The 144,179-nt window shown below is 36.9% G+C and overlaps 3 protein-coding genes across 11 annotated transcripts in view; all 3 read right to left on the bottom strand.

The window, feature by feature from the left end:
• LOC142353167 (ras-related protein Rab-32C-like) overlaps positions 1-19,982 on the bottom strand; it is a 20,226-nt gene extending 244 nt beyond the window's left edge. The window contains exons 1-4 of the mRNA XM_075405379.1: positions 19,749-19,982; positions 3,525-3,659; positions 2,526-2,676; positions 1-90 (exon numbers count right to left, since the gene is read on the bottom strand). The exon at positions 1-90 is cut by the window's left edge and continues 244 nt beyond it. Of these exons, the coding sequence (XP_075261494.1) occupies positions 1-90; positions 2,526-2,676; positions 3,525-3,659; positions 19,749-19,833 (461 nt within the window). The 5' untranslated portion in view covers positions 19,834-19,982. The remainder of the gene's footprint in view (positions 91-2,525; positions 2,677-3,524; positions 3,660-19,748) is intronic.
• Positions 19,983-24,927: 4,945 nt separating this feature from the next.
• Positions 24,928-100,189, bottom strand: LOC142353683 (complex I intermediate-associated protein 30, mitochondrial-like). 2 transcript variants are annotated; one of them, XM_075405991.1, is made up of 7 exons: positions 100,163-100,179; positions 35,688-35,891; positions 31,822-31,934; positions 31,313-31,425; positions 27,032-27,217; positions 25,583-25,729; positions 24,928-25,195 (listed from the first exon to the last, which is right to left on the bottom strand). In XM_075405991.1, the coding sequence occupies exons 2-7, from the start codon at positions 35,879-35,881 to the stop codon at positions 25,100-25,102; spliced, it is 849 nt and encodes a 282-aa protein (XP_075262106.1). In that variant the 5' UTR covers positions 35,882-35,891; positions 100,163-100,179; the 3' UTR covers positions 24,928-25,099. The 2 variants fall into 2 exon arrangements, with proteins under 2 accessions (XP_075262106.1, XP_075262105.1); XM_075405990.1 differs by lacking the exons at positions 24,928-25,195; positions 25,583-25,729; positions 27,032-27,217; ... (1 more) ...; positions 31,822-31,934; positions 35,688-35,891 and adding exons at positions 39,112-39,957; positions 40,382-40,598; positions 51,188-51,348; positions 51,809-52,008; positions 54,657-54,825 and having other exon boundaries at positions 100,163-100,189.
• A 7,094-nt stretch (positions 100,190-107,283) lies between these two features.
• On the bottom strand, positions 107,284-143,195 carry LOC142353100 (uncharacterized). Of its 8 annotated transcripts, none has more exons than XM_075405296.1 (5): positions 142,648-143,195; positions 112,345-114,338; positions 111,511-111,896; positions 109,623-110,054; positions 107,284-108,137 (listed from the first exon to the last, which is right to left on the bottom strand). In XM_075405296.1, the coding sequence occupies exons 2-5, from the start codon at positions 113,168-113,170 to the stop codon at positions 107,439-107,441; spliced, it is 2,343 nt and encodes a 780-aa protein (XP_075261411.1). In that variant the 5' UTR covers positions 113,171-114,338; positions 142,648-143,195; the 3' UTR covers positions 107,284-107,438. The 8 variants fall into 8 exon arrangements, with proteins under 8 accessions (XP_075261411.1, XP_075261414.1, XP_075261417.1 ...); XM_075405299.1 differs by lacking the exon at positions 142,648-143,195 and adding an exon at positions 141,064-141,249; XM_075405302.1 differs by lacking the exon at positions 142,648-143,195 and adding an exon at positions 126,572-127,262.
• Between the last annotated feature and the right edge of the window lie 984 nt (positions 143,196-144,179).

Here is a 144,179-nt window from a genome sequence, read left to right as displayed (position 1 = left end):
CCGACGTCATCTTTGGCCGAAGTCTGGAAAAATCCGTCAAATGGGACGAAGCCTTTGAAATCGTCCTGCCAGTTTCGTGCGGGAGTATACCTGAAATTGGTTAGTAACTAGAAAAAATCCGGACTTCATTTGGTTCATAAAAATTTATGTATTTATTAACATAAGGATTGGAATTCACCAACAATTGGCCTTAGAAAATTAAGAAGGAAACAAAGTTTTTTAATTAAAAAAAGTAAATGATTTCCTTTTCAATAAAAAAGTCGAGAAACACAAATTGGTATAGATTTGCTTAAGTCTCGAACAACTGAACTTGGCTTATTGTTTTTCATACTTTTTGCGTTTCAATTTACTTGTTTTCGTTTAACACCAACAATGACGAAAATAACCATTAATTACCAACGAAAGAAACAAAAAAGAACATAACAGGACAAGTGCTGAAACGATTCAAAGAATTTTCATTGACTAAACGAAAAACTAGACCAAAAATGAACTATGAATGGATTGGAAAGACCATTTGGAAAAATCCAATAAAAAAATTCGAAAACAACAAGTCAAATTGCCACATGTGAGCAAAAAAGCCCCACCAAGAAAGCAAATTTCTGTTCAAACAATATTTTCTCGCTCTGTTTTAAAAAAAGAAGGGTAAAAATTTCACGCCGCAAAATGACTCGCTTTTTCGCACACTTTCTTGTTTTGAAAATAACCAAAATATTTACTTCAATTTGACTTCAAAGATCTTAAAATTATTTGAACACATCTTAGCCAAGCATTAATTAATGAAACTATAAACATCATTACATCATTAAATTTGAATCAACATAGGGATGAAACAAATTATCAGGAAAAAAATTATGAAAGTAATTTGTCGGGAAAGAGAAAAGCAGAGTAAAAAATGACTTGAAAGACGAAATCGATAAAACCTGTTAAATTTTTATATTTAAATTGCAAAATCTCAAAAACTGTTCTCAGTGAACCTGAAGAAAGAGTTCCTGTTTATTCAATGAGCAACTACATAACCATCAAAATTCACTTGAAAACACTCAAAACATGCGAATGAAATAAAAACTGCAAAAAAGCGCAGCATTTTTAACTTATCTGATGTGATTATGTGACATCAAAGGTTTAACTGTTTTGATTTAGTAATAATAATCCTCAAAACAAGCTTAATTGAAGAACTGAACCTGAAACAAATTTCAGAAAAAAATCAAAAAGCCACTAAAAAAGCCACAAAACTCAAAAATAAACGAATACTAACCAAAAATACCCCAGATATTAGGAACATGAGAAACGCTAAAAAAGCGGCAGAAACGCAAAATCACAAAAATGTCTACAGAATGCATATAAAAATCTATTATATGATTGAGATGGTCAAAAATGCTCTCAAATGTACAATTATTTGTCAATAGGGTAAAGCAAATCCACCTTACCAGAAAAAATAAAGTACAAGCTAAAAAGAAACTGCTTTGAAAAAGCCGGTCGTAATTAAAGCAATTTGCTCGCTTAACGAAAAGTTTTCGATGCCTACTTTTCTCGCTCTCTCTCTCTCTCTCTCTCTCTCTCTCAAAAAACGACATGAACACGAAACATCTCTCTCTCTCTCTCTCTCTCTCTCTCTCTCTCTCTCTCTCTCTTCTCTTCTCTTTTCTTCACTTCATTCAGCAGATTGAACTAAATACTTCGCTTTCACGCGCGGCATTGACTTTTACATCCTGTTTTAAAAAAATTCCAAAAAAATGTCAATCAGAAAAAGACGTTCCACCAATATTTCTCTTCGAGTGGTAAAAATGACAGCCAGTGCCCAAACACACTTCAAATTTTTGGAATTGTAATAACTGCATATTAAATAAAAACAAGAAATCTTCACAAATTGGTCGGCGTAATGGTTTGAAAAATGCATGTGCACTTTGAGAAACGATGAAACAAAGAGCGGAATCAGCAGATCAGGGCAAACAAAGATAACTAATTTTAACAGGTTTTTTTTCATTTATTTGAACACAAAATATCAAGTTTTGTAAACATGCTTAATAATTCGGAAGAAAAATAGGGCCGGTCACATAACGTTCTGGTGCACAAGTGTTCCCGTGTTAAAGACAGCGGTAGAAGGCAACAAAAGAATTTAGGAAGCAATGGCCTTTTATTGCCATTGTCGGAATCAATCATAAGTATTCGTATTTTTCATCGCTTTCGTCGACTTAATAGGTTGTAAACGAGAAGGCGGGTTTGGCCGATTTCAAGGTCTACGTCGATTTTAATTATAAAACGTAATTTAATATTTGTTTATTAATTCGATCCGCTCAATTTAATGTCAAGTACTTAATTAGTCGGTGTTAAATTGAACGGAGTAATTTAATACCAATAAATTTAATAAATTGAACGTAGCGATTATTATCTAAAACGATTGTTCAACATTTTTTCCGACCTATCAATCTGGTCATGACGAGTAATGCCAATAAATAGAACAATATAATAGCAAGAAATTTCGTAAATTGAACGTAGCAGTTATTCGATGAAGCAATTATTCCGACCTGTCAATTTGTGTCATGACGAGTACACAGGGGACATCCTCGCCTGCGAAGTCAGTGACCATATCTCTCCACTCTTTCACATGGTCAATGTAGTTGTCCTGAGAGGCATTGCAACACACCATAACTGCGTGGCTCTTCCGGAAGAACTGCACTGGATCAAGGAAAGAAGAATTAAAAACACTCACGTGAACATTTCAAAATGCCGAAAGTTTGCAGTGCCAGAAGTTAAAATGCAAGAAGTTCTTATATATGTAGCCAGACGTTGACTTTCAATGACTTTCATTGCGTTTTAAGCACGGTTAAGTGACTCTGCAGAAGTCACTCCGAAATTCTGACTTAATATCTCGAACCGTTTCGCGGTTCTCGATAAACGCCAGAAGTTTTCAGTGACTTCAAGCAGAGTCACGTAACCTATACCTAAACGACGTAGATTGCTGCAAGTATGAAAGGTAGAAAACAACATTTACAACTGACTTAGAAGCCAGAAGTTGATTTCTATCAACTTTCGGCATTTTCAACCCTGTAAATTGTGTGCATTAGGCAAGGTTATGCCGAAATCAACATCAAAATTCTGGCTGAATGTCTAGAAACCTTACGCGGCTCTGATAAATTTTAAATTTTTCAGTAGTGACTTAGAACAAAGTCACGCAACTGTTCTTACCCTGGTCGAGGATTTCGTCAAAATTTATGTAACAAGTGCGCTGACAACTACTACAAAATAAATATTTTTCAGCGGATAAATCTTACATGATAATCCGCTTATTCTGCTGAATTTTCAGCATCTTTCTTTTTCTACTTTCAGCAAACTAACACACACACACACACACACACACACACACACACATATATATATATATATATATATATATATATATATATATATACATGGATATATATATATGGATATATATATATATATATATATATATATATATATATATATATTTATATACATATATATATATATATATATATATATATATATATATATATATAAACCTGTGATGTTTTGGTGACTTCTGTAGCTGCCTGCGATGTCCCAGACTTGAACCTGGTACTCACTCCCATCCATCCTCACTGTCTTGTTGTGGAAATCAGCTCCCACGGTCGCTTTCAGAGCCTCATTGTAGTTGCCTGAACCAATATCAAAACGAATTGAATAAAATTTCAAAGCATGTTTTTGAGTGTGTTTTTAAATTCACTGTGGAATTCAGAGCCTCCTAAATGTAGTTTCTTTTTGCAGATGTAAATTCTTTTGAAATCAAATTTGAAAAATGTATCAACAGTTTGCAATTTTTTATATAAAGATACACACATTAATAATCATTTGATGTGTTATTGTAGTTGACTAAACTAGTCAGAAAGAAAACTGACCCTTTAAGGAGGACATTAGGAAACATCAAACTTGTGAAATAAATATATTGAACAAAATGAGATATTCGTTCTTGATGTGAAGATTGTAAAAACACAGAGGAGGCACATGTATGCTGCACTCTAAGGACAAGGACAACAATGCTACAAATTGTCTGCCTATCAGCTGACCACACTTTTGAAATATCGGCTGACAAAACTTTTATTTAAAAAATGGAAATCCTAATTTGAAACTCATTTTCAAACCAAATTAATTTGAAAAATTGACAGCAACGTCGTTATGAATTTTGCTGCATATTTCTGTCATCATTGATAATTTCCCAGTAATTTTGTCTAATTTGAAGTGAAGATACTGATTACTCTCTTTAAGAATCGCCAAAATTAGTGTTGTCAACTATGCAAATGGTTTTTTTTCTATAAAGTTAGCCTTAAAAATATCCCTTTACGAGGCGACCATCAGTTTCAAACTAATTGGTCCAAAAATCAGTTTCAGGTAGGACTAATATCGAAGATTTTGTTGCTTATCTATACTTTATCCCTATAACCCTAATTTCTTTTCAAATAATTGTATTTTTCATAATAGTTCAAAAAAAGACATGGCTGATTTTTCTATGTTAATATTTCTGTTTTTGATCGAGTACAGTACACAATAAGCTTTTTTAATCTTGAAGTAAAAAACAATCAGCGAAAAGTTAAATTTAAAAGTACTATAGCCAAAACCTTCCAAATTCACCCAAATTGAATCTATATCTAGTTGGCCGTATTTTCCGGCACTTTTTAGCGACCAAAAACTATAAACATTTAAAACTCAAATTGTGCGTAAAACTGACAGAGCATTTAAGGCCATGAAATAAGAACTATTGTGCTCAATTGTTGAATGCATCTTCTGAGAGCATTAAGCCTGTTTCCATTTTACAAAAAAAATCACCTACTGATAAAATTTTTATTTTTTTTAAATTAAAAAATTGTCAAACTACTTATGAAAAAACTCGGAATTCATTTTCTTTATCAAACTAATTTTGAAAAAAAACCGAATTTTTAGGGCATTAATTAGTACTGGAAATGATTTTTTTTATTTCAACTGATTTTCTTCCTCGACATCCAATTAAATTTGATTATGTTGAAAAATTGGGCTATGGTTCTAACTTAACTTCTGGGGTAATTTTTTTTCGAAGCTAAATAAATTTTAAAATTACTCCCCCCCCGCTCCAAACAATTCAATATTTGTTAACACGTGCTTCATTAATGAACGCATCTGAGTTTTTAGAGCATAGATTTACTATGCCTATTTTGTTTCTTTTAGTGAGTACCTTTTGGTTTGCAGGCATGAATGCATGAATATAGAGAGACGACTAATTTAGACAATTTTATTTTAAAAACAATTTGATAAAAGGCCAAAATTGTCGGGAGTGAGTGGGAAGCACTGAAAAGAAAATCAAATTTTGTAAGACGTTCGCTAAAATTTCTCTGAATATTATTCGGAAAGGCACTGAAATTTTCATTAGATGAGGTATTTGAGCTGATAAATTCTCTGAATTTATTTTATGAGCCGCACTAAAATGCCTTGAATATTGAGAGGGACGTACTGAAAGTTTCATGTAATTTTGTAAAAACTGCGGCCAAAGTGCAAATTTTTATAACAAGAAATGTACTGAAAATGAGATTAATTGATGTTATAAAAGCGTCCCGATGCGTTGAAGTATAATGCTTTAGCGCATTTACCAAATTTTAGCTCACTTCTTTCAAAGAAAAAAAATATATAATTCATATAAAGACTAATAAAAAATTTCATCTGATAAAATCGTTTTCAATAGTTTAGTATGTAACCAAATATGTTGAAAATACTTGTGAAAGACTAAAAAATAAGCAATAACAACGTCGGAAGAATTGATCGCGAACAACTAGTTGGAACTCTATTATATTGTAGCCTGCTTCAATCAAGGGCGGGTGGGTAAGTAAATTCACTAAGGGGGCCTTAATGATCTCATTATTGTATACCACTATAATCACAAACAAAATTTAAAGTAAAAAACACACAAATTTCGGCACACTTTCCATTTCACGTTTAGTAGTGAACTGCCAGCACTTGAGCTCAGCTGCCAACAATTGTGAATGATAGAGACATATAACCCAAAACAAAAAAGTCAAAGGCACAAAAGTCAAAACTCGAAAACTCAAACGGCCAAGCAAAGTTTTGCATGCAAAAAGACCAACATGTTTACAATCATTGCTACAAACTTCGTTCGAGAGCAATTGAACAATATAATTTTGTCCATTAATGATATATACGCTATTTTAATTTAATTCGTTTAGTAGTAGTGAAAATGCGTGGTTTGTAACGGGGGGGGACCTGTCGCCCCACCCGTTACAATACAGGCATGGCCTTTTTTAGGTTTCCTTTACGAAAACTTGTAAAATTTCTCGAAAAATTTGTTTCTCGTGGCTGGCAAAGACTTGTAATTTTTGAGAGTTTGGTGTTATGAGAGTGGTGAAACTTGTAAAATTTTTGGAAAACAATTTTGGTGGGGTGAATGAGTGAAACTTGTAAAATTTTTCGAAAATTTTGAATTTTTTTTTAAAATTCTGAATCCTTTTTCTAGTCTAATGAGACTAATGAGGGACTGAAAAGCGAAAGTGACTAACCTGATGGAATACTGAGGTGAGGGAAGAAAAAAGATAGTTTAAAATTGATAAGTTTCTGTTCCAATGTAAAAAATTTAATAGTTTTGCGAGTCTGAGACCGCACAAGTGGTATTAATTTTATGGGATTTATTGCCCATATGTTTGAATTAACAAGCAAGTGCGAAGTAATGAAGTTGGAATTTAGTTGAAATTCAAGCCTGGAGAAAAGTTTTAAGTAGAGTTTCGAACTGAAAGTAGCGCATGAGAATGAATGGGGGACAAAATATCGTGAAAATTTACTGAAAAATTGAAGAAATTTTGTTTTAGAATTTGTCTGAAAATTGGCTAAAAATTGATTTTTTGACTTCATTACTGTGTCGGGAAGGGCTTGATATGAAGACCAATTGAATTTTGGTAAAATTACGGGTTGAGAATAGTTCAAATGGAGCGCCTAAAGTGTTTTTTTAAAGTCATTTTGCGCCAAAACAGCCAAAATTTTGAAAAAAAGTGCAAAAATTGCTGTTTTTTAGTGGTAAAAAAATTTTAAAAAAATTGTTTTTCGCCGCCAATAAGCATTTGTATACATTTTAAAAAATGTAAAAATGTGATAGGAGAAATACCGTTAAGGAATCAGGTTTATATTAAATTTTATTCAGTGATAACTTGTACCTAAATTTTTTGTATTTTTTGATGAAAAAAGGCCAAAAATGTGCAAAAATTGGTAGTTTTTGAGGTAAGATTACCGAATAAAAAGTTGCATGTTAGTTATAAGAGAGTGGGCAACAACGTTTTATAAGGTGAAAGTTTGCTCGAACAGTTAATAATGAGTAATTGGGTGTTGTTTGCATGCTACTTTTTGTTATTTTTTTTTATTTTTCGGCGTTATTTGACAAAAAAGTGAAAAAATTGATTTCTTGGGCAAGGAATGTAGAAAAAAGGTTGTTTCTTAGTTGAAACGCAACCTACAATGAATTTGATTTTTTAACAGCTTGGGGAAACAAATAATAGTGGTTAACTGGGTGCTGAATATAAGTCTTGTTTGTTACTTTTAGTGTTTTTAATTAAAACTATTACTATTTTGCAGACCAAATGTTCTATGAGAACAGTCGGCTAAAATAGCTGACGTCCAATTGGACGGTGTTCAGTGTACAAGGTCATTTTAATTAATTGTGCTGAAATTATGGATAAAAAGTGTAAGAGATTAAGAACAAAAAGACATGATTTTGACAATTTTGCCGGCGAGTAACCCATTTATGTTTCTATGAAAACTTCTTTGAAGTGTTCATGTATGACTTCATTTACATGGTAGTCAACACTTGGGTGTGGCAGCCATAAAACTGGGCTGAGTTTGAGTTTGAGTTCTATTTTTAGCATATCTGTGCAATCGACCCTGTTAAACCAAAGTGAGGAAAAGTGCTTTTAAATATATTAATTGGCATTGCATTTTCTTTACGATTCAAATCAAAGCAAGCCGCATTTCTTAAATTCCTTTTACAGCGTGTTGATAGCATTTAGAGTGTATTTCTTGTCCGCAACGGAATCAAATTTATGACAGAAAAAATTTCCTTTCAAGATAACAGAGACTTTAGCCACGAAATTTCGTGCTCTAGCAAACGAATTGTTGTTGCTTCAGTGAAAACATACGAAACAACGGGAACATATATTACTCTACGACTCTTCAAAAAGACTCCGATGAATTTCGTTTTAACCAAAGAATAACTCTCTCAGCCGCTGAGTTTGATCTTCTCGGCCAGAAAATAAAAACGATTCAAGATCTATCTTCTGGAGGAACTGCAAAGAAAAATAAACGAAGGCAACGATCTGGTTGTGAAAGCGATTTCGAAGAAAGACCTCAGTACAAAGGTGGAAAAGCAAAAAAATCACGACACAAAACTACAAATAAAGCAAGTGAAAGTGACAAAGAAAATTACTAACCAAAAAGTTTGAGGCAATGGTTGAGCGCACACCGGAATATTTTCGTCAGTTTACCAAACAATAACTTTACTTTATATGTCAACGTAAGCCTATATTTGACCACACAGTAAGGAAGAACTTTGCCTAGAGCTTGCATATGATTGACGATTTTTGTAAAGTACCAGGATTTCATTATCATGTTATTGCCTCCAACGGTCAAGTTCCTGATTCTTTCAAGTCTACAGCTTCCAAACCGTTTAGTATACCTTGTCTCTTCACCTGTTTCAAACTGCTTATTAAAAACAACTTATCAAAATTGACGAAGCGGTGAACTACAACGAGCAACACAAATTGAACTTTGCAAACTCTAAGAGAAAACTACCTAACAGTGATTGTGTTTTTACCAATAGTTTTCAAACTCAAACTGACTTTTTGCCTACTTGTACGATTGATAGATTCTATAGTATTTATAATGGTAGTTTGTACGGTGAGTTTTCCAAAATACTTGATATATTAAATAGTGGCTATGGTTGTTTGCATGCTGACAATAGTTTGATTTTGATAAATTTTAATATGGAATCGAAAACTTCTAATTAAGAATTGTGTTCTTTGTGGTCTTTGAAGAAAGATTTGAGCTAAGAAAAGTTAATTACAACTGTTAGAGCAAATGATTAGCAAAACGTAGCAAATCATTATCGTTCATATTCAACATCAAAGGGTACTTGTAACCAAACATCACATGTGCAATATAAATGCAAAAAAGTCCACAGAGTTTTGAGTTTTGATTTTGAACTCTTGTATCGGAATTCCAAGCGGGTCAGCCGAATAAACTTCGTTTCCGTGAAACAAAATAACCATCCAATGACTTCCTTCATATTGCGCTGGCGAAGCATTAACTACAATAAATCCTTTTCTTGTTAACTTTGGAAAATTGTCTGCTGCAAAAACTCCATAAAAATAATATTTCAAATGATTACATTTTCCCATCAACTAGCGTATTTCATCAGTATCCATCAGTAGAGTAGGTGATAATTGAGTTTTTTGTCACCTTGCGTTCTAAATTAACATAAAACGTTGAGCTTCTTTCGCCCAGAAGTAAAATTTCTACGTTGGCTGCCAATGCTTCGTCAAATGTAAGTTGAACCCAAAATTGAGCAATTTGTAAGTTCGGGATGAATGAAATCATGAGAAGCCTCTTGCGTTGAAGTTAAGTCAAAAGCTAGAATAAAATGATTGGGATAATTGTCCAAAGTTATGCCATGCCCACCTTTGTCAAGAAAATCTAAGGCTTCCAGAGTATTGAAGTAAATGCGGTGGTTAAAAGTTGTTAACACCGGAGTTCCAACAATAGGTTGACCATTTCTATAAACAACAATCTGGCTCAAATTAATTTTCTGGTAGTGAAAAGGATTAGTGCGATTAGTTCCTAGGTATGCCTGATTTGTTGCCATTGCAATTATCATACGTCGTACAGGTTCTTTCGAGAAAATATCCTCATGGCTCCAACTTCCTATTCCAGTTGTAGCTAAAAATGTTCGTGGTAATACTTCTGTATAGCGATATACGGCAGGTGTTTTTAGTCGAGTTTTCTCAATTGCCGTCAAAACATGATCCGCTATTGTCATTTTTCTAACGTAGAGATTAGCTTCAACTATTCTAACTTTGTAATGTTTGTTTGACTCTGAAATTACAGCAAAATCATTTGTAGATCTTCTAAATGAAATTCGCAGAGTAACACCACTAAGTAAGTGTTTATCACAAGTTAAAATATCATTCGCCGGCTTTCCGATAAAATATTTTTCCTGGGAATTAGCAACAAGAGCTTTCCTCGCCACCACGTCGTCCGCGCGGCCGTCAGCGCCATCAATTTTAGCTGTCTCATCCTCGTAATAACATCCCTGACAAACTAGCCATGTGTTTTTTGCAGTTCTTCCTGAAGAAAATTCCGTTTCAATGAATGCTTTGTGCGCATAGTTTCCGTTTGTGTTGGAAATTTTAACAACGTTATCAGACACAGTGCGGTCTGAAAATAAAGAATGTAATGCGTTGTTGCTAAAGTATGGCGCGTCTGTATTTGTAGCATCAGTTCCTGTCCTTAAATCGCCGTCATTGTTTCGGGAGATTTTGCATTTAATTTCAAGGAGAAGTTTTTGTAAATCTATGAAATTGGCCCAAAACTTCAAACTCAAACATTGGACCGTCCGGGGAATATGATGGTCCGACTTTTTGAGTAAAAGCATTGTCAAACGTAATAAGTAGAGGCTGTTTTTCAAACAAATGAAGTGTGGTGTGTGTTGCCTCTGCGGGCAGTAAATTAGTAATCCTTTTGAACTTTAGAAAAGAATTTTGACCGACTTCTCGTCAAAGGCTTCTTCTTACGAATGCCTTGCCTTGATTGGTATTTCACCGTTAGTTTTTAATTTACGCATTCTTCCTGTTTTTGATCCGCCCACTTGTTTTCTTACAGTTTTTTGCACAGTCGATTTTATTGCTTGTTTTGGAGACTTTTTCTTTGTAACAACCTCTACCAGCTCAGGAGCTGCTTGAACAATTAATTCACGTCCAATATTTTTGGCTACAGGCCAAAGAAACTTTCTTGCAATGCCAATACCTGCCGCTAAAGCCCCAGAACCACTTCCCCGTTGGCGATAGTGTCCTGAAAAGTATAGTGATACCGATTGCTGTTGATAGTGGGCTTCCATTTAGTCGAATTTTTTAAAATTTAATGTCAAAATAACTTTTCCTGTTCCAACGAATGGAACTAATTGTCCGGTGTCTGTCCGCAATTCGTTTTTACCAAAAAAGAGGAATAAAATTCCGTTGATTTTGTTAAATTGATGGTCAAAATGAGGCAATCAACTAGCTCTTTTTAAGGATTCCAAAAGATGGTCACGGTTTTCATAGGAACGAATTCCAATGACAGCTCGTTCTCCTACGTTTGGTCTGGAGACTGCATCAAAAGGATTACTTTTCTCATAAAACTTAAGGCCTTCAGAAGAAAATATCTTCAGATCACTTTTGTTCACTTGATTTATTTTTGCCGGGAAGATAATTTCACTTAATGCAACTCGCCAATCCCTCTCCAATTTAACTTCTTCATTGAAATAATTTTTGAATGAGGACAAGGTGTTTTGAGGGAAATTATTCATTGAGGCTGATGAAACTAAGTGAACCGTGAATTCATTCATGTCTTGTTATTTCACTACTGTTGTCTCTAACTTTGAACAATTCTAACTCGTAAAATTTTATTTTGACTGGCTCTTGGGTTGCGTCAATGAGACTATAAGTAGGGGGATTTGTTGTAGGTATATCGTAAATCTCAAAAACTTCGTTGGTAAAGGTTTGCTTGTATCTTTTTCTGAAAGGAAGATCCGCTTTTGATATTCGCACAAAGTCCCCAACGTAAAAGTTTGGTCGACAACTAGTTTTTTTGACGCATCAAAAATTAATGATATCAAGTAAGGAACGTCTTTCTTTGTCACTTTATTGGGCGCCAATTTCGTTACCCTGTTGACTCTAGAGTTAATGCTTTGTACAAAGCTCTGCAATTGATTAATATACAAGTATGTCCATTTGTCCTATAAATACTTGTATATCAGATTCTTGAGCAATCGTATATTTCTTTCCGCAAATGCTGATTTTTTCTTGCTGAAAGTTTTATAAACTTCCATTTCATTTTTCCGACAAAGAGTGCTGAAGGAGCCCTTAAATTCTGTACCAGCATCTACCCACACTTTTTTAGGTCGATTTTGATTTTAAGGGTTCGACTCGTAGATAACGTGAGAGACAGTCCACCGCAACCAATAAATATTTTACATCTTTGTTCTCTTTTGCTACTTTATCCACATAAGTCAAGTCTAGCGACCAAATCTCATTTATGTCGTAAGCAATAACTTTCAGTGTTGGAAATCTTTTTCTGTATTTCTTATGCTTTGTGTGGGCAGTTTTACCCTCTAGAAACAACTTCACTTTACTTGGTTTCAGTTTTGTGCTTTTTTTGTAGATCTTTTATCCTTCCGTATGCTGCGGGACCTTTCGTATAACTTAACTCAAGCAATTGTTTCTCATTCGTCGAAAGACTCCCAGTCCTTCTCCTCTTGCTGAGTTCCGTTTTCCTTTGAGGTTTCGAAACCACTTCCGACGTCTGAGGATTCCTCTGTAAGTAATTGGCTGGTTTCATTGTGCTTGATTCTTTTTGGCGCAAAAGTTTTCTTTTTCTTTTTTTGTTTGGTAACTCTATGAGTTCTTTTCCGGATCGCAATTTTAGCATTACTGTTGATCACCAAGTCTTCTTTTATGTTTAAAGCCTCTAAAATCTTGCAAAAAATCTGGATTATTTATTTTTTTAGTTGGTTGCTGCAAATCATAGAGAAAAATAGGGACATTTATTCCTGTCGCGGCTCCGTCAACAATGAAATTTTCATTTCCGTCTATGTCAACTTTTTTTGATTCTTTAATGAGGTTAACTATTTTCTCCGTCCTGGTATACTTTGCTGGCGCTAGCATGTTGAGATTTTGAAGAACTTTGTCTGCATGTACTTTTGACAACTCAGTAGGATCAGTCGTTTCCCTTGTATCCAAAATTTCTTGGTTCTCTTTGTCAGTGTTTTCATTTGGTCGCATGCGGTTCAAAAACGAAAATTGAGCACCTCTATGCTGAACTCTGGGATCATTTAGAATTTGTGAGGAATATGGTTGCTCCTTCATAAACTGATTTTTGGGAATCAAAATAAACTCTTCAGCAGTTGACATTGCTTAACTCAAATGGATGAAACAAAATTTAATAATGAGTGGAATGAGTTTGAATCCGGCTTTTGTTAGTAAAAGTGCTCGCCGTTTATTCATTGTTGACTTTTTCTTGAGAACGCCTTCAAATATGTGTCTGTAATTTTCTAAGTCTCATACTTTCACTCTAACATGGCCCAGTAAAACATTGTGAAGACATTCACAAAAAACCAGTATATCATCACTATCACAACCACGAAAATATTTCCTAAACTGTTTTGGCTGCAAATGCACCATTTGCTTCAGTATAGATAATTTTTTCTCTTTCATTGTTTAGAGGAGTTGTTTCTGCTTTATCAGATGGAAGATAGAAAACTGAAGGACCTGGCTCAGTAATATTTGAACAGTATTAAAAAATATCAGAAGTCTTTGGATCAAGATCGATAAGCAAATCTCCAAATGGTTCTTTCGTTGCCAATTGATAGCAATGTTTTAAAAATTTAACAAGGTTCAACTGTTTACCTAAAAAATCGACTTGTTGAATATCACGGGCTGATTTGAACAGAATGATGTGTGTTGTGTTCAAGTCTATTGTACGAGACCACTTGCTCTGTTGATAAAAGTTGTGCTTTATATAAATAACATTAATGTTTTTGTGACGCCCTGCAGTGGCCAAATTAACAAATTCTTTGTCATTGTAAATTTCTTCGCACGAGTCGTCTATTATCAGAAGACAGTTTGCATGGCTATTAAAAAATTCTAAATTGGTGTACTTTTGAAACGTAACACCAAGTGTTTTCTCCATTTTGATGCATATTTGATGCATTTCTCTGTATCAAAATATAATGTTGTTAAATTTTGGGTAAAATGTGTTTGCAATCAACATTTGAAAAATTAACTCTGTTTTGCCACAACTTGAAGGCCCTACAACGGCCATAAAGACTCTATCTTGCGTAGATATAATCTTATTCATAGTCTTGGGCTTGGTAAAATGTATCCAACTAAACTTGACAATATTGATATCCAAACTGAGTTTCTTCACAGTTTGGTTTTAAAATGGTTAATTTAACAATACAAAATGATATCAGCAGTGAAATAATAAACATTTGAACGAAAAATAAAACTTCTGACCGTGGCAACGTTGTTTGATTGCAAAACTCCCTTGAAGATTTGCTGCTACTTTCTTTTTCAAAAAAACTTTCTTCTACAACAGCGTCAACTTGATCAACTGTTACTCCCTCCATCTCAAGACAAAATAAATTTTTTCAAACAATGTATTGAGAAAAAAATCAATTTACAAAAAACAATTCATAGTAGTGGAACTCAGTTAGAAACTCTTTCATATGAACCATAAAGCACTCCGAAAGTCTCTCAGTTTTGTCATAATGAATAATTTTGTGTACCCTTTCTTCCTTTCGACATCAGTAAGAGTCTCGGAGGACAGACTCTGGGTTGAGTTTTTGACATTCTGCTTTCTCCACTGAAGAAAAGGTTCAATATAATATACTAAATGAGTAAATGAGCGAATTTCGTCCTCAGTCAGCAACAATTTAACTTTTCTCTGTAAAAACTGGTTTCCGGTTTTTATTTTTTCGTCTTTGGAGACTGAAAGACTCAGATTCCCGTCCCCCGTAATCAAGGCGCAAATTGTTGAACTCGGTGACAAGGGTGCCTCCATTCGTCAATTCCTCTCTCATTTGTTAACCAGTTGAAATAGAATATGGCTTTTTCTTTTGCACAATGTTTGTTGAAAATGTTTTTGCCCTTTGAATGATTTTGACAGTTTGTGTAAAGTAGTTCACAGATATCGAAGGACACGCAAGTGAAATTAGATCAATGATAGAGCACTCAAGCTAATCTGACAAAAATTTTATTTTTTCCTCTCCCTTAGCGTAGAATATTGCACCCGGATTCCTCAAGCGAACGCTTTGAATTATTTGTGTAAGATAAATGTAAGGATAGTTTCCTGTGTCCCACTCAATACGGTGCAAATTTCTAGTAAACCAACCGAAAGATTGCTTTTGTTGAGTTGTTAACTCACTAAAACTTGTTGGAGGTAAAAATGACACGCAGTCAAGATAGTCGTCGGTGCAAACACCAAGTTCTTTAACAATAAATTTTTCTTTTCTGTGACGAAACCCTTCAACGTCTAACACAACTGTTTTGCTACTCAATAAATGAAAAATTGATGGATGAAAAACCTTTATATATAAGCAAAACAATATTCCTGACAAATGTCCGCTAAAACAGTTGCTGCTTTTCCACGGAAGCATATAAGAGTAGCCAGGTCCTTGGTTATATATTTCGTATATGAAACCACCTGCGTCGTGTAAAATAGCGTGCAAACGTAAAACTTTTGCGATTTTCAAGTATTTATCTACTGAAGACTTATCTATGCCGATAATACCACCGTAGAGCCTCAATTTTAGCGCTATATCAAAATCAAACCCTTCAATTTTACGAAAATATGCACTTGTAGCCAGAAAATAATTTAACCTCACACTGTTGTTTGGGTATAGTGATGAAACCGATAAATAATTTTCGTGGATCTTGTTCAAACAGTTTTTGCATACAATTGGTTTTTCAAGACGCATACCTTCTTTTCGCTAGCCTGGCTGCGCAACAAAATGATTGGGAATATAAGAAAATGGATTATTGACCATTGAGTCGCGAACACAATTTATTAACAACAGACAAAATGGGATTTGATTTATTAAGCACATACTTTACCTTGATCATATAAAAGCAAATTCCTTTGAAACTGTTTCAAGTTAAGAAAGCAGTAAAAGAATTTTCCTATCATATGCTGGTCTTAGTGTGTATGTATCCTCATAAATAATATACACAATACGCTAGTAACCCCACAAACACACGCACACACACACACACACAAAATGCATACAAAAATGTTAACGTTATATTTTTGATTACCAGTGATAAGAAAGTTTTAAATACTTTCGAGTGCTATGCAGACGCGAAAGGTAGCGTAAAAGCAGTGAGGTCAAGTTTGGTTCCAAAACTTAATAAATCCGCGAGTGTAACAAAACACTATTGCGAGAACACATGTTAGGTCCCAGACATTAACAAACCTTAAAGCCTTTTATATCTTCGGATCTACATGGCATTCCTCAGATCAACGCTGTTTGGTATTTGAACAACATACTGCTTTCATTAATTGCTCTAGATAAGAAAGTAATGAAATTGGGTGTGTACAGCTAGCACGGAAAGGTTGGAAACGATAAAACGAATAGTATACTAAGGTTCACCTAAAATACAAGGATTTGAGTGTAATGAACTTATGTGTAATAGCTACTTGAGTGACCTTTTACAACAAAAACGGAAATAACTGATTGAACACGCCTTAGTTCAGAATTATAACTGAACTCTTCATTTTCTAATTTTCGCTTCAACTTTCATTTGCTCAATTCCAAATTTTATTTAGCAGAACTGTTCCTGGATTTTGACAACAGATTCCTATTGTTCTATTCGATTACCCATTTTCTGCTATAATCAAAGAAATAATTATAATGTCTCCTCTAGCCATCATTCTAAAGGCGGAATCGACGCCTGACAGCCTAACAATTGCTTATGAGACTTTCAGAAAACAGACTGCTATCAATGTACAGCAGCACTATCAGTTAGATGAGTGGGTTACATTAAATCACATGGCTGTGCTTATTGTGATTTTTGATTTTATTCAGTCATTTCGATTTGAGAAAGGCCTTATGAAAGGAGCTCAATACTTGCTGGATTTTGTAACTTCTTATGTCAGAGAGTTTGTATTCAACCCAGACACATTGGACGAGGGAGAAAGAAAAATTTTTTTACGATTATGACGTGAAAGAAATCCCGCTGTATGAAAATCAAGAGGGCTACTGGAGAGATCTTGAACTGTTTTAAAGCATTTGGAAAATGAAACCAGATATTGAGAGCCCAGAACCTTTTAGCGAACCACCAACACCTGCCATGGTTCATGATACAATTGTCTGTGAACCTGAAAACAAACCAGATGATGTTTCGAGCAGTGGAAGCCTGGCAACTCCACCTGTGAGCAAGTGTTTCGCACCAAAGGAACGAAGAATCGATCTCAATTATGAAAACTAAATCAAACTTATTCCTTTGTTGATATTGTTTGTTGAGTGTGTAACATTCTTTTGTGAAGCTGAATTTATAAATTTTGGCTATTTTTTAATTGAATTCTCAGATCATTGAGCTTATTTCAAGTATCAAATTTTAGCAAAAAAAGCACTTCATATTATTCGGGGAAAAAGTCACTATTATCGTGAAAGGAAAATATTTCAGTCATAATTTTGTTTCCGTTTTGGACAAGAAATACATTCATAATGCTATCAACACGCTGTAAGAGGAACTTAAGAAATGCGGCTTGCTTTGAATTGAATCGCAAAGAAAATGCAATACCAATAAAACTTTTTAAAAGCACTTTTCCTCACTTTGGCTTAACAGGGTCGATTGCACAGATATGCTAAAAATAGAACTCAAACTCAAACTCAGCCCAGTTTTCAGGTTGCGACACCCAAGTTCTGTCTACCATGTAAATGAAGTCATACATGAACACTTCAAAGAAGTTTTCATAGAAACATAAATGGGTTACTCGCCGGCAAAATTGTCAAAATCATGTCTTCTTGTTCTTAATCTCTTACACTTTTTTATCAATAATTTCAGCACAATTAATTAAAATGACCTTGTACACTGAACACTGTCCAATTGGACGTCAGTTCTTTTAGCCGACTGTTCTCTTAGAACATTTGGTCTGCAAAATAGTAATAGTTTTAAATAAAAACACTAAAAGTAACAAACAAGACTCATATTCAGCACCCAGTTAACCACTATTATTTGTTTCCCCAAGCTGTTAAAAAAAATCAAATTCATTGTAGGTTGCGTTTCAACTAAGAAACAACCTTTTTTTCTACATTCCTTACCCAAAAAATATCAATTTTTTCACTTTTTTGTCAAATAACGCCGAAAAAAAAAATTAACAAAAAAAAACATGCAAACAACACCCAATTACTCATTATTAACTGTTCGAGCAAACTTTCACCTTATTAAACGTTGTTGCCCACTCCCTAATAACTATCATGCAACATTTTATTCGGTAATCTTACCTCAAAAACTACAAATTTTTGCACATTTTTGGCCTTTTTTCATCAAAAAATACAAAAATTTAGGTACAAGTTATCACTGAAAAAAATTTAATATAAACCTGATTCCCTAACGGTATTTCTCCTATCACATTTTTACATTTTTTAAAATGTATACAAATGCTTATTGGCGGCGAAAACAATTTTTTTTAAATTTTTTTACCACTAAAAAACATCAATTTTTGCACTTTTTTTCAAAATTTTGTCTGTTTTGGCGCAAAATGACATTTTACCAAAATTCAATTGGTCTTCATATCAAGCCCTTCCCGACACAGTAATGATGTCAAAAAATCAATTTTTAGCCAATTTTCAGACAAATTCTAAACCCAAATTTCTTCAATTTTTCAGTCAATTTTCACGATATTTTGTCTCCCATTCAGTCTCATGCGCTACTTTCAGTTCGAAACTCTACTTAAAACTTTTCTCCAGGCTTGAATTTCAACTAAATTCCAACTTCATTACTTCGCACTTGCTTGTTAATTCAAACATATGGGCAATAAAACCCATAAAATTAATACCAATTGTGCGGTCTCAGACTCGCAAAACTATAAAATTTTTTACATTGGAACAGAAACTTATCAATTTAAACTATCTTTTTTCGTCCCTCACCTCAGTATTCCATCAGGTTAGTCACTTTCGCTTTTCAGTCACTCATTAGTCTCATTAGACTAGAAAAAGGATTCAGAATTTAAAAAAAAAATTCAAAATTTTCGAAAAATTTTACAAGTTTCACTCATTCACCACACCAATTTTTTTCGTAAAATTTTTCAAGTTTCAACACTCTCACAACACCAATTTTACAAAAAAAAAATACAAGTCTTTCTTTGTCAACCACGAAAAATAAAATCGTGGTTGAGAAAGTTTCACTGATTCACCCCACCAAAATTTTTTTCCAAAAATTTTACAAGTTCCACTACTCTCACAACACCAAACTCTCAAAAAAATTACAAGTCTTTGCCAACCACGAGAAACAAAGTTTTCGAGAAATTTTACAAGTTTTCGAAAAGGATACCTAAAAAAGGCCATGCCTGTATTGTAACGGGGGGGGGGGGAGGTCCCCCTGTTACAAACCAGGCATTTTCACTACTACTTCAGTTGTTAATTTTGGATGTTTCTATTCAAAACGTCAATTTCTACGTTTCCTTTCAGCAAAATAAATTTTAGAAGGGCCTTTCCTATAGTTTAACGGAATTTTACAAGCCGAAGTACTTTTAAAAAAGCCCATCTTTTCCTTAGAAGATTTATCGTTTCTTGCTCAGTAAATATTTTGTGGCGATTTTTTCTATACACTGATGATTGATTGAAGTTATTGCATTCAACGCATATCGTACATGCTCTGAAACACCGCTGACATCTCGACCCTGATAAGACACTTGTATGACTTCTGAGAAGTGCCCACCTGGGTACATAAAAACTGAAGTTGAGGGTTTACCTGTAACATATCGTTCAATCAGTGATGTTTTTCCAGTACATGCATCGCCAACTACTTTAATCTGGATAACCTTCGGCAATTCCATAAACAAAACCGGTGAAAATTATTCAATGAAATAGGAACGCTGCTAATGAATCGACATAAACATCTGTGTTTACCTGTTAACTATTTTGATTAATAGAACAAACAAACGTGTGATATTAGTTGTTAGTATTGACCTCAGGTTCATGCAAGTTAACTGCTGGAACGGTTAGAACTTGTTTATTACATCATCGCTTCTCTAAATATCAAACCAGAAAGAGTCACCCGAACATAATCAGTTCAATCTTATGCAGAAAACCTTTGCCATTGAAGCGGTTGTAACTTAGCATAATCTCGATCAACGCTCCTGAATAAAAACATCTTTTTTGCCTTTTTTTCAGAGGTGGAGTATAACTGTACATAATTTACACTTCTTTCACTCTAACCCAGAAAATTGTCTCAAGCTAATGTTATGGTGTTGGACTTGAGTTCTCTAGCTCAGAGAATAAAATTATGAGGATGGTGAACAAAATTGCAGGGTTCTCAGCTTCCAAGTTACGATTTGCAGAAACTGTATCCTTTCCATTTTGGTGAAACGTAAACTCAGAAAGGTCTGAAGCAATACAAATAACCCCAACTTGATGCTCTCGGTTTATGACCGTTTAATACAATTTCAGGCGCAATTTATAATCGGATAAAAATCACGGTCAATAAAAATTGCATTACATAACCGACTGACGTCGGGTGAATTGCTCTCAGACGACCGGAGAGTGGTTGGCTTCGTCAGTAGCTAGTCATGGTTTAGTAAGTCTAGCTTTAGCTTGATTCGACTTCAACTTTTAGTTTTCTAGCCTTGTTAATAAATAAATCAAAAAAAACTTATTTTTTAAAAATTTGCAAACTATTGCAAATTTTTTTAAAAGCTTCCAGATTTCGCCGTGAAAATGTTCAAAACTATTTTTTATCTCTGGAGTTATGTCATGTAACCCATCAGCAAGACTTGAAGAGCTTCGTTGGCCAGTTATGATAGTTTAAATCAGAAAAGGACAAAAATATTCAAAAATTTTGAAAATAATCAAGAATCTTGCTAAAATTCAAGATATTAAAATCTTCAAAACCTTTTCAATGAATCAACAGACTATCCAGTATCCCTATTTCATGCTTTAAATAGTTTCACTGACTCAAAGATCCATAATCTTGGAACGTATTAATTTTCCAAAAATTTAAAAAAAAAATTAAATTTTATCAAAAAATTGCTAAAGCTGGAGTAAAAAATACTGACAACAATTCCATCAACTCTAGAAACTATGCGACAGCTTATCATCAAACCCCGGAGGAGGTTCCTTGGACCCTGGTGTTGGAAAAAATTCAAAAAGATTCAAAAACTTGACAAATTGCAAATATTTTGCTGATAATAAAATCTCGAAAAACATTCCGTTACATATAGAAGCTATGCAGTAACCCATAATCAAACCCTAGAGGACGTTTGGTGGCACTTGAGACTGGAGAAACTAAAAAATGACCAAAACTTTCAAAAAAAATTTTTAAAAAATGCAAGTTGCTTAGAAAAACTGCTTAAAGTTGCGATAATAAAAGTTGAAAACTAATCCATGGCCAAAAACATTTTCCCTTAATTATTATCAAACCGTAACGGAGATTTTCTGTTGGGCTGAAAAACCTGAACAATGACAATAAATGTCACTAAAAAAGTTCTAAAAAAAGAAAAAAAGTCTTGTAGAAATGCTATAATTCGTGGTGTTGAAATCTTGAGAAACATTCAGAGGTTTTCTGGCCTCTGCGTCTGAAAAGACGCGAATAATGAAAAATAAATGTCAAAAAATTGAGAAAATAGCAATTTTTTTTTTAAAAAATGCTAAAGTTCGTGATGCTTAAATGTTGAAACCATTCCACACTGAAAACTAGGCAGTAGCCTTCCATCAAGCCCTAAAGGAGGTTCCCTGGCACCTAGGGCTGATAAAACTCAAAAACTCAAAAATCCTGGTTTTCAAAAGTTTTCAAAAAGCCTGGTTTAAATTTACGTTTTTAGGGAGAGGTTGTTCGTCAGTAGCTGGCCACGGGGGGGGGAGTCACCGGGGGGGGGGGTTGATGGGGGGAGAGCGACAGTTGGGTGGGGGAAAAGTCAAATAGGTCAGACGAAAATTTGGTCAAGCGAAAAATTGCATTAAAAATACCGACAGGACTAATATAATAACACTTCTTTTGAGGGCAATTAAAAAACTAAGATCTAATTTCAACTCATTTGAACCCCTAATCTTTTCCGAACGTAATAATCAGGAGTTCCCTCAAAGTGTGTTTTAACCTTAAGCTCCAAACCACCTCATCTTACTTTTGAATTAAAACACTAATATTAGGGAACAGACTGCAGAAATAAATTTTTGAAAACCTGAAGTCTTCGCAGGGGCGTCCAAATAGCCAGATTGAGATGAGGGTGGAAATGGAAGAGAGGTGAATGGCGGTGAGTAGGTGAAGGGCGACACTGCCAAGTGAAGGGTTCAAACTTTTAAGACTAAGAACCGCCCTTCACACCCATGAATTTATGTCTCCATTTTTGGTGAATCTCATATTTAGCGACTAGTGCAGCGTAAGGCTCTAAGAGAGCTGCTAAGTCACTTAATGGCCTCAGGGTTTACCTGTTCATCCCTTTTTTGACGTCGAAAAACTATTAGCGTCAGACAAAAAATCAGTCGAGCGAGAAATTGCTTAAAAAAAGACAGCAATACTAAAAACCATAACTTATAGGTACTTCTAAATTACTGCCAGAACAGAACAGAACTTCAGAATCCGGCACTCTCCAGTTGATTACGTTTCTCTCGCTGCTAAAGTGAATATTTCCCGTAAAATGATAAAGCGAAATTTGGACGAAATATACCAACAGGACACAAATTGCCTCTTTATCAGAGACCAATTAGAAGTTCAGGTTCTCCACAACAGATCAACCCAAATTTCGTTTTCCTGCAACAACTTCAGGTAGAAATACTAGTATTTGAGGGAAACGAGTTAAAAACTCTTCATTAGCTCCCTATTTTTGCAAGAAAACTTTATTAAGACAACTGTTTCTTTGTCGCCTTTTTGTTTTAATTGAAGTGAAAACCCAGCAAACATCTTTAATACCTGTTGAATGCCATCACGCCACACAATTAAATCTGTTCATAAAATCTAGTTATATCATTAGCTAGGTCTTTCGCGCTTACATAACCTTACTGATTTTGACAGAAAGCTTACATAGACTCTGTTTTCAGCGTCAACATCAAACTTTCTGATAGGCTAAAATTTTTGTAATCAAGCATTGAATACTCGAAAGTCAACTTTAAATTGAGCTCCCATGAAAACGTACAATATGACGTACTTAAATGCTTCTTCACAACTCCATCAGTTTAATGAAAAGATATGCTGAAAATATAATTTGTTCATTTCGTCAAAAATAAAAGAAATCTGAAGTTGTTCTCTTCAAAGAAGTTCCTTTAGTTAGTTTGTTACACAAACTCGAATTAACAGCAAACTTGTCTGGGCCAGCATCCCATTTAAATCTCCACACAATAGATGCATCTGTTTTGGCTTCAGTGTCATTTTTTCAAAAAATTACTCGAAAGTTTTTGACAATTCTGATAAACTTGTATTTGGTTTGAGGTATACAACAGTCAGAACGAAATCGTTTTCGTAATTTTTGCGTTCAATTTTGATTGCTAGCAATTGACAGTTCCTACTTGAAAATTTCTGCAGAACCGTTTTCACGACGCCTTCCCTCACAAATACTGCAACTCCTCCTTTTCCTATTTGCCGGTTGCTTGCATCAAGCAGCTGGTAACTACTAAGCGATGAACATTTGATGTTGCTGTCATCTTTGAGCCAGGTTTCGGTTAGGCATATAGCCAATGGCTTGTGTTTCTTGTTGCGCCTAATAAACCTCGAAATGATTTAAATTTTTATAGACTGATCTGATGTTCTGCGATAAAATAGTATTTTTCATCGTTTAAATTATTACAAGCTCTTAACTGAAATAGAACACTTTTACCACTTGTTTTTTGTAAAATGAAACTCCCTGTGCATTTTTACACGGTTATCAAATCAACACGAAACAACACCGACTGGTTGAAACATTTTACGCGAATATCACAAAAAACATGTCTCCAGTTGGTAATTCGATAAAATTTTTTGGTTTTCCCGAAGCTTCATTATCAGTTGTCATTCGTTATTTGCGAATATCACAAATTCCAAACGACTGGAAATGTATCCGGAGCTGTAAACAACTAATCTGCGTATATCGCAAGACTTTTGTTCCTCCTGATGTTCTATTCACTGATCAAATTATGTCCTACTTTAGGCTGCGGATATCGGCGTCAAGGTTTTAACTGTTCATCCCTTTTTGAGGCCAAAAAATTATTAGCGTCAGACAAAAATTAGCCGAGCGAAAAATCGCTCAAAAAGACAGCAAGACTAATATAATTGCTACAAACTCCATTTGAAATGAAAGCAATTAAAAACCATAAATTATAGGGAATTTTAAATTACTGCCAGAACAGAACAGAACTTTAGAATCCGGCACTCTCTAGTTCATTACGTTTCTCTCGCTGCTAATATAACCTTTCCCGTAAAATGATAAAGCAAAATTTGGACGAAATTTACCAACAGGACAAATTGCCTAATTTTATCGGAGACCAATTAAAAGTTCAGGTTCTCCGCAACTTATCAACTCAAAACTCGTTTTCCTACGAAAACTTCAGGTTGAATTTACTAGTATTTGAGGGAGAAGTAAAAACATTAGCGCCCCATTATTGCAAGAAAACTGTTTCTTAAGAGAACTCCGTTTCTTTGTCGCTTTTTTGTTTCAAATGAAGTGAAAACCCAGCAAAGGTCTTTAATAACCGTTGAATGCCATCACGCCACACAATTTAATCTGTTCATAATATCTAGTTAAATAATTAGCTAGGTCTTTGCCGCTCACATAACTTTACTGATTTTGACAAAAAGCTTACATAGACTCTGTTTTCAGCGTAAACATCAAATTTTCTGAGAAGCTAAAATTTTTGTAATCAAGCATTAAATACTCGAAAGTCAACTTTGAATTGAGCTCCCATGAAAACGTACAATGTGACGTACTTAAATGCTTCTTCACAACTCCATCAGTTTAATGAAAAGATATGCTTAAAATATATTTTGTTCATTTCGTAAAAAATAAAAAAAATCTGAAGTTATTCTCTTCAAAGAAGTTTCTTTAGTTAGTTCGTCACACATACTCGAATTAACAGCAAACTTTTCTGGGCAAGCATCGCATTTCTTTAATCTCGATTTTCAACCAAAATCAAATTGATTCAAATCTTGTCGTACTTGGTTCCAAAGTCATACCCATGAGTTGCCCCTGCATACTCGTACGCATGAGCTTGTTTGTGAGCATCATCTTGCAAAACCTGAAGCAAAATGATGACGATGATGATGATTTAAGGAGTCATTGTGACTTCAAACCGACATTGAGGTTTCAAAAGAACTTATTGGTGCCAATTTTACAGCACAAAATTTATACAGAACAAAATCTATAAAAATGAACAATTTCGGCGCTCTTTTCTTTTTTAATTTTAGTAATAAACTGTCGCTCATTAATTTCAGCTGCTTTAAACAATGAATGAGAGCAATTTAACTCGCAGAAAACAAGAATTCACAAGAAAATTGGCAAGAAGAAAAATCGATAGTACGAAAATTGCAATACAAAAATCAGCAAGACTATTGTAATTTCAACAAACTTCGCTATGTTAGCTCATGTCAGCAACAGCTAAAAACTATTAAAAAACAAGTGTAACCTTAATGTAGTCAATTTCCAATCTGAATGGGCCGTCAAAGTGTTCGACTAAACTGAATCCCATGTTTCTAAAGAGAGCCCTCTCCGGCGGGCTTGTCTGATAGGCCATAATGCCACTGTTACTCAAGACCAGGTGAGAGAATGGAATCTGAAACAGACATCACACAAGAAATTTTAAGCATTATATTCCGATTAAATTATGCTGATAAATTATGATGTAACTGAATGGAACTTGGATTATGAAAGGATAATATAAGTTCTGAGTTGAAACTATCATATCGCCTATCATGTAAAATTTTTAAAAAACCACAATTACAGATGTTTCCAGTCTTAAACAACAAAAAAATGAAAGAGTTGTGTCACTGATGATGTGAACTCCATCCAATCGGCTCAACTACACACTAATTTACCTTACAAATAACATAAATTACCTCAACTGTTAAGACAAATTAGCACAAATTTAAAAATACCATTCAATTTAGTTAAAAATTGCATTCTATAGATTTCTTCGATTTCTTTTCTTCTTAAAAATAAAAGCAACTCTTAAAAGCTCCCACGTTACCATTCAAAGATATTTTTTCACGCTAAGAGACCAAAAAATCATTCCACCCTTTTTCAAAACATATATTTTCCTCATTTCTTGCTAGCCGGAACCATTTTTGTACGCATTGACGAACAGTCAAATTCATTAGCATGAGCCATCTTTTTTAACACTTTATTCAGCTGCTAATCAAAATTGGGGTTTCTGTCAATTTTTTTGTTGTGAGAACTAAATCTGAATTCTTGTGTGATACAAAATGGATTGGGTTTTGTTTGTATTCAAGGTACGTTTATTCATTTCTACATATTCTTCTGTTTTCTGTAAGAATTCCATGACTTTTCCATGTAAACAACTTTCTTTTCTACAACAGACAAGACTTGTGTCCTCTGCAAACTTAATTACTTTCTCCGCTGTGTTTATGTTAGACAAAAAATTTTCCACATATGAAAAGAAAATGAGTGGTCCTAAAACAGTTCTCTGTGGCACACCGTCATTTACAATTTCACAATTGCAAAAGAGACCATTACGTTTTATTTTTTGTCTGCACTTAGCGAGAAATGAAGATAGCATTTCTTTTGCTTCTGTAGGGTCATGTAACCTAGACCACACTTGCATCATTTGGGATGAGCTCATAACCAAAGCTGATATTGAACGAGCTCGAAGCGCCAAAATTTCAAATTGCGAATCTAAGCTCTGAAATTTGAATTCAAAAAGCAATCATTACAACCCAAACATCAGGTAAGCCTACTTAGTTATGCTAAACGTTCCCGACTAAAATTAAGTTCTGATTCTTGAATAAAAATAGAGCGTTGACAAAAGACTCCCCTACAAAAGACTTCTATCCCCTCCCTGCTCCCCCTCCCCGACAAAAGACTCCTTTACCGGATTCAGGATAGACAAAATTTATACCTGTATGACTTCCCAGTATGGTCCTCCGCGTGTGAAAATGGGATGAAAGAATAGATCCTCGTAAGTCTGTTCAAACTGTTCATCTATCTGCAGATTGAAGTGGTACCTCCTCCCATCTCCCCTCAGTCTGATCTCAATTGTGTTCCACGGATTCAAGTCTATCACACCAGTGCGGAAGAACGAACACTGTAGCAAAACATCAAAGAATTCACATTTCCTACGAGCGCATTTTTATTTGATATTATATTTCATAAATGTGAAATTTTTTTGTTCTTTTCCATTTGTGCCCCGCCCGCTTAGTGGGTGCTTATTATTTTCACCCCCCCCCCCCTCCCCACGCAAGTTCCATATTTTTACATAATGATTTACTATGAAATGGTACGTACTGTAACGGGGGAGGGTGTGCGTAACGTACTGGGGGGGGGGGGGGGGGGCACAAAAGGTCCGTTTTTTATCTTTCTAATTTGAATTTAAAAATATATATATATTTGTTTCAAAAAGCTCGTTTACTTTATCACTCCAGTTAAATTTCTCTGGTTTCCGATTTTAAATTCTAATTTCTCGGTTCTTACTTTACTTCTGTAATAATAAGTTGGAGCTATTCGGTTTTGGCTTCCCATCAGTGTTTGAATTCCCCCCAATTACATACGTGTGTTGCTATATAGCACGTTACAATGTAAACAGCGAGAGCATCTGGAGGGCGTAAAAGTTATATGTTCACTAAGCTTGGGGGATACAGAAAAAGAGTTCTTCTAAGTTCTCAGCCATTAATCTATCCAGGGTGCAAAAGCAGGGTGCACCTACAGTTTTCGGGTCTTTCCCATTATAGCCCCCCCCCCCCCCCTAGCTTAGTGGTCAGATAACCTATAGCCCCCCAGACATGGTAATTATACCATAATGGGGGGGGGGCTATAATTTCATGGGGGGGGCTATAATGGGAATGACCCCAGTTTTCTTTGAAAAAAGGATCTGACCATTTCCGTTTGTTCCACCCAGTTATTTAACACGTACTGTTACATCGAAATCGTAACGTTATAATATGGCACATGCGCTTGGTCAGTGCAAAAATATGAAGTGGCACAAACAGAAAATCAAAAAGTGGCACACGAAAAAGATTAAATCAATGAAACCAATCAAATCGCCTCATTAAACTTTAACTTGTTTGCAGTCCATTAAAACTATTAATCCTATTATTTTTTTCCTATGAGAACGAACAGTCACAATTTCAAGATTATTATAACAATACCAACACTGATACTGAGATTAATTATTTAATATTTGAAGGCATGTGGATATTTAACCCGAGGGTTTTAGTCAGAATATTTTACGTTCACTTAAAAAAAAAACACGCACGTGCATGCTATAAAATTCTGAAACTTTGCAGTGTCATAGGTCAAAACGTCAGAAACTGCTATATACAGAGCCAGAAATTGAATTTTACTGAATTCATCATTTCAGTACATACAATTTTCGTGGCTTAAGTAATGTTACGAGACTGCAGAACAGAAATTCTGGCCTCACAACTCGAACCGCTATACGGTTCTTGATAAACAACAGAAGTTCTCAGTGACTTCAATCAGAGTCACATTACCAATAAAGAGAGCCCAGTTTCTATGCAGGATTTTTCCGCCGTCTGCGTCGACTTCGTTGCAATTTTGAACATCCAATTAAAAGAAATATTAAAATGCTGCTTCAAGGTTGGTCAAAATTGTTAATTGGTATCAGATCCGAAGCATGACTGATATTTGAGTACTATCCACGCATTGTCTGGATTTCATTTTTTCTATCTAAGTACAAGGGCATTCTCTCGAAAAAAGTGTTCAAATGCATTTTTTCTTTTTCCTTTTTCAAAATAATGTAACAACCTATTTCGAAATTCATCTTAAAGTACCCTTCAAATTGTATCGTAACAACTTCTATCGACTTTATGGGTTTTTATTACATATCGCAGTGCGGTTTTAGAAACCATGCAGTACCTCATGCACTGCATTGTTAAACATACCCGGCAGATTGCCGGAAAATAGCCGCCGTTGATTCCAATAAGCATGACTGGGATTGAAATAACAGAAGATATTGAAAAAAAAAGATTTTCGTACAAAAACATTTTTTTAAGTCCGATTTATTTTGATGGCATTTCGTAGTTGAACATACTTCTGTTTTTTAGAGAGAGGCTACAGGGGCTACTATCAATAACAATCAGCATTAGAGAGAGGTAACTAATACTTATAGGACCGACGTTCAAATAGCGGGCATCTAAAATTGGGCTTTATGGGTTTATCCCGTTTCTATTTCTGACTTCAATTTTTTATACTGACTGTTCATTTTGAATTGCTTTGCTGAGCAACTGATGTTCAAATTCACTTTTAGCAGAATGAGAGAAGAGAGAAACTAGCCTAGAGAAGTCAAAAAGATTTCACGCAAAATGTTGAAAAGGCGGCAAAATGAGGTAAAGCGAAACATTTTTTTATTCGACGAAGTAAAAAAACATAGCAGGACAAGTCCTGACGTACAATTCAAAGAATTTTCATTGACTAAACCGAAAACTAGACCTAGAACGGACTATGAATGGATTGGAAAAACCATTTAGAAAAAAATCCGATCCAAAAAAACGAAAAACAGTAAAAATCAAAGTGAAATTGCCGCATGTGAACAAAAAACCACTAGCGAGAAAGCGAATTTTTGTTCAAACACCGTTTTCTCACTCTACTTCGCGCGAAAAAATTTCACGCCGCAAAACCACTCGCTTTTTCGCTCCACTTCCTGTTTCGGCGTGACCAAAATCACTACTCCAATTTGACTTCAAAAATCATGAAAATGTGTGAACAGATCTTAAAAAAAAAAAAAGACAGCGCCCCAATACAATTCAAATTCTTTGAATTGTAAAAAAAACATAGCAGGACAAGTCCTGACGTACAATTCAAAGAATTTTCATTGACTAAACAGAAAACTAGACCTAGAACGGACTATGAATGGTTTGGAAAAACCATTTAGAAAAAAATCCGATCCAAAAAATCGAAAAAACAGTAAAAATCAAAGTGAAATTGCCGCATGTGAACAAAAAACCACTACCGATAAAGCGAATTTTTGTTCAAACACCGTATTCTCACTCTACTTTAAAATTAGAGCGAAAACATTTCACGCCGCAAAACCACTCGCTTTTTCGCTCCATTTCCTGTTTCGGCGTGACCAAAATCACTACTCCAATTTGACTTCAAAAATCATGAAAATGTGTGAACAGACCTTAAAAAAAAGACAGCGCCCCAATACAATTCAAATTCTTTGAATTGTAATAGGAGCGCTATAATAGCCGGCTGAGAAGATGAGGGCGGCTATTAAAAATCGGAAAAAATTCTGAAAGTTTTCGGAAATATTTTTGTCAGAAATATGAGATTTTGAAGCGCCAATCCTTTCTATTTCGGGGGCGAAACCGATCAGAATTTTGAGAGACAAAACTAATGCAGTTCTAGGAAGCCGTGCAACAACTTCTCAAGGAAACCAGGTTAAGCATGATCTGTTAAGATCCATAAACAGGTGGTCTTATAAAAAAGAAACGTTACGAAAACAATACTTCTTTACGAATCGAAAGCAAACCGATCAGTTTTGTCCGGATTTCGATAATTTTGTGAAACTCCGCCGATATCGTAATTTTGTATTCATTGCCCGATTTCTCTCCAATTATAACTCAAAAAATTCTTGTAGAAATTAACTGCAAGTTTACAATGAGCAATTAAATGTCAAGGAATTTTTCATGTGTTTTTCAACAAGTCAAATACTTTTTGATGCTAAAACTCCTCCTCAACTAGCTTGCAAAAACATTAAACGCCCGAATTGGAGGACTGTATGTTGGAAAGTCTTGAAACTTTTCGCAAACTTTGAAATTTTAATCTTAAAAATTATCTAATACATTTATTCATATAGCATATAGACATACACGGCCCTAATCCTTCAAAATAATTTACAGTACAGTATGAGAATAACTTGATAGTTATTCTCATACTGATGAGAACACCATCTGTCTTGATAGTGAGTTCTCATTTTTGCAGTCCTTCGAACTTAAATTCGAGATCTGTTTGTCTTTGATTAATTTTGTTCATCCTCAATGCTCTTGATCCAAGAATTGTCAATAAAAATTTTATAGCACCCATTCTTTAGCGACGTCATGGATTCTCCTCCTATTTCACAGAAAAAAAAACAATTGGCTGTTCTTTGATAAAATAGTCTTTGCATCGTATCGCCAAAAATTCAACAAACAGATGAAGACTCATGTTTGACAACTCCTACCAAAAATGGGCGTGATCGGATTCCAACATATCCAGATTGGAAAGTTGTTCCATCTCTAGGCACTGCTGTGTCAACATTCCCAGTCCACAACAGCTTCTTGTTAGTCCCAAATGCTGAACACAAACAAACGATAATCTGCGGATGTTATTCAGAAAACCCCAGCAAATGACAAAAGATGAAGACTTTCGCCTCGATCTAGATTCAGAACGAAATGAATAGATAAATTATAAATTTAAGGCGCCAGAGCTTAATTCTGTTGAATAAGAAATCAATGTCTCGTTTAAGAGAAATCTTCAAAAAATTTGACTTTTTTAAGCTTAAATAAAAACACTTGTACTCCGACTGCGAAGGTCCATGACCCAAGAAACTTCCTAGCACTCCGTTTTTAATTTTAAAAACGGAAGCTTTTTAACGAGCGCAAAAGGGTCGCCTGGATTTCCAACCTGGATGCCAACCTACAGTTACACAAAACCATAAATAACTATCCAAGAGATCGGGATAAATCTCACCCAGGGTACTTTTGCTTCTTCCTCCCATCTCAGCATCGCCCATTGACGCCCACTGATTTACAATCTCTTCACTGTCGAACTTGAATAGTGTGAGCTGCTCCTGGTGTGCTTGGCTAAATGGATGGAAAAAATCCGCAAAACTAAGGATAATTTTTCCTTAATCCTTCACAAATTCCTGAATATTTACTTGCAGCATTAGAAATAATCCTTTTGAAAATACTTCAATTTCATTGTCAGATAATTGATACCCTGGCCAAAAGAAGGTATAAACAAAAACAATGGCTCACAGATTGCCAGAAAACAGCCGCAATAGCTTCGTAGATCTGCAGTCTCAAAAAGCTGGTAAAATACAGACCAAAAAAAATCTTATTAAATGCCCAGATGTTATATTTTGATTAAGATTCCATTTAACTTATTGCTGCTTCTATTAGTTGCTCTCAATTAACCTTCAATAAGTGACACGTACTCACTTGACCTCATCTCTTTGAAGTATAAAGGAAAATCAATTTCAGATTGAGGAAGTCATTTTAGAAAGTGAGGTAAGTCACGAGTGACCAAAACTTAATAACGCGAATTAACAACAAACTCACTCCACTAAGAGTGAAAAATGACGTCACGCGCGCACTTCCGTTGAAATTGCATGAACGAAAAGCAGATTTGAGAAGATTGTGACATATGGTGGTAATAAAAAAAACTTGACGAAATATAAAACATAGCAAGACAAGTCCCGACACAATTCAAAGAATTTTTATTGACTAAACAAAATACGAGACCTGGAAAGGAGAAAAATGGATTGGGGAGAACCAATTCGAAAAAATGCGACAGAAAATACAAAAATCAAAATCAAATTAACAAAAACAAATTAACAAATCAAATCAAAAATAACAATAGAGTCAGCTAACTTTTGTTCTAATACCGTTGTCTCACTCTACATTTAAATTCGACAAATTCACGCCAGATAACCACTCACTTTTTTGCTTCACTTCCTGTTTCGGCGTGACCAAAATCACTTCTCCAATTTGACTTCAAAAATCATGAAAAGTGTGACAAAAACAAAATCGGAAGTCTCCTGAATCAACTCGAAAATCATCTTACATCCTGGCCAACCTCTTATGAAACTATTTACTTCATTATACCAATCAGTTTGAAACAACAAACGGAGGGAACAATCTTGAAAAAGCAAATTATGAAATATTTTCTGGGAAATATTTCATAAGTTTAGACTCCTAAAGCATTGTATATAAAAATTGATTGATAAAATTTTATTGCGCTCAACAAATGATTATTAAATGGTGGGATAACAATAAACAACGGTACACCTCGAAAAAAGGAGAGAGGTCAACCAAAAGCAAAATAATTTAAGGATAAAATCTTAACAACCTGTTTAAATTCTGAATAATGATTGCTGAAATTCACAACTTCTCAATAAATGTTCTCAACAAACCTTAAGATACAGTTCTTGCTGATTGACTGAGAACTTACGCAACACCCGACCGCATTGCAAAACAATTGAAACATTAGAAAGTACTAAAAACTACATCAAACTACAGAATTGGCCTATATATTTTATGAAAATTTGTGCCATTAAAGCTTCAGTTGTTTCTATTTTGTTAAAATAACCTTCCTCAAAACTCTCAGTAGCTAATTCAACAAGACAAAAAATTAACGAAAACCAACATAAAACCAACAAAAAACATTACCTCGGAAACAAAGTTCAAAATCTCTTAAAAAAAAGCGTCTAAAAGGCCGCAATCACGAAAACAACTCATATATGAATGACATGATCAAAATTGCTCCCAATGGTATAGTTACTTGTTAATATGCTTTAGAAAAACCATTTTACCCAAAAAATAAAGTACAAACAAAAAATGGTTCAAAAAAACCGCACATGGTCTTTAAATTTTTTCGAGCCTGCTTTTCTCGCTCTCTCTCAAATATATAGTTTGAACAAAAAATCACTGTTCTATCTGTTATTCAATTAATTCGTTCAGCCATTTGACATAATCACCTAGTTTTCACGAGCGTTATCGATCAAAAAAGACGCTCTACCAATACTCCTCTTCGAACCGTAAAAACAGCGCACAGAAACAATTCAAGTTCGTTGACTTGTAAAAAATAACAGAAGGCCAATAATATCCCCAGCTATCCCTCTGCGTCTAGTATTAAATAATTGAATTTAGCAAATGCTAACATTTTCAACACATTGAACTTCAAGTAAACTTTGGGCCTCTATCTCATTTTGTGAGATGCCTGAAAAACAATATTGCTTAAACTCGTTTAAAATTTTTAACAGTGAACAGGATTACTGTAAGCTACAAAGTCATTTCATGAAAACTGCACGGCTTTATAATTTCACAGAGTTATTTTAAGAATTGGGTCTTCGAAGTATTTTCCGTGTTTTGCGGTCGTGCTCGTTTTATTGAGAAGCAGCAAAATTCAGTGTTTGGAAAGCACAGACTAATCGTCTCTTCTTTCTCAGTTACGTAGTTTCTTTAGTTTAAGTTTTTCATTGGTTGTATTTGACATCGCAGTTTCAAGCCATAAGATGAACAAAATTCTTTGTTTAAGTAGACTTCAATGCTCAATTTACTTGTTTCTCTTAGTACTTGTTATCTACTTGTTAAAAAAAGCAAAGAAACTTTGATGGTAACAGGCAATGAGCATGGCAGGGTACAAATACCCTCAAAATTTCATTTTAGTCTTAACTTTGAAATAGCTTTTCATAGAATAAATTGCTCTAATGCTGCGTCAGGTCATTTTTTGTAGAAGGCTCTTATCATAACATTATCCTGGTAGCCTGAGCTTTTAGCAGAAAAGACAGCTAGGCACTTGACCAAATCTCGTGTAATTCTTTTTCAACCTTCAACGTTTGCCTATTTATTTTTGAACATTGTTTTCGGTCTTTTGGAGTTCATAATGAGGCTTTTTGGGTCGAAGTATTGGTTTGCATTTAGAGGCAAATCTGGTGATTATTTGCGACCGAAATATTAAATTTCCAAAAATATCAACCTTTTTATACTGAAAAAGGTTTAGCGTGCTTATTACCATTCCAAATGAGGTCATTCATGTATAGAATACTACAGGATAGATTAGAGTAAGATTTTAAGAACGGATCTGCTTTAGTTACCACTGCTATAACATTCATTAATTTGTTCAAACAGTCCGACGAGAGGCCAATATAGCCTAACGAAAAATGTGATACGCACAAAAGATTTCCTACAGAAAATCCATGAAGATCATTTGTTTCTCTTCAACTAAATTTTGCTCTAAGTTGAAACATGGGAGAGGGTCATTTTGAAATTTTATAGGATCGCTTAATTAATTTTGTAAGATATCATCAGCTCATATCTAATAATTATAAAAGTTATGAAATTCTTTCAATCAATTTCGGTCACCAACAGAATGGTAGCATGCAATACAGCAACTAAAGCTATTTTCTACTGGTTAAAAACATATAAGTTTACATGGTTGTTCAGCCGTTAGGTTCTAAGGACTTCAAGAAAACTTAAAAAACGGTTGTTATAAGCGTTTCAAAGAAATAATTTACTTGTTTTGTTGTAACTGCATTAATCGGTCAATTAGCTAATTTACGCACAAGCAAGTGTACATTACCTTTACCAAATGATGTTCAATAAGCAAGCAACTATTAGTAATATTATGGAAAAATCGTAAATATAGCCCTCTAAAATTGATAAGAACGTTTACACTTTTATAATGCTTGTCGGGTTTATACCTCTCATCAGGCTGTGCAAGCTATTATAAGGGCAAACTAGCGCATAAGTTTGTTCACGCATGGTTATAAAGAACATTTTTGTCGCAATTTTTTTGTTAGACTTTTTTTCTGAAGCAAAAATCAATCATCTCACTTTCGATACTGACTGTTAACCTCCGTTTTGTTTTCGTGAATCCACTGTTTGATTGAGTATTTCATCTCAGCAACACTCTCTCCTAGAGAAAACCGAGAGCTATCAGGAACGACTCCTTCTGTATTGAGAAAGCTGTGCATCCACGACAGCTGTAGATCAAACAGGCGGTAGAGGGAATTACGGAACCGTTTCATCACACTACCTTTAACGAATGAAGACAAAATGGTGGGTCGAAATAGTCTTAGAGCAGATAGAAATCTACTTTATGAATAATATTCTATTAAACTGGTCAATGAGAGACAAGGAAATCTTTATTCACTAAACATAGCCGGCAGATTGCCGGAATAGCTGCGAAAGAATAGACCTGCGTGCCATATAATAGAGATAGAAACAGATACAGATCTAAATTGAAAAATAAATCGACGCCGCTCAAAAAACTAGGCTAAAAAACATTCAGCGATAAATCAATAAAGGTTGTTAAAATTCATTCCACAGAAGCCTCTTATTAGGGACCTTTACAGCACATATGAGTTCCTTTGACCTTAAACAAATTCAAATTAAATTTAAGTTTTAAAGTGCAGAAGTCATTTTATTGAGTGAGGTAAGTCACGTATGATCAAAATCTAATCACGCAAATAACCTAAAAAATTATCGCTAAAGCGAGTGAGAAATGACCTCACGCGCGCAAATGCCGTTAGTGAGAGGAAGAAGTCATTCAGAAAATTTGACTTTTTCAGCTTTGCTGTGTGAACAAATGTAAAACGAAAAAAGAGCGTCAGACGACGAAACAAAAAAAAACATAGCAGGACAAGTCCTGACGTACAATTCAAAGAATTTTCATTGACTAAACAGAAAACTAGACCTAGAAAGGACTATGAATGGATTCGAAAAACCATTTAGAAAAAAATCCGATCTAAAAAATCGAAAAAACAGAAAAAAATCAAAGCGAAATTGCCGCATGTAAACAAAAAACCACTAGCGAGAAAGCGAATTTTTGTTCAAACACCGTTTTCTCACTCCACTTTAAATTCAGAGCGAAAAAATTTTACGCCGCAAAACCACTCGCTTTTTCGCTCCACTTCCTGATTCGGCGTGACCAAAATCACTACTCCAATTTGACTTCAAAAATCATGAAAATGTGTTAACAGATCTTAAAAAAAAAGACAGCGCCCCAATACAATTCAAATTCTTTGAATTGTAAAAAAAACCAAGAGCACCGCAATATAGCTACGCTCAGCTTACAGCTTCGCAGCTATAATAAATATCTAATACTCAGAATAATTATTTTATTGTACTATAGATATTTGTACAAAGTGTGCCTATCTGACTCAGGCATCTTTACTGTGTCCTTATAATAAGGGTTATATTCTTCTGTATGTTCAGACCAGACAGGGTCCGATAGCAGAAGACAGCAAATATAATGTAAGTCTACTTCGCGCGTAGAAATCAGCAGCACTCTTTTGACACTCCAATGTAAAAAGAACCCTCTTCGGGTCCGACGTATTTTCAGCACAATGGCCTCTGATGCATAGCCGTAGCAATTACATCAAATATAACCTCACCAATGCCTGTAATGCTAAGAAGTCTTTCTAATAATTCGAAGGAAAAAAGAACCACCGACTGCGGTAGGATGAATTGCTCTCAAACGACTGGTTGTTGCAGCTATCTATTGAATTGGACACTCAGAGACAAGGGATTCTCTATTCAGTAAACATAGCCGGCAGATTGTCGGAATAGCTGCGAAAGAATAGACTTGCGTGTTGTATAACAGAGAAAGAAACATACAGATATAAGTGAACAATTTATCGACGCCGCTAAAAAAACTATGTAAAAAATTCAGCGATAAAATAATAAACCTTTTTAAAATAGATTGTGCAGAAGCCTTTTCATTACGGACCTTTATTACACATATAAGTTCCTTTGACCTTAAAATAATTCAAAATAACTTAAATTATAAATTGCAAAAGTCATTTTATTGAGTGAGGTAAGTCACATGATCAAAACTTATCACGCCAAAGTTTACGTGTAATCATCTAATCACACGTAAACTTTGGCTAGAGTGAATGAGAAATGACGTCACGCGCGCAAAAGCCGTTAGTGAGAGGAAGAAGTCATTCAAAAATTTGACTTTTTCAGCTTTGCTGTGTGCACAAATGTAAAATGAAAAAGAGCGTCAGAGAAAACAAAAAACCAAGAGCACCGCAATATAGCTCCGCTCAGCTTACAGCTTCGCAGCTATAATAAATATCTAATGCTCAGAATAACCAGTCGTTTGAGAGCAATTCGTCCTATGGTGTTTCACGACTCATTACAAACCAATTTAACGTTGCACAGAACTGTGGAATTATTACTTTCTTCTAAGTGTTTCAACATATGTTCCAGAAACCTACTGCGCTTGGTTTGAAAGTATTTCTCACAGCTGATTTGAAGGTTTAATAAAAACTTCACTTTCAGACTGTGAAGGCTTCTTGCTTTCTTTCGACTCTTCTTACTTATCAAAACTGACGTCAGCTTTATTGAAACGTAATATAAAAAAAATTAATGAATACCTCTTAATAACCGAAAATTTATTAACACCAGAGATTTCTAAACAAATTTTGTTGATCATTATCAATTTTAGATGGAACTTGGAAGTTTTACAGATTCTGAGGACTGAACACAAAACAAGTGATGAGTCTCGAAAAAGATTTCATGAACAAAGAACCATAGACTAAAGTGAATCAAGGGAAGGTTCAGATTAATTAGAATGGGTGATTAGCATCCCAGTACGTTGAAGACTAATAAATCTGTCAGAACTGCACCACACTTAATGCCCTCAACTTTTACAAACTTGTCCTCTTTCTCTCGCAGAAAGCCAAATCGTTCCTACAAAAAATGCATTTTAAAAAGGATATTGAACACATTAATCGCTACAAACTTTTTTCAGGGCACTTAATTACTGCAATATTACGTACGCCTTTCAAAAAGGCTAATTACTCTTTTTGAATTCCATGGCTCTGCTTTTCCGGCTATGCGACCTATAAAAACATCCCCTACACTTATCAGGGGAAATCAAGAAAAAAAACTGCCGACAAACGGACGAATTGCTCTCGACCGACCGGCGAGGCACACAATTTAGAAGGGGTGGCTTAGGTTAGAGAAATTTTTATGGAGTAAAAACTTCAGACTAGGGAGGGCTCGGCCTCTTAGATGAGAGTTGCGAAAATTAGCCATTCAACTACACGGACTATGTACGGGTCAGCTCTCACAATCGATTTCATATTAGCAACAAGAAATGTGTCAGGCGAAAGTTTTTGCAGAAAGGGCACATTCACATAATTGCTTCAAACTTCGTTCGAGAGCAACTAATTAGTAATTCTACTACCACTTCAGCTAGTACTATTTGGTTCGTGCGATAATAGGTTAGTACTTACGAAAATAGAGATAAGCTTCAAATATTTTATTCAGACGAAGAAAAGCATGGATTAACTAAGCGCCCAAATAAAGCTTTTTGTAAATAACCAGACTACATTAATAACAAAAACAGTTTTAATTGCAGTGATAACAACTCTTCAAAATCATCCAAATTTAACGAATGAAAAATTATCAGTAACTTTTTAAGAACATATAATCTAAGCCAACTGGCGGATTCAAACACACGCATCCATTTGTCAACGAGTTTTAAAATTCACCATTTTATTAAAACTAAAGTAGAAACGTTTAACGAATCATTTTGAGAGATAAAAATTCAAAGTCAAATCATGGTGACATTTTCAAGTTCAATTTTTATAATCCATTATCATCGTCTGACATTTGCAAGGGTTCCACTTTTTTAACCCGACTGTTAAATAAGTCATAATCTAAATTGATTTTCACTCGTTTATTCTCTTTGTGACGTTTCAACTCGGCTTCTGATAATTTGAGCGAACAGTATCTCAAAGTCAGCGATACCATCAAAGGACACTTTGTAACCCAGGCATCGATAAATTCACCCGATATTTTATCACAATCTGAGAGGTTCAACGTGTGTAATTTCGGGCAAAAATCTAGAATCTCATCAACGCCGTTATCAGTTAAAAGATAACAAGTATCGATTCCCAATTTTCGTAAGGGCACGCAACCGTTTTTCTGACGCTCAACGAAGAAATTTCGCATCGCAGTGTCAATAGCTAATTCGTCAACAAATGTGATTTGGAAATCTTCTAAGTTGGTTAGCTTCGAGAGGTGTACTAGGCCTTGTTCTGTCAAATGAACGGCGTCGTGAAGGCCTAACTTTCTCAGCTTCCAGCACCTAAATCAGAACATTCAAAAATCAATTTTTGAAAAACGAGCAACTGTCACTTTTCGGTATCTATTTTATGAGGTCTTAATGAAGGCCGAAAACCCAAAAAATGAAGTGCGAATAGACAAAAGCAACTAGCCGTATTGTCTCAAGCATCTTATCCCGATCTAAACAGTGTTCTGCACGCTTATTCGTGCTTGTCATTTCCACGTACATAGATTTTAAACGCTTGAGATAATTTATGTTTTACATCAATAATGGGACTATCACTTATACATCACAACAAAATTATGACTTGCAGTCCGCTTTCAAGTATATGTCATTTCTAGGTACATTACATAAACTCTATCACTATCAACAGCGTCAACCGCCTTTTCAAACGCACATTTGGTTCAATTTGCTATAACGTCACTAAAGTTTTAAATCAGTTTACCTAGAAATGACTAGCATGTCCTGTCCCTGCAGATCTGCGACACTCATTGTCAGTTCAGTGAGACTGTTCTTTATAGGGGTCAAAAGTCCAGTGGCGATCTCGGCTGTCAGGTTGTACATGTTGGGAATGGCAAAGCAACTCAGATTCTCGTTGCTCTTCAGGTAGTCCATTAGACTGCTGATGTTGGGAAGAGTCATCTCAAAGCAGTCTTCCATTCCTAAATAAGGTTAATGACATATGTCAATCCAAAAACAAAACCTGATACATCTTATTGAGAAATTTAAGATCAAATATTTTGACAGAATGTTGTATGTCGTAGCATATGCAAGAACTTAGTAAGCTGCTTTCTTTTCAGATGTTAGGAACACTTGCCATGGTACCCCAGCCACTAGTTGTAGCTTTTGTATACGTATTGTACGATTCGGCTTTACGAAGAAAAATATTAAAAACAATTTTGCCCATAAAGTCCATATTAAATTATGGTAGACAAAAACCCGGTAGACAATGACAAGCATAGCTGGCAGATTTCCAGAAAACAGCAGCGATAGCTCCGTAGACCTGCAGTCTCGAAAAGATAATAAAAAAGACCGAAAAAGAAATTCCAGCTTTTACGAATTGCTGAGATATCATATTTTGATTTTTGTATAATTTATTGCTGCTGCAGCAAGCTGCCCTCAAAACACCTTCATTTAGAATAAAATTCACCCAATTGACTTTATCTCCTTTAATTGAACTAAGTGAGAGTATTAGAGTGATCTCTTGCCCAGAAAATAATAATTTCCCACGGCGATTTCACTCACTTTCGCTTTTAGGCCAAATAATCGAATAAACACAGTACTTCCGGTTTAAAAAAACTTCAATCAATGCTCTTCTCCGAGTCAGAACAAAAACAAGAGAACAGGCAGATTGCAGCTATTGAACATAAACCGACTAATGGCGGAAGAATTGCTCTTGAACGACAGGCGGGTAAAAAAATATTTGATCCCACCGGGATTCGAACCATTGACCTCCCTCTTCATAACCATATGCACTGCCGACTGTGCTATTTGCTCCTTACTTGCGGTATGCTGCAACCAAATTTATATTAGCAACAAGCTTTACTTCGGAGTCAGAGCAACAGCGATCACTCAAAAATGAAGAACGAATGCGTGAAAAAGTCACTTGAGAAGTCAAAGAATGCTCTAGAAGAAAGGCGCAAAATGGTCAAGCAAAAATTTGCATAAAAAAGACCAACACGTGCACAATAACTGCTATGAACTTCGTTCAAGAGCAATTAATAGCAACCCTATGACAATATATAGGAATAAAGGTAAAAAACAACTGCGATAAGACGTTCATAAAATCATCAGCATAAAAACAAACGAAATAGAAGAAATAAGTTTCTTTAGTTTTAACTTGCCCTTTAATCAAAATTATTGAGCCATAGTACAGTCAAAAATGCAACTAAATTCAAGTAACTAAATTCAACAACCAAAACCTTTGACCCAAACTATGAAAAACATTTAAATTTTTAAATATAAACCAGTTTTCCATCGACTTTTAAGCAACCATCGTTTGAAAAAAAATACCCGGCAGATTCCTGGAAAATAGCCGCCATTGATTCCAATAAGCATGATTGGGATTGAAAGAATAGAAGATATTGAAAAAAGATTTTTGTACAAAAACAATTTGTCCGATTTATTTTGATGGCATTTCGTAGTTGAACGTACTTCTGTTTCTTAGAGAGAGGCTACAGGGGCTACTATCAATACCAATAAGCATAACAGATGGCAACTAAGACTTATAGGAACGACGTTCAAATAGCGGGCATCTAAAATTGGGCTTTATGGGTTTATCCCGTTTCTATTTCTTGACTTCAATTTTTTATACTGACTCTATTCATTTTGAATTGCTTTGCTGAGCAACTGATGTTCAAATTCACTTTAAGCAGAATGAGAGAAAAGAGAAACTAGCATAGAGAAGTCAAAAAGATTTCACGCAAAATGTCGAAAAATCCGCAAAATGGTAAAGCGAAAAAAAGTTGCACGAAGTAAAAAAAAAATAGCAGCGCTATAATAGCCGGCTGAGAAGATGAGCGCGGCTATAAATATACCCGGCAGATTGCCGGAAAATGGCCGCCATTGATTCCAAGAAGCATGATTGCGATTGAAAGAATAGAAGATACTGAAAAAAAATTTTTGTACAAAAACATTTTTAAGTCCGATTTATTTTGATTGCTCTTCGTAGTTGAACGTACTTCTGTTTCTTAGAGAGAGGCTACAAGGGCTACTATCAATACCAATAAGCATAACAGATGGCAACTAAGACTTATAGGAACGACGTTCAAATAGCGGGCATCTAAAATTGGGCTTTATGGGTTTATCCCGTTTCTATTTCTGACTTCAATTTTTTATACTGACTCTATTCATTTTGAATTGCTTTGCTGAGCAACTGATGTTCAAATTCACTTTAAGCAGAATGAGAGAAAAGAGAAACTAGCATAGAGAAGTCAAAAAGATTTCACGCAAAATGTCGAAAAATCCGCAAAACGGTAAAGCGAAAAAAAGTTGGACGAAGTAAAAAAAATAGGAGCTCTAAAATAGCCGGCTGAAAAGATGAGGGCGGCTATTAACATACCCGGCAGATTGCCGGAAAATAGCCGGCGTTGATTCCAATAAGCAAGATTGGGATTGAAAGAATAGCAGATATTGAAAAAAGATTTTTGTACAAAAACATTTTGTCCGATTTATTTTGATGGCATTTCGTAGTTGAACGTACTTCTGTTCCTTAGAGAGAGGCTACAGGGGCTACTATCAATACCAATAAGCATAACACATGGCAACTAAGACTTATAGGAACGACGTTCAAATAGCGGGCATCTAAAATTGGGCTTTATGGGTTTATCCCGTTTCTATTTCTTGACTTCAATTTTTTATACTGACTCTATTCATTTTGAATTGCTTTGCTGAGCAACTGATGTTCAAATTCACTTTAAGCAGAATGAGAGAAAAGAGAAACTAGCATAGAGAAGTCAAAAAGATTTCACGCTAAATGTCGAAAAATCCGCAAAATGGTAAAGCGAAAAAAAGTTGCACGAAGTAAAAAAAAAATAGGAGCGCTATAATAGCCGGCTGAGAAGATGAGCGCGGCTATAAATATACCCGGCAGATTGCCGGAAAATGGCCGCCATTGATTCCAAGAAGCATGATTGGGATTGAAAGAATAGAAGATACTGAAGAAAAATTTTTGTACAAAAACATTTTTAAGTCCGATTTATTTTGATGGCTCTTCGTAGTTGAACGTACTTCTGTTTCTTAGAGAGAGGCTACAGGGGCTACTATCAATACCAATAAGCATAACAGATGGCAACTAAGACTTATAGGAACGACGTTCAAATAGCGGGCATCTAAAACTGGGCTTTATGGGTTTATCCCGTTTCTATTTCTGACTTCAATTTTTCATACTGACTCTATTAATTTTGAATTGCTTTGCTGAGCAACTGATGTTCAAATTCACTTCAAGCAGAATGAGAGAAAAGAGAAACTAGCATAGAGAAGTCAAAAAGATTTCACGCAAAATGTCGAAAAATCCGCAAAACGGCAAAGCGAAAAAAAGTTGGACGAAGTAAAAAAAAATAGGAGCTCTATAATAGCCGGCTGAGAAGATGAGGGTGGCTATTAACATACCCGGCAGATTGCCGGAAAATAGCCGGCGTTGATTCCAATAAGCAAGATTGGGATTGAAAGAATAGCAGATATTGAAAAAAGATTTTTGTACAAAAACATATTTAAGTCCGATTTATTTTGATGGCATTTCGTAGTTGAACGTAATTCTGTTTCTTAGAGAGAAGCTACAGGGGCTACTATCAATACCAATAAGCATAACAGATGGCAACTAAGACTTATAGGAACGACGTTCAAATAGCGGGCATCTAAAATTGGGCGTTATGGGTTTATCCCGTTTCTATTTCTGACTTCAATTTTTTATACTGACTCTATTCATTTTGAATTGCTTTGCTGAGCAACTGATGTTCAAATTCACTTTAAGCAGAATGAGAGAAAAGAGAAACTAGCATAGAGAGTCAAAAAGATTTCACGCAAACTGTCGAAAAATCCGCAAAACGGTAAAGCGAAAAAAAAGTTGGACGAAGTAAAAAAAAATAGGAGCGCTATAATAGCCGGCTGAGAAGATGAGGGCGGCTATTAACATAACCGGCAGATTGCCGGAAAATAGCCGGCGTTGATTCCAATAAGCAAGATTGGGATTGAAAGAATAGCAGATATTGAAAAAAGATTTTTGTACAAAAACATATTTAAGTCCGATTTATTTTGATGGCATTTCGTAGTTGAACGTAATTCTGTTTCTTAGAGAGAGGCTACAGGGGCTACTATCCATACCAATAAGCATTAGAGATGGTAACTAAGACTTATAGGAACGACGTTCAAATAGCGGGCATCTAAAATTGGGCTTTATGGGTTTATCCCGTTTCTATTTCTGACTTCAATTTTTATACTGACTCTGTTCATTTTGAATTGCTTTGCTGAGCAACTGATGTTCAAATTCACTTTAAGCAGAATGAGAGAAAAGAGAAACTAGCATAGAGAAGTCAAAAAGATTTCACGCAAAATGTCGAAAAATCCGCAAAATGGTAAAGCGAAAAAAAGTTGGACGAAGTAAAAAAAATAGGAGCGCTATAATAGCCGGCTGAGAAGATGAGGGCGGCTATAAACATACCCGGCAGATTGCCGGAAAATAGCCGCCGTTGATTCCAAGAAGCATGATTGGGATTGAAAGAATAGCAGATATTGAAAAAAGATTTTTGTACAAAAACATATTTAAGTCCGATTTATTTTGATGGCATTTCGTAGTTGAACGTAATTCTGTTTCTTAGAGAGAAGCTACAGGGGCTACTATCAATACCAATAAGCATAACAGATGGCAACTAAGACTTATAGGAACGACGTTCAAATAGCGGGCATCTAAAATTGGGCGTTATGGGTTTATCCCGTTTCTATTTCTGACTTCAATTTTTTATACTGACTCTATTCATTTTGAATTGCTTTGCTGAGCAACTCATGTTCAAATTCACTTTAAGCAGAATGAGAGAAAAGAGAAACTAGCATAGAGAGTCAAAAAGATTTCACGCAAACTGTCGAAAAATCCGCAAAACGGTAAAGCGAAAAAAAAGTTGGACGAAGTAAAAAAAAATAGGAGCGCTATAATAGCCGGCTGAGAAGATGAGGGCGGCTATTAACATACCCGGCAGATTGCCGGAAAATAGCCGGCGTTGATTCCAATAAGCAAGATTGGGATTGAAAGAATAGCAGATATTGAAAAAAGATTTTTGTACAAAAACATATTTAAGTCCGATTTATTTTGATGGCATTTCGTAGTTGAACGTAATTCTGTTTCTTAGAGAGAGGCTACAGGGGCTACTATCCATACCAATAAGCATTAGAGATGGTAACTAAGACTTATAGGAACGACGTTCAAATAGCGGGCATCTAAAATTGGGCTTTATGGGTTTATCCCGTTTCTATTTCTGACTTCAATTTTTATACTGACTCTGTTCATTTTGAATTGCTTTGCTGAGCAACTGATGTTCAAATTCACTTTAAGCAGAATGAGAGAAAAGAGAAACTAGCATAGAGAAGTCAAAAAGATTTCACGCAAAATGTCGAAAAATCCGCAAAATGGTAAAGCGAAAAAAAGTTGGACGAAGTAAAAAAAAATAGGAGCGCTATAATAGCCGGCTGAGAAGATGAGGGCGGCTATAAACATACCCGGCAGATTGCCGGAAAATTGCCGCCGTTGATTCCAAGAAGCATGATTGGGATTGAAAGAATAGAAGATATTGAAAAAAGATTTTTGTACAAAAACATATTTAAGTCCGATTTATTTTGATGGCTCTTCGTAGTTGAACGTACTTCTGTTTCTTAGAGAGAGGCTACAAGGGCTACTATCACTACCAATAAGCATAACAGATGGCAACTAAGACTTATAGGAACGACGTTCAAATAGCGGGCATCTAAAATTGGGCTTTATGGGTTTATCCCGTTTCTATTTCTGACTTCAATTTTTCATACTGACTCTATTAATTTTGAATTGCTTTGCTGAGCAACTGATGTTCAAATTCACTTCAAGCAGAATGAGAGAAAAGAGAAACTAGCATAGAGAAGTCAAAAAGATTTCACGCAAAATGTCGAAAAATCCGCAAAACGGCAAAGCGAAAAAAAGTTGGACGAAGTAAAAAAAAATAGGAGCTCTATAATAGCCGGCTGAGAAGATGAGGGTGGCTATTAACATACCCGGCAGATTGCCGGAAAATAGCCGGCGTTGATTCCAAGAAGCATGATTGGGATTGAAAGAATAGAAGATATTGAAAAAAGATTTTTGTACAAAAACATATTTAAGTCCGATTTATTTTGATGGCATTTCGTAGTTGAACGTAATTCTGTTTCTTAGAGAGAGGCTACAGGGGCTACTATCCATACCAATAAGCATTAGAGATGGTAACTAAGACTTATAGGAACGACGTTCAAATAGCTGGCATCTAAAATTGGGCTTTATGGGTTTATCCCGTTTCTATTTCTGACTTCAATTTTTATACTGACTCTGTTCATTTTGAATTGCTTTGCTGAGCAACTGATGTTCAAATTCACTTTAAGCAGAATGAGAGAAAAGAGAAACTAGCATAGAGAAGTCAAAAAGATTTCACGCAAAATGTCGAAAAATCCGCAAAATGGTAAAGCGAAAAAAAGTTGGACGAAGTAAAAAAAAATAGGAGCGCTATAATTGCCGGCTGAGAAGATGAGGGCGGCTATAAACATACCCGGCAGATTGCCGGAAAATAGCCGCCGTTGATTCCAAGAAGCATCATTGGGATTGAAAGAATAGAAGATACTGAAAAAAGATTTTTGTACAAAAACATTTTTAAGTCCGATTTATTTTGATGGCTCTTCGTAGTTGAACGTACTTCTGTTTCTTGGAGAGAGGCTACAGGGGCTACTATCAAAACCAATAAGCATAACAGATGGCAACTAAGACTTATAGGAACGACGTTCAAACAGCGGGCATCTAAAATTGGGCTTTATGGGTTTATCCCGTTTCTATTTCTGACCTCAATTTTTTATACTGACTCTGTTCGTTTTGAATTGCTTTGCTGAGCACCTGATGTTCAAATTCACTTTAAGCAGAATGAGAGAAGAGGGAAACTAGCATAGACAAGTCAAAAAGATTTCACGCAAAATGTCGAAAAAGCGGTAAAATGGTAAAGCGAAAAAAAATTGGACGAAGTAAAAAAAAATAGGAGCGCTATAATAGCCGGCTGAGAAGATGAGGGCGGCTATAAACATACCCGGCAGATTGCCGGAAAATAGCCGCCGTTGATTTCAAGAAGCATGATTGGGATTGAAAGAATAGAAGATATTGAAAAAAGATTTTTGTACAAAAACATTTTTAAGTCCAATTTATTTTGATGGCACTTCGTAGTTGAACGTACCTCTGTTTCTTAGAGAGAGGCTACAGGGGCTACTATCAATACCAATAAGCATAACAGATGGCAACTAAGACTTATAGGAACGACGTTCAAATAGCGGGCATCTAAAATTGGGCTTTATGGGTTTATCCCGTTTCTATTTCTGACTTCAATTTTTAAACTGACTCTGTTCATTTTGAACTGCTTTGCTGAGCAACTGATAATCAAATTCACTTTAAGCAGAATGAGAGAAGAGAGAAACTATCATAGAGAAGTCAAAAAGATTTCACGCAAAATTTCGAAAAAGCGGCAAAATGGTAAAGCGAAAAAAAGTTCGACGAAGTAAAAAAAAAAAATAGGAGCGCTATAATAGCCGGCTGAGAAGATGAGGGCGGCTATTAACATACCCGGCAGATTGCCGGAAAATAGCCGCCGTTGATTCCAATAAGCATGATTGGGATTGAAAGAATAGCAGATATTGAAAAAAGATTTTTGTACAAAAACATATTAAGTCCGATTTATTTTGATGGCATTTCGTAGTTGAACGTAATTCTGTTTCTTAGACAGAGGCTACAGGGGCTACTATCCATACCAATAAGCATTAGAGATGTTAACTAAGACTTATAGGAACGACGTTCGAATAGCGGGCATCTAAAATTGGGTTTAATGAGTTCATCCCGTTTCTATTTCTGACTTCAATTTTTTATACTGACTCTGTTCGTTTTGAATTGCTTTGCTGAGCACCTGATGTTCAAATTCACTTTAAGCAGAATGAGAGAAAAGAGAAACTAGCATAGAGAAGTCAAAAAGATTTCACGCTAAATGTCGAAAAATCCGCAAAATGGTAAAGCGAAAAAAAGTTGCACGAAGTAAAAAAAATAGGAGCGCTATAATACCCGGCTGAGAAGATGAGCGCGGCTATAAATATACCCGGCAGATTGCCGGAAAATGGGCGCCATTGATTCCAAGAAGCATGATTGGGATTGAAAGAATAGAAGATACTGAAGAAAAATTTTTGTACAAAAACATTTTTAAGTCCGATTTATTTTGATGGCTCTTCGTAGTTGAACGTACTTCTGTTTCTTAGAGAGAGGCTACAGGGGCTACTATCAATACCAATAAGCATAACAGATGGCAACTAAGACTTATAGGAACGACGTTCAAATAGCGGGCATCTAAAATTGGGCTTTATGGGTTTATCCTGTTTCTATTTCTGACTTCAATTTTCCATACTGACTCTGTTCATTTTGAATTACTTTACTGAGCAACTGATGTTCAAAATCACTTTTAGCAGAATGAGAGAGGAGAGAAACTAGCCAAAAAAAGTCAAAAAGATTTCACGCAAAATGATGAAAAGGCGGCAAATGAGGTAAAGCGAAATTTTTTTTTGTTCGACGAAGTAGAAAAAAATTGGGAGCGCTATAATAGCCGGCTGAGAAGATGAGGGCGGCTATTAAACATACCCGGCAGATTGCCGGAAAATAGCCGCCGTTGATTCCAAGAAGCATCATTGGGATTGAAAGAATAGAAGATACTGAAAAAAGATTTTTGTACAAAAACATTTTTAAGTCCGTTTTATTTTGATGGCTCTTCGTAGTTGAACGTACTTCTGTTTCTTAGAGAGAGGCTACAGGGGCTACTATCAATACCAATAAGCATAACAGATGGCAACTAAGACTTATAGGAACGACGTTCAAACAGCGGGCATCTAAAATTGGGCTTTATGGGTTTATCCCGTTTCTATTTCTGACTTCAATTTTTTATACTGACTCTGTTCGTTTTGAATTGCTTTGCTGAGCACCTGATGTTCAAATTCACTTTAAGCAGAATGAGAGAAGAGGGAAACTAGCATAGACAAGTCAAAAAGATTTCACGCAAAATGTCGAAAAAGCGGTAAAATGGTAAAGCGAAAAAAAGTTGGACGAAGTAAAAAAAATAGGAGCGCTATAGTAGCCGGCTGAGAAGATGAGGGCGGCTATAAACATACCCGGCAAATTGCCGGAAAATAGCCGCCGTTGATTCCAAGAAGCATGATTGGGATTGAAAGAATAGAAGATATTGAAAAAAGATTTTTGTACAAAAACATTTTTAAGTCCGATTTATTTTGATGGCACTTCGTAGTTGAACGTACTTCTGTTTCTTAGAGAGAGGCTACAGGGGCTACTATCAATACCAATAAGCATAACAGATGGCAACTAAGACTTATAGGAACGACGTTCAAATAGCGGGCATCTAAAATTGGGCTTTATGGGTTTATCCCGTTTCTATTTCTGACTTCAATTTTTAAACTGACTCTGTTCATTTTGAACTGCTTTGCTGAGCAACTGATAATCAAATTCACTTTAAGCAGAATGAGAGAAGAGAGAAACTATCATAGAGAAGTCAAAAAGATTTCACGCAAAATTTCGAAAAAGCGGCAAAATGGTAAAGCGAAAAAAAGTTCGACGAAGTAAAAAAAAAAAATAGGAGCGCTATAATAGCCGGCTGAGAAGATGAGGGCGGCTATTAACATACCCGGCAGATTGCCGGAAAATAGCCGCCGTTGATTCCAATAAGCATGATTGGGATTGAAAGAATAGCAGATATTGAAAAAAGATTTTTGTACAAAAACATATTAAGTCCGATTTATTTTGATGGCATTTCGTAGTTGAACGTAATTCTGTTTCTTAGACAGAGGCTACAGGGGCTACTATCCATACCAATAAGCATTAGAGATGTTAACTAAGACTTATAGGAACGACGTTCGAATAGCGGGCATCTAAAATTGGGTTTAATGAGTTCATCCCGTTTCTATTTCTGACTTCAATTTTTTATACTGACTCTGTTCGTTTTGAATTGCTTTGCTGAGCACCTGATGTTCAAATTCACTTTAAGCAGAATGAGAGAAGAGAGAAACTAGCATAGAGAAGTCAAAAAGATTTCACGCAAAATGTCGAAAAAGCGGTAAAATGGTAAAGCGAAAAAAAGTTCGACGAAGTAAAAAAAAATAGGAGCGCTATAATAGCCGGCTGAGAAGATGAGGGCGGCTATTAATAACTGAATTCATAAGGAAAATTAAAGTCTCTGACGGTGCTCGAAAAGAAGGTCGGTGGCGTTGATGTTGGTTGTACCAGCTTAGGTTTCGGAAGGCTAGCTTCACAAATGGAGCAAAATAAATAGAGGCAAAAGCTCCATATTTTCATAAAATTTCCTTTTTGAAACAAATTTATGTCTTTCCAGTTTCAGAGCATAGTGCATTTCGGTCGAATGGCAGAGTGAATTGGTTATTTTTGAGCGTTTGGAACATTTCCTCAGCAGATTTGTTTCTGCCCGCCTCAAGCATTTACAGAAATTCAGAGAGTGGAACTTACTGAGAGCTGTTAGCTGTTTAAACTTTTGCACAGTTGGCCAGAACTGATTGTCTTCATCAACCCTTTCCCTCTCAAACGTGAAGTCTTTCAAATTGGGTGCTATGTTGTACACTTTGCACAGTTGTCCACTCGACACTGAACTCAATTTCAACACCTCCAACCTGTACAACGAAAAGGCTAATAAGAAACTGCAAAAGCTTTGACGTCGAAGTTCCAACAATAGGGGCGAGAATTTCACAAATATAGCCTCCGAATGACAAAATACGCGGTTAAAAATACACTGGCCCCGTTCAAATGAACGACATCGCAATTTTGTTTCAACTGGACGACAACTTCATGCACTCTCACAGTTATTTCTCCTTGAAGATTACCAATACCTTCTTGCATTACTCCTTGAGTATAGTCGCATTTACACATATCTAGTTAAAATGCACCGAAGTAGAAAAGTATAAATGAGTATAAGCACAACAGCGGCATTTTCAAATTTACCAATAAATTATTCTGCTACTCAACTAGAATCTTTTCCTAAACAGAAAAATATTTTAAACTTGCAGTAATAACATCCGGTTTTAGCCCGGTAACCTTTGTTTTTCCATATCAGTATCTAGTTGCTCGTCTAACCTTGGCATACTCTCAGGTAGGATCTCCAGCAACTCATCAATGGACCACTTCCACGTGATTGAAGAGATCCGGTTGGACTTCTCAATGAGGAGCTCTTTCAGCACATCGATGTCGTCTGACTTCACTTTGCACGATGGGCGGAGGAAGAATTTGAGAGAGTGGAAAATCGGAATGTCGTCCCAGTGCTCGTCTATCACTGCCTGCAAAAAACTTTTAGGTTACAGATCTCTGCTTGAATTCACTGAGAACTTCTGGCGTGGCTATTCGAGATGCTAAGCCAGAATTTCGAAGACTTCTGCAGAGTCACGTAACTTGCTTAAAACGCAACTTGCAAAGTTTCAAATTGGCGAAAGTTTCTGGAAGTCCACTTCTGGCTATGTATATAGGAATTTCTGGCAGTTTGACCAGCTGGCACTGCAGACTTTTGACATTTTATAACATTCACTCGTGTGTTTAAGTAATGGTTAAGTGACTCTGCTTGAAGTCACTGAGAACTTCTGGCGTTTATCGAGAACAGCGAAGTGGTTCGAGATATTCAGTCAGAATTTCGAAGTGACTTCTGCACAGTCACTTAACCATGCTTAAAACACAAAACGCGCACGTTTTAAGATGACGAAAGTCAACGAAATTCAACTTCTGGCTAAGTAACAACTTCTGGTATTTTGACTTCTGGCACTGCAGACTTTCGGCATTGTAAAATGTGCACGTGAGTATTTTAAGATTTAATCAGACCTCTTCAGGGTGCTTCCAATTTTTATTTACTGTTTTAAACCAAATTTATTAGGAAACAGATTACCGGAATAGCTGCGAAATAGAATTGCGTGCCACAAAAAAAACAGACACGGAAATGACTTGGAAAGCTTATCCGCGCCACTTAACAAACTTTAAAAAATTCAAAGGGGTGGTATATCCTCGAGAAATCTTTTGGGTGCAAAAGGTTCCAACAATGGAAAGATTCATACCCTCCATCTCCAGGAAGATCCAGAGATCTTTACAATTCAGCGAATCACCGTTCTTGCGAACTCTAATTCAGATCACGCGAAAAGGATAAAATCAAGCATGAAAATAACACTCAAAAAGTTAAGCGAAAACATCTTCTAGAATAATTGTAAAATTTAAAAAGAGCGCCAGACTACGATACAAAAAACAACCAGAAGAATACCGGAATCGACTCGAATCATCAGATATTACCAAACAGAACTGTAATTACAATTCAAATGATTATCTTCTACCTCAATGTGTCCGTTTTACAATGTGTCCGTAACCTTCACATTGTTTGTAAACCAATTGGTCACAAAAAGACATCTTCATATACTTGAAAGCCGAAAAACAAATTCAAATTACAATTCATTTCAGAAAAATAACTGAATTCGAAGATTCGAAATATTGATATGTTGCAAAAATGCTCAGATACTTGAACTCGCAAAAAAACTCATTTTCATTGAAAATCTAATAATTAGCGAAAAATAAATTAAATTAGAATCCCTGATGTTGGACAGAAAGCCTTATTCTAGTAAATTAAGCCTAAAATACTTAAACTCGCAAAAAAATACTTATACAACCGAAAAAAAAACAAACTTCGTCCAACAGATAGATTCAACAAAAACTGTAAAATCGGACTGGTATGTCTTATTAAAGTAAGTTTTTTTAATAGAGACATTCAAGGCATGAATTGCCATATAAATTGAACTCAAAAAACCATCCACTCCATCATCAAAAACAGAAATTGAAAAAAGTCAACGTAGCTAAGAAATTGACAAATATGAGCTATTTTTCACTTGCAATGAATTGTTAGGCTCTCAAAAACACTTAATGATAGAGGGCTTAATATTGATAAAGATTCGGTTTAAAAATATACAACAGATGTACACGGGGTTCGATTCCCAGACAGAGAAAATTTTCCCGTGAACTTTATATGAAGAGATGAACTTTATCTTAAGAATCTCATGCCCGATTTTCAAGGGAAAGTTCATCTCTTCATATAAAGTCCACGGATTGAAAATTTTCTCTGTCGGGAAATCGAACCCCGTTCACCAAAGTGACAGTCCGGTATACTCACCACTATACTAAAGGCAATATTGCGCATCTTACCAGCAACCAGTTTGCAAAACTCACATTCTCAACAATTCTGATAGCCTCAAGCATACCTTTAATTGGATCTCATGTCCTCAATGTGTTTCAAAAAAGCGGCTGTTTGACGGCTCAAAAATTACATAATAATGGGAAGCGGGCATCGTCATACTGCACATGAGCGATTGAGACCCAGCCTTAATTAAATTCAAATTATAATAGGGGAATTATCCAATAGTAAACAAAACTAACTTCTCAGTTATCTTCAACTATCTGTCAAGTTCTTTTTTACACCCTTATATAATAGTATTTGAAAATTGTTATGGATAGTCCCACCTCTTATCAGGATACAGAAACTAGTATTAATTTATAAACCCAGCACTACATTGTTCATACGAAAAATGAATTTTAGATCTTTGCGCTCCAAGTTTAGATTATAACTCACAGCCACAAATTATTGAGTCTCGTGGTTAATATACTACAGTTACGTATACTTTTATACGTTACTGGGTAAAACTACATGCACAACGGGGTTGAAGTTTATCCTCAATAAACTTGTCAATTAACTCATGCAGAAGTTGTTCACGAGGGGAAAAGAAGCAGGTCTTTCCAATTATACAATTATAGCCCCTCCTCCAGCTTAGTGGTCATATAACGTATAGATCCTAACCCAAATTATAGCAAATATACCTTAAGGCGGGCTACAATTTCGTGACGGAGGGCTATACTTTGGAATTCTCAAATCATTTGAATTTTCAAATTAATCAAAAATTATAACCTGAAACTGTTTACATGCTTCGCGTGCTTGTAGCTTGGCAGGTGCGTCTAGGTTCCTGATGATATCTTTGACGATATGAAAAGGGAGGCGAAATACAAAGCATTGCTTGTTGATCTCTTTGGCCGCTATTATGATCCTTGATCGGTCAAAATCATCCATTTCTAAACCTGAAATTGATCTTTGTATGAGTTACAATATTAATAAAGAGCGTATAATGTGTATGACATCTTATATAAGCTTTGTAGGATTACTATGAGTTGGCAACCCGGGTGATTTTCAGAATCTAAGAACGTGTAATGACAAATACAAACATGAATCCGATGTTACAGGTCATCCATAAGCTTCAAATAAGCCTAATCAAATGATCAAGCTATTTAGCAAGGACATCTAATTCAAACCTAACAATTCCACATGTTTCGGCGAGCAGTACGAAACTCTTAATGGCATCATTAATCACAACAGAGAATAAAATCCTTAATCTCAATTTAATGAAACATTTGTGATAAATGTTAAGGAAACAGACCCATCAATCAAATTTACAAATGCTTACTGATGACAAACTATACCTGAACTTAGATACACTAATGAAAAAAACCTAGCAGAACATGTACTGATTTATAATTCAAAGAAATGAATCAACTAATGAACTGACAATTAACATTTTTACAGCAATATCAAACTAAAACAGGCAAAACCTATGACCCTATATGCACAAAAACAAAAATTGTAAACAATTAGAAAATTTTTCTTTCCGAGATCTAGTATTTCGAGAAACAATAACAATATTAACACTTTATGAAAATATTGACGCTAAGCATCCTTGGAATGAGTACACAATACAACAAACTCGTGGGAATCAATGGCAAACAAAGCAAAAAAGGCAAAAACTACACAAAGTGGAAGACATCAAAAAATTTTCAACAATCAGCAGAGTAAAAATGTACAACATAAGTCCAATCCATAATCCTTAACCACAGCATAAAAAACATTAGAGGTGGTAAAATATCTTAAGCAGTTCCAAAAGGGACAAACGAACTACAAATGAGCGCAAGATAAAAAAATTCAACACAAACGGTATCTCAGTCAAGGAACAAGATAGCTAAATAAATTGACTAAGACACGCCACAGTACAAGGCCAGAGTCAAAATAAAAAGTCGATTGTTATCGATAGTCAGCAACTTAAAAAACAAGACAACACAAATAACCAACTTTCGCATAAACTAAATATCTGGCTCGAACTTTTTGAAAATGAACAGTAAAAAAGTCACCGATAACATTAGCTGGGCAATAAAAAAACTTTTTAAATAAGTCTTAGTCTTCATTGGCAAAAGAACAGACTTCCCAATATTGAGAATAAGTGCTAAGACCGCAATAAAAACAACAAATACATGCAAAACTGAAAAATTCACTAATTTTTGAAAACGAACAGCATATAATTATTAAAGCAATGTCTATAACCTTAAATGATTTAATCTTTCAACTTAAGCATCCTCAGCAATTGATGAGCTTTAATAATTTTAACAATTTAAACTGCAAAAAACGAAAAAAAAACCTATTAGAAACCTATGTCACCTATCCCTAATGCGAAAAAAATGAAAGACAAGAAATTCGCCAAATACACCAAAAACACAAATTTTTGAGAAACAGTGTCAAAATTATGAAAACCACTAGCAATGGATTGACACCATTAGTAAGGTTCATTTACGCCTGATTAGCAAACAACAAGACCTGTCATTATTGGTACTGAGTGACATGATAAATATTTCAAGAAAAAAAATCAAATAGTGTTAGTCAAAACAGGCTTTAGCTGCCCATCGATGAACTCAAGCAATTACAATCAGGCGCAACTAGAACACGTGTACTATGTTAATAAGTCTCAAGAGAAACGCAGAAACGTCAGATTGACGAACGTGGAAATACCTCTGAAAAATTAAAATTTGTTCGAACATCAATCTTTATCTCCACTTAAGGGAAGTTTGAAAAAATCACGCCTCAGACATACTCGATTGCTCGCTCCTTTTACTACTTCAGCGTGACTAATAACTATTCTAATTTAAATTTTCATTGATATGAAAACCGAAAAAAAGGAAGAGATCCAAAAAACAAAGCCAGAAGAATTCCCGAAAACGCCTCGAAGTAGTCTTTGCCGAAAGAAAAGCTTTTCAAATCTGTAGCGTCTCGTGGAAGAACGCCTTATGTCAGAGAAACATATGATAAATCACAATTCATTACGTTTTTCATGCAAGCAAAGCTATTAATCAAAACACGAAATTGGGCAACTCATAGTGAGCTCAAAAACATCCCGATTTTTCGAAACATAATGTGTGGTGGAGGAGTCCACCGAAAGTAACCAATCATACCAAGTATTAATATAAACACTGCTAAACTATATACATATTTATTTATATCCTGCAATTTCCACTCGGAGAACAAACTTTCTTTAGTTTCGTATAACTACTTGATGTTAGTTAACACCTCACCAATTGGAGAGGATTTGTAAATCTTGAGTGTCAGCTTTGTTCGCCGTTAAACACAGTACCAACTGGTACTTAGTCACTGGCCGTTAGGTGTGAAAACACACATTTGCAATTCTGCCTATTCGTGATAGAAAACAGTCGTGAAGAAACTCAAGGTTCTTTCTTGCTCTTTTTACTTCTAAGCATTCTCTATACAACATGGCGCAGTCAACTATGGCTCGCTCCCCATTAGGAGTACACTTCTTTTGGGACAAAAGTCACCAGCCAGAATTAGACTGGGAAAAATGGTTAGTGACCGTAAAGCTGGCCATAAATAATGGTTTAAGAAAACATCCAGGTGGACAAATTACTCCAACCTAGACCTGAAAACGAAGAACTAGACTACCCCACAGAGCCACATTACGAACCAGCACTACCCGACGAAACAACAGCCGAAAGAAGGCAAAGAGAACAAAGAAATTTCAAAAGACGCACCGACTGGCAAAACACCTGCAAAGAAATAGAGGACAAAGGGCCCCAAGTAGACAACACACCGTGGGACGAAGCCGACAATAAAACAAAAAGCCACATATATCTCTCATTAAGGGCACAAGCAACAAACATTTTCCATCAAAGATTCCCACACACAGACATCCAAAAATGCACCACTGACGCACTAGTAGGACAACTCAGAGAAGCATTTATAAAAACAAGGAACGAAACATTCGATAGATTCCAATTCTTTAGATGCCGACAAAAAGAAGGCGAATCACTAGAAGTTTTCCATTCACGAATCAAAAAACAAGCATCAGTATGCAACTGGGAGCACTTAGAAGAAAGCTTTGTAAAGAGCATTTTTATACAAGGAATGAACAATCAGCAAATCCAAATGGATCTATTATCGGAAGAGAGAACACCGTCAGAAACACTACAATATGCACTAGCCCGTGAAAGAGGACAAGAAAGTCAACAAAAAATGATAAACACAAACACAAATTCAACAACACCAAACCCATGGTTCGAGAAAATACAACTTATAAAACGCCAAAACACAGTCCCCATCCTCCCAACACCCCAATCAGGACAAATCCAAGACTGCCGACGCTGCGGCAACAAATTTCTCCCGGGCCACCTGAATGTATGCCCCGCAAAGAACAAAGCATGCAGAAAATGCAAAAAGATCGGCAATTTCGCAAAACTCTGCAAACCAGAAATGCCCCCACGATCACAAAACAGCATGCAACAACGACGACAACAAAATTACTCCGGTCAACAAAATTACTCCGGTCATCAACAACAAAACAGAAACAACCAGCTGGTTACGAGGAAGACACCACAGAGAATGAGAAACATAAACGAAGAGGAATCCGAAGACACACAGGACACAGCAGAAGAAACAATAGACCCAGAGTCAACATGTTACATAAGGGAAATGATGGAAGATTGGCAAAACACGTCAAACTTCATTCAATCAGTAAAATTCACGAATGAAAAAGTTAGCGACATCAATAAAACCAGAAGAGGGGAATTCTGGCTAAAAACAAAGACTAACAAAAAACAAACCTACTGGCTAGCAGACACAGGAAGCCCTAGGAGCTTCATGAACATCCATGCAGCCCAAAACCTACTGGTCGACGACAATACAAAAATTCACCAGCCAAACAAAGCACTAGGAGAATTTAGATGTTTCAACAACAACAAAATCAACATACTCGGCACAATCCAAGTGGACATTACTTCAGGAACATCAACTGCAAGAAAGTGCACCATACTACTGGTAGACACAAACACAATAAACATCATGGGAAGAGACATTATGGACAAACTGGGCCTACGCCTTACAATGGCACCTCAACAAAAACAAGATAAGAAGGGTTGAAGCAACCGATGCTCAAAGCAGACACCATTTGGAACCTTGAATCAGATTCAGAACCCGAACTAGATATCCAGTTTCAACAGCCCATCGACGAGGAAGACTCGTCAGACCAGTCAACTTCAAAACATAAAGAAGAAAACGATCAAACAAAAGAAGCAAGCCAAACAATCACAGCAGAAACACCAATTGGAAAGACCCGAACGCACGTACAACACAAGCGAACTCCAATACCCATCGCAATCAGGACCTTCACACCAATTTGACATTCCAGGACCCAGTAAGACAAAACCACAACAGCGCAAACGAAAACAGAAGCCAATCAAACGACCCCAAAAATCCATCAGCGACTTCGAAAGAAAGTCAAAGGAAGCGGCAATCGCCCATTCAAAACTCAATAAAGCCAAAGAACGCCAACGCCAATTATCTCAATCCCCAAGGATCCAACTGGACACAACCAAACTCCAAGCAAATAAATCGATCGAGGTCATAAATTTGATCTCCGACTCATCGCAAGGTAGCCCGATAGAAATCTATACTTCGAACGACCCGACAGCCTTTACGACTATCCCGGCAACAAAAAATACGAAGACCCAAGAACGAGTAAACAGGAAAATAGACAAAATCATCCACCGCAAAACCCACTCACCAAAGAAACAAAACCAGGACAACGAACCACAACTCATCTCCATCACCCCAGCGAATAACATGAGCCCAAACACTGAACTCATATCCATAATACCAGCACACCAATCGACCCCAGTAGAACCACAAATCCTCATCACAGCAACCACAACACAAGTCAACCCAAAGGACAACATTGAAAACAACAACCAACTGGTAACAAACAAACCGCCAATCAACATCGACTCAGACATACCAACCCGAGATAACCAACTGGCACAGCAAACAACAAAAGACAAACAAGAACACTAAACTCGACAACCACACAAAACACCACGACATACCGGAAGAGCGGGAAAACATCGACAAACCCACTGAAATAGTCCATATGGAAGAAGATAACGACACCGCGACGATTAGTTCAATCTCCTCACTGAACACGGAAGACATGGCCACCCTCGACAAGCTTTTTGACTAAAAAGCCAAAGAATCACAGAGAGGGGAGTGTTGTGGAGGAGTCCACCGAAAGTAACCAAGCATACCAAGTATTAATATAAACACTGCTAAATTATATACATATTTATTTATATCCTGCAATCTCCACTCGGAGAACAAACTTTCTTTAGTTTCGTATAACTACTTGATGTTAGTTAACACCACACCAGTTGGAGAGGATTTGTAAATCTTGAGTGTCAGCTTTGTTCGCCGTTAAACACAGTACCAACTGGTACTTAGTCACTGGCCGTTAGGTGTGAAAACACACATTTGCAGTTCTGCCTATTCGTGATAGAAAACAGTCGTGAAGAAATTCAAGGTTCTTTCTTGCTCTTTTTACTTCTACGCATTCTCTATACAACATAATGAAAAAATTTTCAATTAATATGTAATAGACATTGACGATAAGCAGTCTTCAATTAAGTTACAAATAAATTCAATAAAGCAGTACAATGAGAAAAGAACAAAAAAAAGTGTCAAAAACAGACAAATACTCTATAATCACTAAACAGCTTTTATTTACCAAAAGGCTTCAAAACCCTATCAGATCACCTGAATATTACTACTAGAGTCCTAAACACCATTAAATTTTCTAACTAAAAAAATAGCATTAAAAGCGGCACGTGAACAAAAAATTTTACTTGCCTAAGTAAAACTTTTACACCAACATTTCTCTCTCTGCTGCAAGAAGGAATAAACTCAATAACCACTCTCTTTTCTGCGCGCATATAATTTGCTCTCTGAATTTTCCGCTCTGTTTCAAAGTGGGTTCTTTTTCTCGCTCACATTTAAGGAAAACAGCCGGAAGAAATCCGAAAACGTTTTAAAGAGTCGTCTCTGTCATAAAACTGTATGTATCCTTTTGAAACTATTGAAGAAAAGTGAAAAAATCAATTCTACGGCAATAATTATTAAGTTCCAGAAACCAATCGAGCTAAAAAAAATAGAATTAAATTATATCCTTGTATAATAGAAGTGCAACTGCAAAAAGTTTTCTTTATAATAAAAACTCCGTGAACGCCAAAATGCCCAACAACCAGTAGGAAAGCTCCCTCGAAAACAACGACATGAACAAAAAAAACTACGCCACAATATTAATTGTAAAACGACTTCTCCAATACCTCTCTGAGTCGTAAAAAAGGACAGCAAGCCGATACAATCCAAATACTGTGAATTGTAGAAACGAACTTAAAAAAGTCTTTTTTATTCAGGGTCACTCATAAAGCTTGCAGAAAATAGTGAATTACTAATTTTGAAAAAAAAACTTTCCCGAAGCACGAGTATTTCTTAAAAAGGATGCCGTCTTTCCCATTATCCCATTATCGCCCCCCCCCCCCGCTTACTGCCGTATATCCCCTACTACCGTGAATATACAATAATGAGGGGCTATATTTTCGTAGGAGACTATAATGGGAGACACAAAGGTTGATACTACACCTGATCAGAAGTGTACAGGCAAGAGAATAATTTAATCAAATATAACGTTCTATATAGACAAATTGTAGGGCTCAGGCATCCAAAATCTGGGGTCTTAGAGACTAAATCTGGTTATTCTTCTTAATACCCAACTCATTTAAAAATGAATGTACCGTCAATCAGACTTACAGTCTTTTCACTCAGCAAAAATATCTGACGAAGACTTAGGGCTTTTCGCGATGTTTTAGAAGTTTTGCAAACTTTTCAAGTCTTGTAGCATTTTTTTCTCAACAGCTCATTTTTTTGTGAAAATTTTTGATTCAGAATCGATTCTTCGGGTTCGTTCACTTTGTGACGTTCCAGGTTGAAAGCGTGTTCGGATGTAACGGTTGCTGAGCTGGTTAACAACTGTTTGATATTTCCCATTAAAAAAACTTGAATATTGCCGATAAAAAGAAATGAATATTTTCACTTCAAATCTGTTTGATTCAAACGTTGTTTTCTACCGTAGCAAGCTCGTTATCCACTGGCTTGAATTAGTAATGCTATCATAAGTAGAATGCCATTACGAAGTGCGTATAGTTAATCTAAAGCCATTTTTTGAAATTGTTTTTAAAAACTAAGTACACACAAGTACTTCACGGTGTCAGAATCTCGAATAGGATGACGATTTGGACAGCTAACCGTAAAAAACTGTTTCATTAAAAAATATGGAAAATTATGAAAAAAAGTAATGTTCTCAAGAGTTTTTGTAGTATTTTCTTGTACCGGAGAGGTAGCTGTTAACAAAAAACTTTTGCTTTTTGTGACAAAAGTTATGCTGAACAGGCGTAGTCTGTTTCCATCGAAACGCGGTTTCTTTGGTTCAATTAGCAACCGACTATTGTCGGGCGAATTGCTCTCAAACGAAGGGCGAGAGGTTCTCTTCGGTAAAAGAAGTAGTAGTCGGCTGGGGCTTAAGGACGCTAGCATATTAGGAGGTGAGCTGATTTGGGTGGGGGTCATGCGATTGGCGTAGGGTTGGGAGGGTTGACGAAACAGGAGTGACAAATAATCAGTTACAACAAATTTTTTGCTTAATCCGATGATGGATTGACTAGACAATTCAATTTTATCCAAAATTTATTGATTACGTCAAAACTAATCACTATCATTATCCTTTGGTAGCATGTAAAATATTGGAGTATTTCGTAATTCCGGTAAAGTACGAAAAGGAGAGAAACCCAAACGCATTCAAGTTTTTTTTGGAGTAGTGGATCATGACTTGTTAAATCAAAAGCTTTCGATAAATCTGGAAAAGCGCAAGTCCTATAAACGTCTCCGTTAAGGTTATTACACACACGGCTAATACACTCGGTTACATAGACCGAAGCTGCAATGGTTGAATTTTTTCTTAACTCCAAACTGTTTGTTTAATTGGAGGATTCTTTGAGACTTGATAATCTAATTGTGATTGGCATAGTTTCTCAAAAAATTTAAAAAAACCCGGTAGCCATCGATGTTTCTGTATTCAGTTGGGCCTCCAACATCCCCTTTTTATACAAGGTGATAACATTTGTAGGATTAGGTTCATCTGAAAATGGTATCAAATAAATAGCCTTCAGTAACCAACCGCAGCATCTTTTAGAACCCACTCTGGAATTTTTGAAGGCTCTAAGGACATCATTGGGCTGAGATTTTTTTAAGTTTGGTAAAGCCTGAATGTCTAGTGATAAAACAAAACAAAAAAATGATTTTTAGTGCACTTAATGAAATCAATAGTTGATGAAAGAGCCGGCGGATGATCGAAGACATTACCAAGTGTGCAAAACTGTAATAGAAATTTTGCGATTTTCTGCTATTTGTGACTGACCCCCCCCCCCCAAATGAGTCTTTCAATTATTCGATTTGCATAGCTGTTCGACATTTAATTCTCTTACACTAACTCTCTCATCAAAAAGTTTCCACCATTTAAAAAACATATTGAATTCCCATTAAGTTATTAACAGCAAACAACTAATTGGGCAGAGTAGGTCAGAGTATTAATGAAATAATTTAAATATATTACGATTTAAGAGACAGTGGTACTATGAAAACTCAAAACTTTTCCATGATGCCTTGCCGTACGACGCATTATTCGAGTTTTGTTTAAATAAATGAAACAAAAACAATTTAAGATGCTCCTTTAGGACTATTGGTCTTGAATCCATTTCAATTATGTTTTTAAAAAAACACACGTTAAGAAATTTATTATAAATGGCTGAGCCGATATACAGGATAAAGTTTTCTAGTGCAGATGAGTTTATTTTGTGATTGAAGCAGTATTTTTTGGTTCGCTGGCTGTAGCGTAGATTTGATGTTGGTAAGTGTAATTTCTCGAAATCAGAAGCTGGTTACTGAGAAGTTTCATAAAAAAATTTAGTACTTTGTATTCCAAGAAAAATTTTATTGGCAGAATTTGATGTTTTAGTTTTTGGATCACGAGAACTGTCGTATTTTTTTTTGCAATTGAAGCACGTCTTCACAGCCCAGCTTTATAGTTTCCGCTAAGTAATAAAGCAGCTGTTTTTTGAGCTGGCCAATATAAGGCCTGAGTAGTGTAAATGACTTATCACTCAGGCGTTTGGAAGTAGTAGTCTTGTCTGCTCAGGGAACGGGCGTGTAATACTTTTTCAAAAATGCGTAAAATATTTTTATCCCTGTGGCCATTTTGAGCAATCAGTGTTTTAATTCTTCTTGAAAATTTGATGTGCAATCAAGATATAGATACAGACGTATTTTAAGCAACTGACGTTTCGTATTTTGTAATTACCAATTAAAAGATTGTTTCTTTGGTTTCTTCTGTTTTTGAATCTTTTTGAGAATTTCAAAATTCAGTTTTTGAGTGATTCAGCATTAGACGATGTTTTTCGTAATATTCAAACATCTTTCTTATGGACTGTTCAAGATTAAAAGTTGCTAATTTTAGGTCCGTATTGTATGCAAGATTGATAGTATTATCGTTGTATTGAATTATTTTTGTATTAGCAGGTATTTGTTTGTTCAAGTCATTAATGTACAGGTTTCAAAGAAGGGGACCAAAAATTGATATATCTCAAATCCAATCGGATTCGACATGATTCACTATGGTTTTTTTGAGCCTGTGTGATAGATAACTTTCTATTAGGTTTGAGGCATTTTTGGAAAATCCTAATTCATGTAGTTTATGAAGGATTTTGTGATTTATCGAATCGAAAGCTTTAGACAGATCTAGTAGAGCTGCAGTGATAACATTATTTTTAATTATGTGGTTTTTAGAGTCAGTAACTTCTTTTGTGGTTACGAATCTAAAATCAAAACTTTATAGATGTCCTATGGTTGGTGGGAAAAAAGTTGCAAGCGCTTCCAATGTAATCACCTAATTTAGAAAATTTATAATTGAGCAATTGGGCGGGCCATTTTGTAGTTGTCAGTAATATCATCAAAACAGTTTGAGGCAGAAAAAATTTTGGGAGAAAATATCAACCAATTACTTGCTGATGTTTCAACCAATCACTTGCTGTTGTCTCTAATCACTTGTCTGCAATCATATTTCAGCCAATCACTTGCTGATGTCTCAATTCGCTGTTTTCCGAAACTGTGAAACTCAATGAAGAACTTGGTGCCAATAGTCCTTTTATTAGATCTAATTTTAACGCAATCCAAGTCGTCTCAGAACTTGTCTCGCTCGATATTTTTGTTCTCTTGTAAATGAGCACAATTTGTGCCATTTAGAATATTGGCTTCTTATTTCCATTAATTTTATCATGTGGATACGAATTTAACATTATCTGAGCGTTTGCAGATGCATAAAATCATCCCAATTTTTGATTTGTCAAACTCATTCATTCGAAAAATTTATTGTCGAAAATGTTTTTAATGTGAGCTTCATTCTTACTGATCATCTTATGCTCCAAAGTAGACAGCTGAGCTAAGGTAATCACTCGATATGAATCAAAGGAAGCTTTTTAAAGTTAAAAATCAATAATGAAAAAATTAATCAGAAATTGACATTGCCAGGTTACGCGAATGTGAGTGCCTTGGCTCAATGCCCTAAGATCGTATCGTATTTTTTGTTTCCTGAGATCATTTTTTAAATTGATCATTTTCTTTGAATCGTGTTAGTATAAATTTATAAATCTCAACAGTTTCCTCTCCAAGCAACTCCAAGGGGCTCTCTGTTGAATAGTTCGATTTTATATGGTCGTTAAGAGCGAGTCTCACAGATGATATTGAGAAAAAAAGATTCAAAAGTTTGTCGCCTAAAAATTGCTCTAGAATACAAAAATTATTGAGTTACAATTCAGGGCTGCATAAAAAGAACTCTCACATAATTCCTGGCCAATAGAGACAATTTTCTAGCTATATTTTGCAAGCACATTCATCAGCATCTATATAAATCACCTCAAACAGCCCATCGGAATCGAGTCTTAAATCCAACGCAGACGAGCCATTGAGACAAAATTGAAGCGAACAGAAATCGAAGAAAAGTAGGATTATAATTGCCAAAAGAGGAAATCCTCAATTGAAATGAAATTACTGCAAACGCATAGAGAAGTAAAACATAACCGAATAACGTCGGGAGAATTGCTGCTAAACGATACGTTGGCTTTGGTAGTAGCCAGCTGGGGCTTAGCGATGCTAGCTAGCATCAGACGGGATTCATATCGCCATGTGGAGGAGGGTAAAAGGGCGAGTGGAGTGAAAGGGTAAAAGGGCGAGTGGAGGGGGGAGGGTAGTGGGGATGGGGGTAACAACTTTGAATAGATGGGAGTAACAACCTTGAACGGATAGGGGTAACCTAGATGAAGAACCGCCCCTTCACACCATAAAAATCTCTCCTCAAAATTTGCGGTCAATCGAGGACTAGTTAACAAAAAGCTCAGCCTTTTAAAGCCCTTCGGACTTAAACACTTTATCCCATTTTTGAGGACAAAAAGTTAAAGTGTTCACATAAAGAAAGAAAAAAAGAATTTATTTATCTGGGTTCAAGTAATATATTAAATGAATAACAAAATTATAAATTTAAATATCATTTGAGACCCGGAAAGGACAGATAACGTGACAATACAGTCCACAAGACTTCTGCCCTGGTGGCTTAATGCAATATCAATTTGATCAATTAAAGGAAAATGAAAAAAAAGTCAGCTATGTCAAAATTGGTCGAGAAAAAAATTTTTTTGACAGAAAGCGGAGTGCCCACATGAATAGATGGATAAAAACATTGCATAGCCTGTTGTTAACGAGAGAAGAAAAAAATTGAATTTCCCCTTTTTCAAAAATTTTTCTCAAAAAATGAAAAAAAAAATCTCGAAAGATAGAAGAGATAGAGGGGTCAAACTTTTAGGCTAAAATCAGGGCCTAAAATTGAAGGTCCTATAGCATGCAGCCAAGGGTCTTGAAAAATTGGGAAGCTAAAATTCAAAAATATGTTTAATGAATTCACGGTTTTGTAGTATATATATGTCTTTCCAATTATGATACAAAAGTGAAATTTTTGAAAAGGGAAGATCTAATATGTTGTGTGGAATGACGCCACAGGTTTTTAGCATGTTGAAAAGTTTGGTTGCATGATATTTAACAGAAAATCGTTCAATTTGACTTTTACAGAATGGTTCTGCTAATAATCCAGCTGATGCACGGCTGGTATTTCGGTTAGATTCTGAAGACTTAAATAAATCGTTTAAAAAAGTTGGACAATGTTGTTGATTAAGCGATCTAAGATCAAACTTGAGAAGTTCATAGATGTGTAGCTCATATATTGTTAATAAGCAATTGCTTTGAAATATATCATCACAGTTTTTGCGTCTTTTGTGGAAGTAAATGAACTTCAGAATTTTCTTTTGAAGGATATATATAAGGGTTCTAAGGATTTATAACTACAGCAACCGTAAACTAAAAGGCCATACTGAACTATTGGTACAATAGTTTGCACGATAGTAACTAATTAACTGAGCTCTAGGTACATAGTGTCGTAACTTCGATATAATACCACTTTGTTTACCGAGTCTCACTTTAACAAAATCAATATGCGATTGAAAGGAGAACTTATTATCAATGTAAATGCCCAAATACTTGCATACAGGTTTTACCTGAACTACACATTTATTAAGCGAGAACGAACTGGAAGCGTTAATGTTAATGTTCATTTGAACTGTTTTAGACATATTAAGAACAAGTTCATTGGCATTCAGCAAGATCGAATTGTAAGTGGTTTATTAGGCAGTTAAAAGCTGTTAGGTTTGTATCGTCGGCAAAAATAAGCACCTCGGATGATGGAAATGAGCGGGGTAAGTCGTTGATATAAACTAAGAAGATGAGGGGCCCTAATATAGAGCCCTGGGGGACACCACAGGATATGTTTCGCCATCCAGAGGAAACACCATTAACTTCAACGCGCTGTTTTCGATTTATTAGGTAGGAGCGGAACCATTTAAGACAAATGCCACGGATGCCGTAGGTTTCTAATTTATAAAGAAGCATAGAATGACCAAGGGCATCAAAAGCTTTCTTGAGGTCAAGAAAAAAGCTATAAATATTTTTACCATGAAGTAGTTTTGCACGCTCGGTCAACTCAACAATTGCATCGATTGCACTATGTTTCGATCGGAAGCCGAATTGTTTGGAATATGGGAGTGAAAAATTTTCTAAATACTGATATACTCTGTTGTACATAGCTCTTTCATATATTTTGCTCCAGATTAACAAAAGTGAAATTGGCCTATGGTTTGATTGATCGGTCTTTGCTCCATCTTTATGAAATGGGAGGATTTTGGCTTTTTTTAGTTCTGTTGGGAAGATTCCATGTGAGAGCCATTTATTTATCAGATGCGTTAGGTAAGGAATTACCACAGAGGCAGATGCTTTTACGATTAAGTTGTTGACATTATCATCACCAGAAGAAGATTTGTTATCAAGCTGATCACTAATGAGTTTAACTTCAGCATTTGACACTTCATATAGAAACATCGACTTTTCCACAGAAGGTAAGACTGGTAGAGCGGTTTCAGGCAGAGCAGCTTTAAGGTCTTTGGCGAACGTTGTAAAGTAATGGTAAAACTCATCTGCTATATCCTCAGCGGTAGGCTCCGACTGCCTCTAAAAACACGATGTGAGAGCAGGGACAGTTTGAGCGTCGCAAAATGATCCTGGTAAATCATTTAAGAGTTTGTAAGTTTGTCTTGAGTCTCCAATACATGCCTTGAATTTATCCCAGTAAAACTTCTTTTTAGATTTTCTAACAGCTTGTTCAAAGTTGCCACGTATTTCTCTAATTTTTTTCAGGTATTCTTTGTTTTGCGGATTTTGTTTCCATTTCAGGTGCGCGCGATTTCTTTTTACTTTCAGTTTTTAAAGGTTGTTGGTAAACCATTTCGGAGTTTTACATGCTGGCTTGTTAAAGCTCTTGATAGCTGCAAAAAGATTTAAAGTACTTTCGAAGATGTTTTTGAATTTATTGAAAGCAGAGTCAGGTTCCTCTTCGGTCTTTTAGCCTAATTGTCAAAACCTTTGAAAACTTGAGCCCTCCTTGTTTTTGCATTGCTGTGGCGCATTGTAGCCAGTTCGATTTGATAAAAACTCCTAATTGATAAAAAATATGGCAGCAAATACATCTGATCATCAAGCTGCCGCGCAAGCCCTAGCTGCACAAGAAGCCGCACAAGACGCCTTCATTAATAGTGTCCAATTACCTGACATTAATGGTATAGCTGGGGTGGGAATAGCTGCTGCGGTAGATGGGTCTTCACCTTATTCTAAGAAATTACCTTTAGTAACTACTGGCAATCGTGAACAAAGAGCCGCTTACACAGCTATGGTTGTGTACGAGTCCCAGGAGTTGGGCCACAAAGGTCACCGAGATCATAGAGATTTTATGACAAACTGTGCTTATGCACTTGCAAGCTTGGGTCTGTTACGGGCTTCTAGCTTAAGTGCATATTCCGAAGGAGATTATGGGTCCCCCGACTTTCCATATGAACGCAAAGACACAGGCAGATAGAGCCAATACTGCTAGCACATTATCTGGTGAGCGGGCCTTCACTAGTGCAACGGCTCATATGATACGATGTCATATTGACAAGCCACCTTCCCTCAGTGCTTTCTGTTATACTGATGCTCATAGAGTTTTGAAACAGACGGCCTACATGATAACTGACACTGCAAGAGCCTGAAGACGGTGACTGGCGGGTGTTCAATGGGACCCTTCCCAGTAAGAAGCCAGATGGGTTCGATGGTACTGTAGAAATCAATAAGGTGCAAGCTGCGCATACAATGATAATGGCCACTAAAATCAATTGGTGGTTGACGAATCACCATACTGGACAGGGTGCCATGTCCGGTTACGCTCTGAAGGTCTTTAATACTGTGGTAGCAGGCATGTACGAGAATAAAGACCATTCCGCTTGGGTCGACATTGTCCACACTGACGGCCATTGGGCTTCCACGAAAAGTTACCTAGATACCTTGGGGATAAGAGGCATTAACCTTAGCAAGGGGGTCCCAGTCAGGCCACACCCTTCTGAATTTATCCTCAATATATCTGCTGACATGTTGCTAAGAGTTGAGTCTACGCCCGCGGGTACCCACAAACACACAACTCTTGAAGCATGCTTACGAATAGTCATGCGTCATAAGCCATTCCTCCATGCGTTAGGTAAGGAATTACCACAGGTGCAGATGCTTTTACGATTAAGTTGTTGACATTATCATCACCAGAAGATAATTTGTTATCAAGCTGATCACTAATGAGTTTAACTTCAGCATTTGACACTTCATATAGAAACATCGACTTTTCCACAGAAGGTAAGACTGGAAGAGCGGTTTCAGGCAGAGCAGCTTTAATGTCTTTGGCGATCGTTGTAAAGTAATGGTTAAACTCATCTGCTATATCCTCAGCGGTAGGCTCCGACTGCCTCTGAAAACACGATGTGAGAGCAGGGACAATTTGAGCGTCGCAAATTGAACCTCGTAAATCATTTAAGAGTTTGTAAGTTTGTCTTGAGTCTCCAATACATGCCTGGAATTTATCCAAGTAAAGCTTCTTTTTAGATTTTCTAACAGCTTGTTCAAAGTTGCCACGTATTTCTCTAATTTTTTTAAAGGTATTCTTCGTTTTGCGGATTTTTGTTTCCATTTCAGGTGCGCGCGATTTCTTTTTACTCTCAGATTTTTAAGGTTGTTGGTAAACCATTTCGGAGTTTAACATGCTGGCTTGTTAAAGCTCTTGATAGGTGCAAAAAGATTTAAAGTATTTTCGAAGATGTTTTTGAATTTATTGAAAGCAGAGTCAGGCTACTCTTCGGTCTTTTAGCCTAATTGGCAACACCTTTGAAAACTTGAGCCCTCCTTGTTTTTGCATTGTATTGGCGCATTGTAGCCAGTTGGATTTGATAAAACCTCCTAATTGATAAAAAAAAATGGCAGCAAATACATCTGTTTATCAAGCTGCCGCGCAAGCCCTAGCTGCAAAAGAAGCCCCACAAGACGCCTGCATTAATAGTGTCCAATTACCTGACATAAATGGTATAGCTGGGGTGGGAATAGCTGCTGGGGTAGATGGGTCTTTACCTAATTCTAAGAAATTACCTTTAGTAACTACTGGCAATCGTGAACAAAGAGCCGCTTACACAGCTATGGTTGTGTACGAGCCCCAAGAGTTGGGCCACAAAGGTCACCGAGATCATAGAGATTTCATGACAAACTGTGCTTATGCACTTGCAAGCTTGTGTCCGTTACGGGCTTCTAGCTTAAGTGCATATTCCGAAGAAGAGATTATGGGTCCCCCGACTTTCCATATGAATGCAAAGACACAGGCAGATAGAGCCGATAATGCTAGCACATTATCTGGTGAGCGGGCCTTCACTCGTGCAACGGCTCATATGATACGGTGTCATATTTACAAGCCACCTTTCTTCAGTGGTTTCCATTATACTGATGCTCATAGAGTTTTGAAACACACGGCCTACATGATAACTGACACTGCAGAGCCTGAAGACGGTGACTGGCGGGTGTTCAATGGGACCCTTCCTATTAAGAAGCCAGATGGGTTTGATGGCACTGCAGAAATCAATAAGGTACAAGCTGCGCTTACAATGAAAATGGCCACTAAAAACAATTGGTGGTTGACGAATCACCATACTGGACAGGGTGCCATGTCCGGTTACGCTCTGAAGGTCTTTAATACTGTGGTAGCAGGCATGTACGAGAATAAAGACCAGTCCGCTTGGGTCGACATTGTCTACACTGCCGGCCATTGGGCTTCCACGAAAATTTGCCTAGATGCCTTGGGGATAAGAGGCATTAACCTTAGCAAGGGGGTCCCGGTCTGGCCACACCCTTCTGAATTTATCCTCAATATATCTGCCGACATGTTGCTGAGAGTTGAGTCTACGCCCGCTGGTACCCACAAACACGCAACTCTTGAAGCATGCTTACGAATGGTCATGCGTCATAAGCCATTCCTACTCTGCCCTGGCCTGGCAAGCTCAAAGGGGACTGTAAGCATATGGGTTAATATGAAGAAGACGGAATCCCTTGCCAAGTTGCATATTGGGGCCTATTACCTAACTGGCTACAAAAGAGCTGAATTTAATGACGCAGATGCTGAGCAGCACCTCTCTGCAGTCGGCATCTATGTAAAGCGACGCTTCCCTCGGGGCACCCTGTCAGGGGCTGCTTGCATGGATTAGAACAAGTTGGTGTCTTACCCTCAGTATGACCACTCTTGGGATGACTTCTGTAAGTCCTTAGTCAGGTCCAGGTCTGATAAGAATAATGAGAAGATGAGACAGTAATTGAAGGATTTTGCTGCTGATGCTGTCATTGATAAGAGATCCTATACAGCGACCCTCAGATCAATTGGCTTCGAACATGAGACTGGGGACATATTAGACGATCTCATCATGATTTTGTACAACAAGAAGAAAGAGCCCGACGTGCCTCTAGATGACCAGCCAAGGGGCTCACAGGAAGAACTAGATGCAGAGGATACTGAAGCCGACTCACAAGAAGATGAGAGGAGAAGTAAGAAGAGACTCCACTCAGATTCTGGGAGTGACAGAGAGAGTGGTGACGAAGAGAGCACAGATGAAGACCAAGAAGAAAAAGAGGATGAAGAACAGCAGTCGGTGAAAATTTATTCATTACAAGCACTAAGGCTTTCTCCCAGTCTTTGAAGAAATTCATCACGTAATAATTTGTTTTTTAAGAAGCACGTGTCACGAAATGAGATCTCGGTCTTTTCGAGTTGACATGAATCCCATTCTATTATTACCAGGTAATGATCAGATATTCTCTTCTTTCAATACGAAAGAACGCGTCAGATTTATATTTTGTAAAAAAAATGATCCAAGCAGGTGGAGGTGTTTTCTGTCTCTCTGGTGGGTTCATCAGCGAAACAATCAAACCATTAGCCGTTATTATAAATGAGATTTTGAGTTTTTGATAAGTGCATTATTTTTGAAAACATCGATGGTAGTATCTCCACATATGATCATAGGAGTTGAATGAGAAGCGTTTCGCTCAAGGAATTGGTCTAACTGGTCAAGAAACAGTTGTTTAATTGAACGTGGTTTGTTGTATAGAGTCAGAAAGGAGTATGTATGCCCATGAATTGAAATGTCTGATAAAATGCTCTCTTCAAATGGACTATCTTTCTCGCCCAGTAGCATGCAATTTTAATTCAATTGCATCATTACTCCTCCAACTGTTGATTTTCGGTTTCGAAAAACGAACTGTTTATATCCCGGTAACAAGTAACATTTTGGATCATCATATGCAAATAGCCAAGTTTCAGTCAGACATATTACGTCTGTTGGAGACTCAGGACTCAAAATTAACGCTTCCAGTTTCTCATAGTGCGGCTTTAGAGATCGTACATTTAGATTCATAACAGAAACTTTGGTTCTTAAAGGCTCATTCGGAACTGCAGCAGTAAAAATTTTTGGATTATTTGTTAGTTGCTCCGCAAACAGTACAAAACATCATCCAAGCTTAATTGAGTAGGATTCCTCCATCATAGAGGTTGTTGAACTTGCTGATTTGTTGACTGTTGGGCTCCGTGAAGAGTACTGCTCCTTCTTTGGTCCATGCGGAAGCAATTCGGGCATCGGTTTGCATGAGATTGAGGAACTTGACTGACTCAAGTTGTGCGCGACTGATATTCTCAATGATCCGTACGTTGTTGGCCAGGGGGGTTGTCTTTGAGTTTCTTTTTATTTGGCTGCATGATCACTTTAGCAATGCGTCGCGATAACCTCACTATTATTGGACGAGTAGTACTTTTCGTGCCAAGGCGATGAGCAAGGGAGATGTCGTTCGCAGTTACTTTTGATTCGATGATGTTCGAAACGTTGAGAACTTTTTCAATTGTTTCTAGTGGTGCTTCTAAGTGGCCGTCCTCGTGCAGGTTTTTGTTGACTCCAAGAATTTTAGGGTTATCGCGTCTATTATAGGTTTCCATTTGTTCTGTTTCACACAATGTTTTCAGTTCAGATTTCTTGTCAACGAAAACTATATCCTCCCTCAATTCGCCCATTATTTCTGTCTTCATGTCTGACACGGCTTTTCGTTATAGCATTGGATAAAGTGTCTTTGATTTCTGTCTGCAGCGTGTCCACAATTTTTGGCAGCATGCTTGATATTGTCCTTTGAATGGCTTCGTCAACAAACTTTTGTATTCTTGCGTGGTCTGAATTATCTTCTTCAACTGGAGAAGATCCTAGCAGAAGTCGAGATCTTTTGTTGTCCGGCTTTGATAACGGTGTTTGATCGTGAAAACGCAAGTCGGGGAGTGTGGGCTCATTCTCAGTACTTGGTGTTTTGCAAGCTCGGTCAACTCAACAATTGCATCCATTGCACAATGTTTTGATCGGAAGCCGAATTGTTTGGAATATGGGAGTGAAAATTTTTCTAAATACTGATATACTCTGCTGTACATAGCTCTTTCATATATTTTGCTCCAGATTAACAAAAGTGAAATTGGCCTATAGTTTGATTCATCGGTCTTTGCTCCATCTTTAAGAAACGGGAGGATTTTGGCTTTTTTTAGTTCTGTTGGGAAGATTCCATGTGAGAGCGATTTGTTTATCAGATGCGTTAGGTAAGGAATTACCACAGGCGCAGCTGCTTTCACGATTAAGATGACATTATCATCACCAGAAGATGATTTGTTATCAAGCTAATCACTGATGAGTTTAACTTCAGCATTTGACACTTCATATAGAAACATTGACTTCTCCACAGAAGGTAAGACTGGTAGAGCGGTTCCAGTCAGAGCAGCTTTAATGTCTTTGGCGATCGTTGTAAAGTAATGGTTACACTCGTCTGCTATATCCTCAGCGGTAGGCTCCGACTGCCTGTGAAAACACGATGTGAGAGCAGGGACAGTTTGAGCGTCGCAAATTGAACCTCGTAAATCATTTAAGAGTTTGTAAGTTTGTTTGAGTCTCCAATACATGCCTTGAATTTATCCCAGTAAAACTTCTTTTTAGATTTTCTAACAGCTTGTTCAAAGTTGCCACGTATTTCTCTAATTTTTTTTTAAGGTATTCTTCGTTTTGCGGATTTTATTTCAATTTCAGGTGCGCGCGATTTCTTTTTACTCTCATATTTTTAAGGTTGTTGGTAAACCATTTCGGAGTTTTACATGCTGGCTTGTTAAAGCTCTTGATAGATGCAAAAAGATTTAAAGTATTTTCGAAGATGTTTTTGAATCTATTGAAAGCTCCTCTTCGGTCTTTTAGCCTAATTGTCAAAACCTTTGAAAACTTGAGCCCTCCCTTGTTTTTGCATTGTTGTGGCGCATTGTAGCCAGTTCGATTTGATAAAAACTCGCTAATTGATAAAAAAAAATGTGGCAGCAAATACATCTGTTTATCAAGCTGCCGCGCAAGCCCTAGCTGCACAAGAAGCCCCACAAGACGCCTTCATTAATAGTGTCCAATTACCTGACATAAATGGTATAGCTGGGGTGGTAATAACTGCTGGGGTAGATGGGTCTTTACTTGCTGGGGTAGATGGGTCTTTCAAGAGTTGGGCCACAAAGGTCACCGAGATCATAGAGATTTTATGACAAACTGTGCTTATGCACTTGCAAGCTTGGGTCTGTTACGGGCTTCTAGCTTAAGTGCATATTCCGAAGAAGAGATTATGGGTCCCCCAACTTTCCAATTGAATGCAAAGACACAGGCAGATAGAGCCGATACTGCTAGCACATTATCTGGTGAGCGGGCCTTCACTCGTGCAACGGCTCATAAGATACGGTGTCATATTGACAAGCCACCTTCCCTCAGTGCTTTCTGTTATACTGATGCTCATAGAGTTTTGAAACACACGGCCTACATGATAACTGACACTGCAGAGCCTGAAGACAGTGACTGGCGGGTGTTCAATGGGACCCTTCCTATTAAGAAGCCAGATGGGTTTGATGGCACTGCAGAAATCAATAAGGTGCAAGCTGCGCTTTGGTTGATGAATCACCATACTGGACAGGGTGCCATGTCCGGTTACGCTCTGAAGGTCTTTAATACTGTGGTAGCAGGCATGTACGAGAATAAAGACCAGTCCGCTTGGGTCGACATTGTCCACACTGCCGGCCATTGCGCTTCCATGAAAAGTTGCCTAGATGCCTTGGGGATAAGAGGCTTTAACCTTAGCAAGGAAGGTCCCGGTCTGGCCACACCCTTCTGAATTTATCCTCAATATATCTGCTGACATGTTCCTAAGAGTTGAGTCTACGCCCGCCGGTACCCACAAACACGCAACTCTTGAAGCATGCTTACGAATGGTCATGCGTCATAACCCATTCCTACTCTGCTCCGGCCTGGCAAGCTCAATGGGGGCTGTAAGCATATGGGTTAATATGAAGAAGACGGAATCCCTTGCCAAGTTGCATATTGGGGCCTATTACCCAGCTGGCTACAAAAGAGCTGAATTTAATGACGCAGATGCTGAGCAGCACCTCTCTGCAGTCGGCATCTATGTAAAGCGACGCTTCCCTCGGGGCACCCTGTCAGGGGCTGCTTGCATGGATGAGAACAAGTTGGTGTCTTACCCTCAGTATGACCACTCTTGGGATGACTTCTGTAAGTCCTTAGTCAGGTCCAGGTCTGATAAGAAGAATAATGAGATGACACAGTAATTGAAGGATTAAACTGCTGATGCTATCATTGATAAGAGATCCTATACAGCGACCCTCAGATCAATTGGCTTCGAACATGAGACTGAGGACATATTAGACGATCTCAACATGATTTTGTACAACAAGAAGAAAGAGCCCGACGTGCCTCTAGATGACCAGCCAAGGGGCTCACAGGAAGAATCAGATGCAGAGGATACTGAAGCCGACTCACAAGAAGATGAGAGGAGAAGTAAGAACAGACGCCACTCAGAGTCTGGGAGTGACAGAGAGAGTGGTGACGAAGAGAGCGCAGATGAAGACGAAGAAGAAAAAGAGGATGAAGAACAGCAGTCGGTGAAGAACAGCAGTAGGCTTTCGCCCAGTCTTTTGAAGGAATTCATCACGTAATAATTTGTTTTTAAGAAGCACGCGTCACGAAATGAGATCTCGGTCTTTTCGAGTTGACATGAATCCCATTCTATTATTACCAGGTAATGATCAGATATTCTCTTCTTTCAATACGAAAGAACGCGTCAGATTTATATTTTGGAAAAAAAATGATCCAAGCAGGTGTAGGTGTTTTCTGTCTCTCTGGTGGGTTCATCAGCGAAACAATCAAAACCATTAGCCGTTATTATAAATGAGATTTTGAGTTTTTGATAAGTGCATTATTTTTGAAAACATCGATGGTAGTATCTCCACATATGATCATAGGAGTTGAATGAGAAGCGTTTCGCTCAAGGAATTGGTCTAACTGGTCAAGAAACAGTTGTTTATTTGAACGTGGTTTGTTGTACAGAGTCAGAAAGGAGTATGTATGCCCATGAATTGAAATGGTAGTACTTTTCGTGCCAAGGCGATGAGAAATGGAGATGGCGTTCGCAGTTACTTTTGATTCGATGATGTTTGAAACGTTGAGAACTTTTTCAATTGTTTCTAGTGGTGCTTCTAAGTGGCCGTCCTCGTGCAGGTTTTTGTTGACTCCAAGAAATTTAAGGTTATCGCGTCTATTATAGGTTTCCATTTGTTCTGTTTCACACAATGTTTTCAGTTCAGATTTCTTGTCAACGAAAACTATATCCTCCCTCAATTCGCCCATTACTTCTGTCTTCATGTCTGACACGGCTTTCGTTATAGCATTGGATAAAGTGTCTTCGATTTCTGTCTGCAGCGTGTCCACAATTTTTGGCAGCATGTTTGATATTGTTCTTTGAATGGCTTCGTCAACAAGTTTTGTATTCTTGCGTCGTCTCAATTATCTTCCTCAATTGGGGAAGATCCTAGCAGAAGTTGAGATCTTTTGTTGTCCGGCTTTGATAATGGTGTTTGATCGTGAAAACGCAAGTCGGGGAGTGTGGGCTCATTCTCAGTACTTGGTGTTTTGCAAGCTCGGTCAACTCAACAATTGCATCCATTGCACAATGTTTTGATCGGAAGCCGAATTGTTTGGAATATGGGAGTGAAAATTTTTCTAAATACTGATATACTCTGCTGTACATAGCTCTTTCATATATTTTGCTCCAGATTAACAAAAGTGAAATTGGCCTATAGTTTGATTCATCGGTCTTTGCTCCATCTTTAAGAAACGGGAGGATTTTGGCTTTTTTTAGTTCTGTTGGAAAGATTCCATGTGAGAGCGATTTGTTTATCAGATGCGTTAGGTAAGGAATTACCACAGGCGCAGATGCTTTTACGATTAAGTTGTTGACATTATCATCACCAGAAGAAGATTTGTTATCAAGCTGATCACTAATGAGTTTAACTTCAGCATTTGACACTTCATATAGAAACATCGACTTTTCTACAGAAGGTAAGACTGGAAGAGCGGTTTCAGGCAGAGCAGCTTTAATGTCTTTGGCGATCGTTGTAAAGTAATGGTTAAACTCATCTGCTATATCCTCAGCGGTAGGCTCCGACTGCCTGTGAAAACACGATGTGAGAGCAGGGACAGTTTGAGCGTCGCAAATTGAACCTCGTAAATCATTTAAGAGTTTGTAAGTTTGTCTTGAGTCTCCAATACATGCCTGGAATTTATCCCAGTAAAACTTTTTAGATTTTCTAACAGCTTGTTCAAAGTTGCCACGTATTTGTCTAATTTTTTTTTAGGTATTCTTCGTTTTGGGGATTTTGTTTCCATTTCAGGTCGGCGCGATTTCTTTTTACCCTCAGAATTTTAAGGTTGTTGGTAAACCGTTTCGGAGTTTTACATGCTGGCTTGTTAAGCTCTTGATAGGTGCAAAAGGATTTAAAGTATTTTCGAAGATGTTTTTGAATTTATTGAAAGCAGAGTCAGGCTCCTCTTCGGTCTTTTAGCCTTATTGTCAATACCTTTGAAAACTTGGGCCCTCCTTGTTTTTGCATTGTTGTGGCGCATTATAGCCAGTTCAATTTGATAAAAACTCCTAATTGATAAAAAAATATATGGCAGCAAATACATCTGTTTATCAAGCTGCCGCGCAAGCCCTAGCTGCACAAGAAGACCCACAAGACGCCTTCATTAATAGTGTCCAATTACCTGACATAAAAGGTATAGCTGGGGTGGGAATAGCTGCTGCGGTAGATGGGTCTTAACCTAATTCTAAGAAATTACCTTTGGTAACTGCTGGCAATCGTGAACAAAGAGCCGCTTACACAGCTATGGTTGTGTACGAGGCCCAAGAGTTGGGCCACAAAGGTCACCGAGATCATAGAGATTTTATGACAAACTGCGCTTATGCACTTGCAAGCTTGGGTCTGTTACGGGCTTCTAGTTTAAGTGCATATTCCGAAGAAGAGATTATGGGTCCCCCGATTTTCCATATGAATGCAAAGACACAGGCAGATAGAGCCGATACTGCTAGCACATTATCTGGTGAGCGGGCCTTCACTCGTGCAACGGCTCATGACACGGTGTCATATTGACAAGCCACCTTCCCTCAGTGCTTTCTGTTATACTGATGCTCATAGAGTTTTGAAACACACGGCCTACATGATAACTGACACTGCAGAGCCTGAAGACGGTGACTGGCGGGTGTTCAATGGGACCCTTCCTAGTAAGAAGCCAGATGGGTTTGATGGCACTGTAGAAATCAATAGGGTGCAAGCTGCGCTAACAATGATAATCGCCACTAAAATGAATTGGTGGTTGACGAATCACCATACTGGACAGGGTGCCATGTCCGGTTACGCTCTGAAGGTCTTTAATACTGTGGTAGCAGGCATGTACGAGAATAAAGACCAGTCCGCTTGGGTCGACATTGTCCACACTGCCAGCCATTGGGCTTCCACGAAAAGTTGCCTAGATGCCTTGGGGATAAGAGGCAATAGCCTAGCAAGGGGGTCCCGGTCTGGCCACACCCTTCTGAATTTATCCTCAATATATCTGCTGACATGTTGCTAAGAGTTGAGTCTACGCCCGCTGGTACCCACAAACACGCAACCCTTGAAGCATGCTTACGAATGGTCATGCGTCATAAGCCATTCCTACTCTGCCCTGGCTTGGCAAGCACAATGGGGGCTAGAAGCATATGGGTTAATATGAAGAAGACGGAATCCCTTGCCAAGTTGCATATTGGGGCCTATTACCTAACTGGCTACAAAAGAGCTGAATTTAATGACGCAGATGCTGAGCAGCAAATCTCTACAGTCGGCATCTATGTAAAGCGACGCTTCCCTCGGGGCACCCTGTCAGGGGCTGTCTGCATGGATGAGAACAAGTTGGTGTCTTACCCTCAGTATGACCACTCTTGGGATGACTTCTGTAAGTCCTTAGTCAAGTCCAGGTCTGATAAGAAGAATAATGAGAAGATGAGACAGAAATTGAAGGATTACACTGCTAATGCTATCATTGATAAGAGATCCTATACAGCGACCCTCAGATCAATTGGCTTCGAAAATGAGACTGGGGACATAATAGACGATCTCAACATGATTTTGTACAACAAGAAGAAAGAGCCCGACGTGCCTTTAGATGACCAGCCAAGGGGCTCACAGGAAGAATTAGATGCAGAGGATACTGAAGCCGACTCACAAGAAGATGAGAGGAGAAGTAAGAAGAGACACCACTCAGAGTCTGGGAGTGACAGAGAGACTGGTGACGAATAGAGCGCAGATGAAGACGAAGAAAAAGAGGATGAAGAACAGCAGTCGGTGAAAATTTTTTCATTACAAGCACTAAGGCTTTCGCCCAGTCTTTGAAGAAATTCAGCACGTTATTTTGTTTTCTAAGAAGCACGTGTCACGATATGAGATCTCGGTCTTTTCGAGTTGACATGAATCCCGTTCTATTATTACCGGGTAATGATCAGAGATACTCTTCTTTCAAAACGAAAGAACGCGTCAGATTTATATTTTGGAAAATGAAATGACCCAGGCAGGTGGAGGTGTTTTCTGTCTCTCTTGTGGGTTCATCAGCGAAACAATCAAAATCATTAGCCGTTATTATACTGAGATAGTTTTTGGTAAGTGCATTATTTTTGAAAACATCGATGTTAGTATCACATATGATCATAGGAGTTGAATGAGAAGCGTTTCGCTCAAGGAATTGGTCTAACTGGTCAAGAAACAGTTGTTTATTTAAACGTGGTTTGTTGTACAGAGTCAGAAAGGATTATGTATGCCCATGAATTGAAATGGTAGTACTTTTCGAGTAGTACTTTTCGTGCTAAGGCGATGAGCAATGGAGATGTCGTTCGCAGTTACTTTTGATTCGATGATGTTCGAAACTTTGAGAACTTTTTCAATTGTTTCTAGTGGTGCTTCTAAGTGGCCGTCCTCACGCAGGTTTTCGTTGACTCCATGAATTTTAAGGTTATCGCGTCTATTATAGGTTTCCAGTTCTTCTGTTTCACACAATGTTTTCAGTTCAGATTTCTTGTCAACGATAACTATATCCTCCCTCAATTCGCCCATTACTTCTGTCTTCATGTCTGACACGGCTTCCGTTATAGCATTGGATAAAGTGTCTCCGATTTCTGTCTGCAGCGTCTCCACAATTTTTGGCAGCATGTTTGATATTGTCAACAAGTTTTGTATTCTTGCGTCGTCTCAATTATCCACCTCAATTGGGGAAGATCCTAGCAGAAGTCGAGATCTTTTGTTGTCCGGCTTTGATAATGGTGTTTGATCGTGAAAACGCAAGTCGGGGAGTGTGGGCTCATTCTCAGTACTTGGTGATTTGCATGCTCGGTCAACTCAACAATTGCATCGATTGCACAATGTTTTGATCGGAAGCCGAATTGTTTGGAATATGGGAGTGAAAATTTTTCTAAATACTGATATACTCTGTTGTACATAGCTCTTTCATATATTTTGCTCCAGATTAACAAAAGTGAACTTGGCCTATAGTTTGATTCATCGGTCTTTGCTCCATCTTTATGAAACGGGAGGATTTTGGTTTTTTTTAGTTCTGTTGGGAAGATTCCATGTGAGAGCCATTTGTTTATCAGATGCGTTAGGTAAGGAATTACCACAGGCGTAGATGCTCTTACGATTAAGTTGTTGACATTATCATCACCAGAAGATGATTTGTTATCAAGCTGATCACTAATGAGTTTAACTTCAGCATTTGACACTTCATATAGAAACATCAACTTTTCCACAGAAGGTAAGACTGGTAGAGCGGTTTCAGGCAGAGCAGCTTTAATGTCTTTGGCGATCGTTGTAAAGTAATGGTTGAACTAATCAGCTATATCCTCAGCGGTAGGCTCCGACTGCCTCTGAAAACACGATGTGAGAGCAGGGACCGTTTGAGCGTCGCCAATTGAACCTCGTAAATAATTTAAGAGTTTGTAAGTTTGTCTTGAGTCTCCAATACATGCCTTGAATTTATCCCAGTAAAACTTCTTTTTAGATTTTCTAACAGCTTATTCAAAGTTGCCACGTATTTCTCTAATTTTTTTAAAGGTATTCTTCGTTTTGCGGATTTTGTTTCCATTTCAGGTGCGCGCGATTTCTTTTTACTCTCAGATTTTTAAGGTTGTTGGTAAACCATTTCGGAGTTTTACATGCTGGCTTGTTAAAGCTCTTGATAGGTGGAAAAAGATTTAAAGTATTTTCGAAGATGTTTTTGAATTTACTGAAAGCAGAGTCAGGCTCCTCATCGGACTTTTAGCCTAATTGTAAATACCTTTGAAAACTTGAGCCCTCCTTGTTTTTGCATTGTTGTGGCGCATTGTAGCCATTTCGATTTGATAAAAACTCCTAATTGATAAAATAAGGCAGCAAAAACATCTGTTCATTAGGCTGCCGCTCAAGCCCTAGCTGCACAAGAAGCCGCACAAGACGCCTTCATTAATAATGTCCAATTACCTGACATAAATGGTATAGCTGGGGTGGGAATAGCTGCTGGAGTAGATGGGTCTTTATAACTAATTCTAAGAAATTACCTTTAATAACTACCGGCAATCGCGAACAAAGAGCCGCTTACACAGCTATAGTTGTGTACGAGTCCCAAGAGTTGGGCCATAAAGGTCACCGAGATCATAGAGATTTGATGACAAACTGTGCTTATGCACTTGCAAGCTTGGGTCTGTTACGGGCTTCTAGCTTAAGTGCATATTCCGAAGAAGAGATTATGGGTCCCCCGACTTTCCATATGAATGCAAAGACACAGGCAGATAGAGCCGATACTGCTAGCACATTATCTGGTGAGCGGGCCTTCACTCGTGCAACGGCTCATATGATACGGTGTCATATTGACAAGCCCCCTTCCCTCAGTGCTTTCTGTTATACTGATGCTCATAGAGTTTTGAAACACACGGCCAACATGATAACTTACAATGCAGAGCCTGAAGACGGTGACTGGCGGGTGTTCAATGGGACCCTTCCGAGTAAGAAGCCAGACGGATGTGATGGTACTGTAGAAATCAATTAGATGCAAGCTGCGCTTACAATGATAATGGCCACTAAAATCAATTGGTGGTTGACGAATCACCATACTGGACAGGGTGCCATGTCCGGTTACGCTCTGAAGGTCTTTAATACTGTGGTAGCAGGCATGTACGAGAATAAAGACCAGTCCGCTTGGGTCGACATTGTCCACACTGCCAGCCATTGGGCTTCCACGAAAAGTTGCCTAGATGCCTTGGGGATAAGAGGCAATAGCCTAGCAAGGGGGTCCCGGTCTGGCCACACCCTTCTGAATTTATCCTCAATATATCTGCCGACATGTTGCTGAGAGTTGAGTCTACGCCCGCTGGTACCCACAAACACGCAACTCTTGAAGCATGCTTACGAATGGTCATGCGTCATAAGCCATTCCTACTCTGCCCTGGCCTGGCAAGCTCAAAGGGGACTGTAAGCATATGGGTTAATATGAAGAAGACGGAATCCCTTGCCAAGTTGCATATTGGGGCCTATTACCTAACTGGCTACAAAAGAGCTGAATTTAATGACGCAGATGCTGAGCAGCACCTCTCTGCAGGCGGCATCTATGTAAAGCGACGCTTCCCTCGGGGCACCCTGTCAGGGGCTGCTTGCATGGATGAGAACAAGTTGGTATCTTACCCTAAGTATGACCACTCTTGGGATGACTTCTGCAAGTCCTTAGTCAGGTCCAGGTCTGATAAGAAGAATAATGAGAAGATGAGACAGTAATTGAAGGATTACACTGCTGATGCTATCATTGATAAGAGATCCTATACAGCGACCCTCAGATCAATTGGCTTCGAACATGAGACTGGTGACATAATAGACGATCTCAACATGATTTTGTACAACAAGAAGAAATAGCCCGACGTGCCTCTAGATGACCAGCCAAGGGACTCACAGGAAGAATTAGATGCAAGTGACGAAGAGAGCGCAGATGAAGACGAAGAAGAAATAGAGGATGAAGAACAGCAGTCGGTGAAAATTTTTTCATTACAAGCACTAAGGCTTTCGCCCAGTCTTTGAAGAAATTCATCACGTAATAATTTGTTTTTTAAGAAGCACGTGTCACGAAATGAGATCTCGGTCTCTTCGAGTTGACATGAATCCCATTCTATTATTACCGGGTAATGATCAGAGATATTCTCTTCTTTCAATACGAACGAACGCGTCAGATTTATATTTTGAAAAAATAAAATGATCCAGGCAGGTGGAGGTGTTTTCTATCTCTCTGGTGGGTTCATCAGCGAATCAATCAAAACCATTAGCCGTTATTATACTGTGATAGTTTTTGATAAGTGCATTATTTTTGAAAACATCGATGTTAGTATCACATATGATCATAGGAGTTGAATGAGAAGCGTTTCGCTCAAAGAATTGGTCTAACTGGTCAAGAAACAGTTGTTTATTTGAACGTGGTTTGTTGTACAGAGTCAGAAAGGAGTATGTATGCCCATGAATTGAAATGGTAGTACTTTTCGAGTAGTACTTTTCGTGCCAAGGCGATGAGCAATGGAGATGGCGTTCGCAGTTACTTTTGATTCGATGATGTTTGAAACGTTGAGAACTTTTTCAATTGTTTCTAGTGGTGCTTCTAAGTGGCCGTCCTCGTGCAGGTTTTTGTTGACTCCAAGAATTTTAGGGTTATCGCGTCTATTATAGGTTTCCATTTGTTCTGTTTCACACAATGTTTTCAGTTCAGATTTCTTGTCAACGAAAACTACATCCTCCCTCAATTCGCCCATTACTTCTGTCTTCATGTCTGACACGGCTTTCGTTATAGCATTGGATAAAGTGTCTGTGATTTCTGTCTGCAGCGTGTCCACAATTTTTGGCAGCATCTTTGATATTGTTCTTTGAATGGCTTCGTCAACGAAATTTTGTATTCTTGCGTCGTCTCAATTATCTTCCTCAATTGGAGAAGATCCTAGCAGAAGTCGAGATCTTTTGTTGTCCGGCTTTGATAACCGTGTTTGATCGCGAAAACGCAAGTCGGGGAGTGGGGGCTCATTCTCAGTACTTGGTGTTTTGCATGCTCGGTCAACTCAACAATTGCATCGATTGCACAATGTTTTGATCGGAAGCCGAATTGTTTGGAATATGGGAGTGAAAATTTTTCTAAATACTGATATACTCTGTTGTACATAGCTCTTTCATATATTTTGCTCCAGAATAACAAAAGTGAAATTGGCCTATAGTTTGAGTCATCGGTCTTTGCTCCATCTTTAAGAAACGGGAGAATTTTGGCTTTTTTTAGTTCTGTTGGGAAGATTCCATGTGAGAGCGATTTGTTTATCAGATGCGTTAGGTAAGGAATTACCACAGGCGCAGATGCTTTTAAGATTAAGTTGTTGACATTATCATCACCAGAAGATGATTTGTTATCAAGCTGATCACTAATGAGTTTAACTTCAGCATTTGACACTTCATATAGAAACATCGACTTTTCCACAGAAGGTAAGACTGGTAGAGCGGTTTCAGGCAGAGCAGCTTTAAGGTCTTTGGCGAACGTTGTAAAGTAATGGTAAAACTCATCTGCTATATCCTCAGCGGTAGGCTCCGACTGCCTCTGAAAACACGATGTGAGAGCAGGGACAGTTTGAGCGTCGCAAATTGAACCTCGTAAATCATTTAAGAGTTTGTAAGTTTGTCTTGAGTCTCCAATACATGCCTTGAATTTATCCGAAGAAAACTTCTTTTTAGATTTTCAAACAGCTTGTTCAAAGTTGCCACGTATTTCTCTAATTTTGTTTAGCGGATCTTCGTTTTGCGGATTTTGTTTCCATTTCAGGTTGGCGCGATTTCTTTTTACTCTCAGATTTTTAAGGTTGTTGGTAACCATTGCGGAGCTTTACATGCTGGCTTGTTAAAGCTCTTGATAGGTGCAAAAAGATTTAAAGTATTTTCGAAGATGTTTTTGAATTTATTGAAAGCAGAGTCAGGCTCCTCTTCGGTCTTTTAGCCTAATTGTCAATACCTTTGAAAACTTGAACCCTCCTTGTTTTTGCATTGTTGTGCCGCATTGTAGCCAGTTCGATTTGATAAAAACTCCTAATTGATAAAAAAAAATATGGCAGCAAATACATCTGTTCATCAAGCTGCCGCGCAAGCCCTAGCTGCACAAGAAGCCGCACAAGACGCCTTCATTAATAGTGTCCAATTACCTGACATTAATGTTATAGCTGGGGTGGAAATAAGTGATGGGGTAGATGGGTCTTTACCAAAATCTAAGAAATTACCTTTAGTAGCTACTGGCAATCGTGAACAAACAGCCGCTTACACAGCTATGGTTGTGTACGAGTCCCAAGAGCTGGGCCACAAAGGTCACCGAGCTCAGAGAGATTTTATGACAAACTGTGCTTATGCACTTGCAAGCTTGGGTCTGTTACGGGCTTCTAGCTTAAGTGCATATTCCGAAGAAGAGATTATGGGTCGCCCCACTTTCCATATGAATGCAGAGACACAGGCAGATAGAGCCGATACTGCTAGCACATTATCTGGTGAGCGGGCCTTCACTCGTGCAACGGCTCATAAGATACGGTGTCATATTGACAAGCCACCTTCCCTCAGTGCTTTCTGTTATACTGATGCTCATAGAGTTTTGAAACACACGGCCTACATGATAACTGACACTGCAGAGCCTGAAGACAGTGACTGGCGGGTGTTCAATGGGACCCTTCCTATTAAGAAGCCAGATGGGTTTGATGGCACTGCAGAAATCAATAAGGTGCAAGCTGCGCTTTGGTTGATGAAACACACGGCCTACATGATAACTGACAATGCAGAGCCTGAAGACGGTGACTAGCGGGTGTTCAATGGGACCTTTCCTAGTAAGAAGCCAGATGGGTTTGATGGCACTGTCGAAATCAATAAGGTGCAAGCTGCGCTTACAATGATAATGGCCACTAAAATCATATGGTGGTTGACGAATCACCACACTGGACAGAGTGCCATGTCCGGTTACGCTCTGAAGGTCTTTAATACTGTGGTAGCAGGCATGTACGAGAATAAAGACCAGTCCGATTGGGTCGACATTGTCCACACTGCCGGCCATTGGGCTTCCACGAAAAATTGCCCAGATGCCTTGGGGATAAGAGGCATTAACGTTAGCAAGGGGGTCACGGTCTGGCCACACCCTTCTGAATATATCCTCAATATATCTGCTGACATGTTGCTAAGAGTTGAGTCTACGCCCGCCGGTACCCACAAACACGCAACTCTTGAAGCATGCTTTCAAATGGTCATGCGTCATAAGCCATTCCTACTCTGCCCTGGCTTGGCAAGCACAATGGGGGCTGTAAGCATATGGGTTAATATGAAGAAGACGGAATCCCTTGCCAAGTTGCATATTGGGGCCTATTACCTAACTGGCTACAAAAGAGCTGAATTTAATGACGCAGATGCTGAGCAGCACCTCTCTACAGTCAGCATCTATGTAAAGCGACGCTTCTCTCGGGGCACCCTGTCAGGGGCTGCTTGCATGGATGAGAACAAGTTGGTGTCTTACCCTCAGTATGACCACTCTTGGGATGGCTTCTGTAAGTCCTTAGTCAGATCCAGGTCTGATAAGAAAAATAAAGAGATGAGACAGAAATTGAAGAATTACACTGCTGATGCTATCATTGATGAGATACTATACAGCGGCCCTCAGATCAATTGGCTTCGAACATGAGACTGGGGACATAATAGACGATCTCAACATGATTTTGTACAACAAGAAGAAAGAGCCCGACGTGCCTCTAGATGACCAGCCAAGGGGCTCAGAGGAAGAATTAGATGCAGAGGATACTGAAGCCGACTCACAAGAAGATGAGAGGAGAAGTAAGAAGAGACTCCACTCAGAGTCTGGGAGTGACAGAGAGAGTGGTGACGAAGAGAGCGCAGATGAAGAAGAAGAAAAAGAGGATGAAAAACAGAAGTCGGTGAAAATTTTTTCATTACAAGCACAAGGCTTTCGCCCAGTCTTTGAAATTCATCACGTAATAATTTGTTTTTTAAGAAGCACGTGTCAGGAAATGAGATCTCGGTCTTTTCGAGTTGACATGAATCCCATTCTATTATTACCGGGTAATGATCAGATATTCGCTTCATTCAATACGAAAGAACGCGTCAGATTTATATTTTGGAAAATAAAATGATCCAAGCAGGTGGAGGTGTTTTCTGTCTCTCTGGTGGGTTCATCAGCGAAACCATCAAAACCGTTAGCCGTTACTATACTGAGATAGTTTTTGATAAGTGCATTATTTTTGAAAACATCGATGTTAGTATCACATATGACCATAGGAGTTGAATGAGAAGCGTTTCGCTCAAGGAATTGGTCTAACTGGTCAAGAAACAGTTGTTTATTTGAACGTGGTTTGTTGTACAGAGTCAGAAAGGAGTATGTATGCCCATGAATTGAAATCGTAGTACTTTTCGAGTAGTACTTTTCGTGCCAAGGCGATGAGCAATGGAGATGTCGTTCGCAGTTACTTTTGATTCGATGATGTTCGAAATGTTGAGAACTTTTTCAATTGTTTCTAGTGGTGCTTCTAAGTGGCCGTCCTCATGCAGGTTTTCGTTGACTCCAAGAATTTTAAGGTTTTCGCGTCTATTATACGTTTCCAGTTGTTCTGTTTCACACAATGTTTTCAATTCAGATTTCTTGTCAACGAAAACTATATCCTCCCTCAATTCGCCCATTACTTCTGTCTTCATGTCTGACACAGCTTTCGTTATAGAATTGAATAAAGTATCTTTGATTTCTGATAGCAGCGTGTCTACAATTTTTGGCAGCATGCTTGATATTGTTCTTTGAATGGCTTCGTCAAGCAGAAGTCAAGATCTTTTGTTGTCCGGCTTTGATAACGGTGTTTGATCGTGAAAACGCAAGTCGAGGAGTGTGGGCTCATTCTCAGTACTTGGTGTTTCGCATGCTCGGTCAACTCAACAATTGCATCGATGGCACAATGTTTTGATCGGAAGCCGAATTGTTTGGAATATGGGAGTGAAAATTTTTCTGAATACTGATATACTCTGTTGTACATAGCTCTTTCATATATTTTGCTCCAGATTAACAAAAGTCAAATTGGCCTATAGTTGGATTCATCGGTCTTTGCTCCATCTTTATGAAACGGGAGGATTTTGGCTTTTTTTAGTTCTGTTGGGAAGATTCCATGTGAGAGCGATTTGTTTATCAGATGCGTTAGGTAAGGAATTACCACAGGCGCAGATGCTTTTAAGATTAAGTTGTTGCCATTATCATCACCAGAATATGATTTCTTATCAAGCTGATCACTAATGAGTTTAACTTCAGCATTTGACACTTCATATAGAAACATCGACTTTTCCACAGAAGGTAAGACTGGTAGAGCGGTTTCAGGCAGAGCAGCTTTAATGTCTTTGGCGATCGTTGTAAAGTAATGGTTAAACTCATCTGCTATATCCTCAGCGGTAGGCTCCGACTGCCTCTGAAAACACGATGTGAGAACAGGGACAATTTGAGCGTCGCAAATTGAACCTCTTATATCATTTAAGAGTTTGTAAGTTTGTCTTGAGTCTCCAATACATGCCTTGAATTTGTCCCAGTAAAGCTTCTTTTTAGATTTTCTAACAGCTTGTTCAAAGTTGCCACGTATTTCTCTAATTTCTTTATAGGTATTCTTCGTTTTGCGGATTTTTGTTTCCATTTCAGGTGCGCGCGATTTCTTTTTACTCTCAGATTTTTAAGGTTGTTGGTAAACCATTTCGGAGTTTTACATGCTGGCTTGTTAAAGCTCTTGATAGGTGCAAAAAGATTTAAAGTATTTTCGAAGATGTTTTTGAATTTATTGAAAGCAGAGTCAGGCTCCTCTTCGGTCTTTTAGCCTAATTGGCAACACCTTTGAAAACTTGAGCCCTCCTTGTTTTCGCATTGTTGTGGCGCATTGTAGCCAGTTGGATTTGATAAAAACTCCTAATTGATAAAAAAAATGGCAGCAAATACATCTGTTTATCAAGCTGCCGCGCAAGCCCTAGCTGCACAAGAAGCCCCACAAGACGCCTGCATTAATAGTGTCCAATTACCTGACATAAATGGTATAGCTGGGGTGGGAATAGCTGCTGGGGTAGATGGGTCTTTACCTAATTCTAAGAAATTACCTTTAGTAACTACTGGCAATCGTGAACAAAGAGCCGCTTACACAGCTATGGTTGTGTACGAGCCCCAAGAGTTGGGCCACAAAGGTCACCGAGATCATAGAGATTTTATGACAAACTGTGCTTATGCACTTGCAAGCTTGTGTCCGTTACGGGCTTCTAGCTTAAGTGCATATTCCGAAGAAGAGATTATGGGTCCCCCGACTTTCCATATGAATGCAAAGACACAGGCAGATAGAGCCGATACTGCTAGCACATTATCTGGTGAGGGCCTTCACTCGTGCAACGGCTCATATGATACGGTGTCATATTGACAAGCCACCTTCCCTCAGTGCTTTCTGTTATACTGATGCTCATAGAGTTTTGAAACACACGGCCTACATGATAACTGACACTGCAGAGCCTGAAGACGGTGACTGGCGGGTGTTCAATGGAACCCTTCCTAGTAAGAAGCCAGATGGGTTTGATGGCACTGTAGAAATCAATAAGGTGCAAGCTGCGCTAACAATGATAATCGCCACTAAAATCAATTGGTGGTTGACGAATCACCATACTGGACAGGGTGCCATGTCCGGTTACGCTCTGAAGGTCTTTAAAACTGTGGTAGCAGGCATGTACAATAAAGACCAGTCCGCTTGGGTCGACATTGTCCACACTGCCGGCCATTGGCTTCCATGAAAAATTGCCTAGATGCCTTGGGGATAAGAGGCATTAAACTTAGCAAGGAAGGTCCCGGTCTGGCCACACCCTTCTGAATTTATCCTCAAGATATCTGCTGACATGTTGCTAGGAGTTGAGTCTACGCCCGCCGGTACCCACAAACACGCAACTCTTGAAGCATGCTTACGAATGGTCATGCGTCATAAGCCATTCCTACTCTGCCCTGGCCTGGCAAGCTCAATGGGGGCTGTAAGCATATGGGTTAATATGGAGAAGACGGAATCCCTTGCCAAGTTGCATATTGGGGCCTATTACCTAACTGGCTACAAAAGAGCTGAATTTAATGACGCCGATGCTGAGCAGCACCTCTCTGCAGTCGGCATCTATGTAAAGCGACGCTTCCCTCGGGGCACCCTGTCAGGGGCTGCTTGCATGGATGATAACAAGTTGGTGTCTTACCCTCAGTATGACCACTCTTGGGAAGACTTCTGTAAGTCCTTAATCAGGTCCAGGTCTGATAAGAAGAATAATGAGAAGATGACACAGTAATTGAAGGATTACACTGCTGATGCTATCATTGATAAGAGATCCTATACAGCGACCCTCAGATCAATTGGCTTCGAACATGAGACTGGGGACATATTAGACGATCTCAACATGATTTTGTACAACAAGAAGCAAGAGCCCGACGTGCCTCTAGATGACCAGCCAAGGGGCTCACAGGAAGAATTAGATGCAGAGGATACTGAAGCCGACTCACAAGAAGATGAGAGGAGAAGTAAGAAGAGACTCCACTCAGAGTCTGGAAGTGACAGAGAGAGTGGTGACGAAGAGAGCACAGATGAAGACCAAGAAGAAAAAGAGGATGAAGAACAGCAGTCGGTGAAAATTTTTTTCATTAGAAGCACTAAGGCTTTTGCCCAGTCTTTGAAGAAATTCATCACGTAATAATTTGTTTTTTAAGAAGCACGTGTCACGAAATGAGATCTCGGTCTTTTCGAGTTGACATGAATCCCATTCTATTATTACAGGGTAATGATCAGAGATATTCTCTTCTTTCAATACGAAAGAACGCGTCAGACTTATAATTTGGAAAATAAAATGATCCAGACAGGTGGAGGTGTTTTCTGTCTCTCTGGTGGGTTCATCAGCGAAACAATCAAAACCATTAGCCGTTATTATACTGAGATAGTTTTTGATAAGTGCTTTATTTTCGAAAACATCGATGTTAGTATCACATATGATCATAGGAGTTGAATGAGAAGCGTTTCGCTCAAGGAATTGGTCTAACTGGTCAAGAAACAGTTGTTTATTTGAACGTGGTTTGTTGTACAGAGTCAGAAAGGAGTATGTATGCCCATGAATTGAAATGGTAGTACTTTTCGAAAAGTACTTTTCGTGCCAAGGCGATGAGCAGTGGAGATGTCGTTCGCAGTTACTTTTGATTCGATGATGTTCGAAACGTCGAGAACTTTTTCAATTGTTTCTAGTGGTGCATCTAAGTGGCCGTCCTCATGCGGGTTTTCGTTGACTCCAAGAATTTTAAGGTTATCGCGTCTATTATAGGTTTCCAGTTGTTCTGTTTCACAATGTTTTCAGTTCATATTTCTTGTCAACGAAAACTATATCCCTCAATTCGCCCATTACTTTTGTCTTCATGTCTGACACAGCTTTCGTTATAGCATTGGATAAAGTGTCTTTGATTTCTTTCTGCAGCGTGTCCACAATTTTTGGCAGCATGCTTGATATTGTTCTTTGAATGGCTTCGTCAACAAACTTTTGTATTCTTGCGTCTTCTGAATTTTCTTCCTCAATTGGAGAAGACCCTAGCAGAAGTCGAGATCTTTTGTTGTCCGGCTTTGATAACGGTGTTTGATCGTGAAAACGCAAGTCGGGGAGTGGGGGCTCATTCGCAGTACTTGGTGTTTTGCATGCTCGGTCAACAACAATTGCATCGATTGCACAATGTTTTGATCGGAAGCCGAATTGTTTGTAATATAGGAGTTAAAATTTTTATAAATACTGATATACTGTTGTACATAGCTCTTTCATATATTTTGCTCCAGATTAACAAAAGTGAACTTGGCCTCGAGTTTGATTCATCGGTCTTTGCTCCATCTTTAAGAAACGGGAGGATTTTGGCTTTTTTTAGTTCTGTTGGGAAGATTCCATGTGAGAGCGATTTGTTTATCAGATGCGTTAGGTAAGGAATTACCACAGGCGCAGATGCTTTTACGATTAAGTTGTTGACATTATCATCACCAGAAGATGATTTGTTATCAAGCTGATCACTAATGAGTTTAACTTCAGCATTTGACACTTCATATAGAAACATCGACTTTTCCACAAAAGGTAAGACTGGTAGAGCGGTTTCAGGCAGAGCAGCTTTAATGTCTTTGGCGATCGTTGTAAAGTAATGGTTAAACTCATCTGCTATATCCTCAGCGGTAGGCTCCGACTGCCTCTGAAAACACGATGTGAGAGCAGGGACAGTTTGAGCGTCGCAAATTGAACCTCGTAAATCATTTAAGAGTTAGTAAGTTTGTCTTGAGTCTCCAATACATGCCTTGAATTTATCCCAATAAAACTTCTTTTTAGATTTTCTAACAGCTTGTTCAAAGTTGCCACGTATTTCTCTAACTTTTTTTTAAGGTATTCTTCGTTTTGCGGATTTTGTTTCAATTTCAGGTGCGCGCGATTTCTTTTTACTCTCATATTTTTAAGGTTGTTGGTAAACCATTTCGGAGTTTTACATGCTGGCTTGTTAAAGCTCTTGATAGGTGCAAAAATATTTAAAGTATTTTCGAAGATGTTTTTGAATTCATTGAAAGCAGAGTCAGGATCCTCTTCGGTCTTTTAGCCTAATTGTAAATACCTTTGAAAACTTGAGCCCTCCTTGTTTTTGCATTGTTGTGGGGCATTGTAGCCAGTTCGATTCGATAAAAACTCCTAATTGATAAAAAAAAAATAAGGCAGCAAAAAGATCTGTTCATCAAGCTGCCGCGCAAGCCCTAGCTGCACAAGAAGCCGCACAAGACGCCTTCATTAATAGTGTCCAATTACCTGACATTAATGTTATAGCGGGGGTGGAAATAAGTGATGGGGTAGATGGGTCTTTACCTAATTCTAAGAAATTACCTTTAGTAACTACTGGCAATCGTGAACAAAGAGCCGCTTACACAGCTATGGTTGTGTACGAGTCCCAAGAGTTGGGCCACAAAGGTCACCGAGATCATAAAGATTTTATGACAAACTGTGCTTATGCACTTGCAAGCTTGGGTCTGTTACGGGCTTCTAGCTTAAGTGCATATTCCGAAGAAGAGAGTATGGGTCCCCCGACTTTCCATATGAATGCAAAGACACAGGCAGATAGAGCCGATACTGCTATTACATTATCTGGTGAGCGGGCCTTCACTCGTGCAACGGCTCATATGATACGGTGTCATATTGACAAGCCACCTTCCCTCAGTGCTTTCTGTTATACTGATGCTCATATTGTTTTGAAACACACGGCCTACATGATAACTGACACTGCAGAGCCTGAAGACGGTGACTGGCGGGTGTTCAATGGGACCCTTCCTAGTAAGAAGCCAGATGGGTTTGATGGCACTGTAGAAATCAATAAGGTGCAAGCTGCGCTAACAATGATAATCGCCACTAAAATCAATTGGTGGTTGACGAATCACCATACTGGACAGGGTGCCATGTCCGGTTACGCTCTGAAGGTCTTTAATACTGTGGTAGCAGGCATGTACGAGAATAAAGACCAGTCCGCTTGGGTCGACATTGTCCACACTGCCGGCCATTGGGCTTTCACGAAAAATTGCCCAGATGCCTTGGGGATAAGAGGCATTAACCTTAGCAAGGGTGTCCCGGTCTGGCCACACCCTTCTGAATATATCCTCAATAAATCTGCTGACATGTTGCTAAGAGTTGAGTCTACGCCCGCTGGTACCCACAAACACGCAACTCTTGAAGCATGCTTACGAATGGTCATGCGTCATAAGCCATTCCTACTCTGCCCTGGCTTGGCAAGCACAATGGGGGCTGTAAGCATATGGGTTAAGATGAAGAAGACGGAATCCCTTGCCAAGTTGCATATTGGGGCCTATTACCTAACTGGCTACAAAAGAGCTGAATTTAATGACGCAGATGCTGAGCAGCACCTCTCTGCAGGCGGCATCTATGTAAAGCGACGCTTCCCTCGGGGCACCCTGTCAGGGGCTGCTTGCATGGATGAGAACAAGTTGGTATCTTACCCTAAGTATGACCACTCTTGGGATGACTTCTGCAAGTCCTTAGTCAGGTCCAGGTCTGATAAGAAGAATAATGAGAAGATGAGACAGTAATTGAAGGATTACACTGCTGATGCTATCATTGATAAGAGATCCTATACAGCGACCCTCAGATCAATTGGCTTCGAACATGAGACTGGTGACATAATAGACGATCTCAACATGATTTTGTACAACAAGAAGAAATAGCCCGACGTGCCTCTAGATGACCAGCCAAGGGACTCACAGGAAGAATTAGATGCAAGTGACGAAGAGAGCGCAGATGAAGACGAAGAAGAAATAGAGGATGAAGAACAGCAGTCGGTGAAAATTTTTTCATTACAAGCACTAAGGCTTTCGCCCAGTCTTTGAAGAAATTCATCACGTAATAATTTGTTTTTTAAGAAGCACGTGTCACGAAATGAGATCTCGGTCTCTTCGAGTTGACATGAATCCCATTCTATTATTACCGGGTAATGATCAGAGATATTCTCTTCTTTCAATACGAAAGAACGCGTCAGATTTATATTTTGAAAAAATGATCCAGGCGGGTGGAGCTGTTTTCTGTCTCTCTGGTGGGTTCATCAGCGAAACAATGAAAACCGTTAGCCGTTACTAGACTGAGATAGTTTTTGATAAGTGCATTATTTTTAAAAACATCGATGTTAGTATCACATATGACCATAGGAGTTGAATGAGAAGCGTTTCGCTCAAGGAATTGGTCTAAGTGGTCAAGAAACAGTTGTTTATTTGAACGTGGTTTGTTGTACAGAGTCAGAAAGGAGTATGTATGCCCATGAATTGAAATCGTAGTACTTTTCGAGTAGTACTTTTGGAGATGTGGTTCGCAGTTACTTTTGATTCGATGATGTTCGAAATGTTGAGAACTTTTTCAATTGTTTCTAGTGGTGCTTCTAAGTGGCCGTCCTCATGCAGGTTTTCGTTGACTGCAAGAATTTTAAGGTTATCGCGTCTATTATAGGTTTCCAGTTGTTCTGTTTCACACAATGTTTTCAATTCAGATTTCTTGTCAACGAAAACTAAATCCTCCCTCAATTCGCCCATTACTTCTGTCTTCATGTCTGACACAGCTTTCGTTATAGCATTGGATAAAGTGTCTTTGATTTCTTTCTGCAGCGTGTCCACAATTTTTGGCAGCATGCTTGATGTTGTTCTTTGAATGGCTTCGTCAACAAACTTTTGTATTCTTGCGTCTTCTGAATTTTCTTCCTCAATTGGAGAAGACCCTAGCAGAAGTCAAGATCTTTTGTTGTCCGGCTTTGATAACGGTGTTTGATCGTGAAAACGCAAGTCGAGGAGTGTGGGCTCATTCTCAGTACTTGGTGTTTTGCATGCTCGGCCAACTCAACAATTGCATCGATTGCACAATGTTTTGATCGGAAGCCGAATTGTTTGAAATATGGGAAAGAAAATTCTTCTAAATACTGATACACTCTGTTGTACATAGCTCTTTCATATATTTTGCTCCAGATTAACAAAAGTGAAATTGGCCTATAGTTTGATTCATCGGTCTTTGCTCCATCTTTAAGAAACGGGAGGATTTTGGCTTTTTTTAGTTCTGTTGGGAAGATTCCATGTGAGAGCGATTTGTTTATCAGATGCGTTAGGTAAGGAATTACCACAGGCGCAGATGCTTTTACGATTAAGTTGTTGACATTATCATCACCAGAAGATGATTTGTTATCAAGCTGATCACTAATGAGTTTAACTTCAGCATTTGACACTTCATTTAGAAACATCGACTTTTCCACAGAAGGTAAGACTGGTAGAGCGGTTTCAGGCAGAGCAGCTTTAATGTCTTTGGCGATCGTTGTAAAGTAATGGTTAAACTCATCTGCTATATCCTCAGCGGTAGGCTCCGACTGCCTCTGAAAACACGATGTGAGAGCAGGGACAGTTTGAGCGTCGCAAATTGAACCTCGTAAATCATTTAAGAGTTTGTAAGTTTGTCTTGAGTCTCCAATACATGCCTTGAATTTATCCCAGTAAAGCTTCTTTTTAGATTTTCTAACAGCTTGTTCAAAGTTGCTACGTATTTCTCTAATTTTTTAAGGTATTCTTCTAGCTTAAGTGCATGTTCCGAAAAAGAGATTATGGGTCCCCCGACTTTCCATATGAATGCAAAGACACAGGCAGATAGAGCCGATACTGCTAGCACATTATCTGGTGAGCGGGCCTTCACTCGTGCAACGCTCATATGATACGGTGCCATATTGACAAGCCACCTTCCCTCAGTGCTTTCTGTTATACTGATGCTCATAAAGTTTTGAAACACACGGCCTACATGATAAGTGACAATGCAGAGCCTGAAGACGGTGACTGGCGGGTGTTCAATGGAACCCTTCCTAGTAAGAAGCCAGATGGGTTTGATGGCACTGTAGAAATCAATAAGGTGCAAGCTGCGCTTACAATGATTATGGCCACTAAAATGAATTGGTGGTTGACGAATCACCATACTGGACAGGGTGCCATGTCCGGTTACGCTCTGAAGGTCTTTAATACTGTGGTAGCAGGCATGTACGAGAATAAAGACCAGTCCGCTTGGGTCGACATTGTCCACATTGCCGGCCATTGGGCTTCCACGAAAAGTTGCCTAGATGCCTTGGGGATAAGAGGCATTAACCTTAGCAAGGGGGTCCCGGTCTGGCCACACCCTTCTGAATTTATCCTCAATATATCTGCTGACATGTTGCTAAGAGTTGAGTCTACGCCCGCCGGTACCCACAAACACGCAACTCTTGAAGCATGCTTACGAATGGTCATGCGTCATAAGCCATTCCTACTCTGCCCTGGCCTGGCAAGCTCAATGGGGGCTGTAAGCATATGGGTTAATATGAAGAAGACGGAATCCCTTGCCAAGTTGCATATTGGGGCCTAGTACCTAACTGGCTACAAAAGAGCTGAATTTAATAACGCAGATGCTGAGCAGCACCTCTACAGTCGGCATCTATGTAAAGCGACGCTTCCCTCGAGGCACCCTGTCAGGGGCTGCTTGCATGGATGAGAACAAGTTGGTGTCTTACCATCAATATGACCATTCTTGGGATGACTTCTGTAAGTCCTTAGTCAGGTCCAGGTCCGATAAGAAGAATAATGAGAAGGTGAGACAGAAATTGTAGGATTACACTGCTGATGCTATCATTGATGAGATCCTATACAGCGGCCCTCAGATCAATTGTCTTCGAACATGAGACTGGGGACATAATAGACGATCTCAACATGATTTTGTACAACAAGAAGAAAGAGCCCGACGTGCCTCTGGATGACCAGCCAAGGGGCTCACAGGAAGAATTAGATGCAGAGGATACTGAAGCCGACTCACAAGAAGATGAGAGGAGAAGTAAGAAGAGACGCCACTCAGAGTCTGGTAGTGACAGAGAGAGTGGTGACGAAGAGAGCGCAGATGAAGACGAAGAAGAAAGAGGATGAAGAACAGCAGTCGGTGAAAATTTTTTCATTACAAGCACTAAGGCTTTCGCCCAGTCTTTGAAGAAATTCATCACATAAAAATTTGTTTTTTAAGAAGCACGTGTCACGAAATGAGATCTCGGTCTTTTCGAGTTGACATGAATCCCATTCTATTATTACCGGGTAATGATCAGATATTCTCTTCTTTCAATACGAAAGAACGCGTCAGATTTATATTTTGGAAAATAAAATGATCCAAGCAGGTGGAGGTGTTTTCTGTCTCTCTGCAGAACAAAACATCATCCAAGCTTAATTGAGTAGGATTCCTCCATCATAGAGGTTGTTGAACTTGTTGATGTGTTGACTGTTGGGCTCCGTGAAGAATACTGCTCCTTCTTTGGTCCATGCGGAAGCAATTCGGGCATCGGTTTGCATGAGATTGAGGAACTTGACTTGTGCGCGACTGATATTCTCAATGATCCGTACGTTGTTGGCCAGGGGGTTGTCTTTGAGTTTCTTTTTATTTGGCTGCATGATCACTTTAGCAATGCGTCGCGATAACCTCACTATTATTGGACGAGTAGTACTTTTCGTGCCAAGGCGATGAGCAAGGGAGATGTCGTTCGCAGTTACTTTTGATTCGATGATGTTCGAAACGTTGAGAACTTTTTCAATTGTTTCTAGTGGTGCTTCTAAGTGGCCGTCCTCATGCAGGTTTTCGTTGACTCCAAGAATTTTAACGTTATCGCGTCTATTATAGGTTTCCAGTTGTTCTGTTTCACAAAATGTTTTCAGTTCATATTTCTTGTCAACGAAAACTATATCCTCCCTCAATTCGCCCATTACTTTTGTCTTCATGTCTGACACAGCTTTCTTTATAGCATTGGATAAAGTGTCTTTGATTTCTGTCTGCAGCGTGTCCACAATTTTTGGCAGCATGCTTGATATTTTTCTTTGAACTGCTTCGTCAACAAACTTTTGTATTCTTGCGTCGTCTGAATCATCTTCCTCAATTGGAGAAGATTCTAGCAGAAGTCGAGATCTTTTGTTGTCCGGCTTTGATAACGGTGTTTGATCGTGAAAACGCAAGTCGGGGAGTGGGGGCTCATTCTCAGTACTTGGTTGGGAAATAATTGGCATCTGGTCACTGGGGATAGACACCCCATTGGCAAGTTCGCCGACATCAGACATTCTCTGAAACTATTTAATAAGTTTATCACAACAATTAGCCTAACATCTTCAACTCTCAACTTTAACTCTTAAAGCAATTGGGAAACAAAATTTTTTCTACAACGAGACACTCGAAGAGGATCATTACAATCTAAAAAGAATCTCTCTGTTGCTACCAATCATTAACCCATTTTGTTTTAACATTTTTGACACCAGAAGACACTGTTATGACTTAATTCCCGCCACGCGTAAAGAAGAAATTGTAGAAAATTATTTTACCATTAATTTTTCTTCAACTACACAATAGCCAGATTATTTTGGTAGTGCACGACGAGAAAGCAGTTTTCAGGGAATCCAGTGCCTTGTTTTCCAACTAGCAATCTCTAAGCACCTAAGAACCGCCTCCACACAAAGAATACGTCAAACTCTAAGAACCCCCTTCGCACCTTGAACATAAGTCTCCGGCGTGATCTGCGGCGGGATCAGGCAAACCCAGTCTCTCTGGTCCCTAGTATGCATTTAACTGGGAAACACATATTTGCCCAGCTTCTCATCCTTTGAGGCACTGAAACAAACCCCTGCCCAACGCCTTCTATTTGTCACCGTAGCAACTGGAATTCTGCGACTGTTGCGACCGCAGAGGACGGGTACACCTGAAATGCACCAACTGACAGTTCATAGAGCAAACGAACAACAAATTCGACTGCAAGACCTGCTCCTGGTGAAAGCTAATAGAAGCAAACACCAGGCAATATTTCCCCACTCACAACAAACTTGAGACTTCTGACAAACAAATAATAGTCCAAGCCATAGAACCCACCACAGGTGGTAAGAACATCAAACTAGTGAATACCTGCGAAAAATCTTGGTGTAGCAGTGATGCAGGATACAAGACATAAATTAGTACACAACTTGACTGCATTATTTTCCGTGATTTCAATGCTCAGCCCTCTATGGCACTCGAAACTACCAGAAGACGAGAGGAAACAAAATTTTAAGTGAAATAGACCTCTCTAATCATGTAGTACTCTAAACGAAAAGGCGAGCACAACAGTAACTGACTCTTGTAAAAGCTCCCCGGACATCTGTCTCGACAGCTCAAGCATAGCAATGAACATCAGCTAGCGCACGGAGTACGCATTAGACCCGGACCATTTACCAATAGTTCTTTCCATCACCTCTGACACCATCACACGCACAACACCGCAAAGAAATTTCAACAACTTCCGCAAATCTAACTGGGCAAATTTTGAAGATGACATTGAACTAAAACTGAAGAAACAGCAAAGATCAATAAATGTCTATCACGCGGAAAAGACCTTTATGAGAGCCATCAAAGCAGCGGCTGGCAGGCATATCCCACAAGAAAGCATTAAAACAGCGGTTGACAATTTTCCCAGCGAAGCAGTGAAGCTTTCTGAAAAGAGATGAAATTCAAAGAGAATATCCAGGAGATCGTAAAAAAACGCAAATAAACCATGAAATAAACAAACTTGTTCAAAATCAAAAGCACAAAAATGGATAGAGTTTGTTCAAACATTTACTCACATAGAAAACTGCTCTAAACTCGGGAGCACATTAAAAAGATTTTCGTCAACGCTAAACCACCTGCAAACAGAGCCATATACTTTGACGCTAAGAATACTCCTCATCAAGAACCAAGGGCATGCGCCAACAAGTTTAACCAGCAATACACTCAACACCCCACCGAGAAATAAGAAAAACAAAAGAAATATATTGAGAACAATAAGGACACTGGAAATAGAGGGCGGAATGTTTAATTATAACACAGTGAAAGAAGCAATAGGAGACCAGCGTTGGGCCTAGATAGAATAGCGCCAATCCACTGGCCATCTAGGCCCAATAGCACTGAGAAACCTCACTGACACCATCAAACTTTCTGTAAACAGTGCAAAAACCCCGAACATCTGGAAATTTGACCGGGTTATACCCCCACATAAGCCTGGAAAACTCGTCGACGAACATGAAAAATTCCAACAAATTGCACTCCTCTGACCCATTGCAAAACTAACAAAAAAACTTTTCTTATAATATCAACTAAAAGAACATCAGCACGACTTAAGACCTGAGCACTCCTCAACAGCTCTCAAAATTGTCACCAACGATATACAAAACCGCCTCAATCAAAAGAAACCCTGCAACCGTACTCTAATAGTAGCCTTATACCTCACCGCCGCTTTCAACACTGTTGATCACAACCTACTACTAAGAGTCATTTTCGAGGCACCACTACCGAGAGCACTAAAAAATGGGTCGCTTCAACTTAGGAAGGCAAGTTTTCTTCAGTAAAACAACAATACAAAATCAAGTTGGAGAAAAATCAAACACGGCTTTCCCCCGAGGTGGTGCAGTATCGACAAGGCTCTTCAGCATCTACATGAGCAAGCTGCCTCTACACCCGAAAGATATAACATCACGTCTTATTCTGGTGATAAAACTTTATCTACATCTCGTCAACAGGTGAAAAATTTACGCGATATGATAACTGCATTACTAAAAACTTTACACGCCTGGCTAAAATCAAGAAAATTTAATTTATCAGCCGAGAAATCAAGTGCAACTGTGTTCACAACCTGGATCCAGGGGGCCAAAATTGATCCACACCTCTCACTATCAACAAATCACCAATACCAGTAAAGACTAAAGCCTACTTGATGTCACTTTCGATAGTAAGCTCAATTTTGAGAACATGTAAGGAGCACCGAAGACAATTTACAAAAGCGCAAAAACATACTAAGAGATTGCTGGTAGCGAACAAAGGTACACAAATAAGACAACCTCAGTGACTTACAAAGCTGCCAGTCGGAGCGTTCTGAACTACGTTGCTCCCATTTAGGCTTCCATAATCAGCAATACAAACTGGAAGCAAATGCAAACACAACATATCATTTCTCTTCGCACAATAGGCTGTTTAAAAATTTCGGACAATGACACACAATGAGGGTGAAATCCTGCCTATAAAAGCTCACACAGGAATCTTAGCAGAGCAATTTCTAGCCTGCAGTTATCAGAGCCATCCTTCTGAAGATAAAACAGCCTCTTCAACTAGTTTTGTCCCATGAGACCGACACTAAAAGATACTTATAGGGACCGCCTGAAACAACACACAAAAAAGAGCAATTAAATCGCAAAGAAAATAAAAATGCGCTCAAAAGTGTTCACCGTCACACGGTCCATACTCAGTTGAACAAAGAGAGCAAGCAACTAGGTTCACCTCCAGACAAGATAGCAGAAGATGAACAAACGCTACCATGAATTGCACGTGTCCGATTACCACAACTGAGAACTGGATACTGCCCCCTGCTAAACTCTTACTTGAGCCGGATCTGTGAATGTTGATAACCGCTGTCCCAAATGTGAAGTAGCACCACAAAACGTAAACCACATTTTCAACTGCAGTAAGAACACCACGGACCTGAAAGTGATTGACCTGTGGGAAAGACCAGTTAAGGTAGCCAACTGGCTTGACTTAAAACCATCAGCCCAACACGACCAAACTGCACAGAAATATTCGCCTTCCTCGCACCTTTCACCGATGTTAAAGATGCCCCTCCTGCCCCCCCCCCCTCCCCCCTCCTTAACCCGGGGGCCGCATATCATTCACCATGGCGTAGTTGCAGAAAAGTCACCGCACCACAATCAAGTCGTGGATAGGCAGTCACACATTACTACTAAAATATCTTGTTTTGTTATGATACAATGAAACTAGGGTGCGCTGGTATCCCGCCAAAATGAAAAAATAAGCGCTGGTAACCCCCCAATAATGAAACAATTGAAACAATAAGCGCTGGTATCCCGCCAAAACTACTGCGAATTGCAGCTTTGAGCAACAGCGAAAACAGCGAGAGCATACGTCTTCAAAACGGTTTCCGTGAACCGCATTCTAGGACACTATTGAGCTGAAATGCTCTCAGAGCATTTAATGCCCTCTGGGTGCTACCTGTTATCACGTTTTTGAGGACAAAAGGTCAAAATGGGTCAGACGAAAGATCGGTCATGTGAAAAATTGCATAAAAAAGACAAAAGGACTATTACAATTGCTACAAATTTCGTTTCAGAGCAATTAAACAAACCCAGAAGATTGCCGGCGAAAAGTTAATGATTCCCATAACCCCGATTTGGATTGAAAGAACAGAAAAAGAATTCAATTTTTGTACAAAAACAATTTTTAGCTATTGAATGATTTTTATGTCATTTCGCAGTTCGATAACTCCGGTTTCACAGAGAGGGGATACAAGGGTTAGTATCAATACTAATGAGCATTAGAGATGGCAACAAAAAATATAGACTAAAGCTCAAGCAGCGATCATCTAAAATTGGGCTTCAAGTTTCTATTCCTGATTTCGTTTCTGTGAGTCAAGTCATTGAACATTGCATTGCTTTTCTGAACAACTTTTCTTTAAAAGCAATTTGAGCAGCGTGAGTTGAAAATAAAACTAGCCTAGAGAAGTCGAAATGATTTATTGCAAAATGTTGAACAAACTGACCTACGGTAAAACGAAACGAATTCTTATTCGACTAAGTAAAAAATATAGCGGGACAAGTCCCTAAATACAATCCAAAAAATGAAATTCACTAATGAGACGATAATCAACCTGTTCACAGCAACATTCAAGTAAGACTGACAACGAAGCCCAAGGCCCTAAATGCGCAGAAAGGAAACAAACAGAATCGTTTTTCCAAAATTCAGTGGTTTAAAAATCATAAAACATTTCATGAAGACATTGACTACACATCCTGTGTAATCACATAGAATGAGCACATAATACAACAAACTGAAGGGAATTCACTTATTCCTTATAAACAACCGACCATGCCTGTCGTTAAGGAGACTTAATGATAAGAGAATAAGCACCACCAACATTTTCAAAAAATTGCTTTAAATTTTGAAAACGAATTGCAAGAGCAACAGAAAGCATTAGCTCCGAATTTTATTATCTGAATCTTCAATAGCAACCGTTGAGAACTGTTACTAATGAGATTAATTGATAAGACAGCAATAAAAAAACGAACACTTCCAAATCCCAATAATTCACTAAATGTTTTCAAAACGAACAGCGTATGGCATATAAAGCAGACGCTATAAAATGAAACAGTTGCTTAGATTAAATAAAGCCTCCTTAGCAACAGACAGGATCTGTCATTAATAGGACTAAGAGGGCTCACAATGAAGTGAAAAAAAAACCTCGCAAAAAAATTGGTCCCAAAGTGAGAGAAAGGATTAGCTTTGAAATGAAACAATTCCATGGATTGAATGAATGATTACCTATTAGCAACCTATGAGACCTGTCCCTAGTGAGTCTAAATGATCAGAAAAAAAATACAGCAAAAACTTGCAAAACCAAAAACTCATTAAAAATATTGAGAACATCAAGTCATGAAACGCTCTAGCCAAAGAACAAACCATTAATTAGGTTAATTTATGACTCCTTAGTAACCAATGAGACTTGCTACTTGAGACCATCTATGCTCATAAGTAATAGGGCAACGATAAAAATGTAGCATTCTAAAATACTGAAAGCAAGTAAATTTGAATCACGCTTCAAAGCCATTTGCTTCTTCGCTCCCTTTACTACTCCAGCGTGATTAAAATCACTACTCTGATGTGACTTCTGAATGACGTGAAAAAGCCGGAAAAAGTTAACACCAATAGAAATCAATTACTTAGGATTGTAAATAGGCCCTATTGGCCAGTATAATAGCGGGCTGCGAAGATGAGGGCGGCCATTAAAAACAGACAATTGGTTGATATATTGTCCTTTGAAACAATTTTCACGGCTTTTCGCTAAGGTTTCATAGAAAATTTTTCGTCATTGAGATATAGTTAAACAAATTGTTAGTAAGGTAGTTTTCTATAACATGCACAAAAGCTGCAATTGAAAAATATCATTAAATGCAATTGTTCATTGCAAAAAATGTAAATAAAATGTTAAACTTTCTAGGGAGCAACTCGCTTGCCTAATTTCTTCCCATTGATTTCTCTGTCAAAAGCTTTGAGAATTACAGCTACACATAACTGATTAAATGATGGCTCATCAAGTCAACAAAGGAAACCAGGCTCAAAATCATTTAAGAGATTATAGACATTCGGAATATATCAGTAGGTCAATAAGTTCCGTAGACAGCACGCAAAACAGTTCCTTTACTATTCAATAATTACTATTTGAGGTAAACATCCATGTTAATTGCAAACCTAATAATACTGTTATTTTGAATCGCGTACTTAATTACCTCGCCAGAAAAAAATGGCATTTAAAATTTTATCATAAAATACTGAGCAAAAGCTGATAGCTCTTCTCAACTTCAATGTAGATTCGATCAGAACATCAATTACCGGAAGAAACAGCATATAACGATCGAATTGCTCTCCAATGACAGGCGGGACCGGTTATATTGTCGCCTGCTACAATCGGGTAGGAGGGGTTGACTTTCGCCTGTTTAGCGGGAGGATGGGCAATGACTTCACTACGGCGCTTTAAATGATGGTGATGATATTACAGCTTATGACAGACATCTACAAAGATAAAAATTGAGAAAACAGCAGCCGTTTCGTCTCATCTCTCAATGGACTTTTAGTCAAGTGCAGTCAATTGAGTTCTGCTACTCACATTTAAGCACGAAACAACAATTTAGATCACACAAAATCCAATAAGGGTGGAAAAGTCACTCTAAAGTCAAAACGGTTAAAAAAAATTGCATGATACACAACTGTACTAATTTTTACATAATTCGTTTGAGAGCTAAGGTCAGAACTATTGGTCTCAAGCGACGGAGGGCTCTCAAATTCTTCCCTTGCTAAAAACTATAGACTGGGTGAAAGGCTACGTGATATGATGGGAAAAAGAGTAAGCAGAAAATCATAAAGACTCATTGAGGGCGCATTTAGCGAACTTTTTAATTGAGCAATGAAAATATATTCGGCTCAAATTGTGCAAAGCAACTTGGAGTAAACTCACGCCACTTAGCCCTCTAAATTCCTAAGAACTCACAATGAGCAAATTTTAGCAGCCATTCGTAATATTTATCCTCCAATCGCGCACAGACAGAAATGCGCTCACAATTCAGCATTTTTAATCGTCCCTTTTCTGTTAGCACCCCAAAGCTCCTGTCATAGCATTGAACAAGAAAAACATGATTTTGTGAATGTTCAATTTGCAAAACTGCTAATTTTACACTAAAACTACTGAATATAAAAATCTAAACAATACTCCACCGCTGATCAAAATAAAGATTAACAATGAAAATAAGACAAGATAAAGTGATCATGTTTACATATTAATATTACTATTAAATAGAATATTTCCAATGAAATATGAGATGAGATAAAAATGTAGTAATAATGAGCCACACTAATCGAGTGCTTGAGCAAATATTAACTGATGATGATGAGGAGGATTTTTCAACTACAGGAGCTGGGAACAATTTTTCAACGGCCACGTTGTTAGCACTTCTAATATTTAATCTCGATTCATCTTCACTTGACCTTTGACCTATTTCCACAAACGTTTTCCAATCGCCAGTTGTCATGACGTCAAAAATGCACGAATCCAAGAAGAACCCTGCCAAGTGGTTGCACCGCTGCCGCGCTGTTTCGTAAGAGACCCGATTTGTTCCCCGTCTTGGGGGCCGAGGTGTCGCCGGGAATTCTGCCAACGTCTCAACGTCCGGGCATCCAGCACTGCACAGTTCCATGTGGAAGTCTTGGTTCGTGTGACCGTATGAAGGCAAGGCTTTTGCAACATCGACCGGTGATTTGACTGATATTGATAGATAAGCTCCAATACGTCTTATTATAATGTTTGTTTTGATATAATTCGCAGTCAGTTCTATCACCGATCCGTTCGATGACTGAATAACGAATAGGTTGTCGGTTGGACCGACAGAGAATGTGCCGTCGTTGAATGATGGGGGGAGAGAGCCATCGGTTGTGTCGTAAATCATTTCACGCTCTACACAGTTCAATCTGGCACGGAAAACCACAAGCACCTGAAAACAAAATTTGAAGGCAATGAGACAAATCAACGAAGTAAAAAAATCCTACAGGCCCCGGTAAGTAAACACCGGAGAACAATGTTGATCTACAAAAATTTATTCGAACTTAATCGAAAACTATGTACAAGGTTTACAAATTAAGTTGTTGAAGGGAGTCAGAAACAACCGGAACTCGCGACTGTAGAGGAGAAAGAATCTTGGTCAAGTTTTGAACAACACAAGATTGAAAAACAGACTTTAAAAATCCTCAAAAACAACTTTATCATCATGTTTATAGATGCCGTCTTTGATTTTATAATGGTTATTAAAAAAATTAAAAGTCGCCAAAATTAATACATGGTCATGTTTAAGTTGCATCTCAATTTTCTCGAGGGTGTAAAAATCCATCATTGAGAAATTGGTTCTAAACAACTCGAAAAGAATGCATCATTATATGCTTACAAGCCTGTGCACAGACCCCGTTGACAAAACAGAGAACAAAACAAACATCAGTCAAGTTGTAGATAAAAAGTTTCTTTTTAATTTTTACATCTGGTGGCCAGCAGATTGACATTATACTTTTAATTTGCAAACAAATACTTCCAGACATAAAGTCTGCATCGAACGTCCACTTCATTGTAAGTTGAAATTAGTCACTTTATTAATTTAATTCTCGGCATTCAAAACCAATTTGTACGAGTTGTACTTAAGTGCTTCAGTAGCTGAACGCAAGTTTACTTTTGTGTAACAACTAGACTCTTCTTGTCAATTCATGCAAGAGAAGATGCTTTTCACAGCTCACAGCAATGTCACTCGGGGGGACTTTCAGTCGCGTCTCTGTTGAAAACAATCAAAAATCAGCTGATAGACGGCTTGTTTAATTTTTAAACTCGAAACATCGGTTTAGTTTTCCTCGACCTAGCGACACAAATAAACAAACACAAACAAACAAGCAGCGTTTCATGGCAAAAGTCGGAACCGTTTCCTTATCAATAATAGATGCTTGAAACATTTATAATGGTGTAGTAGGCAGTGTTCGCTCTTCTCAGGTTGTACAAATCGCTATAAAAGCAAAACGTGTATTACATTTTTGATACTGCTCCTCATGAGATCTTTTTTTAAATGTACTAAGAGAAAATCAGAAAAGTAAAGCACCATCACGTCCATGTAAAAACGGCAACTCTGGACTAAATCCACGCGCTAAAGAATTTATCCAAAACTATCTAGAAGCCCAGTAAAAAAGCGTAATCAAATTCACCTACCAGGTGAAATCCCTCTCCTCATAATTTAGAATATTGATTCGCATCAGTTTCAAAAGTCCCGAGGATTGAAAAGTTAAATATTTTAAAGCAATACATGAGATTGGAGTTGTACATCGTATGCGAGAGTTTTGCGATTACTGCGCCGACTATTGTAATGTTTGCTACAAAGCCCAAATATTAATGCAAGCAGTCAAAAAATTTTAAGTTTAAAAGGTTTTTTTTAAAGTATAAAACTTACTCTGGTAATAGCAGAAGCAGAAGTCACTGTCGTTTCCGACGCAGTATTGGCATCCCTTTCAGCACCAGAATTGCTTCTAGAATATTCTGACCCCTCGCGATACGAAGACTCAGTCGACTTCTGGTTGTTGGCTGGACGGCCTTTTTCTGCCGTTTGAGACGTCGGCTGCGAGCTCGCCTCGTCTCCAATTGGTACATTTACTGCTTGTATTGTGAAAAACTGGTTATCAACTAATGGCCAAGCTCCTAATGTTGTACACGTTTGTTTCCTACCTCCGTAGGTTACAATGTGGGGGTCACCGAATAGACTGCAAAATACTGGCTGAGAATTAGTAGATACCCCTGTATCGTCTTCTATGAAACAGAGGTTATCGCGGTTTCTGTAAGGTGCTGGCTTTATCGTCGGCAGAGCATCAGTATAGTTTTTCAAGACCTGAAACATAAAAAATACTTGATACTATTCTGTGTTTTTGTTCGGTAAAACATTGTCTGCGAAGCTTAAATTTCGCAAACCAGGAGTAACCAAGTATAGGTTACGTGACACAAGTATAGGTAACGTGACTCTGCAAGCAAGAGCAATTTAATTTGACTAAACAATCCAATTTAAATCAAGACGCGAGAAAAATTAAAAAGAAACAAAACCATGTACTTAAAGTAGGAGAAATTACCAAATTACATTAAAAGAATTTTGAAACATTGCAGAACATTCAATTACCCACCTTAAAAAAGCCAACAAGCCAAATCTGCTTTAAAGAAAACAAGAATTTAGCTCAACTTTGACAATTAGTTTGTATTTGCGCCATAAAAAACGAAGATGCTGCCAAACCTCTTCTTACACTGACAATTTTCCTAAATTTCGTAACGATAAGATACTATTGTGAATTAAATGTGCATCTGGAATTCCAAATCGAACACTTAAATACGTTAATTTCACATTTATCGTCCGTAACAGTGATTTTACTCTTCAGTTCTAAAACATGACAATAACTTTTTGCTTTTTCCCTGTGCCTGATACCTTTATGATTATGCCTATACAATGAACATAGCTGGCAGGTTGGCAGAAAATAGACATGAAAGCCCAAAATAGATCCTTTCTCTATTAATTGCAGAGATGTTATATTTTGACAAGAATCTGTATTACTCATTGCTTCTACTGTTCACATCTCTCAAATAACCTTCAATTACAGTGACACACAGAAGACCTTATCTTGTGTGTCACTGGGAGTGAGAAAAGTCATTTTTTCAGATCAAGGTAAGTCATATGTGACTAAATTACGCGAATGGAAATAATTCGCTCAACTAGGAGTGAAAAATGACGTCACGCACGCAATATAGTCGAAATTGCATGAACGAATGAAAAAGCGGATTTCAAGAAATCGTGACAGCATATCGTCGTAACAGAAATCTTGACGAAGAAATAAAAAAACATAGAAGTATACGTCCTGAGGTATAATTTAAAGAATAAAACAAAAACCTAGACCTGGAAATGCCTAGAAATCAATTCGAAAAATCATGTAGAAAAAAGCGACCAAAAAAAACGAATTTTTGTTTTAACACCTTTTTACTCTCTTTTAAAATTGGAGAAAAAATTTTACGCCCGAAAACCACTCGCTTTTTCGCTCCACTTCCTGTTTCTGCGTGACCAAAATTATCAATTCAGCTTGACTTCAAAAATCCTAAAAAAAATTGTGAAAAAAACTTCAAAAGAGAAGCCCATTAATAGAAGCCCAGCTACCTCTTTGTGGCAAACATTTAGACAACAAATTTTTGCTGGTAAAACACCGCAACAACAGGAGTGGGCTGAAGCACTAGTCTAGCCAAAAATCCGAGCAAACTTTGCATAACAAAAAGTCAAACTTCGAGAGCAATTGAACATAATAAACACTCACTTCGCTACAGTTCCTTTGTTGGAACACATTGTCGGCCCATGTTTTGTGCCCCATGTAGTACATATTGTAACGGCAACTGTTCTCAATCTTCTGGAGACATTTTAAGTCGTTGTGGAATATGACACAACTTTCAATTTTGTTGTAGTTGAGGTGCGCCATATGCAACCACTCATTACAACTGTTCACTTGACATTCGGTGCCGAATTCTCCCAGGTTGCCGCCAGTTGGGGCTCCGGGTGCACCCGGGGGTAGGATGTCCTGGATAGAACCACTGGATCGCCTGTTTCTACTACTGGAAGTATCGTCTGTGAAAAATGGCTCGAATGGCGTTTTAGGGACATCGCGTCGCACAACACTGCTGAACTCTCGGATGTTCATTGCGCTCGCTAAAACATAAGAAACTTGAACCAATAGTTTAAGGCTAAAATAGATGATAAAATCGATAGTTAAATGCTCTTTTGTTTTAACTGGTCCATTGTTGTTAAAAAACATCTATTGAAAATAAGTGGATAAGTAACTTTTAAAGCCTTTTTCCAAGGTGTTTTATTTTTTTTAATAATCAAAATAAACTTAGAGATACTCTGATTCGTTGCGCAGAAAATTTATTTGCAAATTAACGTCTTACTCCTCCAATATTGAACTTCCGTAGTTGATTAGTTTCAAAAGAATTTAACTTATTATTTTTTTCACTTCGGCATCAGTTTTATGCTATTTTCTGACGCATTAGATCATAGACTACATAAAATGCTCAACTTAATTCAGGCGTGGAAAACAAGAGCATTATTATGTAGTTAACTCATAAGCGTAAAGTTATAAATAGGAAAATTAACTAACTTGTAATTAGGGACGATAATAGCAGCAACAGATGTAGCAACAATTTAGGAGACCAGCTCAATGTAGTACTACTATTTCTTTTGTTGCTCCACGCTTTTCGAGCAAGTTCAGTCCGAACACTTAATTGATATGGGGAGAAAGTTGCTTCCTTAAGTTGGCAATTAGCTTCCTCACGCCTCCCACGTGCGATTGCCGGTTGTTCACACGTTATTGCAGCTGGTTCACGATCGTTAATTGATTGGACCCCCCGGCTCATATTAGGGATGCTAGCGTCATGGGAGGAATTGCAATATCCGGAGTCCTGGTACTTCAAAGTATCTCTGAGACATCGACTTTGTTCAAGGTTAAGGTCACTTTGAAATGATTTAAAGCTTCGATATTTGTTTGGCATTTCTGTTCTTTTCCCTCGCACTCGGGGAGAAGAATTCTGCTCAGGCTCAAATAGAAAATTTTTGAGGTCGTTCGGAGCGTAAATGCGAAGTTCTTCCAACGTCGGTGGCTCGAATCGCAAATTGTTGTCTTTCGTTTTGTCATTTTTGGGAAATTCGTTGTCAAGACTTTGATCAGACTTGATATGTGATGGAGTGTACATGCAATGCATTGAAGATTGGCACTGCATGTCATAACACAGTGTCGGATAGGTTTCGAATTGAGGCACTTGATTCGGGCAAATGGGAGATGGGTTTAGTAGGGGACGTTTCGGGTGCAAATTGGACATAGAATCTACTGACAAAACGGGACATGAAGATTTTCGAACGGGTTGATAGAACACAGTCGGCAAATCTGCCGAAAGTTCTGGTCGCCAATTTGAGTTCTGAGTTTTCATATTTTTTTTCAAAATCAAGGAAGAATTAACGAAACTTTATGAAAATCTGAAAATCCATTTCAATAGTTAGCATTTTCTTCAAATTTCATAACTATAAACATTGCCTCGAAATAAAGAGAACGAAATTGTGAATTCAGGGAATTATTTCGTGAGAGTATTTTTTCGAACTTAATGAATCAGTGGATAAAAAATAAAGCAAAGGAAAATAGAAAAGGAGAAATTTTAGCGTGTGGTCAACCTATCCATTCTGTATCAATTCGAGTGTTAATGAAATCGCATTGTTCGAGTAATAATCTCGGCGTCATAGACTAGATAAAGCTAAAGTCTGCCTCTTTGTAACGATTGTCAATAAAGAACTGGGGGCTATGACTAGTTATTGTTCGTTATCATAACCAATGCAGTTAATAACAGATAGTAATACTAATAATGAAGACTGCAGGTTGATTTTCCTTGTTGCAGCAATATAATGGGAAGTAGTATAGTCACACAATCGAATGCTGAGGTAATGACTGCGCGAACAAAGGGAAGTTTTTCACAGTCTGATGAAATTTTTTCCTTTAGGGTCCGGTCTGAATTGACCAATCAGACAGCAGAATTAACCTCCAATGGATATATTCAATTCTCTGCAGATGATAACAATAATAACTATCAATGAAAAGATTAAAATAACTTGATCAAGTTATAACTTCTTTGAACGAGGTAGAACAATGCTCCAAAGTTAGCTTCGACGTATGACAACTATTAATAACCAAATTGATTATGACTTGGTTAACTCGATCAAAGCAAAGGAAAGGCGCACAATATGTTCGTAGATTTAGCGTCCTGTGTTTTTTTTTTTCAAGTAAGAAATTGTTTCATGCAACAAAATTCAAGATTAACAAAGGCTAGAATTCTGATTGAATGAATAATGAAAGTACGTATATTTTTGGTTTTTGTGGTGTAAGAATACGTAATACGTAATGGTATTAAGAGGCACTCGGATAGGGTTTAAGGGCGGAATCTGGGGGGAGGGTTCAAGGCACAAAAGGTGGTAGCTGTTGTTGTGATTCTGGTTGTAGTGGCGGAGAAGGAGGTTTGGGGTCTACCGCAGGAATAGTAGTCGTGGTCCAACTAGTACAAGTAGTAGTAAGTGGTGGTGGTGGTGGTGGTGGATGGGGGGTCAACTAATCTGAAACAGAGAAAAAAGAGTGATGCGATTATTGGGATAGACAGAATGGATTAGGAGTAATATGCAACTGTAATATGATATTATGAACAGCAAATGAGGCGGAATTAAGCAATGGGATATTGTTCGCCATGGGACCATGACTGATTGGCGCCATGAGGTCCCAGCCCTTTTGTTCACACAAGAAAAACGAATCTACAACACAAACCAAGCTAAAATCTCCACTCTCTCTATATCTGTGTGTCTATCTTCAAAATATGAACACTCAAGTATTCCCAAAAATCTGAAAAAGCAGAATTTTCCTCAAAAATTTTGTAAAAATTTAATGGGTCCATAAAAATGATAAAAATTCGAAGCACTCCCAAAAAATTCTGTCAAATTTTAAAAATTAATTCTGCCCATCAAACTAATAATTCCATCACCGAAAAAAAATCTTGTAAAATTCAAAGCCAGCGAACATTCAAATGCATTATGCACATTTTAGAGTTCTGCACAGACAAGAAAACATAAATACTGATAGTATTCCAATAATCAATTTATGTAAAAATTAAGTTAGAAGAAAAACTATCAAGAGTATAAAGGTTGGTTACCCCTTCTTTGTCCATTAGGAGCTATAATTGCAGAACGAAAAACTTGTTTTTGTTCAGCTGAAGGCAAAAAAAAACGACTGAAAAGTTCACTGCAAACGAGCTCCGCTGAATCGCGAAAAATAATTGCGTGTGAACAAACAGTAATATTGAAGTTCGTAATTGCCAGCTCATCAGCCAATCATTTTCATTCATAATTTATAACAAAACAGCAAAACTTGCGCTGAAAAATCGTTTTCCAAATCGATCACAAAATCTGTAATTTGCCGCTGAAAATTTCACAAACCAATAAAAATCAATAAACTTTCTCAAACTAAATTTTCTTGAATTGCTAATTGAATGGGACTTGAAAGCGCGGAGAAAATTTTCTCAATTTGGAAAATGAAAGGAAAAATAACAGAGCGGTTAAAATTGATAACCAATGAAGTCGGGAAAAGTAATTAATAGCCTTGGCGCCAGAGAACGCGACACGGCTTACACATCTTTCTCTATAAATTGATCAGAGTCGTTTTGGGAAGGCGCTAAGAGACGTTGGGGGGAGGGGGTAATTGGGCTAAGTTGGATTAAGCAGTTTGGCGTCGCCGCGGAGGAGCTTACTTCTCTTTTAGTGGCGGCGAACGAGCAAACCAGGATGGAGCGTAATTGATCAAAACCTCCCAACCCGAAATGGGAATAATCGCTCACTAGCAATGGTCACAGCAGTCGAAATAGTAAGTTGAGTTCCACACGTACAGACCAAGCACGAGCGAAATAGTCACGTACGTAGAAAAGCTCAACTGAATAGATATGGAAAGATAGAAAGTAGTTAGAGTGACTATTTCAATAGAGGGGCGGGGGCAGAATGGAGCTGAACAAAATTTTCTGGCGCCATCGGGAATCGAAAGCCAGACAGATAGCAATTTGGAAAAAATTCACAAGTAGATTAATAATGGAGCGAAATAAAAACGCTCAGAATGGCAGAAAAAGAAAATCTTTTATTCTCTTTCACTCCAGGAAAAGGAAAAAGAGAGTTTCGTTTTTAAGGAAAAGAGAGAAAGAAAATATGGATCGAAATCTGACAATAGATGAAACTAAATGAGCCGCTTAAGCTCGATCTCTGTTTTCTCTCAATTTTCTGACGGCACAGGCGGGACAAAATTTTTCCCATCTAATTCCTAATAATTTATCTCTAAATCAGCGTTCCGTGCTATACCACACCGCATAATACTGGAACATTGCCAAGCGAACAATTGAATGTTGAACAATAATAAAGTAACGTGGAAAAGTATTGGAGCTATCGAAATAATTGCTCAAATGTTAAAACATGCACAAGTATTTACGCAAAAGGCCGTCCAAAAAGATATGGATAGATTGTTGGCTTGTGTGTATGCGAATAGGACAAACTACGTCAAGTTAGGCTACTTACGTTGTTGCTTCTCTTCAAGTTTGGATCAAGTGTTTAAAATTTTATCAATCATTTCTCCTCTTTTTATTTAGTTTTCTGTATACTTTTAGTGCGTTATTATTGTTATTATTTGTATAAAATATGAATTGGAGCAGCTGCGTCGACCACCACATAAGAGATGAGTTTCAGCAAAAAAGAGGAATTAATATTTAAGAAGTTTAAATAAAAACAAACAAACAACCACACAACAAAAATATTTCGCAAATTTAGCACGCTACAATATAAACCACGAACCAAGTAAAATCTGCACTTTCTAAACAGAAGCAAATTCTGCTCTTCTTAAATAAAGCAAAATCTGTATTTTCTAAATACTGCCGAGAAAGGATTTTTTCCACCTAAGTTGTGAGTAAAAATGGCTGAAAAAACACAAAAAGATGGAAATATCAGTGAACAATATTAATCTTAGCTGCAAACAAAAAATTGAGAACACAACTAAAGGTGCATTTGAAAAGCCGGAGGAAACAATAAATAATAATAATAAACAATCATAACCTAATCTATATAACTAACGTGGCTCGATCACGCTCGCACATTCAATGCTCTCTTAAGATACACACAGGCACACGTATACAAGTAGTAATCAAAAGGTGATTTATAAGTAGGACGCACAGCACTTAGAAGCGATGGGGTGGAAAATGTTTATTGTTTTCCCAATTCAAATTATTCGTTCACTCTTACTTACAAACAATCACTCCAATAAAATTAAGCTGTTGTGACAAATTACGCCGTCTTTGTTTATCCATTGTTTGTATCTGCTTTTCTATCTCGACACCAAAAGCTAAAGTGATTTAATGTTTCATAAGCGTGCACCGCAACGCAATTGTACTGTAACAAAGTGAGAAAAATCAACTTTCCTCAAACATAAGAGTAGAAAAAAGTGCTTCAGACCTCTACCTGGGGGGCGGGCGGCTTCAACGGTGATTTCTTTTCAAACGTGAAGAAACTTGAAAAAAAGCGGCCGTGATAAGCGTGATGAAAGGGAAAAATTGATTTCAAAGGTGAGTTTTGTCGGCAAAAAACGGCTGCTCAGAGCATATCGAGTACCGTCTCAATTAGCAACAAGATCAATCAGCAGCCAGTCTTCAGAAATCTTTCTTTTGTTCAATTTATGTTCACTGAATTTATCGAGATTTATCTTCAAAAAAAATAGAGAAAAACTATATTATTGAAGAGTTCCCTTCACGTTTTGTTCAAATGGTATCCTGTGAAAAACATATATATTTTCACTTTTCTAACTTAGATAAAAAATTTTGTTCAATTTAAATTGCAAAGGTTCGGAAGATGTTTTCAGTGACCCATTTACATACAAATGTCTTCTAATTTGGGGGGGGGGGGGGGATTTACATTCCAAACTTTCCACTCCAATAAGGACCAAAAAAGATCACTGCTTCAACTTCTAAAACTTGTTGACTAGTTAGCAATAAATGTCTTCTATTTTGAGAAAACAATTGTTGAAATCATTCCTTACTTTTTATTAAGTTTCAATAACGTCTCAATTCACCAATCTCCACTTTATAACGCAATAAACTCTTTCCACCTGCGCTTTCCTGGTAAAACGATGCAAATAACATCAGGAAATTGTTGCCGGACTACAGAAAGCGGGGTGAAATTTGCCTAGGGTATAGCTAGGTAACACCCTAAATTGATCCGCCTTTCCTTATTCAAATGGGTTTTCAGTTTAGGAGGACTGGGCCTTAAACAGATCTCAGCTATAGATGTCCAAGATAAAACACTGCTTACAAAATGTGAAAAATTGATTTAAAAAATTTATGAAATATTCAATATTAGCGTCAAAGTAGCTACTATCAGAATTGAGACCTTTGATTCTAAAACAAAGTTCATATAAAGAATAAAACCACTTGATTTGAGAACCAGGACTTCACTGAACTAAGAGTCACAAAAAATCTCGTGAAACCGAAATACAGGAACAATGATTTCTAATATTTATAAGGTTAGAAACGTCTTCAAAGTTCCCTCGCTTTACCTTTGATCAACTGTTTAAGGATAGTTTTTCTTCTATAAATAATGTGCTTTTCCAGTTTTCTCGTAGATACTGAGGATTTTTAATCCAGGGTTGTGAAAATCCTCGATCAGCTAAGGTTGGGGCAAACGTATCATGTCAAAAGACGAAATGAATTACCAAGCTCTTTCTAATCTAGTTAACAGAAACTTGACGCGCAGAATCTTGCTAATTCCTTTAAAAGTTACCGAAATCTTGTTTGGTCCAAACTTCTGGGAATATTTTAGATCGTGACAATTTTGATACCTGCTAAATTGATCTTTCAAATTTGCACATATCTAGGTACCTTCAAGGCAAGATTAACCATGTCTGTTTTGTTTCACTGGGAAGCCAATTCTTTTTGATAAAGTATTGATTTAACATTTAGGACAACTTGTTCCTTGGGACTCGTACATAATCTGACAATTTTTAAATGAAAGTTTGTCAAACTCAAACATTTTCCAACCATTTATTTACCCCCCCCCCCCCCCCCCCCCACCATCATTTCACACCGATTTTAATTCCTTTTATACTTGGTACATTTAACATTCAAAATAAGAGCTTGTGTAAAGAGTTTAGGGATTAAAACTCAACCCTATATGTATATTGGTAGGGTTCGACGAAAGAGTTTTGGGGTGAACAGTTTCCCCAGATATGGCTTTACCGCGTTTCTCAAATAGCTTCTAATTCGGCGTTTTGAAACATTATGCCAATTGGCCTTCGATACGGCCAAGTATAAGAATAAAGATGGAAGGTTAAGGCTGAGGGGACACATTGAAATTAGAGTATTGTTCCCTTCTAACTCGTTTATTGTTGTCCTGTCTTTGAATTGGGATTAGCCATGACAAGTGGGGTGGATACACACACGCAAACTATGAGCAATAGAGCAACAAAAACAATAACAATTATACGAGCAATAAAATTAAGACCTCTTTTTCTACTCTTCAAAAACACTCGCTTCGTGTCTCATATTGTCTGGAACAACAAATGACTACATTTGCAAAAATTAAACTTGTCTAAGGAGTTGCAATAATTCCCAATAATGGTGACAAAAAGTTGAAAAATAACTAACCGAAAATTCTCAATACTATTGTCAGTAATAAACAATTTCAAATTTTGGAGACAAAAGTTTTAAGAAAGTGACTGAAGTTTCACAATGTCTAGATAACTGGTACTAACAGTGACAAAAAGTTGACTAGAAAACAACTTCACAATGACTTTTAAATTAATATCCTAATAAGAGATTTTAAAAAAGTTGACAAATAAAAGCTGACTGAAATTTCACAATAATGTCTGAACAACTTCAATGGTATCATCATTCAAAGTACTAAACGCCAGTCTGAATAAAATTATTTGAAAATAAGCACAAATAAATTAGACTCCTGCAAGTCTGTTAGAATTCACTTACAAAACAGAAACACTGTTTCATGTTCGGTAGGCGGCATTGAAACAAAGTCAAGAATTGAGATGTCACCGCTTCCTAGCTGAGACAGAGCTTTGAAGTCTTCCATTAAAAAGCAGGATACTTCACAAGTTCAGACTTTGTGACTACTCCTGAAGCTGTGTAACAAACCAATCAGACCCCATTAGTAAAACAAAGTCTCAATTTAAAAATTTCCACTTTTTCTCAAGAAACAAATGAAACTAAAAATCATAAAAATGGTACTATCCAAAACTATAACAAGGCAATTGACGAGAAATTAAAGCTAAATTGTCGGCAACTTCATATTAAAAATTTTGAAACTAATGAAACTCGTGGTTTCAAAATATTTTTCATGCTCAACATCTTATACAGTTAAGAAAAGAAATCGTGAAGCAAAAGTTTCTCTTTTACTAAAAAATCAAACTCGGAAATCAGAAATAAGCAAGAATTAATAAACTCATCTTATCGTCTCAAAACTGCAGAACGGTTGATTTTCTTTTGTAAAAATTTAAATTTAAATTTACGATAACTGTTTAAGTGAAAATCTATACTTGACAGTGAAACAGCGTGTAGAATTTCTCAATAAGAATTTTCTCCATTAACAAAAGCGACGATTTTTTTGTCCCAATTACAAATAAACGGCTCTGAATTCTGAGGAGCATTTAATGTTTATAGGATGGAAGATAAATTTACCAGACACGTGCAAAAACTTGGTAGTACTGGTGCTAGAAAACTGGAATTGAGCTAAATAATTAGGTTTACAGACAAACTGTCGCTGTGCTTAAGTTAATGTGTTAAGATTTGTCTCAAGGATTGAGGGTTTCAGGCTTGTGTCTTCTTAAAAAAAACTTTTGAAGAGGACGTTATTTGACTTTTTACCTTCCAATCCCAAGGTTGTGAACAGAAAAAAAAAACAATTTGTTTCGACGTAAAAAGAAAACAGGCCAAAAATAACGCCCAGATAATATAGCTTTCAGTAAGAATATCATACCATTCACTGGAGTATATTTTTAAACAAACTGATGCAAATACTTGTCACTTACATATCTACTATGAGAACGCGTATACTTTTCTATATTCACAGGTTCACTAGATTCAAGTGGTTCGAGTCGTGTGAGACAGAATTAAAATGGAAAAAATGCTGACTAATTCTTTAATGTTTTTCCAGGTGTCAGGACAATTTACCCAATTCCATTTTACCCAATGTGAAAATCCAGCTTTCTATAGCCATTTTGGTAGTAAAAATTTCAACCTGTAAAAAAGCTATCACAATCTTGCATCCATCCATACAAAACACCAAACTGAAAGCCTTTTAATTAGCAATGTTTTACTTTAACGCTATACATCAGCAAAAATCGAAAAAAAAAACAAAATTGAAAAAAAAAACAAAAAAAAATATCGCGACAAGAGCATTAAAAATGAAAAAAAACCACAGACTTTAGCAATAGTATTCATTTACCTTAATCCTGCTTTCACAGATAGATAAGATTGGTAACAATCTGATGGAAAAAACATCATAACTATGGCCAAGTTCAATTAGGTTTTAAATGAAAATAAGCCTGAAATTACAGCCGCTTTGTAATTAATTCTGAAATTTCAATTCATTCAGGCTGTATCTATTGCTGCAGTATTAAGTTAGACTAATTAGGCTGGAAATATGCTAACAGAAAGATTTATGAATACCACACTAATGTCCAGTGCGTTATTCCTATATTATTCAAATTTTAGATTGATCACATAAGTTCATGTTTCTCTACAATTTGGTTGTTTCAATGATTTGAGAACTGAAATTATTTAATTCGAGAGCAACCCTTAAACCTACTGAGCAATAAATGCAACTTTAAAAAAGACGAATTTTACGTATGCTTGGTCTTAAGTACAAAAATGATGTCTGTATGGACTGAAATACCTTTTGATTTAAACAACATTTTTTGCAACAAGTAAATTAAAATTATAACCATACGGTTAAATATACTTGAAAGAAAAAAAATACTTCAAATCATTCAAACAAAATAAAGTAATAAACATCAACAAATTTCTTAAAGAATCACATTATAAATTTTTTTTTCCGATTGTTTTCTTCCTAAAAATAAAAATAACTTTTAAAAGCTCCTACGTTACTATTCAAAGGAATTTTTTCATGTTGTGAGAGCAAGAAATCATTCAACGTTTTCTTAAAATCTTTTTTCCTTATTTAAATCAAAACTTTAGCGATTCGAGAAAGCAAGAAATGCAATAACTCAGCTGATAAAATTTTTAAACTATTCTTTAAAGTACGCTCAACGACAAAAATAAGTTAGCTCCCGGTACTTTTCCGAAGTATAACTTCAATTTCCACAAGATTACGCTATACCGCCTAAAACTTCGCGATAAATAAACTTCTTAAATGATTGAACTTGGTATGCTAGTGCACTTGCTTACATTTGAAATTCAGTTAATACGCATTGTTATTAAACCAATTCAATTTCCACAGCGCTGAAAAAGTTGTCACAAAGTTTGACACTTTTTCAGTTTTTGTTCAGTTGTGATTCAGTTTGCATTTGCGATAAACATTAGAAAGAGAACAGTTGTAAACGGTAAATTATTTCGTGGCAACTCATTCGATGGAGCTGCAGCATTTTAAAGTAGTATATTTGGTAAGCTACTGTCGCTGATTATATACAGACGGACATCAACGGAGCAAACTTTTTTTTTCAAAAATTAAAGAGAAAGGTACAGGATCATGTCAAAAAATAAGTTTTTGTTTCAACATTTTTTTTTAAAAAAAACTACAAAACCTAAAATTAGCACTCAGCATAGCATGAGCACTAAGCATATCAAAAACTAAACAAAGAAACTCCAGATTCTACAATACTTAAAAGCTACAATTTTCAAATAAATAGCTGAACATTAAGTTACAGAAATGAAGCTTGTATTGCAAAATCAACATAAGCGCAAAAACAAAATCGATGAAAGAGAGCATTTTTAAAAACGCGAGACAGTTGTCGCGTCTGAAAAAGATTACTCCTATCGGTAGTTCAAGTTAAGTTCTCTCAGATTTTAAAATGTTTCCATTCACTCTGCATGTTGATTAAAAACAAACCATTCTAGAAAATTTGATAGCCAGATTTAGCGGTAGATAAAGGGGGCATTTGAGCGCAGTTATGAAAACTTGACAACAAAAAATTGCTTATAAAAAATTTGACAATCAAAAATTTGTGATTATCAAGAAATTACGGAATTGACCATCAAAAATGTGTCAATACAATGAGACTAAGACTTACACGAACATATTGTAGTAGACTGTTGAAGGTAGCCCGTCCGTCGCAAATCTAAGGACGAATAGATTATAAAAGACAGATCGTTACATCAAATGTTATTTAGGTCGATAACATTCAGTCTATCTTGGCGACTAGTCCGAAGTCTAGGTTATCAATGTAACTGATTAAAATTGAGCCAAGTTAATTACATGAGAGAAATTTAGTCTGAGAAAAGATTGGAACAGCCACCGCTGTGGTAGAATGCAAATACATAAACACACTCACATACGCATACAGGTAGCCTATACATAATAGCACTTTAGTGAAATGGCTTCTTAGTTCGCTCAATCCAGTGATTAAAAAGAATAAAAATACGTTTGTAATTATGTAATTAATTGCATACTCGCTTATGCGCGAGAAGACAGCTCAAAAGTACCTGTGCTGGCCTTTGTGTTTGTATATAAGCATATAAAAAAAACATACACACGTTGTATATGCTGCTTTGCGAAAATCGCAAAACGTGCAAAGACTGTGTACCTGCTAAAAAAAGCCGAGCCAGCTAGTTTTCGCTTTTGGTTCGGTAGTGGTAATAAATTAATCTTTAAAAGTTACCACCGCCAAACACCGCCGAGCTTTATAGAAGTAAGTTAGCAGAACAATGATATAATAAATTGACCAAACTGCTCTTCAGTGCTATTCGAGTTAAATTGTCATCTTTTGCATTGTAGTTTTGCTTGCGTGAATTATCACAAATATTCTACGCACCACAATAATATTTGCACAATCATAAAGCTATAATAGCTCGACAAAACAGTGGACAAAAAAGTCACAGCGGCGCTCAAACTTGAGTGAAGTAAATATCTGATATCAAATGCAATGATTACTTCATTCCCAGAGCAAGAGAAGCCATATATAATAAAAAAAACTGCCAAAACATTTTTACATGAGGAGCATTTCCCGAGATAGAGAAAGAACTCTCACGAGAAGACAATTACAGCAATCTGATCTCTATATCAAATGCTTGCATGCATACTTATTTCATGTAACCCTCCCAAAGATAAGAGAGCGCAACAAGAGATCATATATTGGAAGAAACTATATTCGAAAATTGATAAAACTGCCAAAAACGGTTAGGAGAGATTGGTTCAACCTATTTTTTTAAAACTCAAATAGGTGGGCAATAAAATCTAGGTCGCAGAGCGTGGACTGAAGGCAGTATCACATCTCCAAGCAAAATATCAACTGAAATGCAGCACAAAACTCAAAGCAAGCTCTGATTTAATTGTTAATTTTCCAAATTTTGTGGAAAAAAATTTGTTTGATAAAAAACAGTTTTGCAACTACATTGAAACCATTCCTGGTGAACCATAACACCAATTCTGTTACACTACACAACCCAAAATCTATATGTATAGTTCTACCTTACTGAAAAGAAACGCGTTACTTTAAACACGACAATAAAATAGTTTAAGTTCTCAGCCCTAAACTCTGGCAATCTAAGAATACAGAAAAATGTGACTAGTTTTAAGATTAACAACAGCCCTTCACCCCAAGAAAACATACTCAAAACAGTTTCGATGAGTCGCATACTTAGAGACCAGAAAGGCTCTAAGAGAGCAGATTAGCCAATTAAAGCCCTCCTTGCTTTAACTATTTATCCGGTTTTTGAGGACAAAGTTAGTTAAAAGGGTCAGAAGAAAAATCGGTCAAGCAAAAAATTGCATAAAAAAGACCACAGGACTAATATAATCGCTTGAGATCAATTGAAAATTTTACTAAACGATAGAAACTTTGAGCCAAAATGCGAGGAGGCAATGTGGGGTTAGCATACTTAAACGTGTCACAAAAATGAAACAAGCAAACAATTCAAAGTTGACAGGGGATAATTCAAATTCAAAACATGGATAAAAAATCAGGATATATGAAACTTAAGTGAAAAGGCGCTGGCATTTTAATGACCAAGTAGAAGCTCAATTGCATGATATGAAAAAATTTGAACGTTCACCAACTTCAATTTTATGGACTGTACAAATATTGTTTTTAACTTCATGTACGATTACACTTGTCAAATAATTTTTACTAATGATGAAAAACTAGTACTGCAGTAGTTCTCCATCATCATTAAGATAGACAGCCAAGATTTTCAATGAGTGAAAACTTATCTAGTCACCATAGTGGGCCGATAGTTAATCGCTAAAATCAGATGGAACTTTACTGCTAGCTCCCCCAGCCCTATATGGACGTTATTTTATCACCCCCCCCCCCAAAAAAAATCAAAGTTTTCGCGAATTGTAAGGGCGATATTTGCATTTCATTGAAAGAAATGTGTCTATAGGTAGATTGCAGGCACTTGAAAATTTAAAAAAAATGAGCCCTTATTGTAGCCGATAACACAAAAAAATGATATAAAACAGAAATATTTCATTGATGCTTACGTTATATGCAACAAATTTTTGTTGAAATAGGTAACAATTTCAAGCCACAGCTTTTAATAAATGCATACTGTTCATATATGTTCATGTAGACTTACTTAAATTTTAACAGTATTAAACATGCAAAAATGGGGGTGCAAAACTAGGCGGGGGGGGGGGGGGGGCACTAGCAGAAACAATCCAGTCAGACCTGCTTGAAATATCAACTTATTGTACATTAAAATGTTTGTTGAACAACAAAACTGAGCACTTCAAAAAAATTAATAATCAAGACTAGTTTTCCAAGCTTAGGCATTCTGATTTCAGTTTCTAGAACCTGAACACATAGCATGGCATAATGTTCGTTATATTTTACTCCAAGCATAAAAAATTGAAAGCAAAATCAATTTGAGTACACGAACAACGACTAGCAGAAATATATCAACCTTTTCGATTAAGGGCAGCAATGGAAATTCCTGGAATGATTAAAGTTCCAAGATAACAATTCTCATACAAAAACTCATAAGCTGAATGTGCTATGGTAGCAAAAATAGTTTCACCCGTAAATCAGATAATCACGAGACTTATTCACCGTCATTATGGTGGCCAATTAGAATGACCAAATTTTTGGAGACATCGCCTTTGCAAAGAGTTATTTCAATGATTTTCTGATTTTTTTTTTTTGGGGGGGGGGGGGATAATGCCAATAATCAAGATTGTAAAATATTCTAAAGATACATCAGAAGTTTCAAAACAAACCACTTGATCATAAATTTATCCAAAACTCACCTGTATTGAATCAGAAGATAGTTAGCACAATAATCAAATCAATTCGCAATTGCGTTCATCAATTCCAAGTTGACAACAAAGATGCGACTGGCAATAATGGCAATGTGCTAACTAAGTTAGTAAACGTTGGTTAATCACGTAATTGCATAGGGCTATTGTATCAAGTGGCAATTATCTTAATTGGTGCTTTAACTAATGTGAACAATCTCACCTTTTGCAAGGGCCCCTTTTAACACACTCGTAAAAATTCAAGCCACAATTTGACAAAATTAATAGAATCAATTAATAAATATCACCAAAACCAGCCAAATCGGCACGTTGTTTAATGTGTACAATTAACTCACTTTAAATTTGTTCACCGAAGTCGAATAAAGCAATAAAATTTATCACTTCAGATGTAGAATGTAAGCAAACAATTTCAAAAATCTCGCCTTTTTATTCTTAAGCCAGGTCCTGTTTTTATCTCGTTGATGTATATAGTTTTATTATTTATTTCAGCAAATAATAATTTTCAGCCAGGTTCTATATTGACTGATGAAAAAAGGAAAAGTGAACAAATAAAAATATTATCCAGTGAAAAGACGGGAATAAAAGACATACATTCACATACATACAGGTGAACAAAACACGGGGTGATAGGTGGTTGATTAAGATATTGATTTAATATTAAATCTGACACAAGCCATAATAGCCCCGTGAAAAACGTGGAAGCTGCTTTAGTCAAGCGTGGCTGTTGTTCTCTTTTCAATAATTGATAACTTACAAGTCCCTCAAGAAAAAGAAAAACACGAAAACACTCATGTGTAAATAGGTCATCTTACTCATTTAAGCATCTTTAAACAATTTTTGCTATATTTCTAGTGCATATAGTTTCGTCTCGACGTTTAAAAGCACACTATTTATCAAGTTTTAGAACTAAATTAAAACTAAATTATTTAAAACTTGTCTTCCGTGACAGCTAGCGTTTAAAATGTTAAAAGCTGAACTCAAGTTTGTTATCGAAAAACAAATCGTCTTAAGTTTTCGTCCTAGCGCACTTCGTCTTTTGTCTCGACATTAGAAATATAGAAACTAAAGAACATTTAGAAATAAATGAAAAGTACATTTATAACCTCGCTTTTATTTTAGAACGATGCATATAAAAAACATTAATCGAAACTTCAGTTTCACATGACCTATTATTTATAAGTCTTCAAAGCTGAAATCAGGAAAAAAATTATATTGCAACAAAACTAATTTATTTCTAGTTTAGTTAGTCTAATTGTGACATTAAAAACAATCAAAACCTAATCAAAAAGTTTTTAACAAAAATCAGTTCAGAAAAATTTATACACTATTGTTTTGTATTTTCATTTTTCTTGCACCTCTAGACAAGCTTTAAACAGAGCTTATTAATAATAAGCTTCTAAAATTATAAAACTAAAACTTAACTATCATTGCTTGACCTAAAAAAATGATTTTATTTAACTTTCATTATGACAGTAACGCTTAACCGTCCTCAAAATTGAGAATATCAAGTTTACTATCATAGTGTGACCTTCTTAAATTTCAATACTAAGTCAAAACATCAAAAAAATTGATCCGGAAATCATTCTTAAAAGGCAACAACATTGGGGACATCTAACCAAATGAAATCAAAGTTAGTTTTTGATTAAATGCAGTTTTAACAAGTTGGCCCAAATTGTTGCCCAGACGAAAAATGTATCTCATCGTTATTTAATAACTCTTTGCGATAACAACGGCTGCATCATTTATCAACAAATTGTTAGCGCCTATTTTTCCGTCAACCTTAACTCGGTTGCAATATGAGTAGCGAGAAAAGTGGCGGAAAAAAGTAGACAAATTAGCTACCCAGCGGCGTATATTATGGATCTGTTGTAACTTGTCTTTACCTGTACTGAAACTTGGCATCAGTATTAGGAACTCTACATTAATTCCCTTCACTAAAGTTAGAGAACTATGGCGTAGTGATATTGATCATGAAATGAATTTAAAAAACAGAAATTTTTTAAGAGAATTTATTTTAAAAAGATAATTTTAAAAACTGTATTTTTTAGTAAAGATAAACCAGATGATTAGCCTTTCATCATCGGTTCATATTATCTGTTGTGCAACTAAAACAGAAGCTTTCTTCCTGTTCCATTTTTCTCGAATGTGGCTGATCAAATAACTTGCAATATAAAGCCCACAAAAAATTCAATCAATCCTAGAAGAAACTTTTGACATTTTGACACAAAGAGAAATTAAGGTGAAGTTTTTCACTTTTATTTTCTTGCACTTTTACTTTCACTTTTAACTTGCTTCCAAAAAAATCAAAAAGTTGCATGCACCTTCCAAGAAACAAATTTGCGGAAGTTCCAGATCGTGAATTTTAATGTGGCTTCAATTTTAAATTAATTGCAATGAGAAAAAATTATTTCAGACGGATTTTTGATCTGATGTTCCTCTTCCTCTTGAAAACAGAATTTCTTAAGAACCTCTGCTGTGAAATGACAACTTCATTTGTTGGCTGAATCAGTTACTTTGTCATTTAGAGAAAGGAGTGCTGAATTATAATTTTATTCCTCGGAAAACATGAGTAAAAAAGAAAGCTGTGATAGTTTTTTTTTTGGTTTTTGTTCGATCTTGAAAATCAAAGTTGCCAATACCGTGAGCAAAAGATTTTCATATACATGTTGGTGCTTAATCCTTTAAAAAAAATTGGGACTACACTTTTTGAGAAATGGCAAAATACTTCACTCCTTCGCTGTTTCATTATAGAAATGTGATATCAGGGATATTAATTGTTAGGGGGTCTAAGCAAGCGCAACTACTGTGAAAATGAACCAGTACTGGATTCGAACCAGCATCTCTTACTTGCAAGACTAGCGTGCTACCCATTTACACCAACTGCTTGAGCTCTCGAACTTGGGCATCTCTTCCGTTCTCACGTTCTTTCTTTCTCCTCAACTCTTCATTTCTCTAGCCAAGTATAAAAAAGTAGCGCTTCTTGTCAAGCTATGTCAGCTTATCTTATGCACAATTTACATTAGGTTGTTCTCTCTCAATCTTCTAACACCATCAAAGTATTTTTGACATTTCTGTGCATTAAAGGCGCATTAGATGAGAAAAAAATGTACGCTCTTGTCTTTGAGTTTAACAAATTGAGCAATTTTCAAAATTAGAAAAATTGATTCTTTCGTTCTACATTCATTAGATCAATACCAAGTTCATTCATACTTCAAATTTGCTTTTTTAACGTTACGTGACAATTAGTTGTCAACCAGCATCCCCAAATAGCCGAAAACTAAAGACAAAATTTCAATCTATCCCAACATAGCAATTTCGTCGGTTTAATTGAGAAAAAAGTCTTGGGAGCGCTAGTTTGCATTCTATTGATGATTCATTAGCATCACCAACTCTAAATAAAAAGATTCGAAAAGCAAAACTTTGGATATGTGATTCTCAGCAACCACAAAAATATCAAATATGGTTTTCACTTATCATAAAGATCACATATGGGTCACCAGGAAACCCCATCAATGATCTTAGTATGGCACTAAACATGATCATCCTGGGATTACACATAACTTATTAACTTGACCTCCTAGTGAAGTTTGATCGCGACTTTCTTCAAATAACCAATTCAGGACACGCTCAAGGCTAAAGTTGAGTTTTCACACTCTTCACATTGTAAGCCATTTGACGGGATTGGAGTTGTGCGAGAGCATTTTACCGATATTCCTCGTTAAAAATATGTTATCATTTTGATATCCTTAAAAAATTAAGTTAGCAATTTGAACACCTGATGATAGATGATAAAACACCTGCAAATTAAGTCAACTTTAGTAAATCGATGGGTAATTAGATAACAAATATTCAGGTTTAATCAATCGTAGCTACCTACACATTTTGCAAGCCCAATTTTCTTTTCATGCTCGAACAATTTGATGACCAGTGACAGCCGGTAATAGCCCTCAAAGTTGAATAAGATTTTAACAAGATCTTCGAGTTTTGATAGACAAACTTAACCAAATGAGAGGTCCTATCAATCATTTATAAAGTACATGTCACAGGAACAAGGGTTGATACCGTTAATCATACTTCGATTGGTCAACTTAGCCTGACAATGGTCGGATAAATAGTTTAAAGAGACAAACTGCCGCCGTTTATAAATAATTCTCAACGCTGATTCACTGTTGAAATGATACTTTCTATCACTTAAGTACAACCTAAAATAAAGTTTACAATGCCAATTATTTGGATGATAAAGATTAAAAAAACTTTTCGTTTCAAATAAGAAAGCCGTGTGACCGCATTCATGAAAAATATCGAAATGAAGAAAAATTTCATACCAGTAGAAACTGGAAATTAACTTTTTAGAAGGCTGCTATTCTATTTATTCAGGATAAGCCTTATCGAACTCAAGACAAGCCTTCTTGGCAACAAGTTAATGTGCGTGAAGTTCATTAAATCAAACAACTTGTCATCAGAAGAAAAATTCAACAAACGAAAAAGGTTTCATTATTGCAACCACAAAGCAATTTGATATATTTTTCAGATTGGTAATACTTCAGATAGGCCGATTTTCTGGCGAAAAAAAAAACAAATTAGACTGCAACATCGATGGAAACGAACTACGCAACACGGATCATCAAAAACGGAAAATTAATTTGGCTGAAGATTAACAATAAACCACTGCTTAGCAAATTAATCATACATACACACGCACACACAAAAAATAAATTTTATTAAAAGAAAAACAAAACAAAAAATTTAGAAACTATAATACATGCTAAAAATAATTTGACAAGTACTGATAGCATGCTTGCTTTTAACGATGTGACGTTCTTACACAACGGGGATTATATTACGATTGGTGAACCAAAAAAGAAAGTTTAACAAGAGATATACACTTAAACAAAATAGCCAAATCTGAAATTAATGCCAAACAAAAGTTGTGGATATAAGTTGATGTATGGGCAACAATTTATTATGTCAAAGGGTTGATGAGGCAGTCCTTTATCTATTCGCTGATGATACATTCGGACTTAAAGAGTTCGACAGTTAAAGCGCCTCTTAGCAATCTGAAGCAACACTTCGAAGCAAACAATCTCAGGTCTAGCATCGAAAAATCTAAAGCTGTGCATTCCCTGATAAAAATGAAACTGTATTTCAAAACAACACTGAATTAAAACCGAAGACGAAAACAAGATGTGGCATAACAATTGACAATAAATATCTTTCCACAACACATTGATTCTTTAAAAAAAAATTAAGGACTTACAGCTAGAATTAACGTCTCTCGTAGAAAATATTGGAATATTTTTTACAACAGTAACTTTAAAACAAAACTTGATTATGATCTTCTTACCTCTCGAACAGTCTATAAAGACAAATTGGAACCCCTACTTAAGACTAGGATAGACATACTTATTTTTTCAAGTTTCAGGACTCCGTTGATGATCTCTTTTTTAACTTTAATATATGCACAGTATATGAGCTCTTTTTGAGACAACTTCTCCTTTTGCAACAAAAGCTGCAAACAATATCCATTGCAATAGTTTCCTAAACGATCTTGTAACTAAAAACGCATTATCAAACAAGACAAATGATAAACTTACAACGAAGTTAACAACGAATGATAAACTTATGATAAACTTGTATAACAACGAAATGCAGTTTTCGTTAGGAAATAGAGCAAACAAAAACTTTAGTTTAGTTACCTTTGATCTGATACCACCAGATTATAGTTCAGACACTGAAATGCAAATCAGAGGTTTTTTCTCAGAAAGCAACAAGATGGGTAATTATGCAAAATGAATCTCTATTGGATTGCGCTTTTCTTTGTAGAAAATTAACGGGTCTCAGTAGATTAGGCTCTGAGTGATGCTGTCGTTGTGTGGTCTTCATACATTTCTAAACTGTTTATGCGAAACTTAATTGTGTAAAGAAAGGCATCGAAGAAATTAAATATTAATTTTGTCAGAAGGTTGAAGTAAATTGTTCATGAGATAAACTTGAGAAAAAGTTATACTTGTCCAATTTAACCTGATTAGAGAGATGAACGAAAAAAGGCATTATACGAGATCCCATAATCGACTACTTAAGACTATTTACTGGAATAGATAGCACACTATGCTAGCAAGTAAAAGAAGATGTTTATAATTAGTACTTGTCCATCTTCACAGTAGTTGCGAATGCTTTGACTCCTAACTTATTTCACATTGCCTTCGAAAAACCACCTTGATGTTAAAAAAAGGTTTTTGCGGATAATACAGCTAAGCTGACAGGATGAAAACAGTAACTTACACAGCCTGTTGCAACCGTTACAACCAGTAACTTATATCACCGTTGCGTTGAAAGGTGGCAATTTTTTGTGTCCAAATTTTATAGAAAGCGGGATGAAGTTTACTTTCCATTACGGATAAAAACCCATCCCAAAAATTTGCTTTGGATATAATTTGTAGGGTTACATGACAATCTACCCAATTCCATTTTACCCAATGCCATTTTACCCTACGCCATTTTACCCAACCTGCCATTTTACCCAATGCCATTTTACCCAATGCCATTTTACCCAATACCAACTTACCCAATGCTCTTTGATCTTTTCGTTCAATTATCCGATTACAAATTAGCAGTCGCTATTAGAAGGATGATTTAAAACATTTGTAGACAATATAATCCCATGTTCGGTTGTGATAGTTTCATATCAAGTCCCACGGGCCATTTAATTATATAGTCCGCTAATTCCATGTTCGGTTGTGATAGTTTCATATCAAGTCCCACAGGCCATTTATTTTATAGTCGGCTAAATAGTCGTTCTGGTTAATTTAGCAATGAGGTAAATTGGGTAAGTTGGCATTGGGTAAAATGGCAGGTTGGGTAAAATGGCATTGGGTATAATGGCATTGGGTAAAATGGAATTGGGTAAATTGTCCTGACACCAATTTGTAGCTAACAACTTTCTTTAAAATTGTTGAGCTGAAATGGGTTATATTCCAATTTCAAAATGACGAGCTCGCGGAAGCCGTGCAGTTTGTCGCAGATTTTTAGTTTAAGATCCTAGAAGATCGATAAATACATTTTTTAATCTGTCGATTCTACATCCATGCATCACAAACGAACAAAAATAAATTGGACTAATTGAGCGACCGGGGGAAAAGCAGCAAAAACGAATCAAAGATCTCATACAAAAAGACGCAATACATATTGTCAACAATTGATTGATCCTAATCGGGTAAAGTTCAATGTTTAGCCCCTAAACGAATGATGGCAACGCAAAGCCGATTCTGTTTAAATCATCCGTTCTCAACTTGGATCCGGATCTCTTTAATTTGTACACTTGCTAACTTGACCAACACACGACACCTATATAGGACAAATCTTTTCAAAATCAGATCAACAAGCCATACAACCAAACGTTGGACAAATAAATAATATTATTAATCAACTGTTACAAACTTTTAACTTGGCAAAAATTAAAATTTAATTGAACACCGAGACGTCATTAATCATTTCGGAAACAAAATTGACGTCTGAACTTTAACCAAGCGACCATTTAATGTTTAATACCGCTGATCGGCTTTGATCCGCCCTTCGTCAAAATTGTTCACGTAATTCCTGCGAGGCGCACGGTGGGTGAACAAACACGTGTATGAAAAGATGTAAAGAGATAAAATGCACACAATTAAGTCTTGGCCTCAAAGTCTTTTTTCTTGATTAAGAAGAGAATTAAGCGTCGCATAGACCACTGTATCTGTGAGTCAATTAATTGAGCACTTAAACATTCTTTGACTAATTACTTTTTATTACCTTGCTAATTTATAGCACTGCTTAAGCCAACGACCAACGTTTTATGCAGCCGCTTAACCGCCACAAAAAATTTATCACGTTTGCAGCAAAACATTCACACAGCTGAACCTGTGCTTTTAATAAACAATAACAAATAACTGATCTTATAAAGCATTTATTCTTAAATAAAAGGCTGTCTTTTATCTATGTTTAACAAGCAAATTTCACGAGTTTAAATTTTTGAATTCAATTAACTTTTGCTCACTTTATTATATCTAGGTAGCAATTAATTTTTCCCTATATTTGGGTCAATATTTCTTAAATTGGGGTCAAAAAATTCATTTGCAATAAAAACAATTGATTTTACAACTTAGCCGACATCAAAGTGTTTTATAGCGATAGCCGTAAAAGAAAAAAACTTCACAACATTAAAAACAGACGGTTTAAAACCCTAGAAATAATTTGAGGCAAAATTGCTTAAGTTTTAATGAACTAAATCTTATATCCATCAACATTTATTTTCATACACCTTACTTTTCCCAATAAATATTCAATATAACCTCAAACCACGCCATTTTTTATCCGCAAAAATATATACAATAGTTGAAATCAAATTCAATAAAAAAGTTGTTTTTAAATCAATAGTAAAATTAACAAACTGCAAGCCACAAAATGCACTGACAACCCCAACCAGTTCACTGAAACGGTCAAAACGAGACCGAATTGAGATGGGCGGGTTTCAATAATTTGAGGGTATACTGGTTAAGAAAAATAAAAAATAATACTCTGTTTCAGTTTTCAATCTTCTATCAATTTTGAAATTATTCCTTACTGATTTGAACAGATGAGAATTTTCCGATTAACCAAGATCGTTTGAAGAGACGTCTAACTAAGGTATTAAAAATAATTTTTGGTTTAAGAGATTGCTTTTGACTCCGATGGAAACGGAGCAAGGAAATGTTGAGAGGCTTTTCTACTTGTCAAATGCCCTAAAATGGGATTAATCAGGTGTGAAACAATTCAACCTTTGACTCTTTCATTACTGTCACTTCTGTTTGTTCATATCTTACAGCCTGGAAAACGTCCCACGTCAATTTATGAAAGGGGAAAAGACATATTAACTTGTCAAACTAAATAGGCGTTAAATTCACCTTTATCCACAATAACAGGGCTTTGTAATCAATCGACATTAATGCTAACATTGCAAATGAAAAATTGACAGTTTTACCGTGACAAGCGAATTATTTTAGTAGGATTTAATCATGACAAGATTATGAAAAATGGTTCCAGAAAACAACTAAAACCAGCAACGACCTTAAAATAGACGTAACAGTTTTTGTTCGTGTGACCCAAAATTGAACTTTCAACCCCAAAAGCAAATCAGCAGCTCTGGATTTTACATGTAGGCAAGTTTAAAGAGTAGACACAAAAAAAAACGACAAATTGAATTTCGATTGATTAGACCTACTTCAAAAGCATAAACTATTTCCCTCAAAAACCAGAAGCTTTTGAACTAAAACAATTAAGGATATAGTTATAGTTATAATCACATTATAAAAGATTGTTGATTCAATTCTGGGAGGATATTAGTTTAATCTCACCAAAAGATTCGAAAATGTCCGTTTTGTAGTAAACTAAATAGGATCAAAAATTCAGCAAAAACCTATTTTAACGGGTTGGTCCACAATGGAATATAAACCCAAAAACTGTTATTGCATTGCAATAAATAATAAAATTTGGACCACTAAACCATTGAGCCGTAATAGAACTGCTCCTTAGATCTACAACTATGTTTTTAGCTGAAACAATTGATTTCTTTAGATATATAATAATTTGAAAATTGTTGCGCTTCAGTCTTGAACAGACCTCCAATTATCATATAGTGTAATTCAGATATCCGCCGACATCTATTGACTGTCAATCGAAGCTCAAATTGAGGCATTTTTTCCGTATCCAGTTTGAGTATTTTTTATTTTTGAAAAATGAATATTTCAGAAATCCCATGTTAATATAAATTTACCAGATGAAAAACCAATTAAGCTATCAATTATTTAGGAACTAAAAACTGACTTTCACAGAGGACTATAGTTCAAAAATAGAACCATCAAAAATTTATAATTAACGAAAAAAAACAACAAGGCGGCTCGGTAATGTGCGTACGCACATAAGGTTCCGACCCCGCTCATCCACAGTCTTGAGTTAATTGGCTACCAAATGATGAAGAGTTAGAAAACCTTCAACAACATACATATCATTAAATAAACAACCAATGGAATACAATAATGCCACCCTAGATGGCTGATGAACGTTGTTGTTAATAGGACAACTAGATAGGACAATAATAAATATCAAACAGCAAACATTATTTACGACCAAAAATCGGTGGCTAAAATAAATAAAATCATAACAAAACCAAACTCGCATCAGATAAAACCTAACCAAAACAATTTGACCTATACTTCATTAGAAAAAATAAGACACCTGTCCTCAATGCGACTGGTTAACTGGTCGATCAAAAAGAGCAACGAGGTGCGAAGTTCAAAAATACGTTTCCATTTTGAAAACAATTATTTTACAAGTATTAAGGTCATTCGATATCAACTGGAATTACTTAAATGTTCGTTTATATCTCCATAGGAAGCAATTAAGACATGTCATTATCCAATGTTTAATTGCGCAAAATTACAGAGCCAATGGAACCTACGATTAATGTTATTAATGAAAAAGAAAACAAAAATCCTATAAAATATAAAAATATAATAATTTAAATCTGAAATAATTTATGAAATCTCGTAGTAACAGTAGTAATAAAAACAAGAAACAAGCATTTGAAGCTAAAACTTTCATAGATATCAAAATACTGTTCAAAGGAAACGTGTTGTGACCTGTGTTTACAGAGACTGAGCTACAAATCAACCGAAAAACGTTATTAAAAAATGATGAAGCTCAAAAACCCAAATATATTTATGAAAACAAATTTTTTCAAAATTTATAACAGATTTAAGATTTCAACAGACCACGTTGAATTTGATTGTGATACTCCGGATGCCAAATTGGCCTGTGAAGAATGAGACTAAGTCACAACCAGACAAAAAAACAAATAAATAAAGAAGCCAAAACTTCAAACAATTTTACGAGATCACACTTTTTGAGGCACTATAATTATAAGATCATACCTGCAAGAAGCGTAAGTTGTCACTTTTGTTTCATTTTAACATCAGTGAGTTTTCCTTATAAAAGTACTACGAGAAGATGAGAACAAAAAAAGCCAAAAATTCAATAGTTTAGAAATCTCGAAAACTTTTTTGTGAAATCAATGGTCGAAGCCATATGTCACAACGTATAACCAAGCGCAAAAAAATGTATGAAACAACAAAAGTAAAAGGATTTTTAATTAGTGAGATTGAGTTACATGATTACGAAAATGAAAGCAGAAAGTATACAGTTCAAATAAATGTTTTTCTTAATTCATTTTTAATGTCATTTAAACAAACAGCTATAAACTGAAATCTTTAACTAGGTTGAGTTATAAGTCCTGGGGAAGCAATTGAGACCTATCGTTATCAAGTATAAGGCGTACAAAAACAACAACAAAAAAAGACAAACGTAGGCAAAAACAAAAGAAAAACGATTGGAATTTTGCGAGATAACTGTGTCTCAGCCCAAAAAGCATAAACTATATAACTAAAACAATTACCACATCCATATAAGTTTTGTCTTCAAAGATGTGCGTTTTCTATAATTTTCCTCAGTTGGACTTGCGAATCTTAAGATAATATCACAAGGCAACGAAATGAACTTAAAAAATGCATTTATGCTCAAAAATGAAAAAAACTTGAAAACGCGTTGAATAAAAAAAGGGACCAATTATTGAACATAAAACCTTTACGAACAGTAATTTATGACCAACAGGAAATCGGTTTCTGCTTTTTTACTGAGTCTGCAACCGAAGATAAGAGAAATAAGATAAAAAATAGTGGCAAAGTTCAAAAATTAACCGATGTCTTCTTAAAACAATTATATTCAAAGTTAAAACAGACATTAGATAACAACTGAATGATTTGTCTAGTTTAATTTATAGCTCTTAAATAATAACTGGATCTTTGAATGGGGACAATAAGCTGTTGGACTACAAAAATTTAACAAATGAAAGCAAAATTCAATAAAAAAAATTAAAAATTTTTTTTTACGAAAACAATTGGTCAGAACCACTAAAACCATGAGCTTATTCTGAAACCGTAATATAATCGCGTTGCTCTTTGTTTTTTTTAAAACAATATCTGTCATTCATTAGGCCCTGATCTGAATTTCTTGTATGTAAAAAAAAATTTACATAAAAACCTCTTCATAGCGGAAATATTTTGAAAAAAAGTCGCGCCCCATTAAAATCTAGAAAAAAATTTCTTGTTAGGATCCATGACGAGATAAAGATCAGCCCAGATTTTTCTGCGCAACCTAACAAAACACTCATTTGTTCAAATGGTTTCGAAACAGATCATTTTTTCAACAAAATTCTTCAGGATGTCAAAAATAAAATTGCAATTTGTGTAATTACCGAGTTTTAATTTGCAAAAAACTGACGAAATAATAATTCCAGAAGACTCTCAAAACCAGCGGGTATAGAATTAGATCGTCTGTTAGCTTAAAAAGAATATGGCAGCAGTTTTAAGGTATCTAATCCCAGCAAATTTAAAATCATTGGGCTAAAAAAGCAAATTTGTTCAAGAAAAAAGTCGAATTTTGACAAATTTAGCAAAAATTCTTGCTAAAAAATTCGGGTCGAAGAATTCAGCAACACTTCTCTATCTTTAGAGATAAAATCAATAACACTAGAGTAAAGAAAACTTGACGAAAAATTAATAAAAACAGCTGAATTACGTCACATACTCACAAAACTTTAAACCTCGATAACTCCCTATAAAAAGAAAAAAATGAAAAAAATCTTTTTAATTCCATATTCTACGCTGGACGGGCTTTTTAATGATACCACTCACAACTCTCTACGATGATTATATCGGTCGGCCAAATGTGACTGAACAAAAAAAACCCATTTGAGTATATAGTTCCTCCCCCACTAAAGTAGGTCGGAACAAAAAATGGAGCAAACCATTATCTTACGTTTGGCAAGTTACATTTGGCAAGAAGTGAATCAGTTATTTTTAATTCAGGCGTCGAATAAATTTGAATGTAACATTTCAACCCGAACCAATAAAGATTTTCTTCTCCAGGCTCACGTTACTAATCGATTGCAATTCACCAATTTTATGTCTCCAAAGTAAAAAAAAGAAAAAATATATTTGTCGTTCTTTTTCCCATGCTATGTTTTTGAATGACCCTTAAAAACCAATTTAATATTTTTAAGTCAAATTGAACGCCGAATGAACTAAGACGCAGGGTTAGAAGACTGCGAATTTATAGACAGTTACAAGAAAACCAAGATTTTTTCCTAAACATTAGAAATGTAGCACGAATAATTAACAGAAAAAGGAGCGTTTTATTACCGTTGTTCTGTTGTTCCTATCTCAAGTACCCCATATTTATGCAACTCTGAAGAATTCCATTTATATCAATTTACAAATGGACTATAGGATGCGTGCTCAGCGTAAATGCCCGCACAAATCGACAAAATTATTTTTCCTAAATATATTTGATATTTAAAAGTAAATTTCAAATACTGCCTCTGAAGAAAAACTAATCTACAAAATAAAAAACCTTATTTGAACAAAAATCGTTTGTTCAGAACGCCAGAGAATTCAGCACAAAGATGAACCAAGTTTTTAAATTTTGTTATACAGAAAAATCTTGTTCTCTAGAAGCTGTTTCTTATACTGTTCTTGCACATCAAGAGTACCTGGAGTTTTTCGAATAGATTCAATTTCAGGCAAATAAATCAATAAAAAACAACTGCAAGGTGCTTAATTTTTCAAATATGAGTTCAAGAGTTCAATAAAGGAAGAAACAACAATTTTCATTTCTTTCCTATAAATTTTTAGCTTCTCTTTAAGTTTCATCTATTTCCACATTTGATAACTTTTTCTGATTTAGTTACATCGGAGACCTTTTCAATTAACTACCAAGAAGCGGTCCATCATAAGTACCTGCGACATAATTCCTTTCAAAATTGTTTCCTATTCAGATTAACAAGTCAGCAATCAACTTTTATGTTAAATGAACCCATTAATTAGCCTAGAGCAAATCAGCCAAAATAATCTGCTAAAGCGGCGCATATTTGCATCTCACTCCTGAAAAATTTGTTAGCATAGAGCTTTATTTTCGTTTTGAAAGTGAAGTACAGAGCATTTTACGTAAGATAAATGTTGAGTAAAGCACATCCTTCTTTGTTAAGGAGTGAGAAACTGCAACCAATCATCACAATTACGCACATGCAATTTGCTCTTATAAATTAAAATTTTTATAAGTTCCTGGATTAAAAAAATATTAACCCTGATGGAAAATCGTTGATGGTGACTGAACTCTACCTAGCGCAAACGTAACTCAAAAAGAACAAACGCTTATAAACAGAGTTTAGTGAATCCATTAATTTAAACCAAAGCAAATTACGTACATTTCGACTTCTGCCAGGCAAAAATTGCATAAAAAGGAACTATAGGATTCATATCTTATAAATGAATTCTCTTCGGATTCAATTTCACAAGTTTTTAATTATGTTTAAGAATAATTTAATTGAGCTCGATGTAGAAGGCTTTTTGGCAGAAAAGACCGACAAAAGTTCTTGGCAATAAAAATTCATCAAACTGACAAGCAACAAATTAACACCAAATGAAATATCCTTTTAAAGATAAGCACTTGCTAATACTCTATATCATAAAATCTGCTATTCGTTCGCACAATTGACCTTAAAAGGTAAAGAATTTTCACAATAAATCAAAAATTTAACTAATAGTAGCTATTTTTGATACTATTTCATAGAAAAACCTTCCTCAATTCATATTTCAAGAGTTTATACAAAAGTTTTAGGAAGTTAAAATTTAAACTGCTGTTAGTTACCTTTTAAAACTATGAAAATAGCCATAACGGTTCCAATAAAAGCGTTACTTACCTCACCAAATTTGCAAAACGATTTTATAACCGCGGACAATGATGTGAATAAACGGCTAGATATCTTGGTATAAAATTAGCTACTCAAAGATAGAGCCACAATAAAGAGCTAACGTCAACCTACGAAACTCGAAAGTGAACTAACATCAGGAACTAGTGAAATAAAGGTGAGGTGACATTACATGTGTACTAAAGCACAAACACACACTCATATATACAAACACACACGTGCACACATAATTCTCGCCTTGATCTGAGGGCTGAGCTGAAGTTCTATGTGCTTCTGAAGATAATTTGAGCAAATTTAGACACACTTCAAGTTGACAGCTTAGACAAACAGTTTCAAACGAGCAATGTTGATCAAGCTTAATCTACGCTTGAATCATTTGGTTCTTACCAAAGGTGTTTCGAGAAGTACAACCAATTTGCCTAATACCCAAAACAAGCGAGCGTGCTCCTTTTGATGCAGGCAAAGAATTATTAATTAGGACATTGTTAGTTTCAGAATTCCCGATTAACTACGATTCTTTAAAGAGACATCTAATCTAACTCAGGATTCAACGCTTTACTATTTTGCTTTAAAAAATTAGGACATATCATAAATACTTTGTTACGATTCACGATATCACAAAATGAAATAATTTACGAAAATCACTTACTTTGCTTAGAGAGCGAAATTCGGGTTTTTTGTGACATACACGAATTGTTTTTGATGTTTGCTTGACTTATTGACCCACTCGTACCTTGCTGCTTACTCATCAACGCCGCGCAAGAGTAGAATATTTAAAAAAAAGAACAAAACGTTGCATTTCAGAATATTTTTACTCATAAACGCTCTCGCTTTCGGTTTCACGGCCGTGGTAAATAGCCCATCTATATAGAGAAACGAGATTTTATTGAGGGGCACTGAAATCAATTTGGCGGACGAAAAGCACTAACATTGCCAATATCAAGTTTTTCAAAAAATGACAGAAAATATAGTGGAAATACGATAAAGCTTGCCTTGCAACTTTATCGACCAAAATTGTGACTAATATGCTCAGGAAAACATTAGTCTCCGAAAAGTTGATCAAAATTTCAAAATTGGCGCCTGCAGAAATAATCAATTCATTAGTAAGATTTCCTTCAGCAGTTTCGGAGGCGACGTTGAGTCGTTTCGCTAGTCGCGTTTATTTTCACAATTCTTCTTGTATACAAAAAAAGAGCTAGCCTTTTGCTTTTTGAAGGCTCTTAATTGCTACACAAGAATAACCCATTGTAACTCTCAGCCTGGGAAATCACCAAATTAAAAAAGACTCATTTCTATCTCAAAACAGAAAAGGCTCCGTAATTTGTCGCGCCCAAGTTGAGGAAAACAATGTAATTGGGGACTTATAGTCTGTGATTGGGGAAAAGGAATGAAAAATGGATGGCTAATTACTTTTTCAATAACTAAATAAACCTCAAACATCACAAAGAATGTGAGAGCACAGAGAGTATTATTCCTTTTTAAGTGTCATTTTTGATCTTTTCAAGTCTTTATTAGGAAAACAAAGCCTATAAGAGATCTAAGAAACACACACAAGTTGTTAAACTAGCCACTTACCTTTGAGTTCTTTATTCTCTCGAGATAAGAAGCTTTAATAAAAACAAAAATCCTTGCTTTTGTTGTGTAAATTTGGCCTTAATTACGAAAAAAGCGCAGAAGAACTCTTGAAATGAGCCGAAATAAATTTCGGGAATAACCGGAACCGAATTAATAATGGTTAGTGTTGAAAATTAGCAGCTTTTGAGGAGTAGCGGCATTTAATCAAATAAACACAAACAATAATTCTCAAACGGAGGCTATTTATTGGAAATAAGAGGCAATGATTTTGGCCCGGGCAGCGCGTGTTGAAATGACAAATTGTTTACTACTCTCAAGTGTGTCTTAGTGGTGAAAAGGTGTTACGAAGTATGGAGAGATTTAGATTTCACAGGGATATAAAGCTACTCTCGCAAACTTTCCACCACGCATACAATAACACTGGCTATTAAACCTCGCTTTATAGCCCAAATTGGGGTAAATCCAGCAAAACAGCGCACAAGACAGGCTACAAAGCCGGGCAAAATTTAGTATTTCGACAAATTTTACAAAAGTAGCCCAGAAAGTTTGGGTTATATATTAATGCGAACGTTTATACTGCGTGTATTAAGATTACTGTTAAAGGTATTAGAGTTTGCGCCTTTCCTAAATTCATATATCTCTCCGTAGGGGGATTTAGGGATATAAGGGAAGCGCGAAAATTTAAGCGTAGCGCGTGGATTATTAAGTCGACTGCATTAGAGGCTAAGCTCAAATCTCACACGTGTGGAGCACGCGCAGGCCACCAACAGACCAACTCAACCGGTCCACAGCCTCCGGGGGGGGGGGGGGGGGGGGGAGTGAGGCGAAGGGGGTGCATTATTCGAGGGCTATCGAAACTGTCTTGCATAGCAGCTGTTTTGCATTTGTAACCGCTGAGGGAAGTATGAAATAGCCAGATACATTCCCAAATTCTCGAAATCTGGTGCAGGGCTCAGGCAAGGCTCAAATACAGACCCTATAAAAGGTGTAATACCGTACTTGGCAAAGTAAACTTTCAGCAAATCGTCTGCAAAATCAGACAAAGCAACCAAGTCTAGGCACTTCTGGTCCAGAAAACAAATTCTGTGCCCAAAATTTGCAACCAAGAATTTGGTGCAAACTTTTGGGCAAACCACTTTCATACAGCGCTAATTTTGATTAACTACAAAATCAAACGAGCTTCCAACTTTAAATCTTAGATCACAGAATGTCTATGACCGAAAACAACTGATCTTCAAACCTTGGAGCCAACTTTAAAAATTCATTTCCCATGTTTGAGAGCAGCAAAATTGCGACCAAAATTAGGTAATTTATTTAGAATAAACACAAATAAAAGGCTAACATTACCCCTTTTTCTTCACACGCCTAATAAACAGGGTAAACAACCCAAACACAGGGCATATAACACGAACTCATAAGGGTTACCCGCGGGCAGAAATAAACTAACCCAGAAACCCGCCAGGCTTCCAATCTGGAACGCAGCCAGAGTTTATTACAATAATACCGCAGCATATAATCCGGGTTAGTAACAC

This window comes from Convolutriloba macropyga, chromosome 14, assembly GCF_964194025.1.
Source record: "Convolutriloba macropyga chromosome 14, txConMacr16.3, whole genome shotgun sequence".
Classification (NCBI taxonomy): domain Eukaryota; kingdom Metazoa; phylum Xenacoelomorpha; order Acoela; family Convolutidae; genus Convolutriloba; species Convolutriloba macropyga.
This window is presented reverse-complemented; position numbering and strand designations above follow the sequence as displayed.

Bases quoted from the DNA above. Each gene is read 5' to 3' on its own strand.
- LOC142353100 (XM_075405296.1), bottom strand. From the start codon at position 113,170: ATGAAAACTCAGAACTCAAATTGGCGACCAGAACTTTCGGCAGATTTG. The intron at 110,055-111,510 runs GTGAGTGTTTAT...TTTATGTTTCAG, and splicing joins AACAAAGGAACTGTAGCGAA to GTCTTGAAAAACTATACTGA. The intron at 108,138-109,622 runs GTAAGTTTTATA...TTTTGTTTTCAG, and splicing joins CTGCTTCTGCTATTACCAGA to GTGCTTGTGGTTTTCCGTGC.
- LOC142353683 (XM_075405990.1), bottom strand. From the start codon at position 54,815: ATGGATGATTTTGACCGATCAAGGATCATAATAGCGGCCAAAGAGATC. The intron at 52,009-54,656 runs GTTATAATTTTT...AGTTTTTTGCAG, and splicing joins AAGCATGTAAACAGTTTCAG to GCAGTGATAGACGAGCACTG. The intron at 39,958-40,381 runs GTAAACTGATTT...GTTCTGATTTAG, and splicing joins GACATGCTAGTCATTTCTAG to GTGCTGGAAGCTGAGAAAGT.